Source organism: Chelonoidis abingdonii, chromosome 22 (genome assembly GCF_003597395.2).
Source record: "Chelonoidis abingdonii isolate Lonesome George chromosome 22, CheloAbing_2.0, whole genome shotgun sequence".
NCBI lineage: Eukaryota > Metazoa > Chordata > Testudines > Testudinidae > Chelonoidis > Chelonoidis abingdonii.
Window position 1 is genome coordinate 19369583 of NC_133790.1, and position 115126 is coordinate 19484708.

Sequence of the window (115126 nt, forward strand, 5' to 3'; positions counted from 1 at the left end):
TAATCCAAACAGATTCTCTGTGATCCATAGTGTATTGCAAGCTCCTGTTCATTTTGCAATCCATTATTGCCACTCCCAGTCTCCCTCAGCCTTACCACTTTCTCTCCCTCCCTTCGAATAGAATCTGTATCGTGGATTCTATGTAATGACCTCTCTGGTACTTAATCAGAATCTAATGGGCTCTGTTTTTACTGGGTGCTAACTGATCTTATGCTGACCTTCCTGCAACCATTTATTATTCATCATTCGTACTGAAGACTGGGGATCCTTGTGTCCTTTCCAGCAGCTGGCAAAGCCTTCAGCTGGCATGTTCAGTGCAGATCCTTTCCATGGTATAAATATTCTCTAAAACAGAAGTCAGCTAGGTGGAAGATCCTGTTGTTTATCCTAACAAGCCAGCTACCAGATCAGGCTCTGGGAAATTGTCCTGCAGCTCTAGCTATTGTTAAAGGGATGGTGTCTCTTTCCTATAGTGAGTGTGATTGTCTCTGGAGTAATGGCTGTTCTGTTGGGTGATCAGTGATTTATACTGTTTCATAACCAGCTTCTGTTTACTGTTGTGGGGAGAAGACCACTCCTGTGTTAGGGCAGAGGGCATACATTCTGCATGTTGCAGTCTCTACAAATATCTTGCGTTCCAGACTGACTCTTCTTAACTTGTTGCTAGGTGTCAACGACTCTCCTCTTATGACATGGGGTGAGATAGAGAGCACCCCATTACGAGTAGATGGGTCAGAAACGCCATATGTGGACAGGACACCTGGACCAGCCTTTAAGGTATTCCATGTCAGAATCCATCACTCAGATCTTTTGGGGGGATGGACTGGGGTGGCTGGGGAGGGGAGGAGTCATGAATAGATTAGTATTTATTATTGTAAGAGTTATGACTGGGCTGTGGTACTGACTATCTAGGTCCTATGGGTAGAGTTTAACTGGATAAAATGCTCTGGCCATGAGCTACCTAGTGCTCGTGGTCTATCCCAGGCATCCTGAGGTTGGGGGTCGAATATTCCGGGGTTCTCCAGGAGTCTGGAGAGGAGGAGGGTGTCTCATTTTTGTGATTTGATATATAAGTAGATAGGGAGCCTTAAATAAAACTTTCCTTGCTGGGTGGCTTCCTTCCAACTTGGTCCTGTTGGCCCATCACCACCAGCTGAGACATCTGAGTCCAGTGAGGTTTGGGGAGGTGGCATGGCTCTACTAGTTGCATCTCACCATAAATGCAGGACATCTCCCATTCCCTGCCTGGAGACAATGAGGATCTTTGAGTATGATTCCTGAGATAGCAGCAGTGGAACTTTTCTGTGTCTGTTTTGTCAGACCTGGGCAGTGCAATTGGCTGGTTTTTCCAGAGCTTAGCAATGATTGGGGTTTGGATGAGAGCTAAGGTAAAACAGAGGTGATGCATTTTGTTCAGGGGAGACAACTGAAGCAAATGCCAGAGTTCAGCTCAGCCAAGGAGGTGGTTACTGTTTTACCACTTTTGTTACACAGATCTTCAGCTTGGTGATCCTGCTGTATCTTCAACTGCCTCTGGCTGTCCATATGGCAGCAAAGCCAAGAGTGGGTTCTTTTCCCCTCTCGTCCTTAGGGTAGATCCTTACGGGTTGGACTCCAGCTATGAACGTGACTGGTTAGCAGCCTGGAGACTTACCTGGTTTGGTGTATTTACAGATCCTGGAGCCTGGGCGCAGAGAGCGGTTAGGGCTCAAGATGGCCAATGAGGCGGCTGCTAAAAATCGAGCAAAGAAACAGGAAGCATTAAGAAGAGTCACGGAAAACTTGGCCAAGTGAGACTTCTCCATAGTAAACTGGGCCTGGCAGTGGGGGAGGATAGCAAGTGCTGTCTAGTAAGAGTTAATCCAGCGTGCATAGAGGAAAGGCATTTGGGTTAGGAGAAGGAGTACAAGGATCAGGAGAAGGAGGGGCTTTGAGAAACAAGAATAGATACACTCAGGCTGGGAAGAGACGTTAGATGTGAATAAGCCCAGTTTCAAGGAGAAGGCTGTTGGCAGTATGGTGGAGAGGCGTGTACTTTGGGAACTTTCCTCCCAGGCCAAAATGCCCTTGCTCCAGGAGGGTAAGTGCCCCAACTGATCACAAAAGGCAGAGAAGTTCCAGGGCTTGATGTTTTGTGGTGGGGACGGAAAGGACTCAGTGGACCCAAAGAAAAGGCCAGGAAGCATTGCTCGCGTACGGGGAGCTCCTGCCGTTAATCAGAGAGGGAGACAGCGGGGCTGAGGTTTAACCACACAAATGAGGGGGGAGAGTTCAGGCATTGCTGCCAGAAGAGCAGAATGGCCAGGTTCTGTCCTGAGCTGTGCTCTGAATGATTCAAGTCATGCAGGAGTGGAAGGAGAAGGGAGTGTGCAAGTCAGAATTTGAAGGCCTGGCAGGTGCTGTGTCTATTCAGTGCTCTGTGTACCCTGACCCACAGCATCGTTTTTTATTTAAAAAGCCCTTTTTTAAACTGTTCCACTTCTATTGCAGCCTCACTCCAAAAGGACTGAGTCCAGCTATGTCACCAGCGTTGCAGCGACTAGTAAATAGGACTGCGAGCAAATACACTGACAAAGCCCTGCGAGCCAGTTATACCCCTTCTCCAGCACACCCAGGAACCCCTGGCGACAAGACCCCAGCAGGAGGGGGTCACACACCCACTAGCACCCCACCTCCGAGGACTGTCTCTGAGACTCCAGTTACACAAGATCCTGCTTCAATCACAGACAACCTGCTGCAGCTCCCTAAAAGACGAAAGGCATCTGATTTCTTCTAACTACTGCCTTCACCAGCAGGGGGCTGCATAATTGGCTGTGCAGGGCTGTATGCAAGCTGAGGGCAGTATACGTTGCCAGGAGCAAGGGGCATTTGCTTAAAGCTGCTAGAATGTGACCGAGCAGTTGCTGGATTTGGTACCTTTTCTGCCCTCGAGTAGTGCATAGTTCCCACACTTGACATGCCATTACTAGAACAAGAGTGGAGCAGCCTGCGACATGTTTTGGAAGCAGAATATTGACCAGTATGATATAATTTTTCTTAGTACCATGTGGACATGTTACACAGAATCGATAGGGGACAAGGACGCTTCCAGAAATAGCATAAAAGGGCTTGGACTTTTGGAAAATAGCCAGAAATGTTTGGGATATTTTTTGTAATTCTCCTCGGTTTTTTAAAAAGCTTGCCCCTGCTGACTGCATTTGAGTGCCTCTCTTTCTGTACAGATGTGTCTATTTATAAAGTGTAGTGAGCCTTTGTATTAAGGCCTGAACCAAGGTGTGAAACTTCCTTGCTTATGACTTTGCGTTCCACCGAAAAATGCTGTTCTGCTGAGTAAAGAAGAGATGTAGGCAAGTCTCCGTATTCTTTCCTCTTCCAATCCCAATTCTGTATAGAAAGAACCAAACTATCAGAAAGCCTCTGTATCTTTCCGTCTATTTAAACTGCACTCTTCAGTGTCCAACAGGCCCCATGGCGAGCATTAGTCCTTTGAGAATACAGGGGAGCAGCCTTCAGTGCTCACATTTTCTATTAGTCTGCCTTCCTGGATAGAGTCCAGAAACGTGGCGAATATTTTTGCCCTGCAGTGAAGTACAGCAGGAGATACGGATGTGAGTGTGCATCTGAAATACCCAGCAAGTTGTAGATGTCATAAAGAACTTTGGAAATCTTAGAACCTAAGCAGAAAAAACAAGTCGTCAGTGTTTGGTCTGAAGCACACAGGCATTTTACAAGGCTCTGACACTGAATGCAGTCATTTGGGGGAGAGGCCAGCCTGCGAAAGTGAGATTTACTATTGCTGTGGCATCACCTTTCAAGTGCAGAGTCCTTGTGTGTGTTGTGTGGGGGTCAGAGTGGAAAGTCAGCAGCCTTTATAGTTTCTTGTGCACTAGGAAAGTGCTACGCGCTGCCACTGTTGACAAGGAATGCATCCGTCTTTTTGTGTGTGTCTTAAATATAATAGTTGCAAATAGAGCTGCCACCTTGACCATCTGATGTGGTTTAGGGAGCCACAACACAGCTCCATATGGTCCTGATCCAGTTTCCACTGACTTCAGTGGTCAGCTTCTCATTGACTTCTGTGGCCATTGGCTCAGGCCATATTTGAATTGGCGAGATCCCTTGGATTTTCTAAGGTATAAAAATTCAATTTTTTTTTGTTAATGGCCAATCTATGTGTGTGTGTCTCTCTCTCTTAAAAGCAGAACTTGTCTTACAAGCTTGAACGTCTCTGGTCTCCAGTCATTCACTTCAGTGAGCTGCGTTTTCTGCCTTGCTCTGCTTGGCAGCAGAAGAGTCAGGCTGACAGAGGATAACCACAGTTGCAACAAGTGCTGAGCAGATGCATTAGCACGGCTCGTTTGAGGAGAGAGCGAAAGTAGGGGAGGGAGATGTTTCTAAAAGCTACAGACAAATATTTTTATTAATGTTGCAATTCAGGGTTAGAAAAAACTGCTTTAATGAATGGAAACGTTATCTGATGAGGGAGTGGGGCATAAACTGTTAATTTTGGCAGACATGAGCTTTCACTTACTAAATATTTCTGGTGAGCTGTTGTGAGGAGACCATTGCCAAATACAAACAATGCATCACCTTCTTCCCTCTGGGAAGATGGCGCCAGTGCTGCCCCTAGCTCTGCCCTGCCGCAGCAGAATAAAATTAAGATGGGGGTCAGTTTCACAGCTGCTGCTGTTTGGAACACCCTGGTGGTGGTGGTTTGGGAAGGCTGTGAGGAGCAGCAGTGGGAGCTGGAGTGATTGATGGGAAAAGAAGACCTAGAAATTTCCCTAGCTACACCTCTTCTCATCCCTCCTTCTCCCTGGCTCCTTCAGCAGCCTGGAGGAGGGCTGTGGAGTAGTGGAGACACACCTCCCCCGGTGGCTCGCAGCAACCAGGAGGCTGCAGCAAAGGGAAAAGAGGAAACTCCTCCCTTCCAGCAGCTACAGGGCTGTGGTGCTTCATGGTGATTCGATACCTAGCACCTGACAATCGATAGAGCCTATAACCAGTGCCCATGGAGCGCGGCTCACAGTAATTGCCAGGACTCTCCCCTTCCTCCCCAGGCAGGGTGTGTGCTGGGGGAGGGGGTTGGGGAAGTGTGTCCTGGACCTCACTGCTGTGCCCTTCTCCCAATCACTTTTGTAGCTGCTGAGGTCTAGTAGGGATCTGGTACTTCCCTCTTCCCCCAATCCTGCTTCTACACTGTAGTAAAGATTTAGCTCACTCAGGTATTATAACTAATCGCTATGTTTTTCTCAAAGGAGGCTGAATGTTTATAATAGCATCCCCCGGGCAGGGATTGGTGTAGAACTGTAGGAAATTATTTACAGGATATGCAAAAACTAGTGTTAACTCAAGCAGTAGTTTAGTTTTTATTGGTGTGGTTTCAAAGCTGTCCCAGTGAGAGTGGGCAGTATGGTCCTTTTCTAGTAGAGCAGTGAGCGCCATGTCCAGTGTGGCTTTTGGAAACCTAACTGGGGCTACCTGCAATCTCTCCTGCAGTGGAAGGGGGACTCAGCAGTTGACCTTTCAGGCATGGTGCTAACCAGAACCTGATTTGCCCGATGCAGTGCCCAGGAGAAAGCTAACATTGTTCCAGATCTCCCTCCCTGCTCAAGTTGCCAAGAACGTTAAGGCTGGTTATTCCTAAATGGCTAATGTAACACTGGAAAATTTCATAAAATGGGACAGTTCAATGGGACACGGTCACTTGAAGGTTGAGCAGCTTGTAGAAAAGAATCCAAAGTAGTTTCACACTCTACAGCTGCCCCTTAGTCCCTCCAGCCAATTTATGGCTTTACAGTCACATTTCAAAATGCTCCATCTCCATGAATTAATCCAGTACCTGCCTCGGAGTCTCTCACAAACAACAGGAGACATGGATTAGCTAGACACAGTGCTGTCAGATTTACAAAGTTGAAGTGAAGTGATGCAAATCTAGAGTTACAGGGATCTCGGGTGTTACTTTTAATAGGAGGCACGTTTCCAGGCTGAGTTACGGTTTGTAAGGGGAGGACGTCCCCTTGCTGTGTTTTTAAACAATAATAGTTCCTTGTTATTAGAATATGACAAATTGAGGGGTCTTAGCCGTGCAGTTTGCCTTTTCCCTATGGGTAAGCATATTTGCACTTGTAATCAATTGCATATCAGTGCTCCATTTACACTGTGACATGGTTTAGCAAAATCCATTTTGCATCAGAAAATGGAGAAAAAAAAATGGCCAAACCTGCTGTTGTGATGTTGCTGCACTGAATATTTAGTAAAGCTTAGTGAGGTGAGAAATTGCCACCCCCAGCAACTCCAGCACAACTGCGGCACTGGAGTATGAAAGGAAACAGTGACCATTTCTTTTCTATGCACATATAAGCACTGGCTTGGAGAGGGCTAGCTGCCACTCTCTTAATGCCCAAATGTGAAAGGGGCATGAGATTGTGATGAAACATTGTGTAAAAGAAACCTTAACTCACTGCAGCTCTTTGAGCATTCGATAGTAGGGCAGCTATGGTAAAAGTACTCCGTAGGCCTTATGTCACTTGGGCATACAAATCTATTAGGTGGCTTGGAAAAGCTATCTCCTTATTTAACCCTTCAATTCAGCAACATGGTTACCAAGTTAGAAGAAAATTTAATAGAATTGCTATAAAATACTTGCTTGTTATGAATGGACTTTACTTTCTCCTGTTCTGGGCTCTTGTTTTTCAAAAATAACTTCATAGTCTTATTCATTAGTTGCGCTGAAGCCATGCAAACGACTCTTGCAGGTGGCTATTCTTTAGTCATCACCATTTGTGATCCCTGTTCTTTGCATTTCATCTGTCAGGTCATTAACTTCCTCTTGTTCTTCCTCGGGAACGGCATCCTCTGCTTCCGCTACTGCCTCTAATCTGGGTGCTGCTTTAGACTCAGTTTTATAATCTGGTCTATCTGGCGTAGATTCCCCCACGGGTTCTATTTCCTGTTTGTGCTCTGAGTTCAACTTGCCAAGATTCCGAGAACACTCTCCCTCTTTTACAAATGAAGTTGCTGAAGGAACTCTGGATTTTGGAGTCTGCATCCAAATATGATTTAAAATCTCATCTACGTGCAACCTCCGAGCCACGTCTGGCTGCAGCATACGGTAAATAAGATCTTTGCATTCAACTGTCAAGTTTTTAGACTTGGGAAAATGCACTCTGTGTTCTTTCTGAATCTTTAGCATTTTTCTAATGTTTGAGTCATCATATGGCATTGATCCACAGACCATTATATACAAAATGACACCCAGACTCCATATGTCATAAATCTTAGGCTGATAGGGAATGCCTTGTAACACTTCAGGGGCTGCATATGCAGCAGAACCACAGAAGGTTTTACTGAGAATAACTTTGCCATTTTCATCTCGAGTCAGTCGTCTGGAAAAGCCAAAGTCTGACAGTTTGATATTAAAGTCTTTGTCTAGAAGGAGGTTCTCACATTTCAAGTCCCTGTGGACAATATCCAAATCATGGCAGTACTTGATGGCAGAAGACAGCTGGCGAAACATCTTGCGAGCTACATCTTCAGTCAAAGCCCCTTTGCTCTTGATGTACTCCAGTAAGTCTCCTTTTGTACCCAGCTCCATCACGATGTAGACTTTGCCATCAGATGTCTCAAAAATCTCATAGGTCTTGACCACGGAGCAGTGATTCACTTTTGCTAAAATCTCTATTTCCCTGGGGAGAAATCTTTCCAGGAAGTCATGAGGAGCTTTTTTCCGGTCTATGATCTTTACTGCTACATCAAATTTCAGTCGATCAGAGTAGGCAGATTTCACTTTAGCATAAGACCCTTCTCCTAAATTTCCCCCCACGATGTAGCCTCTCCTTTTAAGGACTGCAGCATCATCCATGGTGCCAGAGGCAACAAATGATTCATAAGTTGAAGTTGACTCTGCATCACGTATGCCAGAAGCCTGTTGTTATATATTCCATGGTGGCCATCTGAGATGCCCTGCTTCTCTTGAGTTGGATGTTGCAGAATCTTCAGCATTGTTTAATGTATGATGTGGGGCTATGATGTCACAAAGCAGAGCTGCTGTTACTAGGGGTTAGTGAAGTTAAATGCCTTTTTTCAGACCTACTGAAAAGCAACTGGAGGCCAAGAACCAAAGCAACATTCCAGCACATCCTCCACAAGAGCTGTCACCTTGTTTGTACTGTAACATCTCGGTAAAATGATTATTCCATTCACTTTCACAAGAAGAGAAGAGGAATAATTGAAGTGGTTTTTTTCCATTCTTTGGCTTTGGAAAGTATTTAATTCCTGTGGTTTGATATTTATATATGCTTCTTAGCCTGCTACTCCATTCTGTATTTTGATCATAGCTTGGCTAAGAGAATTGATTAGTTTCAATTATAAGGTACTTCTTGTTTGTGTGGCTTATGAAAGTAAAATGAATACAAAGGGAGTCTACAGAACAGTATACGCGCACACAACACTAGGGAACAGCTTTCTCTTTTAAATCTGTTTGTCTCGTTTTAGAAATGCTATTCCATGAGATAAAATGAACAAGGAAATGCTTTTAATATTGCTTCTAAAATGCATTCTATTTGCTGTAGCATAAAAACTAATACGGAAAATCACCTGGTCAGAAAATACTCTAAAACCTCTTCTGAAATAAGTAGAGCACAGCCAGGAGACGTAGTTATTCAAAGGCTTGAAGCTTTGTGCTTTTCAAATTTAATAAATCAAAACAGTCTTTACTCTGCTTACTACCACTGCTTTTAAATGTTGAGTTTTAATAATCTACTCTAATTTACCAATGGCCATTTTTGTTTTCTGTTTGTTTTTGCATTTTACTCCATTAAGACAATCTAAACTAGATGCATTAGTTACACTGTCTGGTCTTATGTCAGAGCTCAATAGGATTGTGTTCTGAGTGTCCAGCACCAGAGCAGAATGTTTCAATTACAAAAGAATTTTCCCCCTAGAAGCTAAATTGTGTGTGTATGTGTACATGTGTCCACACCCTTTTATCTAGGGCTTCTTTTTGGGGGGGTTTATTAATTTAACTTTGGGGAGGTTATTTTTAGCAATTTGTTTTGTCCAAAAATTGGCGCTTTCTCTTTGTGTATATTGTAATGAATAATGTTGATTTTATACCTTACTTATTACAGTAATATGCTAATAACTGTAGTGCTGTTTCAAACTGCACCTTGTTAAAGTGCACTGGGGAACACCAGCAGGGTCTACATGGACCAAGTAAGATGCAGCATGTTGGTATGTTCTAGAGATCACACCCTAGAAGTCCATTCTACTGCTCCATGTAGACAAGCCGTTGGGTACAAGTCGCCATTTCTAGTGTTTTGGGGGATAAGTACTGCTGTTTGTTTTATGTTGGGCGTGTTTTTCAGTTAAAAAATCAGAAGCCCTGTATATGTCTCTCACAACATACACACTTATGTGTGTATATATGGAGGCACTGGTTATGGTTAAAACTTAACTTAAAGTTGAGTTTTGCCCTTAAAGCAGGGATTCAACCAGTTTATGTAGGAAGAATATAGCCTCAAAATTACAGCACTTATTCTTTGTGGACAGAATAATTTTTTTCTGAGAATTTACAAGTAAATCCTTTAAATGGTTTAAGAAATGTAGTTCTTTATTAGCTCATTCTTCATCCTGGACAATCTTAACAATAACATACTCTTAAAATGTCCATCTCATTAAAACATATTGAAACCTCCTGGATAGGCTCCATTTGAAGAACTGAAGTTGTAATTGAGCTAAGTTATTAATAAGTGTTATGTCTAATTGTCACTATATAGACAGGGGCAGCTCACTATATTCTTAACAAGAACCACTGTACTATAAACGACAATTCAACTAACTACCAGCTGTTCTGTACAGCTAATGTACATGATACAGTTCTGTTGTTTGAAGGAGTCTGTGATATAGAGAGTCAAATTCCAGTTTCATGTCTTGGAAATGTACGTGCAATGTATAACATATGAATGAAATGCGGAAAAAAAAATTCTGGATAGCTCAGACAAAGTGCAAGCCATACTCCCCACTACACTCCAACTGCTTTGGGCTCCTCTGGAGCTGCACAGCAGCTGTAAACCCAGTTTAACCTGCCCCATACACACTGGTTGCTTTGCATTGCTCCAGAGTGGCAGAAAGCAGCCAGAGTATACTGGTGAATCTGCCACTAAAGGTTAAGATTATAAATATTATTTAAGATTAACATTACATATCTTCAGATCATTAGAAATGTCCATGATGAGTATTTGTTGGTGTTGTGTTCATGTATGAACTGTTTAACAATTCAGAGATTCATCCATTTTACAGCCATCCAGAACCATTAGATCATTGACTCTGGCCTTCTGTATATCAGAGGCTGTTACATCTCACCCAGTTCCCTCTCTGTTGAACCCAATAACTTTGTGTGGATAAAGCGTATCTTCCAGAAGGCATCCAGTCTTCATTTGAAGACCTCAAGAAAAAATTAAGGCTCTACCTCTTCTTTGGTAATTCATTCCAGAGCTTAATCCCCCTCCCTGTTAAATATTTGTGCCTTATTTCTAATTTGAATTTGTCTGGCTTCAGCTTCTGGCCATTGATTTTTGTTATGCTTTTCTCCGCTAGATCAAAGAACCCTTTAGTATCTGGTGTGTTCTTCATGTGAACGTACTTATTCTCTGAAATCAAATCACCACTTAAGCTTCTTTTTAGATAGCTAACCAGAATGAGCTCTTAAGTGTCTCACTGTACGGCATTTTTTCCAACCCGCAACTAATTTTTGTGGCTCTTTTCTGTACCCTCCCCAGTTTTTCAAAATCCTTTAAAAAATATAGACTGTGCAGTATTCCAGTATCAGTCCCACCAATGCTGTATACAGAGGAAAAATCACCTTCCTATTCACTACTCCCCTGTTTATATCGCCAACGATTGCACTAGCCCTTTTTGCCACAGCCTCCCCCTGGGAGCTCATGTTGAATTGCTTGTCCACTGTGTCCCTTAAATCCTTTTCAGAATCACTGCTTTCCAGGATACAGTCCTCCATTCTGTGGGTCTGGCCTTCATTCCTTGTTCCTGGATGCGTAACTTTACATTTGGCTGTATTAAAATGCAGTTTGTCGAAAGGTGCCCAGCTCACTCTGTAGCCTCATCTTTATTTGCCATTGCACCAATCTTAGTGTCATCTGCAAATCTGATCAGCAGTGATTTTATATCGACTTCCAGGTCATTAATGAAAATGTTGAATAATATTAGGCCTCTGCTGGATCCCACTCAAAACTCCCTCCATCCATCGATGAGTCCCCATTAAAGACCTGTCAGTCACTTTTTAGTCCCCTTAATGTGTGCTCATAGTTTAATGCTATTTTTTAAAATCAGAATGCTGTGTGGTAGGAAGTCAAGTGTTTTATTAAAGCCCAAGTCTATTACATGTACACAGTTTCCTGTATCAACCAAACTTGTAATCTGCTGAAAGAATCAACTCAGGTTTGTTTGACAAGACCTATTTTCCATAAAACCATGTGGACTGGAATTCAATATATTCCTGTCATTTAGTTCTTTATCAGTTGAATCCCATAGCAGCTTCCCACTCTTGCCAGGGATTGATGTCAGTCTAACTAGGTCATTCTGCTTGCCTTGGTTGCATATTGACATATTACATAAGAACGGCCATACTGGGTCAGATCAAAGGTCTGTCTAGCCCAGTATCCTGTCTACCGACAGTGGCCAATGCCAGGTGCCCCACAGGGAGTGAACCTAACAGGCAATGATCAAGTGATCTCTCTCCTGCCATCCATCTCCACCCTCTGACAAACAGAGGCTGGGGGCACCATTCCTTACTTATCCTGGCTAATAGCCATTAATTGACTTAACCTCCATGAATTTACCCAGTTCTCTTTTAAACACTGTTACAGTCCTAGCCTTCACAACCTCCTCAGGTAAGGAGTTCCACAAGTTGACTGTGCGGTGTGTGAAGAACTTCCTTTATTTGTTTTAAACCTGCTGCCTATTAATTTCATTTGGTGGCCCCTAATCTTGTATTATGGGAATAAATAAATAACTTTTCCTTATTTACTTTCTCAACATCACTCATGATTTTATATACCTCTATCATATCCCCCCTTAGTCTCCTCTTTTCCATATACATGCATGAAAGTCCTAGCCTCTTTAATCTCTCCTCATATGGGACCCTCTCCAAACCCCTAATCATTTTAGTTGTCGTTCTCTGAACCTTTTCTAATGCCAGTATATCTTTTTTGAGGTGAAGAGACCACATCTGTATGCAGTATTCAAGATGTGGACGTACCATGGATTTATACAAGGGCAATAAGATACTCTCCATCTTATTTTCTATCCCCTTTTTAATGATTCCTAACATCCTGTTTGCTTTTTTTGACCGTCGCTGCACACTGCATAGACGTCTTCAGAGAACTATCCACGATGACTCCAAGATCTTTTTCCTGATTTGTTGTAGCTAAATTAGTCCCCATCATATTGCTTGTATAGTTGGGATTATTTTTTCCAATGTGCATTACTTGACATTTATCCACATTACATTTTATTTGCCATTTTGTTGTTCAATCAATTAGTTTTGTGAGATCTTTTTGAAGTTCTTCACAGTTTTAGCTGTCTTCTAGTCTGCTAGAATTTCCCCAGCTATTCCAAGATTTATTAAAAACTGTCAGTGGGACAGAGAGCTCTCCAGCCAACTCTTTTAGGTCTCTTGGGTGTAAGTTATCCAAGCTGGCTGATTTCAAAGTGTTTCGCCATAGTAGATGATGATTAACATCCTCCTTGGTTATTAATAGACTGGAAAGCACCTCATTGTCCTCATGTGATACAAGTCCATCATCCTACCTCTTTCCAAATACAGAATAGATCTATTCAATGAACATTCCTGCCTTTTCTGCATCATTATTAGTATTTTTACCATTTCCACCTAGTAATGGGCCTATACCTTTTCTAGGATTTATTTGTTTCCTAACATACTTAAAGAATGCCTTTACTGTCTGTAGCCCCCAGTCGTAGATTTTTCCCTAAAATCTTTAGCTTCCCATACCAATTTTCTACACTTCATAACTTCTGATTTATATTGATGGCTATTTCTCCTTTTTTCCATTTGTTGTATGTTGCTTTTTTATTTCTAATTGCTGCTTTCACTTTACAACTGAACCAGGATGTGCTTTTAGTCAAAGTTGTCCTATTTCTTGTTTGCTGAATTGTGGCTTTTTGGCCATCTAATAAACCCTACTTAAAGAACTCCCTATTAAGCTGTCATGGAGGGAAGGTCCTCTCATGGATCGGTAACTGGTTAAAAGATAGGAAACAAAGAGTAAGGATAAATGGTCAGTTTTCAGAATAGCGAGAGGTAAATAGTGGAGCCCCCCAGGGGGCTGTACTGGGACCAGTCCTATTCACCATCATAAATGATCTGGAAAAAGGGGTGAACAGTAAGATGGCAAAATTTGCAAATGATACAAAACTACTCAAGATAGTTAAGTCCAAAGCAAACTGTGAAGAACTACAAAGGGATCTCACAAGATTGGGTGACTGGGCAACAAAATGGCAGATTAAATTCAATATTGATAAATGTGAAGTAATACACGTTGGAAAACTTAATCCAAACTATACATATACAATGATGGGATCTAAATTAGCTGTTAGCACTAATGAGAGAGAGCTTGGAGTCATTGTGGATAGTTCTCTGAAAACATCTGCTCAAGGTGCAGCAGCAGTCAAAAACGCTAACAGCATGTTGGGAATCATTAGGAAAGGGATACACCAGACAGAAAATCTCATATTGTCTCCATGTAGAACCATGGTACTCCCACCTCTTTAATACTGAGTGTAGAGGCGGTTGCCCCATTCCAAAAAAGATCTATTGGATTTGGAAAAGGTTCAGAAAAAGGCACCAAAATGATTAAGGGCATAGAACGGGCGCCATATGAGGATAGATTAATAAGCCTGGGACTTTGCAGCTTAGAAAAGAGGAGACAAAGGGGGATGTGATTGAGATCTATAAACTCATGACTGGTGTGGAGAAAGTAAATAAGGAAGTGTTGTTTACCCCTTCTCATAACACAAGGTGTCATCAATTGAAATTAGTAGGTTTAAAACAAGAGGAAGTGTTTTTTCACACAATGCACAGTCAACCTGTGGAACTCCGTGCCAGAGGATGTTGTGAAGGCCAAGACTATAACAGGGTTCAAAAAAGATAAGTTCATGGAGGATTGGTCCATCAGTGGCTATTAGCCAGGATGGACAGGGATGGTGTCCCTAGCCTCCATTTGCCAGAAACTGGGAATGGGTGACAGGGTATGGATCATTTGATGATTGATTAACTGTTCTGTTCTTGATGTTCATGATTGATTACCCATTCTGTTCATTCCCTCTGGGGCACCTGCCATTGGCCACTGTTGGAAGACAGGATACTGGACCTAGATGGACCTGTGGTCTGATCCAGTATAACTGTTCTTACGTTCTGAAGTTCATTTTCATTCATGTTTTTCAGTCTAATTTTCTTTCTCCCAATCAGTTCTGCTCATAATTTTCCTCATATTTGGGAATTGTCCATTCTGAAGCACCAAATATATTTATTACTGGTTGGGACTGTCCTCTGTTTGCCTGTATTCAATGTAATCAGGTCAGGATCACTCATTCCCAGGCAACCAACAACTTCTTTTAGTGATTAATTCATCTTGCTCAGTCATAAAGAGGTCCAAAACAATTACCTCATGTTGGGCACAATACCTTTTTGTGTTTTAAAATTATATATGATGTTTTACTTCTGCCTTAAGCAGCCCTCCAGGCTATGTCTCCCAAACTGACATGCCCCGTAACACAATTTTTCTTTCCGCACATTGCAGACAGGTGCTTAAGGAGTCACTCATCCTGTTCTCTAGTTTGATTCAGTGGTCTGTGACAGACTCTCACTAGTACTATCTCTTGGGCTTTGTTAGCATTCAAGATCCTATAGTTCTGAGTTATCAACAGCTCTAAACTGGAGATGGTGTCTCTAATGTGGAGTGTACATCTCTCTTACCCCTCTACGCTTTCTAGGCAGTTTGTAACCACTAATTTTAACATTCCAATCCTGTGAAATTATCCAACCAGGTTTCAAGAAAGCCAAAATAGATCAATTTTCTTTACATCGCTGTGAACTTCAGTTCCTCTTGCTTGGCACCCAGGCCACCTAGCATTGCTATATAAGCAATTGGAAAATTTTCTTCTTTCCGCAATTTTCTTTGCCACATAGGTTCAACTTGTTCGTGACGAGCTGTGTTTGAGTTTGTACTACGTTTGCCTTCTTAGCTCCCTCCCTGTGTGTTGCTAGTTTAATGTCCTCCTGCCTGCTCTGGCTAGCCTCCAACCAAGATTATACCCCATGAATTGTGAGATGCAGGTTGTCTTGTTCATATAGACTCCTCTTGCAGTTGAATATGGCCCAGTGTTCCACCAAACCAGACCCTTCAGCTTCACACTAATCATGCAGCCAACAGTTCAACAATCTATTATGATTGGCAGGTCCTATTAGCTCTCACCTAGACACTACAGAATTAATCCACATTCTCGGAGTGCAGGAATTCCTGCTCTACTAGGGGTCCAGAGAAGTTTCAAGGTTCCCAGCTCTGTCAATGTCACTTGCTTTCAGGGAGCATTCTCCAATCACAGTCCCTCACACTCTGTCAGAAGAAGACGAGTGGCCTGCAGCTCAGGAAGAATATCAAGAGTTGGAGCCAGAACTTGATGCTGAATCTTCCCCCAGTTGCAAATGTTGGGATTGCTTCGGCTTCCTCTCCTTCTGAGGATGCTTTTCTGTCCATAAATTCTGGAACTGTAGGGTGATGACACCGATCACTCTGGAAGAAACCTTCCATTCTGGTTCTCCATCAAAAATAAGATTACCCTTCCATGGAATACTGTACCCTATGAAGGCAGTGTGGTGTACTCTTTCATCATGTCAGGCTACATCAAAAAATACTGACACGTGATATCATTTATCCTACAAAGGGCTTTCATTCATTCACATGCACGCTACCTTAGCTCTCTGGTTGTGGCAGTAGCTGTCCAAAGATCCAGAGGAGGACAATCACCCTCCAGACTTTCTGATAGGGAGGGAAAGAAGATACATTCAATTGGTAGAAAGGTGTTTTAATTGGAAGTGCTTGGAATTACAGTTGCAAATTGCCAGGGCCCTGAGTAAACTCTGTGCCTTCATGGCTGAGTTTCCATTCACCGTCTTTCACAAGGATAAGGTGGTGATCTACCCAAACCTTAGATTCCTCTCCCAAGTGGTATATGACTTTCACATTAACTGAGTGATAAAGCTGCCAGTATTTCCCCCTCGATTTCATGCTCATATAGGTGAGTCAAAGCTGTGTTCTTCGAGAGTTGAGAGCATTTTTATGCCACAGCAAATAGAATATATTTTAGACGCAACATTATAAGCATGTCCTTGTTCATTTTATCTCATGGAATAACATTTCTAAAACTGGACAAACACATTTAAACAGACGTAAAGGATTTTGTAAGTTTTCCAGTCTCTTTATTTCTCGTGCAGACGGAAAGGTCATGCTGTCGCTTCACAGATGTTCACTAGTGTCAGTGCACTGCGGAAAGTGTAAACTAGCATCTACTCCACCCTGCATAGGTGTTAGGTCACACTCTACCAGAGCAATGACTACCTCCATTATGGCATGGTATAGATGTATTTCTATTGCAGAAATCTGTAGGGTTGTTGCTTGGAGCTCTGTATGTACATTTACAAAGCTCTACTCCCTAGAGCTAGAATCTGCATCGGCTGCTCAGTTTGGTAGAGCACTACCTCAACTCCTAGTCAGTAGGACTCCGAATCTCACCTTCCAGTTATGGGATACTGTTTGCCAAACCATCCCAGGAATGGGAATATGCAGCAGACGCTTGAAGAAATGAAGGTTACTTAGAGGTTCAGGTACAGCGCTGCTGTAGCGCTTTAGTGTAGACTCTCCTATGCTGACAGGAGAGCTTCTACCATCTCCATAGCTAATCCACCTCCCCAAGAGGCGGTAGCTATTTGGAGACCTAGTACTGTCTACATGGGACGGGGGTGAGCTGGGTACAACTACGGCATTCAGCAGTGTGGATTTTTCTCAGCCCAAGTGACACAGTTATACCGATATAGGTCTGTAGCGTAGAGCTGGCCTTACCTGTATCTGGACTTCTTGGAGCTAGACTCTGCATAGTCACCCTCCCAACCCATCTTCATCTCTTCCTTTAAGTCCTCATAGAATTTGACTTGGAGGAGGGGTGGAAGATATTGAGGCATCAGAGGACTCCATCCCTAACCTCCTTTATAGCTTCGCCCTCCGAACGTTCAGGCATGGAGAGGGGAGCGTCATATGAGTATTCCAATGGCCATTGCTGTGAAAACGTTCCATGTCTGAACTGGACCCGCTAGCACCTCCCAGGAGTGTGAATGTGTAAAGACCACCTCAAAGAACTCCAGTTACAGGTAATGAGCCATCATTTCTTTACCGCCTGATCAATACGGCCTCCCAGGTGCCTCCAATATTACACAGATTAGATCTCTTAGGAGAAGATAGTGACCAGCTGTGCTGGGAAGGGGTCATCAGCAACGGTTCTGTTTTGTCTGTGTTCATCTCAAAGTAACCATTCATCTTCTAAAGCTTAGTCTCTGTAGAGCTTCTGACAATGCAGTAGTAGGAGCCTGTGATAGCTGAAAGGGCGTAGATGAGGGTAGTGCCTGGAGCCAATAGACAGTGGCAGGTAGTGATCACACTGTGTCTGACACAAAACAGGGTAGGCAAAGCCCTATGGTTGGCTGCTGCAATGTCAGAGGAACTGAAATAGGGGCTGGGAGTCATTGACTAAGCTAGGGCCATTAGCAACTGCCTGAATGATGACTGCCAAGGGGCTGCATGTAGATGTAAAACATGTTCCAGTGAAGATGTGTAGAAAGCCGGGGGATACAGAGGCCTGAAGCAGCTCGCTGGAGGATTGGCCAGATAAGATCTATATTTATATAAAGGTGTGGTCGTCAATATCACACATGACAAGGGAGTCAGTGAGAAGCAGAATGCTGTTCCCCAACTGTGCCAACATTTCTACAGAGCCAGGCTCGGTAACCAGAGAGAAATCTGTTCAATAGACTAGTTCTGTGATGGGCTGCCTCTGGAGCTGAAGGCATTTTGAGGTAGTGTCTTGTATTTGGGACTAGGAGCAAACCTGATTTCTAATCTCACCTCTGCCACTGACTTGCTGTGTGACTAGGGTCATTACCTTCAGGTTTCCATGACTCAGCTGACCCACCTGCAAAGTGGAGGTCATTTTGCTTTGCAGCTGCACAGGGTTGTTGTGCAAATGAATTAATGTCTGTACAAGTTCTCAGAAGATGTAAAGCGCCATGTACATTACTATGTAGGTTGCAATCAGGTTGATCTCTGGGGAAGCTAAAGGAACGCTAGAGAGGATCTGATCATTAGAATGGTTGTTTTTGGCACAGTGTGAGCTGCTTTTGTGAGAGGGAGACGTTACCAGCATGAGGGATGACAGTACTTAAGAGCCAAGAGTCCAAACTGAGTGCAGGTCCTGGCTAACCCTGGCATAGTCCTCCCTAGTTTGTTGAGAAACAAAAGAATGTCTAAGATCCCTAGAGAATGGAGGGACAGAGCAGTAGTGGGCCTATGTTCCGGAGTCTGGGGGCACATCACTGCCATCTCTAATGTGTCCTTCTGGACATTGAAAAGGCATCAGTGCTTCTAACTTGCTGCCTTCCTCCTACTCCTCCTCATCTCACACTCCTTTTAAGGGCTTGGGGGAGTTCTTCATTCTTATGAAAGTGAGGCAGTGATCTAGCACAGTATGTTGTCCACGTTTCACCTCCATTGCTTTGCCCTCTGGAACAATGTCAGCCCTTTTAATGTGTGCTTGGGACCCTAGGGTCCCAAGTTTTGTCTACAAAACCACATCCACACCGTACAGTACTAGGAGACCTTGTCTTAATGCTTCAGTGGGGTGGATAGTCAAACCGACAGTGAACCCATCTGACTTCTTTACACTTGCCGTAATCAGGCTAGGCAGCTGGGTCCCCAGAGATGAGATTAGAGCATTAACCCACTTTGCCACGAAACCCCTTAGGTGCCATTACATTAAAATAATTAGGCTCGTGTGAAATCCTGTGTGAAGCAAAACTTGCTGCATCCTTACGTGCAAGTTAACCGAGTCAGCTTTATGGGACAAGCCTTGCATGCGAACAGCTTTGCGCAGATCTAGGAAACTTGGCAGAATAATTCCAATTAGGAGGCCGACGTTCAGGACCAAATAAATGTTGGAATTCTGCAAAATCAATCAATAAAAATCCCTTGGCTGGTTCTATAGACCTGGTATGACAGTCAGGGCCAGCAGTCAGGAGCTCCAGCAGCCTTTTTGGCGCCCTAGGTGGCGGAAGGTCCCACCTCTGAAATATCGCCGACGACTGCAGTGGTCAAACATCTGGCTGCCGCGGTCGCCACCCCCCAAATGTCAGTGCCCTAGGTGACCGCCTAGGACACCTAATGGGTTGCACCGGCCCTGCCGTCAGTAACAGGCAGAGTTGGGGTAGGGAGGCTGCAGCTACTTGTGCTGCTGTCCATATAGGCCAGGTAACCTTTGATTCTTCAGCCCAAATGGAAACTCCTGTGCAATTGTTTTGTAAATTGCAGAATTTGACCTTGGTTCCCCCCTTACATTACACTGATGGCACAAACTGCAGGAGGGAAGTTCCCAGTACAGAAAGAGGTGGAAAGAAAGAGATGCCCACCAGGTGCCATTCCAGAGCTTGGTAGGGAGTGGCTATTCTGAGGGAAGTTTGTCTTTGCAAAGCCAAGCCTCCATCAGAACATGCAGGGGGTGTTTTGCTTCCAACCCCCTGTGAACTGAACAACAGAGCTGATTTGATGGACACCATCAAAAATGAAACCCTGCAGGGTTCGCGTAGCTATAGCAGAGAGACACAAGTCTGGGTCAAAATGTACCTTTATGCCCCTGCCTGCATAGGAGCCATGTAAACACAGTTGGAGCCCCACAGTGTTTTGGTGGACCCAGGTCTTGTTAAGCCTGAATTCATCCATGTGGGGAGATCTGGCAATGCTGACTTGCTTAGGAGCCTGAGGTCTTTCCAAGTACAACTGTGCATTTTCAGATGAATTAAGGAATTGGCCCTGAGAACCAGCTCAAAGATACGATTAATGGAAGGAGACAATCGCTTTTTGTTCCACTGCTTCAGGGAGCAGGCTGTCAGAGGCTGGCTACAGCTCAGTGAGTTCCCAAACATCAAAATGATGACAGATCTCATAACAGCTTCACAGTGACAGGAGACGTAGCAAAAGATGCCATGCATTGTAGCAGTGTCGACACCATTCTACAGCTGGATCTGGCTAGGAGAAAAAAATACTCCTTTCCTTACATTTACACTTTTATTATGAATGTAGCGATTTATTGATGGATTGTTCAGCCATGTCGCTACCAATATAGAGATCTAAAAGAATTCATAAAATTGGTTTTTACGTCTGTCTGCTTTGGTCCCTTTTCACACTCTTCACTTCAAAGTCTTGTCAATTAGTCCTTTGGGTGCTAGATAAAATACTACCCATGGCTATCCTTTAATCATCATCACTTTTGATCCCTGTTCTTTGCATTTGATCTGTAAGATCATTAACTTCTGCTTGCTCTTCCTTGGGAACAGCAGCCTCTGTTTCCAGTAGTGCTTCCAATCTGGGCACTGCTTTAAACTCAGTTTTGTAATCTGGTCTATTTGGCTTCGATTCCCCCAGGGGTTCTTTTTCCTGTCTATGCTCTGACTTCAACTCTCTGAGATTCTGAGAACACTCTCCCTCTTTTACAGGTGAAGTTGCCAAAGGAACTCTGGGTTTTGGAGTCTGCATCCACATGTGATTAAAAACTTCCTCTATATGCAACCTCCGAGCCACGTCTGGCTGCAGCATGCGGTAAATAAGATCTTTGCACTCAACGGTCAAGCTTTTGGACTTGGGAAAGTGCACTCTGTGTTCTTTCTGAATCTTTAGCATTTTTCCAATGTTTGAGTCATCGTATGGCATTGATCCACAGACCATTATAAACAGAATGACACCCAGACTCCATATATCATAAACCTTAGGCTCATAGGGAATGCCCTGTAACACTTCAGGGGCTGCATATGCAGCAGAACCACAGAAAGTTTTACTGAGAATAGGCTTGCCATTTTCATCTCGAGTCAGTCGTCTGGAAAAGCCAAAGTCTGACAGTTTGATATTAAAGTCTTTGTCTAGAAGAAGGTTCTCACATTTCAAGTCCCTGTGGACTACATCCAAATCATGGCAGTACTTGATGGCAGAAGACAGCTGGTGAAACATCTTGCGAGCTACGTCCTCAGAGATGGCGCCTCTGCTCTTGATGAACTCCAGTAAGTCTCCTTGTACGCCAAGCTCCATCACGATGTAGACTTTGCCATCGGACGTCTCAAAAATCTCATAGGTCTTGACAATTGCACGGTGATTCACTTTTGCCAAAATCTCTATTTCCCTGGGGAGAAATCTTTCCAGGAAGTCACGAGGAGCTTTTTTCTTGTTGATTATCTTCACGGCCACGTTGAATTTCAGTCGATCAGAGTAGGCAGATTTCACTTTAGCGTATGACCCTTCTCCCAGATTGATTCCCAAGACATAGCCTCTCTTTTTAAGGATTGCAGCATCATCCATGGTGCCAGAGGCAACAAGAGATTTCTAAACTGAAATTGACTGTGCATCACACACGCTAACAGCTTATTCTTGTATATTCCATGGTGGTCTTCTGAGATACCCTAGTTCTCTTTAGTTGGATGATGTAGAACCTTTAACATTGTTCTATATGTGATGTGAGCATATGACATCATAAAACAGAGCTGATATTAGTGGTGACTGACTGTATAAAATATGACTTATTTCCTACAAAACTAGCTGGGCAGGGAAGGGAAATAAGGAGGCCTGTAAGAGATTTTTAGCTGAATGGAGACACAGAAAAAGGTTGAATCCTTGATATTTTATGGAGGAAGAAGAGGCAAGATTTGGATACAGTGTAGATATATGGGACAAAGGAGAGGGAAAAGTCAAAGAGGATCCTTCAGTTATGAGCCTGAGTGGACAAGAGGAGAAGGGAGTGGTGTTAACAGTGACAGAGACAGAGAATGAAGGGAGTGCTGTGTACTTTGGAGGGAAAATAAGGCATTCAGATTTGGCCATGTCAGTGTTCTGATAGTGATAGGAGATCCAGGATGAGATGTGGGATGTGGGATTGGACAATGCCAATAAAAACCCCACCCAGCAACTTTCAGGCCAGAAAGAAGTAAAGACAAGGACAAATCACAACTTGTTTTTTCTTTGCAGGTCACTGGTAAGACAATGGTGAAAGGTAAACCCATTTTCCAACATACAGGAATGAATAACGTGGTGAGACTAATCTGGCAACACAGCGAGGGCTCTGGCTGAGGTGTGCTCAGTGTAAACATCCAGACCAGGTGATGCAGTCTTGACTTGAACAATGGTTATGGATGGAACATGGAATCTTACTGGTATTTGAATCTGGGTCTTGTAAAACCAGGGTTGTAGCCTCATGCTTCAGGCCCGGGTTTATGATTCTTGTGGTGGAAGTGCAGGAGTGAGAGGCATGGGCTCTAATTCTAGCCTTCTTTAGTAACTTTGAGCAAATTCATTAATCTCTCCCTGCCTCATTTTCCTCCTCTGTAAAATCTATGGAGAAATCCAGCCACTATGGTCCCCGTCGCCTGGGACCATCATAACTGGTTGCCTCCCAGTCTTTTCATGTCTTTCCCCCCTCACAAACACCCCTGTGAGGAAGGGAAGTGCTAATATCCCTATTGTATAGACAGCCTTTGTGTGTCTCCTTTTCCTTAGTGACTTGCACAAAGTCACACAAGACGTTTATGTCAGAGCAGGGAACTGAACCTAGTACTTTAACCACTGGACCATCCTTCCTTGTTGGAGAGGACGTTACTTTCCTATATCAGCAGGTTGTCGAGGCCAAACTACGCTGATGTTTGTCATGAGGGTTGAGATCCTCTGATATTAGGGACTATGCTATAAAAGTGCAAAGCACTGTTATAGAGTTGCTTGAGAACGGTTTCATAGTTTAGATCATAAACAGGATTTAGGCTGAAACACAGCTCCATTAAAAGCTTGATTTTTTTCACTTCTCTGATTACTTAGCTCGGAAAGGTTTTGTAATTAATTCCAAAGGATGGCAGAATTTTTCTATGAGAGTTTGCAAAGGAAATCGATCAGTTGACTTCTGAGAGCATGTAATTTTTAAACACTTCTTTCTTGGTATTTTAAAGACCTTTCCTGGGTCTGTTGCCTTTTCACTTTAAACTCTGATCCACAGTCACTGGGCTTTGGACATGCTCTGATCTGACTGCAGCCAGATTGCTAACATTCATTTCTAGGAAATGACCCCTTGACTGAGACTCCAAGCTGGAATTAGGTCTAGATGCTCAACTCTGATCTCCTCCTCTATAGGCAGAAAGATCATTTACTTCCCCTCAGAACAGATGGGAGCAATAACTCCCCAAACCTTCGCCAACTCTGATTTAGCTTAAATACAGTCTGTTAATTCAACAGGGAGAATGGAGAGGGAATAAATAAATGTAAATTGCAAAGCCATGTCAGAGTCGAAGTTTACGCGCAACATTGCTGGGGAGGCAGAAATTCTATTGAACAGAACGGGCTAATTGTACAGGTTGTGTAGAGATCAATGAATCTTAGCATGAGATCAGCCATGTCCCTACTTGGCCTTCTGAGCTGAACTTCCCTGTTCTCACTCCACATCTGGCTCCCATGTGTCCCCTAGTTTGATCTCTGCTTCTCTCACTCTCTCTCATCCCCTGCCTCTCCCCCTCTTTTCTAGTCAGTGATTCACTTTTGTTCCTGTCCACTGGTTGACTCCTGTTCCCGCTGCCTGATGGTTTAGTATTCTCCCTAGCCTTCCTTGGATCTAGCTTTCTAGACCAGTGGTTCTCAACTAGGGGTCTAGGGCCCACTAGGAGCCCCTGAGGTTTAAGGGGGTCCACCAAGCAAGGTTGGCATTAAATTTGCTGTGGCCCAGGGCAGAAAGCTGAAGCCTGGGGTTCCAAGCCCCCCGACCCAGGGCTGAAGCTGAAACCTGAGCAAATTAGCTTCACAAGACCCTGGGTGGTGTGGGGCCCTGGGCAACTGCCCTTCTTGCTACCCCCTAACACTGGCCCAGCCTTTTGTATGCAGAAAACCAGTTGTTGTGGCACAGATGGGCTGTGGAGTTTTTATAGCGGGAGGTGGGGGGAACTCAGAAAGAAACAAGTCAAAAACCCCTGATCTAGACCAGTCTTTTGTCTGAATCAAGAAAAAAAAATCCAGACATAGTGACTCTTTTCTCTGTGCAGATTCTGTGTTAGCTCTTTAATTAGGCAATACCTTCGCAGTGTGATATTCCTGATCATTCTATCAGCTGTTGCTGATTTTTCAGACCATGCCTGTGATTTAACAGTGAATTAGATCATAACCTCAACATCTCATCACAAGATGGTTATGGAAAACAATATGGAAAACAGAGTGATAAGCATCCTTTGTTATCCCTGTTTGATTCTCTGTCCTGTGGCCAAATGGTCAGCATCTAACATGCCAAAACCTCAGCATGTACCAGTTTGATGCGAGCCAATTCAGCTGGAAAAAAAAGTTTCTTAACATTTGAAATTTCCAGATTCCACCATTTAAAATAATCTATGGGCCTATGTGACATTCTGTACGTTGGGGGAGCACCCAGCCACCCCCATGTTCATCCTTATATTAGGTTTGTGTGGTATCTAATGCAAAGTTTGTCATGTTGGGTGTCTTCGGAAGGCTCATGATGCACTGAGCATTGTTATAATAATGTTATAGTAATGTTTGTTGTTATAGGTTGTAATTTCATGTATATAGTTTGAGGCTGGGAATGTGTATTCATGGCTTAAAGCAAGCTCCGGGAAAGACTCTCTAGAGCAAAGGGGCAGTTCACACCTCATCGGGGCACGTATGGGACGAACCCAGCCCAGCCTCATGGGAACAAAGGACACTGGCCTAGGCAACCACAAAGGATCTGTTGGACTGTCCAGTGAGTCACCCCACTTCCTTCCTTGGGACTGCGATGAGGTAATGCTCACCTGACTCTGAAGAGGGGGTGTGCAAAGCAAAGAGGGAAGAAAGGACATGATAAAAGAGACAGATGTTTGCTATGCTCTTCCTCTTTCTTCCACCTACATCTACAGACACTCCCCTTGGGATAACAAGCCTGGTGCATATCAATTTCTTTGTTAAATTGACGAACTCCTATAAGCTTGCAGTGTCCAGTGGGCATAACTGGTCACTGCAAGATGGAGGTTCCTAGGGTTGTGTCTGGGACTGGAGATATTGGCTAGTGGCATTTGGTTGCACAATCCAAGGAGCAGCTTACATGCTAGAGGCTGTGCAGGGGGTTCTCGCAGCAGAGCAGGGTAAGCCTGGTTCCCAGAGATAAGGATTGGAGTGACCTAGCAGATCACCGGTTCCACATAACACCAGAGGGGAATGTCCCAGCCTAATCCTGCGAGATATTGAGTACTCGCAACTGCCATTGTCTTCAGCGCCTCTCTTCTTCTGACCCGTGTGAGGAGTTTCTGTAGGGTAATAACTGTATGTGGGGGGTTGGGGGAAGGAAGAGGGGTAGCCTGGTGTGAACAAGTCTCTAAGCAAGTGCCCTCCTGCAAACATTGCCCATTAAAGCTGATATGCTGAACAGCTCCTGTTGCTTCCTCATCTATCTACTCTTTAAAAGTGTGGGGAGGTTCATGCAGAATCAAGTATATAAGGGCTGAATCCCCAGAGTTTGCTGAGTACCTGCAAATTCCATCTGAAATCAGTGGGATTTTCAAGCGCTCAGCACCTTTTCAGTCTACGCCTACACAGAAAAAGGTGCATGCTAAAATAATTAATGTTTTTAATTATAACTTTATCACAGAGACACATCCACATTTTCTTTAATATCTTGAGTCAAGCACACACGAATACTTTACAGTCATTTACCTCATAGTTCAAGGAAGACTTTGATCGTTCATTTATGAACTTTTCATACATTACACAGCAAGACCAGCCTAAAATGTATCAACAGTGAAATCAGTGCACAATTGGGCAAGAACTACAGAACAGTAACAGCCAAAAAGGGGGGCCAAGAACTTGTAAAACTTTGAGTGGCCCATATTTAAATGAAATGCTACCACTGACTGACAGTTTTTCTGGGCATTGTTATATATACAGATTGCGTATGCACTGTATGCACAACATTTTCTGCTTGTTTCATATCTTAATGCACGTATTTTATCTTAATTCTGACATTGCTAAAATATGTATTTGGATTCTAATATAAAATAATTGGAAATATGATTATTTTCTGGCACTCTGGAATAATGAAATCTTTATGTGAGTGACAGTGCACCCAGTTTTATGAATGGGTAAAGCCCTGTCTGCAATATGCGGCTTGGTTGTGGATGCAGATTCTGGCATTATATTAAACTGGCCAAGTAAAGGAGCTTATAACAAATGTTTGAAAATATCTTGGGGTTCCAGCCTCCTAAGCATTACATCAGACACTGAATGGGGCCAGCAATGAGTGACTTGATCTTAAACTACAGTGACCTGGGGACAATGCAGAGTCCACTGAATGCACAGTGCACGCAAAGTCTGTGGTGTGTATTTATTAGACAGCACAAATCCTTGTGCATTAAGGTAAAATTTCAAAGCTGAATTAAACAAGGCTTTTGAGACCATTGTTATTAACGAAGATAAATATTTTAACAGTAGCACACTGCAGGGAGGCTCATGTTAAAAAAAATCCATCACTAGATTACAGGGAAGTGGGGATGATTTTCCTGCCTCAGATGGACTTTGCTAAATCATCCCTGCCAGAGGTGACATATCACTGGGCATTGTAAAAATACTTCCGCAGATTCAGTTTGTCTTTGGAATGGACCAGATTGTGCCAAGTGTGGCGTATTAATGAAGAATGCCTTGGGAAGGGGATAGCCAGACTAGACCCCTCCCGCCTCTACCGTTGAGACAAGCTGAACACTGATACTCGACCAATATCCTCGAGATATCTTCCAGGAATGCCGTCCCAGCAAAGTGCCGTTTATTAATATTTGGTTGTCAGTCGTGCCGCTTCACGAGGTTCGGAGAGAGCATTTTTTAAAATCTGAAAGTAAATCAATGGCTTCTTCAGGCCTTGATCCTGTCCCTCTGCAAGCCTCCGTCCTACTTTGTCTTCCGCCCAGCTGCACAGGGGCGATTGTGGCTCTTTGCCAAAATATCAGAAAGAGAAAAGAATGCATCTCGTTAACAGAGAGTGATGATTGTTGTTCTTTCATGCTGTTTATTACAAGTGAGCAAGTGACAAAGAAATTGACACATGCATTGTAAATGTGGGTCTGTGGCTCCTGGGCTTATGGACTCAGTGTTTTCAGGCCTGTGCTTAAGTGTCCACACTTCACGCTAAAAGTGGTTTTACAATTGCTGGACCTGGGTATCACTACAGTGCACATACACAGCCGAAGGCAGAGTCCTGAGCAAACCATGCCTCACTGGGAAGGGAAAGAGACCAGTGGAAAGCTACATAACTCCTGTCTGGACATCTCTTTGTAACTGGTGAGTGCTACAACCCCCTTGACCAGTTACAATGTGTGCGGCGTAGATTGTGTCAAATGGCAGCTTTCCTGCCATCATAGCTGAGTTTGTGTGTCTTTCCTCACCTTCCGTGTCAATAGTGCACACTAGGAAAATCGGGACAGCTATCACATAGCAGGGGATAGAGCACCTGTAGGGCACAAACCCAACGGAATCAGCGGCATGTGCAGTAATGCATTCTGGGATGTCCCGTTTCATACAGCGGGGAAGGGAGGAACGCTGACCAAATTTATAACACAAACCTGATTAGGGGATTCTGTCCACACTGCAACAAAACTAAACATCCTGTACTGAACTGGTTCCAGGAAGACACCGATGTCAGCTTAGGCACTGGCAGGGGCAAAAAAATCCTAGCTGGCATGGCTACTAACAGCTTTCACCATATTGGGCGTGGCAGAAACCCTGTGTAGGGCCAGCTGTGACAGATATAGCAAGTTCCTGCAAAGTCTCATTGAACTGAGTTTTACATATCTTTGGGTCCATTTTAGTAAATGAAGGGTGTATGTACTATCATGGGACAATGTGCCAGACAGGAATAGACTTTTGCACAAACAGTGTCAAGTGGTTTTTCCTAGGGAGTATCTAGGGGGAGGTGAATGCAAATTCCCACCTCCAGTTATGAAAAAAACAAGGCTTTTGAAGCTCTGCCCTGAGGAGAGGACCATTGTCTACTGATTAGCAGGTCCCGGAGTCTCAAGATCAAAGGCTCAAGCTGTCTAAAGGAAAAGCTGAGCTTAGGGGGGGTGGGGGTGGGGGAGCTAGTTCTGAACTAAAACTGCTATGAACTTGTAACCACAGAAAAATCCCTTGGTGTGATTTGAAAGACTGACTCTTTCCAGAACCCTTGCTGGAATTGGGGGGTGACCTCTGGTAAGCCTATTAACATGTGTGTAGGCTCTTCTATTGCTTTAGTATGTTTTCTCTGTAATGAATAAATGCGCTTGCTTAGAAAGAGCTGTGTGGTAACTTATAACTGTGGGCAATTACACTGTGTATAGGCTCTGAAGAGAGAGAGCAAAGAGCAGACGCTGGCGTGTTTAGGCACGCTGGGTTGCTGGGAGTATCACAGTGTAGGCGGGGAACTCTGAAGCCTGGATGAACTCTGGTCAGGAGGGAGAGAGCTATGGGTCTCTGCCCAGAGAGGTAACAGCTGCGAAGAAGGACCATGGAGGAGAAAACCAGGTGCAGTAGCTCTGAACTGTGACACCAACCCTGGCACTAAGTGATCATAAACTTAGTTCAAAGTTGGGTGGGAACAGGGACTTAAAAGCCAGCAGCTCCCATGACTTCTGGTCAGGCTGACTACAAATTACCTTCTTCACTAGTAGATACCAGCAACAAAGGAACAAATTCCCCTGGCCCTGGGTTCGGATCCTGAGCCCCTCTCTGATTGGCAGAGGGTTCTGTTTGAGGATGATTAGGAGGTGAAGCTGGAAGAAACAATATCTGGAGGCTGAGAAAGGCAAACAGTTACTCTGAGGAGCTTCCCCGCCTTTCTACCACGACTGCCTCTGGAATCAATAACCAAGCCCTCTCTCCTGCTGACACGTGCTGTCTGACAATAGTCCTGGGGGGTCACTATGGAAGGCCCCTTCATACGCTGCTGGTGTGCCCCCATCTCTTATCATACTGTGTCAACCTTCACTTGTAAGCAGCTCTTTGGGGCAGCATAGGGCCTCTGCCCATAAAGTACCAAGGCATGTTTATGACCCACTGAATAAGTCAGGTAACAGTTGGATGAGCAGAGGCTAAAATTGCTGGCTTGCTCAATGGAAGAAGAACAGGTAAACCCAACTACTGCTAAAAATCTGTGTGCCTTGAGAAGTTGTCATTCATGTTGACTGCAGCAATAAGGCAAATAAAGGAAATAATAGCTTCCATTTGGCAGCTGGCTGCAGCTGAATTGGTTTCTAAATATGAAAGTGGATAGAAATCTCACCATGAGAATGACAGGGCACATCGAGCAAAGGAAACCGTGGATCACAGCCACAGTTACATTCTGTGGTGTGACAGCCTCTAGAAACAGATATGTCTTCCCCTTTATTTGTGCTTAGTGGTTTATTGACTGATTATTCAAGCATGGTGTGTGGCTTCTGGCACTTCCCCTGCACCCAAGCATGATTCAAAACATCTTCAATTCGTAACCGGTGAGACACATCGGGCTGCAGCATACGGAAAATAAGATCTTTGCATTCATGTGTCAAAGACTCAGGGAAGATAACTCGGTGTTCCTTCTGAAAGCGGAGCATTCTCTTAACGTTGGAGTCATCGTATGGCATGCATCCGCTGACCATTACATACAGAATGACGCCCAGGCTCCATATGTCATAAACTTTGGGCTGATAAGGAATGCCTTCTATCACTTCAGGAGCAGCATAAGCAGCAGAACCACAGAAGGTTTGACTGAGGATCACTTTCCCATTCTCATCCTGGAAGCACCGTTTGGAAAAGCCAAAGTCAGACAGTTTGATGTTCATGTCTTTATCCAAAAGGATGTTGTCACATTTCAGGTCCCTGTGGACAACGTCCAAATCATGGCAGTATTTGACGGCACAAGATAGCTGGCGAAACATCTTGCGCGCTACTTCCTCAGGCAGACCCCTGTTTCTCTTGATGAACTCCAGTAAGTCTCCTCGTACACCAAGCTCCATGACTATGTAAACTTTGCCAGATGTCTCAAAGATCTCATAGATCTTGATGATAGAACAGTGGCTCACTGTTGCCAAGATCTCCAATTCCCTGGGGAGAAATTTTTCCAAGAACTCAGGAGGAACATTTTTCCTGTCTGTAATCTTCACTGCCACGTGGAATTTCAGGCGCTCAGAGTAGGCGCATTTCACTTTGGCAAAAGAGCTCTCTCCTAAATTGCTCCCCATGATGTAACCTTTCCTCTTAAGGACTGCAGCATCATCCATGGTGCCAGAAGCAACGAGTGCCTCGGAAGGTGAAACCTACAACTCATCTGTACATAAGCTAGCAGTGTATTCCTTTGCACTGCATGATGGTTGACTCTGGTCCCTGAGTCCTTTGGAGGTTACTGATCTGAAACCTCTTGGCATTGTTTAATAGATGATGTCAGCAGGTGAGGTCATAAAGCAAAGCTGTCATGAGTGGTGACTGACTATATAATTTAGTGGCATTATAAAGTGAAAGCCAAGCACAGGGATGATAAAGTTTCATGCATCAACAAAAAAAGACATCATCTCGTGTTCTGGAACCCCTTAATAGAGGATTTGTTCTATCTTGCAAGGGGAAAGAGGTTGGTTTTAAAAGATCTTCTGTTTGGTTTTGAAACTAAAATCGCTAGTCTGTGCCTCTATTGCAGCCTCAACACACTAGAATTTTCTAGCCTAAATATCTCCCCATCCTTTAATTTGGTCTAAAGTACTATCCTTGGGGTGGATAGCTGTACTAATGCCAGGTTTGTACATAGGAAGGAGAGGTCATGTAAGGGGAAAGATAAAGCAATGCTCATTCCTTGCTGTTCATGACCCAATCACATAAGCAATAAAACTTCAGTATGTATATTGGGAACTCCATCACAGGTATTTGTGACAGACAACAGCTATGGGTGGCTGGGGACGCCCGGCACTGGAAAAGGTTGGCCAAACCCTGAACAGTGGGGGGAACTTCAGGGAGTTTAGGTGGTTGTGAGACCAGTACGTGTTGGGGGCAGAATCCATGAAACCAGCCCTTTACAAAGGCAGGTGGTATTGTCCCATTTTTCTGATGGAGAAACTGAGGCCCAAAGTCAAGTAGCAGAGAGCAGAAAAGAACTCAGATCTTTTGACTTCCAGTCAAGTGCCGTAAACCCTGAACTCCATACCTTCATATCATGGCTAAAAATCCAGACCCACTGCCGCATTCCTAAAGAAGTGAGCTATTCCTCGGAGCTGGCCTACAGAATTTGCAACAGGTGTTTCAAGATGTGCTTTGGATACAAGTTTGGTAAACATGTCCATGTGGAGCCTTATATGTTAAAAATCCCAACAGCAGACCCAAAAGCCATCTATCAAAAGGGAGCTGGTGTCTTACTTTTAGAGGTGAACTATAATTCATCATCATGATGATCATGTTCCTATTACGCCTCCGGTGTTTAGGGCAGTGACAAAGCTCCTCCACTCCTATCTTTTTCTGGCAAGTCTTTCAATGGTTCCCCAGCTGTGCCCCAGGTTTTTCAGCTCGCCTTCCACAGCTCTTCGCCATGTTGTTTTTGGGTGGCCTTGTTTTCGTTTGCCTTCAGGTGTCCATCTTATTGTTACTCTGGTGATGGAATCAGTTTCCATCGGAAGCACATGACCGATCCATCTCCAGTGCCTCCTGGCAATGATGGTGCTCAGATCCTCTTGGCTGCACTGTTTCAATAGAACTTGGTTTGAGATTGTTCTGGGCCAAAAGATACGGAGGATTTTTCTGAGGCAGGTTGTATGGAATGAAGACAGTTTGGACATGTCATACTTTCTCATTCCCCAGCATTCTGCACTATAAAGTAGTGTTGAAAGTATGCAGCTCTGATCAATCTTGAGTTTGGTTTTGGTGTTGTATTTTGATGATTTCCCAGACTGTATATAAGCTCCTGAAGGTGTTCCTGGCTATACTGATTTTGTTCCGGATATCCTGGCTTGTTCCATCCACCACCCTGGCTGTGGTGCTGCCCAAGTATGTGGATGTTTCTACACTGATGAGAACATGATCCTCTATCTGTACTGGTGATTGGTGAGGCAATATTAAAGGACATGATATCTGTTCTTACTGTGGTTGATTTCAGTCCAATTTGCTGGCTGAATGGTTGAGTGAGTTGTTTTTTCTTGTATATGGTGTTGGGTATGTGATAGGAGAGAGACATCATCTGCGAAGTCCAGGTCTTCAAGATGAGAAGTGTTTCCATTTAATGCCTCTTGACATGTTCTGTGTACGCCACATTACCCAGTCAATGGCAATGTTGAAGAGGGTGCAGATGTGTCAACACGCCCTGCCCCATTCTTCCTATTTTGACTTAAAAACTGAGCTCACTGTGATCAACACTGCATGTAAAATTGAAATAGAAGCTTTTGATGACGTTGATTATACGGAAAGGAATTCCATATGCCCGCAGAATGCGCCATAGGCTGGTCCTGTGATTGCTATCAAAAGTCTTCTCAAAGTCTATGAAATTTTATGTAGAGTTGCTGTTGCCATTCTAAGCACTGTTCTATTATGTTTTGTAGAGTGAATATCTGGTCTGTGCATCCACGCCCCTTCCGAAAACCAGCTTGCTCTTTTCTGAGAATGCTATCAACTGCCTCTGATATACGCTAGACTATGATCTTACACAATACTTTGCTTGGCACAGATAAAAGTGTGAACTATAATTAGCTTGCCATCAAATTAACCCTGTTTAATGTTCAGTGCTCAGGGTTGTTGCCATAATCCCTCTCTGAAGTTAAAGTGATGGTCTCAAAAGATGGTCACATTAAAATGCTTCACTCGTTCCATGATCACTGTTCCTTAGGACTCAGAAGCAGCAGAGACAAACTGAGAGCCAAGGCCTTTTTCTTATGTCTGATATAACCACACTACAGGTATATAATACAAGAAAACAAATGTTTTATAAAAGCAATGTCAGAACTATATGCACTTTATAACTAGAGCTGGTGGAAAATTTTCAGAAACAAAAGTATTTTTCTGTTGGAAAATCCTGGTTTGTCAAAATCAAAACAGTCTGAGGGAAGGTGGCAATTTTAATAACATTTAGTTTTGAAAATAAAAATGGAAATGAAGCATTTTGATAAGGTCAAAATGTTCCATAGTGAGAACATTTTGCTTTGAAATTACTTTTTGGTTTGAAATTTATATTATAAATTACAATATAAAATAACAAGATCAAAATAAACAAGGTCAAAACAGAGACAACACTTTCAACTTTACCAAAGTAAAACTTTTCAATTGGTCCAAAACAGAATTTTTTTCGAAAAATTTCTTTCATGAGAAATTTCAAAATATTGTCTTTTTATTCTGGTTCTGAATTAATTTTGTTTTAAACGTCAATTTCCCACAGAGTGGAAATTCTGGTTTCTGACCAGCTCTAATTATGACAGGCAGGACATACCTTGTATAAACCTTTCACGGAGCTTTAGATCAGGCTGGAGACTTCCTATGCATTTCTTTTAGATCTTCTGGGGAATTTTCATTACACACCTCAGCTAGAGCTGTCTCAGGTAGGAGAGGCTGAGCTCACGATTAACTCACTAGTTTTTTCTTAATAATTCCTCTGACTTCCCAGAAAGCAAACAAATCCTCTGTGTGACTTCAGGCTCCCAGCTTCACAGAGTGGATCAAAGCAACTTAAGACTCTGGCTTCCAGCTCCCTCCAAATTGAATCTGGAAGCAGTTTAGCCTCCTGATAACTGATTAATGCAGCATGCATCTGTGTGCAGCCATGCAGACACCTTGCAAACTTCTCTTTGGGCTGTACAACATCCATTTGCAACATTCCTACATGGCCGTTAGGAATGTATATATATAATTATGCTACCTTGTGCTCTGTAGATAGCATAATATACTTCCAAGATAAAGATATACATTAACATCACTGATTTGCTGTCTTGCTTCTTGGGAAAGCAGAAGGGATAGCTTGTCCAGCTGCCAGCGAAGGGTTAACCATACTTTGCTCTGCAATGATACCCAATGGGGGTGATCTCTAAGGGGAACTCTGTCTCCTAAAGGGCTGCCAAGCACTGGAAAAGGCTGGCCAAACCTGGAGTTTTAGAAGTTTCTGAGAATAGCAGTTGGGCGAAAAACAGTCTCTTGGGTTGGGCTATGGCCAATTCCTGCTAGCAGAAACAAGCCTTTTACCAAGGGAGTGATTTGCACTTGTTCAGGTTACTAGTGACTTCTGCTTACTTAGGTGGCAGAAGCTACTATGGGAGAACGAGTAATCTCCCTGATCACTTTATATCTACCTGCCAAATTGTAGCATGTTATTAAAATCAGGTCACTGTGTGAGATCAGTCTCTCCCATGTTGCTTATAAACGAGGTATAATCAGTCAGAGGGTGAATAAAAAGATGCAAGTGGATTGCTGTACTATAACCCAATAAATGTACACAAATATATTGGAACGGTATGCACATAAGGTGAAATTCTGGCCACATCAAAATCAATGACTAAACTTCTATTGACTTCAGTGGGGCCGGGATTTCACCTGCTCTTATGAAACAAAGAGACAGTCCTATGCTCACTGGCCCTTAACTCTAAACAAATTATTAACAGACTACTTCCCAACAGGTGTCACAAGCCTTCAGGCATTTAAACTATAAGAAGCATAGCTCAGGAATGATCTTAGTGTGAGTTCTGGAAGATGTTGTATAAAAAGCATAGTTTATTTATTTTTTTTGACAGCACTCATAGTCTGAGGCATTTTACAAAACTAAGGCAAAGATTGGGTTCCTGCCCCAAGGAGTATGCAGTCTGATTACAGATGTGATGCAATGAGTGACAGTAACAAACCAAAGGAGTAGGATGGAATGAAGAAAGAGAACAAACACAGAAAGCTTCATTAGAAACAAGTTAAGGCTGAAAGTGGGTTTGCATGGACTGCGATATTCCACAAAGCAATATTACTTACCTTACAAACATTCCACATCTTTAAACTCCCCAAACATCAGGCTGCCAGGTAGTGAACTTTGAAGTCAATTTTTAGATGATATAATTTTTAAAATGTCTTTTCTGATTTTTCCCTTCAAACGTCTCAGAAAAACCCTAAGCAGGGCTGAGACATGACATGCAAAGTTTCAAGACAATGGTTTATTATGGCAGAAGGGTGGGTCAGTTGTTTGAATAATTAAGCTTACAAAGAGAAACTAGCTTCTGCTTAAGTATTGGGTGGTTATTGCTACTCTGTATCAGGATCACATGGTTACTCATTTACAGTGTGCACACATCTTACTGGAAAGAATTTATTCATAAAAACCTGTAGAAATTAAAACTCACTCTCCTCTCCCAGCTTTACAGGTTTGCAATTTGTGATGCTGCAAGAACTATTGCTGCTCCTTATCAGCTTTATTAATTTCCAAGATGCTCTGAATTGCATAATTAGTTTCCTGTATATTTTCCTCTTTTCTCCCTCCTGGATAGGCTTTGACACCTGGGATGAACTGTCACCGCAGGTATGACAAAACAAACTGATTTATATTATTTTGCTTTGAAATGTAATGCTTTTTGTAATTATTGAGTCTACACATACTGTGAAACTAATGCATTATGTGGCAGAGTTGGATACTTGATTGCAGTAATAATTGTGAGCATGATTTCTGCGATGCTGAAAAACTCTTTTGGGGAGTTGGCAGTATCAGCCGAGGCATGTAAGAACATGGAGTCACTCACTCCCATATTGTAGCTCAGACAGCATGGCAATAGGCTCCTTAGGAATACCTTAGAGAGGTTAGACAGTAATAATATTGTTGCCAGTTGGCCAAGTGGTAGATGATTTCAGGGTGTAGCAGCAAGTCAGTATCCATTGAGAGAGAAATTTGGATTGTGGAGTCAGGTATCTTTCTTGTAATTGATTTATTTACAACAAATTCATAAGTGATCATAAAGACTGGACAGGAAACTCCTCAAACCTCAGATCAGTCCCCACTAGCCAGCAACAGCTGCCTCCATCTCTGTTGATCCACCTCGGAAAACTGTATTCTTCTCCAACTGTCCTGGAACAATCCATTCTCTTACCGTGACCAGACTCTTGCTTGCTCTATCTGGGAGCACCTTAGTCCAATGCCGTAGCACCAACCTTTTCCATAACAATATTTACAGTGAACATTGTGTCATGAAACCAGCCCTTTGCAAAAGTGGGAATTGTTGTTTCCATTTTGCTGACTGAGAAACTGAGGCCCAGAGAAGTAATGTTGACCTGCCCAAAGTCACATGGTTAGTCATTGGTAGAGTGGAGAATAAAAACCAGATCTCTTGACTCCTGGTCTGGTGCCCTATTCCTTGCCCTCTGGCTTGAGATGTATTGGTGAGGAAGGATGAACTGCTGCTGCCTGTACTTTTCTGTTCTCTAGAGAGAACTTAAATCTCAGTGATTGTCAGGTTGGTACCTTTAATCATCACTAACATGGGGACAGACTGTGATTCCTTTACTCAAAGTGATTCATTATTTACTCCATAAGGACTACAGATGGCTTGTAGTGTAAGGTAGCATTCACTGTGAGTGATGGTATCACAAACTGGCCCCTATCTGGAATTAACATTTCAGTGAATTAAATTATTTTAAAAAAAATACAATCTTTTGCAAGAAAAAAGTCATGCAAGGTAGGACCTTGCTTTTAGATGTGCATTCTTCCAGTCAAGTTATATCTCCCAGCACTGGGGGCTTCCGAACAGCTGATGGTGCTCTGTGTCTTCAGTGCAATTTGTGATTGTCAGTGTTTACAATACAAAGGTAATTCAGGGGATATATGATCAGTAAACTGCAGCATGCTGTATTGCAGCAGCTTTAACTCTTTTGTGGGTATTGGAACCACTGCACAGCGGAGACCTTGCAAAGAGTGTAAATGCCCTCTGTAGATAGCACATCAGCAGGAATTGCTTGCATGCTGCTGCACAGAGGGAAATGAGGGCTGGCTATGTGAGGGGCAACCACTGCTGCTAGCAGTACCACAACAGATCTTTCTAGGCATTCATGACTTGTACTATGACATAGTAACAAAGGTAGGCAGTGCACTCAGATACCATGGTGATGAGCATGATATAAATGCCTAGAAGGAGAGATGAGTTAGACCGTAAGCTCTTCCAGGAAGTCTTGGCGTTTTGTTTGGATAGTGCCTAGCACAAAGGGGCCTTGATCGGGACTACTAGGTGATACCGCAATACAAATAATTATAATAATCAGTCCTTCTCCATGGCTGATGGAGAAGACTCCGGCCCTCTTTGGGGCCCAGGGAGTTCCCCAGCACTCCAGTGTACTTGGGCTGGATTTGGACCTACAGAAGGGTTACTGAGGGACTAACAATGAAATGATTGTTTACCACCTCAAAGCTTACTTCACGAGTCACTGCTCTACTCGAACCTATATTAAAAATCATAATGAAAAAGAAACTACAAACTCCCAAGCTGATTTTAAATCAAGTAGCCCAGCAAATGACTGATGGCCACTAGCTACAATTCTTACTAGCAGATTTTTAGTTTTAGAGGGACTTTCATTGTCCTCAGAGAGATGAGGTGCTGTCTCTCTAATGTCCTGGGACTGACAGCTACATTTCATTGTCCTTTTAAACTCTGTTGTGTACAAAGCATCCCATTTGAGTTGGGGGGTGGGTCTGCACACACTTCAAAGACCATTCATTTAAAATACTGTAGCGGGGGGAGGACCAGGTTGTCTCTAGTACCGGTGATAGCCAATCAAAGATTTGCACTCAATGCAGATTAACTCTTGGATTCTCAGTGTGACGAGGGCAGCCACGAAGCCGATAATAATATACATGCACTCGATGGAAGCAAGTCTCAGTTAGGCATCAGCACGTCTCCTGAAGATGGTTTGTCCCCTCTATTCCGCAGCCCTCTCACTGTGTGCAGTGTCAATTGACTGACGCCAATACTGAAGACTGGCGGCAGCTGCTGGTCACTTTCCCAGGCTGTGGCCGCAGTTCGCGTCTTTCCCCCCCGTGGCAGTTCCGCCGAGGGTAGCAATGGCTGGCGCGCTAGTGAAGACACAGAGTCCTGCAGCCCCCCGGGGTTGTAACCGCCGGGTCCCCTCAGCGTCTTCAAGGCGGCCGCTCGCCTCACCTTAGTTAGGAGGTGCATATGCAGATCAGCACAACCGAAAGCCCCGCCCCCGGCGCTGATTGGCTGCCGGTCTTTGTTGTGGGGCGGAGGGGGGTGCGGCCGCCATCTTGTGTGGAGCCGGAGCCGGAGCCGGAGCTAGAGCCAGGCGAGCGGCCCTTGGCGCGCGGAGCTTGTTCTTGCCCTTCCTGCCCGTCTCCTCCCGGCCGGGGTGCCAGGGCGAGCCGTCCCTGCCGGCGTCGCGAGAGCCGCCGGCTTCCAGCGGGGGGGGCTCGGTACGGACGGGGCCCGAGCGGCCCGACGGCGGCTCCTCCTCCCGCTTCCTCCCCTCTTCTTCCCCCGGGTTTATGGTGCTGCGCTGGGGGAGGATGAACGGAGGATAAATGGTGCCTAAAGCGGACAGCGGCACCTTCCTCCTCCTCTTCCTCCTGGTGCTGAGCTTCACCGAGCCGCTGCGGCCAGGTACGGGGGCCGCGAGGGGCACCGGGGGGAAGGTGCGTGAGTGGCTTGCAGTGGGAGAAGGGAGCGAGGCGCCGGGGAGGATCACGGTGATGCAACAGGGCCACGAGTGGAAGAGGGCCAGGGAGGGGCGAAGCCGCTTGGAGGGCAGGGGGCGGGCTGTGCAGTGGGGTGTGCTGCCCCTGCCTGCAGAGCAAGTCGGGGTTTGTGGGGTTCAGCCTTCTCAGCGGCTGCATGGGGGCGTGTGGTCCTTTTAATGTTCTGCTTGCGGGGAGGAGTAGCATTGCACCCAGGGATGCTTTATTTGTAGTCTCGTAGGTGAGGACTCTGTTGCTCAACGTTTGTTTGCAGGCTCCGCTCGTAAATTTTGTTGATCCCACCGTTTCCAGGTAGGAGGACGGTGTAGCTGACCTGCTTCTGCCCCTCACTGCATTCAGGAGCTGTTTGCTCCCCTCATTCCCTTGTCCCATCCAGAACTTCATGTTGTAGTGGACCCTTCGTTAGCCGCAGGGACTTGGATTGCATTATTTTGCATAGTGGTTTGTCGTCGTAAATATTTCTGAGACTATTTAAGTGATTTTTCTTCAAGTTGATGGTGTTCTCAGTTGTCTGAAAATTTTGTACCTACTGTAGTTACAAGTAGAGATGACTTATAAGCCCTAGTTGGGTAGTAATAGATCAATTTGTATATTGCATTTTGTTTTGTCAGAGGAATTTGGGCTTTGCAGGTAGCTGTAGGAAAACACGCTGTGATATTTTGTTTTAACGAGCAAGAATTTAGTTCTAGCTGTAAATCATCTGCTGCATAATAAGACTAAGCAGGCTTTTATAGAAAATTGAACATTGTTGAGGTGGTATTTTTAAAGGAATACATCTGGGTCAAAACTAGTTTGTATTGTATGTGGGTTGCTAATGTGGCCAAGAACTGAGAAAAGTTGAGTTTGCCTCCATCTTGGGGCCTCGGAGCTGATTTGAAATTCAAGTTCTGGGTGAGAGAACCCTTGCTGTGTTAAAATGTGTATGCAGATTATACAGCCATCTTCACTGCTAACTCTTTAGTAAATATAAAATGATGTTGGCTGTGATTGAACAAGGGGAAACTTCAGTTACTCAGTTTGTTGGTCAGTCTTCCTGATGAGATTGGCATTATGTCGATTGGGAGTTAATATTTTATAACCTTTGAAAACTTCAGTAGCACATGGAGATCTTTTAACACAACAGTTACATATTTTCTACTGAAGTGTGATTCAGTTTCCATGCTTTCCTTTCCTACCAGAGTCTCTAAATTCCATTTGATCACTTTAAGGATTCTCTCCTCTTTGACTCCTCAGTCCCCATCCCCTGCTTTCCCAGTTGTTTGGGTAGTGGATGTATTAAAAATTAGGTCAGTGGCTTTTTTAAATGGAATTTGGTCTTCTGGGGAAGCTAATGATCCAACCAGTGGACCAAATTCAGTGACAAATCCTGGTCATGTGCAAGCTGAGGCAGGTTACACATATGCTGAGAAGTGACTCATTAAAATGTTAGTCAAGATATGGAAATTTTGAAAAGTAATTACTGTTTACCTCTTGTACTTTAAAAATATAGTCCATTTGTATTCTTGTTCATGGGTGTCATGGCAGGGCTCTCTCATCTCTAGCTTTTGAAGGCGATAACACAGAGGTTCTCCTGAACCTATAACCGTATCCATTTCCTCCTCTCTGTACTCTGATCTGTTGTTTTGAGGTAATCAAAATCAGATGCAGTATTCCAGATGGAATGTGCTATTTGTTGTTTGTTGAATTTCTTAATCCGATTGTGAATATACCCAAGTACCCTGTTTACTTTGAATGCTAATACTGTGTGGGCAGAAATCTTCATTGAGCTGTCCATGGTGACTCCCACATCTTTTTCTCAAAAAAGCTCACAACTTCAAAGCCTGTCAGTATATACAAGAACTTTAGACTTTTTGCCAGTGTTTTCTTTACACTTAATGTCTTTTAAATTACCATACACAAACAAAACTCAAACTGTAATGGTGTACATGAAATAATCTTGCTGTATCCCACTTGTATTGGATCTGATGACTCCAGAGATGCAGACTGGAAAAGACTTACTCACTTAAGTGAAAGGTTCACTTCATATTGCCTTAAAATCAAAGGTGTTAGAGGCACAGTGCTTTTATTGGAAACCAATAACAGGCTAGGAGATGCATGTTCTGGGGCCAGGTCCACCTTTATTAGGGTGGTGGTGGTGGGGGCAGTCCTGGAAAGGCTTTGGAATGCTGAGGACTTCAGTCTTCCCAACAATGCTTCTCCTGTCATTTTCTGAAGGCTCCTGTGTTGCAGCAACTGTCCCATTGATTTAGGAAGGATGGCTGCAGCTTACGTAAGACTGTTCTCAAATAACCAAAAGGGTGGTTACAGAGCAGTATGAGATTTCCTACCTTGGGCAGAAGGTGCTGCTTGCGTAACTCAGTCCATTCTAATCACTCAGCTCCGTATTCTATTGTGTTAATTCTAGACTAGCCTGGTGCCCCTGTTGTTGCTATAGAATATTAAAAAAATAGAGACTAAAAACTTGCTTTATTTTCTCCAAGCCCTCACAAGTGCATAATCTCTTTAAAGCAACCTCACAGAAAGTAGTTTGAAGGGACCTACATCTTGCATCTGGTGTGTTTTTGGTTTTTGCAAGTTAGTACTAATACTATAAATTTGTTTTAGGCTGTTGTGGTCACCCATGACTTCATCAGGCACTCCTAAAACACTAGACCAGGGTTAGGCAACCTATAGCGCGAGTGCCGAAGGCGGCATGTGAGCTGATTTTCAGTGGCACTCGCACTGCCCGGATCCTGGCCACAGATTCAGGGAGCTCTGCGTTCCAATTTAGTTTTAAATGAAGCTTCTTAAACATTTTAAAAACTTTATTTACTTTACATACAACAATAGTTTAGTTATATATTATAGACTTATAGAAAGAGACCATCTAAAACATGTTAAAATGTATTACTGGCACGTGAAACCTTAAATTAGGGTGGATAAATGAAGACTCAGCGCACCAGTTCAGAAAGGTTGCCGACACCTGCACTAGACATTAGGCCTATCCTTAGACACTTGGGAGGTTTTCAAAGGCAAAAGGCAGTTGGGTGCCTAACTGCCATCAAAATTCCTTGGGAATTTGGCACGTAATGGTACCTTCTGAGACTCAGTTATTTTGTTGTACATTTAAAAATGTCTAAAATATTAGGTATAAGGCACTGATTAAGTATTCAAGGGGCATTACTTTTTTTTGCTCCGGACAATACTTGCATTATTGGCTGTGTATTTTTAAAAGCCAAGGATGTGGACTTTGAAGTATAAAATATCAGAATAGTATATTTATTAGGGCTGTAAAATGATTTTAAAAAGTCACAATCACAGTTTTAATTGCACTGTTAAACAGTAATATAATACCAATTTAAATGTATTATAAATATTTTTGTATATTTTTCTGCATTTTCAAATATATTGATTTCAATTACAACACAAAATACAAAGTGTACAGTGCTCACTTTATACCATTATTTTTATTACAAATATTTACACTGGAAAAATGATAAAATAGTATTTTTCAATTCACCTTATCAAGTACTGTAGTGCAGTCTCTTTATCATGGAAGTGCAAGTTCTGAATGTAGAATTTTATTTTTTACATGGCTGCACTCAAAAACAAAACAATGTAAAACTTTAGAGCCTACAAGCTGAAACATGAAGGGGCATACAAATGTTTAGCATATCTGATATGTAAATACCTTGCAGTGCCAGCTACAACTGTGTCATGCGGATGCCTGTTCTCATTTTCAGGTGACAAATAAGAGCTGGCAGCATTATCTTCTGTAAATATAAACAAACTTGTTTGTCTTAGCAATTGGCTGAACAAGAAGTAAGAATGAGTGGACTATCTAGAGGAAATAATTTAATGTTAAAATCTTATGTGACTGAGCTAATCAGCATTAGTTACAAGACTTGCCAGTGCAGGTAATTTTAATTAAAATTTGATTTCAATCTTATCATTAGCTGAGAGGTTAAAATTTTGATTTGCTTTGATGCAGGCTTACTGCAGGTGGGTGAATGTTGCGCTACGGTTTGGCTTAAGCATATGCTGACACGACATGTATTTAAATCACTGAGAGTTTAATTGTCATCCTCTCCCATGTCCCAAACAGTTTTATAGATCTTAACATCACTTTTATAATTTGACATTTTTGTATTTAATGTACTATGACATTTTAGTGTTAGATATGAAATACAGAATTGGTCTTTCTTAAATGAAAAAAGCTAATCACAAGACATGTTAAAATTGTTTATGAATGATCATCCGTATTTGTGTATTGTGTAGGAAAAAGTGCCCTTTTTTGACTGAATGGTTTTTACTCTCTCTTTTCCAGTGGAATTAAATACGTTCTTCAGATACTAGCCAATCACAAAATCTGCCTGAGGAAGGATTCCTTGGTTTTGCTCTGTTTTAGGGAGGTCTCTTTGCCAAAAGCAGCATTTCTCAAACTGGGGGTCCCGTTCCCAAAGGGGGTTGCAAGGCTATGGTATGGAGGTCATGAGATCACAAAAAGTATTCCTGCAGGGAATGGGAAAGAGGTGCAGCATAGAGATGATATATGGGGTCAAGTGCCTCCCTCGCCCCCAGATTTGCCTGCTTGTGGGGAGGGAGAGGTGCTGTGTCCTCCTCACCCTGTACTTGTCCCCTGGCATGCTCAGCCCCTGTCCCTGGCAGCCGGGGCTAGGTGGGGAGTGGAGGGGGCGGGACCAGCTGCTTCTCACATTGGCTGCTCTGGGTCACTGCTCTATGCAGTGCAGCAGCTGCCTGAGAGAGCCCAGTTGGAACGGCGGTCCACCCTGCTTCCAGCTTGGGCCCGGCTGCTGAGGACAGGGGCTGAGCAAGCCAGAGGCCCCTCTCCACTGGTATGTTTCTGGCCTGCTTGACCACAGTCTCCAGCAGCTGGGGGAGGGGTAAGGGAGTGGGCCGCCACCAAGCTCTTGCAGGCAGCTGCTGCACCGCACAGAGCAGCAACCAGGGATGTAAATAACATGTAAAAACAATCGTGTAACTGATTAAAATTCTGTTGGTTACCCTGTTAAACATTTACCCAGGGAACTAGGGGTGCTGCAGCACCCCTATGTATTATGTGGGGATCCCTGTCCTGTATCCCGGCGGGCCCGGATGCGGATCCTGGCAACCGGGATGGACTCTGGCAGCCCGGAGGCTGATCAGAACGCAGTGATGCAACACCTTGTCCACACTGGCGCCGTGGCACTCCAGCGGAGCGCAGCAAACGTTATTCCACCTGCTGAGGTGGAGTACCAGCAGCGCTGTAGCTGTGGAGTCAGTGCACTTTACGTGCCTTGCCAGTGTGGATGGGTAGTGAGCTAGGGCACCCAGGCCTCCTTTATTGCGCTGTAACTGGCAAGTGTAGCCAAGCCCTAAATTTGATATGAAAGATGGAGAAACCTTTAGCTAGGTCCCCGCTCAGTGTATGGAAAAAATATATAGTGTAAGACTTGAATTAGCAAATTGATTCTCTGGAATTAATCTTGTCCTTTTCTTGGTTTTGATCTTTATTTGTAATGCAAGAGTTGTAACTATCTCTGGAATCTGTCTTCATGAGTAATGCCCCTTAACTTTTGAGCTCTCTTTCTAATATGAATTAGATAGTATCTTGTAACTTAATCACAGAAGTTTATCCTGAGAGATAATTATAGCTGACTTTTTCTACCGAGTTTATTAATTATAGCAAAACTTCTGTGTGTATGCTTATCCAATAGAAAATTGTCTATTTCATTTATCTTCTCGTTATGGGATACAGAATATAGAAATAGCTCAGTGGCAGGTATATTGTGGGCTAAATAATTGACTGAAAATTAGTGTTTATAAAGTAAATTGAGTGTCCATGAAAAGTGCAAGATTGACAACCCCAGAGAAGGAAGTATCAAATGCTCTAAAGTAGAGCGTGCCTCTCTCCTAATCCAGAAAGACCACCTCTGCTAGTGAGGTTTGTTGATTCAATGCTAACCATGCTTTGCTCTCTGAGATTGTCTACAAGAGAACCAACTGTGGTCGTAGGTTTTTTTTTTTTTTAGCATAGACACTTATTCACTGAGAAGTGTACTAAGCCCCCAACAAATTTGTCTCTTGGAATAACTACTGGATTATAACTCTGTTGCTAAGACCCTGGGCTGAAGTTTAACCTGCAACCTAGAAATGGTACGCTCTGTGATCTCCCAAGCCAGCAATTTCCAGAGACTCCAATGTCTAGGGTGACATTTTAATCTATTGTCTCTTAATTAAAAAAATCAGTCTGCTAATCTTCTATGGGGTCACAGCATTTTAATAGTATTTGTTAATTGTATGGAACTTTTGAGAAAATGAGCTAGATATTGTAGAACAGGACAGCATACAAGAGTTGATGCCCATTAGCACAATTTTTTTTTTTTTTTTTTACTCTGGTCACCCTGACACCCTCCGTTCCATTCAAGTCACAGTTGTCATGTTTATGGTACTTAAATGAAACATTAATTCATTTCCTAATTTTGTTTAAATATCGACTTACTACTTGGTCATACAGCAGAACAAAATATTCAGTGAATAGGTTCAGTTAATTTTACTGGCTTTTATCCCTTAGTACTTGACCATTTGTAGAGATGGTTGACCATTGCAAAGTGTGTTTAATAAAATATTCAGTCAATACTGATGGAATTAGTCAAAATTTATTCATCAAATGCTATTTGACTGCATTTACTACATCTCTCACTTTTCTGTGCCTTGACTTCCCGATTTCAGTCCACGGTTGTGTCTCCCCCTCCTCCCTTCTCTATAATGGATCACAGTGTGTCTTCTCCTGAGTTGTCATGTACACTCATGTGCGCTATCTCCTTGCCATGGTCAACCATGCTTTCCTGTCCATGAGATAGGAGAACTGTATGCACTCTACATTGGGCTACACCTTAAAATCATTTGGGAAGTAAAGCTACTGAAAAAGGCATCTACATTAAGTGATGTTTCTCTCTGAATGCACATCTATTCCATGTTCTGTACTGGCTGACACTGGTTTTTGGATGGAGTTTAAGGTGTTCTTTTTGAATTCTAAAGCCCTGAATGTTTTGGGTTTCACCAACCTTAAGGTATGTCCCTGAAGTGATCGTGGCTTGTATAGAACATGCCAGACTACCGGCATCAAAAAAGCTATGGTAAGTGCTTAGCTTCTTGAATAATTACCAGGCCTTCTGGGCAGTCTTGTACAGCCTTCACTGAAGTCAGTGCGGCTGCAACTTCACTGCTACTGGTACCTGAGCTAATTAGCTTAAAATGCTAGCTTGGGTATGTCTAGGTGATCTGTAGCCACATCCTCTGATTGCCTTGCAGACAAACCAGTAGAGACCACCTTAGGTGATCCCACAGTTGCAGTCATCTGAGGTGCATGAGTTAGAGGGTCTTTGGTTTAAATTAGAAGGAGCTACAAAAGGCTGTTCATGGTAACGGATACTTGACCCTGGAACTCACCTCTTCTCCTTGTTCTACCAGAGCCTGGATCTGATGACTTTCAGAGCTTAGTGCAAGACACTGCTGTTTTTGTGACTTTTTATAGGATTGGAGGGTTTTGAGAATGGTGTTAGGCAGATGGCTAGAATGAGCCTCTGTTGGCATTGAGTTGGTGTAGTTCTGTAGGTCTGGATTTCTTCTCATCTAAGATGAATGTGCCTTGTCTAGGCTAGAGTAAAAACTGTGTGTGTTCGCCAGCATGTTCTAGCTAAGATGATCTAACAGTCTAACGTAGATAAATCACACTCCTGCTAATACCTGCTTAGCTGGTTGAGTGTAAGGACTTTTTTAGAACATTTTGGTTGGAATATTAGCTAACACATAATTTTTTCATACTCTAGGATAGGTATTAGCACAACTAAGTTATAGGCCGTTATTTTTCTACTGTGAACATCTTACCTAATGAGATCTTATGAGTTTTCCTTTCCACTGTCATTTAGAGTTGCAAAGTGCGTTGGCTCTGTGATCTTTAGCTTATTAATTTATCTGCTTAGCTGTGCAGGTCTTGGAGAATGATTTGGGCTATATTTCAAAGGTACTGCTTAGTCACTAAATACAGTAGCAGAACAGAAATGTTCTCTGTAATATCAGAGGTTGGAAAATATTGCTGGAAATTTATTGAAGACTAAGGTAGGGGTACTGCTGCAGCAATACTCAGACAAGCCTACTTGGGACCCTGGGGATGTACTCAAGCAGTTACTCCATGCTGCTGTGCTTTCACTGCTATTGCATTTGACGCTAACTAGGTCAAATCTAGCTCTCCTATGTCTACAGATGCTGCAGTCGCACCTGGGATTGCAGTGTAGGCATACCCAGTGACTCAGTAAGAAGCATTGCCCCCTGCCTCTGGTGGTATCTGGGAAAGAGTAGGACACTAGGATTTCTGTGCTGCCACTTAGACCTGGCTGAGGGGGCTTATACTCTTGTCAGTCTCTGGATATTAGGTGTTTTAATTTGAATCTGCTAAAGGAGGCAGCTCCTTTTTCCAAATTCAGAATCTTCTGGTTGCTTTAAGAGTTATGTCTCCATAATTCCATCCCTTCCCATAGTCTCTCAAGTCTTTCTTCCCTGTGAATAACACCAATGTCTTATGTCCTCATAACGTTACCAAGCATCAGCAGAACTACACTAACACGATTCTAACAGCTTCATTTTTATTCATGCAGCTCTGAACTTAACCTCACCAGTCTTAAATTCACTTTTCTGTTGCTTGATACACCTGTGTGCAGCAACAGTCGTACTGAACCTTTCTTCAGACTCAGGAAGATAACACTGCATCCAGTTCTTGGTTCTTTGCAATTTTACAAGCAAGAAAGCTTTTAGTCTGTATTTGTTTTTGTTTGTTTTTGAAGAATGAAGGCTTAAACTCTAAAGCAGTGGTTATCAAACTTTCTTTTTCACCATTGGAAATTGCTAAGGATCTTGGTGGACCATTTAATCTTTCCAAATGTTATTTGTACTGTTAGCTAACTATTGTAACGTGCTCTGGATAAAAGTGCTATATAAAAAAACTGATTAATTATTAAACTTTTTTTTGTTCTACAGATAAAAGCACACAACTCATATTTTAATATCTGTAGCCTTACCTTTCTAATGCAATGGATGTGCCCGCTCTCCCCCACCGCGGCAGCCTCTGAGTTGAGGCTGGGAAGGAGGGCAGTCTCTCCCCCACCGCGGCAGCCCTGGAGCTGGGGGAAGTCGCCTCTTTCTCTGGCCACCGCAGCCCTGCACGTCCCAAATTTCCCACTGCCCCTCTTGTCACTCCCTCCCACTTACCCCCTGTTCCTCCAAAGGCCACCACCTCACCTTACATGTGTGTCTTCTCCAGGGTCCAGGCATCTAATTAGTGGAGCCACGCCTGCATGGCTCCACTAATTAGGTGAGTGGCCCTTCATTCTCTCATGTGCGGCCACCCAGGCACGCATCTTAGAGGGAACTATCCGCTGACCACCTGAATGGAACTCGTTCGCAGGCCACAGTTTGAGAACCTCTGCTCTAAATAAATTGGTAGCTTAAATCTCTGAGCAAGCCAGGGCAAAATTTCTGCATGTTATTGACATGGATTTTTTTCAGACCCTGTTATAAATTGTCAGCCCTCTGTATCTTTTTTCACGAAGCATAACACGACTGTAATAACAACTTATTTAACATTTATAGTGAGGTAGTGCCTACAAACCATAAAGATTAGGCTAGCACAAACATAATGAGTAATAGGCCTTGCCTCAAAGAAGCTTGGCATTAAGTTGATTGTTGCATAATGTGGGGCATGGTAGACTTTTGTATAGATTTCTATACACTTAATGGAGGGATCAGCAACTTTTGGCATGTGGCCTGCCAGGGTAAGCACCCTGGCGGGCTGGGCCAATTTGTTTACCTGCCCTGTCTGCAGATTTGGCCGATCGTGGATCCCACTGTCCGCAGTTTGCTGCTCTAGGCCAATGGGGGCTGCAGGAAGCAGCGCGGGATGAGGGATGTGCTGGCCACTGTCCCCATTGGCCTGGAATGGCAAGCCACGGGCAGTGGGAGCCGCAATTGGCTGAACCTGCGGACGTGGCAGGTAAACAAACTGGCCCAGCTGGGCCACGTGCCAAAGGTTGTCAATCCCTAACTTAATGGATATGGCATCTTTTAAAAGACCAGCCAATTATATTGGTGGTTTCAAACACACAACCTTTAAAACTTATTATTACTATGATATTTCATAGGTTTACACAGGATTCTAATATCTGGAACTCTTATTTGTGTTAGCTGCATTTATTCTATGGAAGAATAAAGTGAGTGGCTTGAATAATCTGGATATATGTAGTTGTAACTAATATTGACTACATTCCTATCATGTGAGGGCTTAATTTAAGCAGTGGAATGCTATTCAGAGCATGAACCATTTGCTACAATTTCTGTCATGTATTGGATCAGCTAGCTTGTAAAGGAAAGAATCGCTTTCATATATACAGAGTCAAAATAAAATATTTCTATGTAACTTAGTTTTGGACCCTGCTTTCAAGTGTTCTAGAACTTTCCTGCTGAGCCTTTTATGGGTGTGTGTGTAACAAGTATTATGAAAAATTAGAACAAATGATTTTTCTTTAGTGTAACCAGCATTTGAATGTTCCTGATATATGTATGTGCAGTTATGTTGTGGTATACATCCTTTAGATCAGAGGCTTTGAACCTTTTTTCATTTGTGGACCCTTAAAAGAGAGTTGAATGGAGGTGTGGACCCCTTTGGAAATCTTAGACACAGTCAGTGGAACCCCAGGGGTCTGCAGACCGCAGGTTGAAAACCACTGTTTTAGTATAGGTTTAATACTGTTTGGGATCTTGTAAGAGAGTACCTCATACAATTTATACCTGTTTAGTATTAGAATGTCCTTTTGGCTTTAGAAGTTGGGAATAGTTTTAGTGGTTTAAACTGATGATTCCATAGAGTAGATTTGAAATGCCTGCTTTCACTTGTCATTTGACTTCTGGGCTAGCTCATGCCGTGATTCAGGAAGGTATTTATTTGTGCTTAACCTTAAACTCTTGAGTAGTCCTGTTAAATTCATTTGGGCTTCTCATATGCTTTAAGTCTAGGCATGTGCTCCAATACTTGCTAAAAGCTTTTTAATTTGTGCCTGTCTTTTTTTTGTTTGTTTTTTTCATACCCCCAACGCCTCAGACTAGAAACATCTCTTCCCTTGAGGAAACAAATGGGTTGCTCACCTATATTCCTAATAAACTCTGAAAGCATTGTTTAATATTGTATGATAACTCTTAGTAATCCTGGGCTGCTTTGTTAGTTCACATGATGGAATTTTGTAAATCATGTTTCATTTGAATGTACTCCATATTTCCTTAATCTCAGATTTTTACACAAGTGCTATTCATCTAATATTTTGGAATTAAGTTTTCCATTTCTTTAGAGGCAATTTCTCAAAGATCTATACAGTAGTAGTGCTCTTTTCTGACTAGTTATTGTATTCTGCTGTGGAGTCTGTGTGCTTCTGTTGAAGTTATTCTTTACCTAGCAAAAATGACTAAGTACTATCAGCTTTCGCTTCTAGATGGTTATAGGTAAAAGTTTCACTGCATCTGAAGTGCACTGGATTGACCCTTAAAATAGACTTGAGTGGTTACGGGAAAAAATGGACTCTCCTGCAGTGCATGTCTTGTACAGATGCCAATTGTGAACGTACTGCAAACAATCAGTAAAATAGGATGTTTTGGTGCCCTCTGATGGGTAGTCTATAGCTCTCTACTTTCTCTGGCTGCCTTTCAGAGGTGTTTGCAACAAACAGCTTTTGTGGAAAACTCTGTCAGAAATTGAGGAAAAATTCGTGTCCCTGTGCCAAAATGATCCCTGTTTGTCATGCTGGGGCCTGATGGTATGAACATAGGGTCTAGAATAACCTTGAGGGGACCGGGTTAGTGGAGAGCTAGTGTTTAATTTGTCCCAGAAGGTGCAAGTAGTTCCCCCAAATTTAAGAGGCAGAGGCGAGAGTCTGTCCCCAAAACTTTTTGTTCTCTGCCTGTCTGTTCTGAATGACCCCTTCCTACTGGAAACAATTAAAAAAGATTTAAAAGTGTGTGTGTTAATCTAAGACTTTATAGCACTCATGTATATAGTGTATCATTATTTAAAGGGAAATTACCAGAGGGCTGCAAGACAATTCTGCCTACTGATTACTAGTGCTTTTCTGAAATGGAGTATACTGACGCCTATCTGTACGGGTGGACTGATTTAAATCACTGACTTTAATCATGATTTAAGTAATACATTGTAATCTTCTTATGCATTCTTACATTTTAGGTATTTTCCTAAAGAGAGGTTGATTATCATTGGTCGGCAAACATTAAAATATGATTTGGAAAAAAAACCAAAACCCCTTTATACTAAATTTGGTATTGTTTGCTAACCAAGACGCTATACTATATATACACACTTATTTCAGCAATTATATAGCTTAAGTTTTTTAATGTTTGATGATGGTGAATGACATATATTTCTTCTTTGCTAGATTAATTTTTTTACTCATGAGTTGTCAGCCACCTGCACTCGAATGGGAGTTGGAATTCTATAAAAAAAATGCAAAAACCCCATCATATTAGAATTGTTCTTTAAAATCTACCTTAAATGTGCTGGCTACATTTTAAAAAAGGGTTTATGAAAATGTTTTGTGTTTTTAAAAGTGATTTTTTTTTTTTTTTTTAAGCAGAGGAAGTATAATCCGTAGTTAATGAATTGAACTAATTGTTTCTGATCACCATGTCCAAGATTCTTAGAAACCGTCCTCTCATATCTCATTTTTATTCATAGATTGGAAGATTTCCTGATTTGTTTCCCAGTAGATTTTTCAGCTTTAAGTGAACTAGTCATGAGGTCTTTAAACCATGATTTGAGGACTTCAATAACTCAGACATAGGGTAGGGGTTTGTTACAGGAGTGGGTGGGTGAGATTCTGTGTCCTGCGTTGTTCAGGAGGTCAGACTAGATGATAGTAATGGTCACTTCTGACCTTAAAGTCTATGAACTGAGCTAGTTAAATGAACTGAAATTAAGAAAACTCTTTCCATACCTGCGAAAGAGGCTACTGCTGTCAAAAGCTGGTGTAGTACTTCAGCAAACTGGCTCAAAGTGTTTGGCTGTGACTTCCACCAATTCAGAGTTTGACTTTCTTTAAAAGTTCAGCAGTTAACATTAAATGAAATGGTAAATTAAACACAAAAATATCAATTCTAATATTATAGTAACTTTTATAAAGACCTAAACTTAAATTTCAAAATTATAAATTTATTTAAATCAAATCCGACTTAAATAAAAATATCTATTTTTATCCACCCTGCTGTTTAGTCTATATTGTCATTTGGATTGTACAGAAAAAAAATTATACTTTTAACAGCATTCCTTATTGGATAAAATTTCCAACTTCTTGAGGATGCCAGTGCTCTTGTCTTCCTTCACTGAGGGTATGTCTACACTATGAAATTCGGTCGAATTTATAGAAGTCAATTTTTTTTTTTAGAAATCGATTTTATACTGTCGATTGTAAGTGTCCCCACTTAAGACTATTAACTCAGCGGAGTATGTCCACAGTACTGAGGCCAGGGTTGACTGAAGAACATGTAGATTTAACTGTGACAAGTTATCAGTAGAATTGTTAGCATTCTTTTCAAATGTATGTGTTTAGGTCATATGCAGAATACATATAGAAATACAAAGTACCACTTATGTATGCATAGCACTTGCTTTTAAACTTCTATAAACAAGATGTATGTAATATATAATAGCTATGATTTTCAAAAGTTGTTTATGATTTTGTGTGTGTATTAATATGTAATCCTTAGCCAAATTATTGGCTAAGATCAATATTTGAGTAAGCACATGCTTAGTTCCTATTGATGTTAATGGAAGCTAATCATAGACTTGAAGTTAAGCATGTGCTCAAGTGCTATGCTGAATCGGAGCTGAAGGATCTGGACACCTTGTTTCAGTTGAGAGCCAGCTGGAGTCTTCAGACCAGTATGGTGAATGTTGCATCTCTTTTAAAAGTGATAGTGCTTCAAGCTCTTCTTTTTCTGAGCTGGTAACTTTGCTAGATTTCAGTATGATGCAAATTTAAAATTTTTTATAAGGTTTTGAAAACCGAGTTATCTATGTTTTTATCACATATACCTTTTTGAGTCATGTGGCCTCTGGTATTTTTTATTGGAGTCATAATTTATGACTTGATTAAAAGGAAGTCATTGACCAAACTTAGAGTCGGTCTACACTATGAGATTAAATCGATTTTAGATACGCAATTTCAGCTACGAGAATAGCGTAGCTGAAATCGAATATCTAAAATCGATTTACTCACCCGTCTTCACCGCCCGGGATCGATCCGCGTGGCTCGCTGTGTCGAATCCAGAAGTCCGGTCGTCTAGCTGGAGTTCCGGAATCGATCTAAGCACGCTCTGGGATCGAGATATCGCGTCCAGACCAGACGCGATATTTCGATCCCCGAGCAATCGATTTTAACGCGCCGATCCGGCGCGTAGTCTAGACGTGGCTTCAGATATCGAGTTGAGTTTGGATGAAACTGATCTCAAAAGGCAGTCTGGTAGGTGAGGGAGAATTGAGAGTAACTTCAGAGAAACATTCTTGTAGATATCCCTTTCTGGTCTACAAGGGATCCATACTTCTGAAGCTGAAAAAGTAAGAGTGCTGTTGTAAACTGGTGGAATACTTGGCAGAAAGTCCTAGAAGGATTCTTCTGCGAGAGATAGTGATTATAATTAGTAAAATAATGTAATATTAAGAGAGTATACACTCCCTGGACTGTGTACAATGGAAGGGGGAAGATGAGCTGGAGTTAAGTACTTCTTCACTAAAGAGCAGATAGTGCTCCTGCCATTCAAACAACTTAAAATACATATGAACTAAACTGGAAAATACAAGTTACTTGCTTTGGGATTTAAAGTAACTGATTCTAGTTAGCTCAACGTGGTGTTCTTGAGAATTGTGCTTAAGGATGTGACCTTTTAATGTGCAGGCTTCCGTCTACTAAGAATAATGTAGGGAAATGTCCTACATAGTGCAGAAGAGTCAAATCAGGCGATACAAAGGCCTCTTGGGGCCCAAAATATGTATTTGTAACTGAGGAAAGGTGTTAATTTACTATATGAAATTTGTAAAACTATACCAGGTTTTAGATTAAACAAAATAACCTTTTTATTGTCCATGAATTCCAAGAACTTGCTAATGTTAAACTGTGACCCAGTTTCTGCAACAAGTTCTTTCCTCTCACATAAAGACCTAGACTTCAGAGAAATGAGGTGCTTGTGATTGGATTACATACACTGGATCCTAAATTTTCTACTGTGTGTCATTGACTTGAAAAGTAGTACTTGGTCGAGGGAGATACAAATTTCCTGCCATCTTGTGTAAATGATATTGTTTTAACTTTCTGACAGTTTTATCCTTTATTTCTGGTATTTAATCAATTACGTTTCCAACTGTTTTGTAAGTTTTTTTTCTTTTAAATTTCAAATTACAGGTTCACGACTAGCTCTGGCAAGACTTCTTTCAGGTGAGTGTCTCGTCTGGACAGATTACATTACTTAATACATTGACCCAACAGGCTGTCCATTCTTGGACTCATTAAGCTTTGGAAGTTTAATATTGAGTTCCATGTTTTCCTTTTATAACTGTCTTGAAAACTAAATATTCCAAATTCATTTTTTTTTTTTTTCATTTCCTATCTACCTCACCCCTCATGCTTACCCTATTGGTCATCTCTCAGGTATTGACAAGCTGTTGCTATTCCAGAAAATGTACTGCCATAGCTGATGAGCACTGATATTGTCTAAAGGACAGAGTTTGTTCTATTTAGAAGTATGCTGATGAATTGAAAAGCCATAGTGGTGGTTGATAGGGAGGAAATGTGGCTTTGTAGTAAGTATGGAACTGATAGCCAGGACTCATTGGTTCTGCTTCCAGCTGTTGCTGACTTGAACTCTGACCTTGATGTTGCCAGATTTGCCCATTACTTTGGGGTGCGCTCATTTATTAGGGTTACTCTTCTGGGGTGGGGGGTGTTTCTGTAATTCTATCAATGTACTACTTGTGTCCTCATACAGAGCTCTACTTCTTCCTTCTGCAAGTTTCCTCCCAATGGAGCTATCCTTCAGGACCTCGGTTCCCCAGGGCTAGGTTCTTCCAGCCACAGAATCAGACGAATACAGACGCACACATTAACAGAGCGCGTCTGAGAGGACCGGGTTAATGAGCACTCCTAAGCTGACTCCTGATATGTCCTTGGACTCAGCAGGCTGGGTCGAGCAGCACTTCCAAGCGGCCACCTTCATATGCCCCAGGTTCAGCACATCCCTATCCCCACTTTTATATTATAATTCTTCTGGTAGTAGGGTGACCAGATGTCCCGATTTTATAGGGACGGTCCCGATTTTTGGGTCTTTTACTTATATATGTTCCCATTACCCCCCACCCTCGTCCCGATTTTTCACATTTGGTGTCTGGTCTCTGCTCATCCTATCTGTAGTAACCCACTGTGACAACCCACCGGGATTTGGTGGGCACTGCAGGGATCTTTAGCTTAGTTATGAGGAGTGTTGCTGCAGAGCGAACAGGGAAGCCAAAAAACACCTACGAGGGACGGCGGGGGAGGAGAGAGGGAGAAGCAACCAGCTTAACCATGAAAGTTATTTATTGCCAGTTAATAACAATACACGGGGAGCCAAACAAACACCATACTTATAATATTAAATCAAACTTAAATTTGATTATAAAAGTCAGGTTTAGAAAACTCAACTGTAACTGTTCACACAAGTCCAGGTCAGAAGGCTATACCTAGAGAGAGGGAGAAAGCTGGGTTCTCACCACTTCGTGAATCTTGAATTGATCAGGGTTTCCAGGTGGTGGTGGTAGCTAAGGGTTCAAAGTGCTGGAGAGAGTCAGAGCCCCCAGCACGATCAGTCAGGAGAAGATGAAGTCCCAGTGCAACTGATGCAGATTTTGGATCCAGACTTCAGAACACTTACTTTAGCAGGGGTGGGGGCTTTTGTAGGGGAAAAAAAACAGTGGCTCAAGGGAGAACACTAGATTTGTGGGTAAACTGATGTCTCAAGGGGGTGTACCAAAGTTGTTTTTTTCAGGCTAGACAATAGGAACTACTCATTCCTGGCTCTGGGCGGTGTTCCTTCAAGGGAGGTCACCATGCAATTAGTCAGCTTCAGTATTTTGGATACCAATAAAGGATTTATTACTAGAATTGGTCTGATAACTACTGAGCTGGGTGTGTGCAGGCATGGGTTCGTTAACATCTGGAGCAAGATTCCCCATTATGCACTGCTTCCCTGCTTTTCTGGTCCCCAAGTCCAGTGCGGTTCTTGCCTTGGAATCTCTGTTCTCCATTCTGTATGCTAATGGAGATGCCTCCATGTGTCGTCTTCAATGCAAATGAAGCTAGGAGAGTTTCCTTAATTCTGTCACCCTGGTCTGGAGGGTTTTAAGTGTCTCTTCCGCTGCCTTTTCATTGTTTTTTGTAAGTTTTTCTTCTGATTGGCTTTGGTTCAAGCAGAGGCTGAGGTCCGGGGATGTCTTTTGTGAGTCAGACAGGCTGGGTATTGTGCTTTGGTTCCCCCAAGACCACAGAGCTGATTGGGCAATATATTTAGCCTTTGTTACCTTTTCTTTTTCTTCAGTTTACCCACTTGTAAAAGATATTCTACTTAATAAGGGTTGTTGAGGCTTGATGTTTAAAAAGTACTGTCTTTATACAGTCCCTTTATTCAGTGTTCTGAAGGCATCTTATGTATGTGTGATTTTGTGCTTCATGTTTTTCAAATCTATTTCCACATCCTCAAAATTAAGAGAAAACCAAACACTCATGAACCTTCTGTCTTATTAGTAAATTCAAACTAAAAATGTCTGTTAAAACTGTTTCCATGGGCTATTTCTAGCGCCATTTTTGTCTTTTTGAGGACAAATGTCATCAGAAATCCATCCAAAAGAATTTAAGCTACTTTCTACATTTCATGTTATAGCACAGTGATTGTGTTTGACCCTGATAAGAAAAAGGATCCTGCAAGAACAATAATCATGCTTGTGAGGTCACACAACATTTTGGCACATGCCGTAACCCTAGCCCAAAGATGTCTGTCAGATTAAGTTTTTTACAACTAAATCTTCCCAACTCACTCAAAAAGCAAACTAAAACAGCAAGCCCTACATACAAAAATCCCTCCTATATTCATCCTGACACTGTTTTTATCTCCTTCCAAAGAAGTCTGCAAGCTCTCTTCCTGAGTTTAATGACCTATCAGCACTGCTAAAGTAGTGCTTAGCCCAGAGGTGGACAAACTTTTTGGTCTGAGGGCCACATTGGGGTTGCGAAATGGTATGGCGGGCTGGGTAGGGAAGGCTGTGCCCCCCAAAGGGCCTGCCCTCTGCCTCCCTCAAACTCCTGACCTGTCCAACCCCTCCCCCCACTCCTTGTCCCCTGACTGACCCCCTGCCCTTAACCACTCCCCTGGGACTCCTCCCATCCACCACTCCCCCCTCCCCTCCCAACCCCTTTTGGAATGTGGCCCAGCAACTATGGGTGGAGAACTAGGGAGGAGCCAGAAAGAGAAGCGGTGGTTTCCCCTTCAAAGCGCTATTTCTTTCTGGCCAGTTGCGCAGCCTCCCAGTACTCCTCCTGAGTCCTCCGCCTGCGTTCCCAGTGCTCCCACCACCCACGCCACCCCCCTGCCCTTGGCCAGCTGAGGCTCCGGGGGGACGGGGGGGGGGGACAGCAGGGTAGGGGCCGGGACTGGCCGGGAGCTCAGGGGCTGAGCAGGATGGCCCTGCGGGCTGGAGTTTGCCCACCTCTGGCTTAGCCCCAAAGGAGAGGAAACGGTAGACTCCTTCAGCTAGAAGTCCAATCTGGTCCACTTTGGCTGGAGGTTTGTGGAAGATGAGAGGTTTTTAAATGTGTAAAATATTGGGCTAGAGTTGGTATATAGAAATGCCACTTGTGTGAAAAAGGGGGAGAGCCACAAGACAGACAACCTGGGTATTTCTGTGCGGTCTATACTGGTGTTTGTACATCACAAATGCATTCTCCATACTTCTTAGTTAACAAAGGGATTTGAAGAAATTACTTGATACTGTGCACTTGCTTCTTGAGATAAAGCACTTTTTCTACATATAGACTTTTTGTTTGTAATCTCCAACAAGATATTAAATGCAAAATAAATACATTTTTTCTACTTGAATAGTGGAAAGTATTACTTCTAAAAACCAGCAAACGTCTTTAACCAGTTTTACATTTTACTGAGCACTCTGTCTTGATCTGTAAAGGAGGGAGAATTGAGATGAATAGGGGGAAGTAGTACAGAAGAGATTTTTCTAATATTACCATAATTATCCAAGATACAGTATCAATAATATGCATATTTGGTATTTTTAGTCTTGCTATATTTGGTTTCCCCAGGGTAAGCACAGTTTTTTGTTTTTGTTTTTTGAAGACAAGTAAAATATCTAGTGTCCCTCCTCCCACCGTTCTTAGTAATCATTATTGGGTTGCATGCAAATACATAAGGGATGAGAAGGATCAGTTGTCTGAGAAATCACATAAACATAACTGGTTTTAAAAGTGTGCAGTGATTAAATATGTGCACCTAGAGGAATTCAAATGTTGTGACAGCTGCTACCATGTCTTCAGAAGAACCTCTGTATAATGTAGGATACGTAGGCATAATCTCCTACTATGACCTAATGTAGTGGAATCAATGTGTTCCATACATGCTAGGCATAATTACCTTTTACAAAAGCTCTGGGTGGTCAAAAGGTGTTGCACTTCTCTTTGCTAATGCTAGTTATTCTTCAGAGGTGCAAGGGAGTTTTATTATATTACATTTCTGGTGAATTATTGCCCTGGCCTTTGCAGCAAGGGACTAGGATTCCCTGAAGCATTATTTAGTTTTGTGCTGTTATGACCTAGAAATAGGCTGTCAGTCAGATAGGATTCTTGATTTGAATCTAGTGATTAGTACTTACACCTTGTATGTGTGCCTTGCTTTTAAATTCTAACTTTGGAGCAAGTGTTCAGTTTCCCATTGGTTCAGTATCTTCTTAGGAAGAAAATATTCAGTCTGTGCAACCAATTCATTCTGTCTGAGTCTTGGTTTGGTATTGAACACGGTATATAGCACTGTACATTGGAAAGCGTGTGTGTAAAAATGGAGAGAAAGTCAACCTAAGTGCAGAAATGTAAGCTGCAGTGCTAACAAATTCTCTTGTAATTTTTTGGGTTATTTTCTTTAATTCAATAAAAACATTTTTATCAATAAGTTATGAGACAGTCCTTCAAATTACATAATACTATAGACAGAGTACATATTGATGCCTGCAGCTAAGATTGTCCAAAAGTTTTAATTCTAGAGGATTGTAGATGTTCGTAAGTCTTTTTTCCCCCTCCACCTCCCCTTTTTGGGTTCAGAAATATCACATTTGATTTCAGCACCAAGGCAAACTTTCTTTAGAAAAATAGTTAAGATGTTTGAGACTGCATCCTGGAAGGAAATGCCCTTTTCCCATTTTAAAAACTATATATACAGTATTTAGTACCCTTATTTTGAACACTTGCTCTGTCATTTCAGTGGTATTTACCAGAAACTTGAAATTTGGCATGGCTTTAACTGCTAGGTCACAGATATATCTCTTAGTGGTTTAGTGGAGATTGGTTGTGGTTTGTCACCTATTGTAAGGATTTAAAAAGTCCACTTCTTAGACCATTCACTGATTGTATTTTTATCAGTTATTGTTTCCACCCTGCACAGAAGTGTCAATGTAAAAAAACTTTTTATGGAGTCTTGCCTTCTTCCATGTGGTGATTGAAGGCACATAGGTAAAGGAGTTAGGACCCCCTATGGAGGATGGAGCTCCGTCAGTGCAGGGATGGATTATGTATAGTAATGTTTTAAGTATGGGCACACTTCAAAAAGTGAAAATACAGATATTTCAAAGCTTTCATTTGGACAGTATTGTCCAAACTGCATAGTGAATCAGGAAGTTCTGTGTGTTTAATGATAAGATCTCTCTTTTTTTTTTTTTTTTTTTTAAATTTGAAATGTAGGGAAACAAGGGTTCAGAGTTAAGATTGACAGGAACCTTATTTTTGGCATTTCCAGAAAATGCTTAACTTTGTAGTCTGTGTTCCTTTAATATAATTTCTTTGTATGGAATTGAATCATATTACAATTCCTGCTTTTCAGTTTGAAGCATTTTGTTATGTGGCATTGGTAGTGTGCTTGGCATTTGGAGAAAATATTCATTGATACATTTCGTTGATTATTCTAAACTTACTTTTTTAAAAAAAATTCTCTACTTAGACTTCTGAAATGTAGACTCGTGTGATTAAAAATAGTCTAATGTGGGAGGTATTGATGCTGGGAAGATAGATATGGCATGTAGTTTGCAATCACTTACCTTTCTTGCTTGAATATGTAAATTAGAGATTAAGTGAATAATCAAGGCAACATTATATAAACCTAATTATTTAGTGCATTTACAATCCATATGAGGCTGTAATTCCATTGAGTATTTCTGTTGACCTCATAAACTACTCGAGCAATGCTCAAGTAGTTTAATGCTACTAATGACAATATCCTTTTATCTTAGCCTCTGAGTGTATAATTATTTGTGCATAAAATAGTAACGCTTTGGTTGTTTGCTGTTAGTATTGTCATTTTGCTCCTTCTACTCCTGTCATTGCATCCCTTTTTGCCTCTACAACTGCTCCCATGCGGTGTCCTATAACTCTCATTCTGTTGTTTCTGCAAGTCAGACAAATTTCTCTTATTACACAGTGTGGCAGAATATCTTAATTTACATCCCGCACGTGTGGTTTGCATTTAAACAAAAGTACTCAAGAATGAAATATATAAATAAATTAAAAAAAAAAACTGGTGTGATAAAGTGCAAATTAAATTCTGCCACAGCTGCAGATTAAGAGTGATAGAAACTTGTGACTGGCCAGAATGTAAAGGGTTGTGGTTTGTTTGTTTGTTTGTTTATTTTTGGTTCTTTTTCCAATTTAATTTCTGCAGCATTTACGTTCACAAAATTACCATCGTATCCAATGCAATGCCACATTTGCAATGGCAACAAGATATTTCTGGCATCAGCACTAAAATGATGAAATAAATGTCAGTAACTTAGTGAAGTGTGGACATAGTACCATAAACTTATGAATAGGAATATTTGGAAGTTTCAGCCCTACTGCTTACATTAACTGGATTTTTCAAATGTGGCCATTGTGATTTTTAATCTCAAAAACCTTCTGGTTTATCGAAGCTTCACCTTTCCTCCCAGCTCCTCCTCCTTCGAGACCAGTTGGTGCTTACTATAGTTATATTCTGAAAAACTTAGTTTTCATTCTCACTTTTCTCAGTATTTGCATTATTTCTTACGGTGTTGGAAGTGGTTCATGCATTGTTTTTGGATTGTTGGGTATGTTCACGCTAAATAAAATTTTGTAAATGGGTCAGAGGTGTCCTGCCTGTACCATATGTTGTTGTCAATTGTAGTCTAGCAGGTCTGTCTGAGTTCTTAGCTATTTTGTGACCTGAGTGTTCATTCTGCGTAGGTGGTATGTTAAGAAGAGGATATGCCTATTTTTATTTTCTAGCTCTAATGTGAACATTCCTGTGCTCTGTAGGGTAAAGTAATGCTTATAAAGAAACCATTAAATTTTGGTATGCTGTAGGATTTATCTACAAGTATCTAAAGTAAGTCTGCCTTGATTTGTGTTTAGTTTGGAAGTATACATTTCAGTAAGAAAACAACCAAAAACATAATATTAAACCTTTTTTTAATTTAAAAACAAACTTCATTAAGATGGAGTTCAGGTTGAGAATGCATGTTGATAGTTGAAGGTTTAAAAAAATAAGGACTTTGTATCTTAAATTAAAGTCACATAAAATGTCCTTGTAAATCTACACCTTTCAGAGTTAAGATAAGGTGTTTTATTTTGTTTGGTTTTGGGGGTTTTTTGAGCCTAAAATTGTGAAAGTGTGGAAATGCAGCTGTTCTCCAACCTAGATAAACTGGGAGAATTCTAGTTCACTAATAGGAAAACAGAGATGTTAAGTTGTATATAACATAGGAGATTGAGGGGCATATATATAGTCACCTTCTTTGAGAGATTTGAATTGCAATGACAGATGGACTTCTGGTGATATGAAGGTGAGTCCACTGAGGTTAATGACATCTTGCAGTCAGATGAACAGCTCTAAACTCAGCTTTAGACAGAGTCATTTGTATTGATCTCTTTGCAGAATATTTCAAGGAAAATTGAAAGAGCAGCAGAATTCTTATGCTGTGATATCTGATAAAAGGGAACGATTAGAGCTTTGGAAGTTTTTATTTCTATAATAGTTATTTTTAAGGGCAGCAAAACCATGATGTGAAATAGTGTAAATATGCTCATGTAGTTAGTTTCATTTAAAGGCTCTACTTCTGTAGAAATTTCACAAAGGGTATCTTAGTAAATTATGAAGACAAACGTGGATATGAAAGCTAGTTCACAATGTGTCCAAGTGTTCAGAACTGCAAATTAGATAGGAAATTGTAAATGCATTGATCCTGTTGTACATATGACTTGGTAATAGTAATTTGGAACGTGTAGTGTCTCGGTAGGTATAACTAGCTTTAAAAAAAAAAATTACCATAATAAGCTCTTTATTAATCACTGGTTCTAAAAACCAAATAAGTATTCTAAAAAGTGGTAATTCAAAAAATGAGCACACTTTAGGATAATGTGCATTCATAGATAGCTAGAAGGGCCCTCTTAATCTGTAATTGGTATTGGAAACATTCTGATAGACTAAGATCTGTGGACTTAAATTTTTTTTTTTTAACTCTGTTTTTTCAAAGCACCAACTATTTGGGAATACCTGTAAGGAGTGGAAATAAGGATGAACTCTGTGATCTCACTTGGGTGTGTGGGGGGGAATAATATCACTTAATTTCAGATGATGCTTTTGTTCTGATATCAGCATATTTTCATAAATCGATGTACAGAAGGTTGGGGTATTGCTCTAATCAGTTTGCATGTCCTTCTTAGAATGAAGAAAAGTACTGATCTCTGAGAATACTGAAATTAAAAATATAGGGTTAGAACTTCAGTTGGATTAAATTAGAGAGTTAGGTTGATTTTCATTGGGTCTACCTATGCCTGCATGGACCATCTGAGGATCTGGCCTGTAAATTTTACATGTGGCTTTAAAATGTTAACAGCTTCAGTATAAGGCTCTTGCTATAAAGCTGTCTGATAAAGTGTTTCCTCAAGTGGTAGTCTGGGCAAAGAGAGTCCTATTAATCTTCCCCTTTAAAACAGAGAGACAGTATGAATTAGAGATCTTGTTGAAGGGCCAAGTTGCTTAAATATTATCTGTAGTGTGCATAGTGATGGGACAATTAGTTTCCTATGTAGTCTTATTCAGGATAGAATATATCTCTTTAGGGGGAAAAACCTTCCTTTTTGTTACCATAGAGCTCCGCTGTACCCCAGGGCAGTTTGCGTGTCGCAGTGGTACCATCCAGTGCATCCCTTTGAACTGGCAGTGTGATGGATGGCCCACCTGTGAGGATGAGAGTGATGAAGTTGACTGTCCAGGTAAGTAGAACTAAAAAAATTCTGTTCTCTGAACGGTCACTTTGTGTGACAGTGTTATGCTTCAGGTTTGGTTTTTATAAAACGACAGTTAGCAGTTCCAGGTTCAAACAGACGTCACTGTGAGAGGACACTAATACATTTGGTAGAGGATGTTCCTTATGATAAACCTTGACTAGGCTTTGCTTTTCAGCTAATACAGTAACATCACAAGCAATTTTTCACTGATTAGGTTACACTTCCGTTCTTGCAACCTATATGTAGGTATTCTAAATGTGAAATGAGTTGCTAGACTGTGTTAATTCTTCAGAGACAGGAAAAACTACCTTTTACAATGGAATCAAACAGATACCCTTATCAGCAGTTGAATTCTAAACTTGTCTCTTGCCCTTAAAAATGTACCACAAAGAAACTGGATTGAGGCACACTGTTGGACAGTGTAGGGGAGTTTGCCTTCTTGCTGCCTATGCTGTGCTGTTCAATTACATAAACAGAACACGTCAGTCCAGGAAGCAATCAAACTGTTATTTTTTTGCCCTCAAACTTGTATAGGGTCATTTTTCAAGAGCTGATCACCCATCAGCTCCATTATTCTAAGTGGGAACAGCTGTGCATTGGTCTCTGAAATTTGGCCTCAGTTGTGACTAAACACTCTTGGAAATCTGGCCAGTACAATTTAAGTTAATTTAAAAACAGCAGGAAATGCCTAAGGCTTTCTTTTGGGATAGCAAAGTAGAAATCTGGAAATGACTACTAGAATTAAATTGCAGCGTGAGTTAGATTTTTAAGTCGGGGTCTTTAGAGAGACTCAAGCTACACTGAAGTATTGCAGTTTTTGAGTTCATTCTCTGTTTGAACTAATAAATCAGAACTGTTGAGCATCTAGTGAACTCCTTTGGGCTGCCAAGCTGCATTCTGAATTTTGGGCCTGAGAGTTATTTTTACAGTATTTCCAATACCTGCAATAGAGTAAGTATTTTATAGGAATGGTGTCTGCCAAACTTTGCTCATTTCTTACATCCTTTACATATCTGTATAGAGCACACTTTGTGTGGATTTCATGAGCCTGACTTCCGTAAATCCAGAGCTTGTCTCTTAGCTAGCCTCTACGCAGCTATCTTGCATATTGTGTTCAGGGTTTTACTTGAACAAAATTCATGCTATGCATATGGCTAAATGGGGAAATCAGTCTTGTTAGGGTTAACATTTTGTTATATGTAGCAGATTTGCTGTTGAAATAGTTCTTACTGGAAAGCATTTCAGCTTTCAATTGAAGGAAGGATTTATGAAAATGTGGGGTAAATATCTCCTATTCACCGTAAAATTGAGATGGTTACTCATGCTATCATAAGTGCTCTTTAATATGGAAAGAAGCTTTACAGATACGGAAATGGGTGGACTGTTGGACTGCTGTAGCAGTCCAGAGTCTGGAAATTACTGTATAAATTGCATAACCAACAAAGGTTAATGAAAGGTAATTAGATTCTTGTTGTCTTGGTGTGAATGCACACTGTGATGACTTGTTAGTATGGGATATTTCCCTTTCTAAAGGTCAATGAAAGGCCATTATAAGCTATATCAGTGGTCTCAAACTTTTGTCCTGGTGACCCCTTTGACATAGCCTCTAAGTGCAACTCTTCCCCCCCCCTTATAAATTAAAAACATGTTTTTATGTACTTAACACCGTTATGAATGCTGGAGGCAAAGCAGGGTTTGGAGTGGAGCGGATAGCTCATGACCCGCCATTTAATAACCTTGCGACCCCCAGTTTGAGAACCTCTGAGCTATATCATATTGTCTGCCTATTTCTTTTAGGGCTTGGTTTTATTCATGTTAGCAACAAAGCTCCCATTCACCCCAAGAGGAGTTGAATCGTGCCTGAAATGGAACTTTCCCAGTAAAGTCAGTATGTTCTGAGTTTAACTGTTGTCCCACAAGCAGCGAGTTCCTTTTGCTAGCAGCAGTTCGAATCTTTTTTTTTTTTCTCAAAACTCATTTTGTCAATAAATGGTTAATCGCCATTAACCAGTCAGGATAAGTATACGGGATGCGTATTTTTGTTAGTGAGCTGTAATAGTTGTCTTTCAAAAGCCAATGTTAAATTGAATAGCCTTTTTGTCTCATAACATCCCATTTTCCCTCTATCTTCCCTCTCTAAAATACAGATTTATTTTTGAAGATAGAATTCTTTTCAATTCCAAACTTTAGTTTTAAGCTCTGGTATGTAGAAATACTTACTTTTTTCTTCCGTACTCTTGCATAAATATTAGTGGAATCTTTGCATCTCTGTTTGTCCTTGATCCATGGCTCTAGTAGGATAAAGCCCTTTGACTGCTGATTGTCTGCATACTAGAAATTATTGGGTGGATTTATGCAGCACGTGCTTGCAACTCCTTTCTGCTTTAGTCTTGGAGTCACATGAAATAATTCTTTTCTGATCCTTATCAGGAGTAACAGATTTGAAAATAATTCATGCTGAAACAGTATTTGCTGTAAAATTTGTAGTAAATAAGGTCATATCTTTAAGGCCTTTACCACTTTCGTGAGTTTCAAGTAGTAATTTCTTGATGGTTAATACTAGTTTCTACTTCTAGCTACTTGCAGTTTAAACTTTGATGAAAATGGTAAGAATCTCTGAATGCCAATATATATTCAGAGATAGCAGTAGTTATGCTTTTCCACCTTCACCCTCTGTAATTGTACAAATAAGAGGTGAGAACTTGGATATTTTTCTTACTCTTTGGATTCTCCTATTTCTTTTTTTGCCACTAAAAGAGCTCAACTGTGTGGATCAACTTTTTATTCAGTAATAAAGTGGGAGTGAGCAGATAAGCAGCCAGAATTGTGCAGAACGTCTTCAGTTCATTCTGCTTATACTTTATGTAACATAATAAACAAAATAAAATCTGTTCATGGACAGGGAATGAATGTCATACATTTTCCAAATCTTCTCAACAGCAGTTGCTTCAAGCAACTGTAGTTGACAATCATCTCCATCTTTCTGTTTTCTATAGCACCTATCACTGGAGTAAGCAGTGCAGAGTTAGCAGTTCGTGTGCTCTGACTGTTAACATTTAAACTCTTGTGATCAGATACTGTATCACAACCCTTCTGTATAACTTCATCTTCACCCTGAACTAATTACCTTATAATAAGGCTTTTTCCAAGGGCCTTTGCTCAGGAGACCTCAATGTTTCAAGATGCTCTCCAACAGAACTTTGCAGACCCAGGAATGGAACCATAATCCAACTGGTAATAAGACATCTGTGCTGAACCCAGTAATCTAGGAGCAACATCTTTGAGAGGAAACTGTATTGGTCTCATCCAACATCCACTCAATTTCTTTTCATAACATGACCTTTTATGAGTCTATAGGAAGAACCTATGTGGTCCTACACTCCTTCCCACCCACCCCTCTTCACAGAAAAACTCCTAGATACAGTCAGCCAAAAATATGGCCAGCATTAAATCTTTATAAACATAATCATTTAGCAATAGTCTTGTTGCTGTGAACTCAAGCCTTTTGAAATTTATTCTTCTGACTTGGTTCTCATGAAAGCTTAAAATACACATGCACTATATGTGACCTGAATTAGTTGTCCCATGATGTTAAGTAATGTTACCCAATAGGAATTTATTTGCGTAATGTCTGGGCTAAACTTATTTAATGTCTTCTGCACAATGAAAGTAGAAAACAGGTAAACCACTTACAACTGGAAGTATTTAAAAAAAAAAATTGGTGGTTTAATTTTAGGCCCAAAAGGCAGTTAATCTTGAGATGATCTAGTTCCCTCCCACCTCCACTATAAATGAGAATTGGAAACTTTATTATCCAGTAGGTTGTTCTGTGCAGTTAAAACTGTCTTGTTGGACAAAACAGCTGGAAAGTGTGAGCATGTGTATGCTTTAAAAACAACAATAACCAGAAAACCCCAATAGCTACTGCATTTCCCTGCAGATGAGCACATTAGCAGCTCATGTATAGAAACTAGCAACCTTTTATGGAACTCACATACAGAAGTCTACATTAAAAGAGTGTTTAGGTCACAAAGTCTAGCACTCAAATTAGGAAATGCCAGAATGTAGGTTGCCTTTTGTGTATGCATTGAGATGGTTAATTACATGATTACTATTTTTTTCCACAGGAAGTCGGTCTCATTTAGCACATTGGGGGGAGAGTGTTAGCTGAATGAGCAGCTATTAAATAGCTTCATCCTCCATTGTGCTGTCCGAGGACTCCTTTATTGCACGCTGCTCAAATCCTGCTCTGAACATGATTAGTAATTTCCTTCAGGGCTGTTCTGTAGCACTTATCACTATAATATTGGAGTTACCTATCGGCAGTTTAGCCGTACTTGCTTATTTACATCATTTTATCTTGTGATATAGGTTCACTCCTGGTTAGTTGCTCGTGCAGATACTTCTAGGCCTTTGGCCTCAGTTAATTCATCAAGGCTATTGTCTTACAGACTTAGGTCTGTAGGCTTTTGCGCTACCGTTTTAATTCATACCTATAGGCCAGGGGTCGGCAGTGTGCCGAATCTTAATTTATTCACTCTAAGGTTTCACGTGCCAAGAATACATTTTAACGTTTTTAGAAGGTCTTTCTGTAAGTCTATAATATATAACTAAACTGTTGTATGTAAAGTAAATAAGGTTTTTAAAATGTTTAAGAAGCTTCAATTTAAAATTAAATTAAAATGCAGAGCCCCCCCAGACCATTGGCCAGGACGCAGGCAGTGTGAGTGCCACTGAAAATCAGCTTGCGTGCCGCCTTCGGCACACATGCCATAGGTTGCCTACCCCTGCTATAGGCTATTGTCCAGTGTTTCTCAAACTGGGGTGACCGCTTGTGTAGGGAAAGCTTCTGGTGGGCTGGGTCGGTTTGTTTACCTGCCCTGTCTGCAGGTCCAGCTGATTGCGGCTCCCACTGCTGCGGTTCACGGCTGCAGGCCAATGGGGGCCACTGAAAGTGGCGGCCAGTAAGTCCCTCAATAAGTGGAAAAGTGTTAGCCTGTTGTCTGGAGATTTCCTTGACAACCATCTTAATTTTGTCAAATACATTTTTCAAAACTATAGAACAGAGAGCTCTTGAATAACCACACTCTTGTAACTGACAAACTGAGCAGCAGGAGCATGGACTGTTCTATGCAAAGAAGAACAGATAAAATCTGGGAATGACACATCTGCTGGAACAGCTAAAACTGCTGCATGTCAAGCTCTGTGCTGCATTTATTGAAACCCTGCCACAAATATTTAGCTTTATCGGCAAGACTCATGTAACAGTTTGGCTCTTTTCCATGGTAGGTGTTTCACATTGGCGTCGTCTGTATAGTTTTTGTGTGTCTTCTTACAGGCAACTACAGTACAAATGAAATATACAATTATATTGTCATTTTTTTTATTCTTTGTCTGTCTTGAATTCAAACCTGGAGAGACATTCATGAAAGAGTTTACCTTTGGCTAAATGAAAAACTGCCTTGCATGTGTGTTTTCTTTTCTCTTTAGGCTTGACAGGGGACCAACGATCTTATCATGGGAAAGAAAACGTGGATTCCAGGCACAATCGAGGAAGAGGAGGAGACACAACCCGCTTTCACGCTGTCAATGTGGCACAGCCTGTCCGGTTTAGCAGTAAGTTGCAGACTGGGGAACCTGGTTCAAATTCCTAGAAGTCAGTTCACAAAATTAGGCCATTTCCTCTCAAAGCAAAGACTTAATACTTCAGGTTGCAGGATTTTTTTTAAATATTAAGAGTGGTTCCAGAACTAGTAGACAGTAAAATGTCCAAGGACTCTTAACATTTTTTAAAGATGTCATTAAATTGCATGCTTTTCTTGAACTAAAACGCCCTGAAGAGCATACATGCCAGAGATCTAAATATTTGTATACTACTCTTTTGATAAGGTTATTTGTAACACTGGTATCTATAACATGGTAATTATGAATTGTTTCTTAAAGCAATTCTAATGACATGGTAGATTGAGAATGGAACCCTAAAATACATCTTTTGTGCTTGTGTTTTGTTGTTGCTAATATATTAATATAGAATAGTACTTTATAAAAATGGTTTTGTGAAAAAAGTTGCAGTTTTCTGTTATAAATTATGGGCTTCAATTTTTCTGGGCTGCTTTGTCTTCAGTTGGAAGTATGGGTCTTCAGCGGGTGTGAAAATCTGGTCCTTTTTTTGTCTTGAGAGACTAGTTTCAGCACAGAAGCATTCTTTTTAAACCAGTGCCCCAGTGTTACAAATACTTATGCACGTGGTTTAAGTAAAGCACACTAGTAGTTCAATTGCCTCATTCAGGGTAAGTCAGGTGCTCACATTTATAAGTGGAAACTAAAATCGTACTACTTTGAGTATTGCTCTAGAAAAATGGTGGGATAAAAATTAGACCTAAGTCATTCACATTTGATACTTTAAATTTTCAACAGTGAGTTCCTAGGGCAGTAATTTAATTTTTAAGAAAACTCTGAACTATAATAGTAGTTTGTCTGATAGTATGAGTGTTAGCCTTTAAGAAAAAATGTTCCTGAGAAATAAAGCACTTTGGAAATTTTCCACTCTCATCCCTCTAAAGGAGAAGAAAAACAATTAATGATCACTTTAACCTGTCTTTGCTCAGCTGTCGTGTCTATATGCCAACCTTGGCACAGGTGCTCTTTACTTAACCTTGATGATGATGATAACTAGGCTGAGGTACTTGCCAGTCAGAAAACGACCCTGTCTTATACAGTATTCCCATTTACCAAAACTTTTTGCATGGCTGTTTTAGCCTAGGTCTTTAATCCCTAGCATTCTTATTGTGACAGAGACTAAACTAAAAGTAGATACGTAGGATCGGAAAATTCAAAGAAGTAAGTCTTAAGAACTTCTTTTATTGGAAGCAAGATGCAGAAAAATGTTGCTTCACCGTTTTAATATGCTATTTAAAATAAAATCCCTTTTAACTAGAGTAGAGAACTCTCCTACCCTATGCTGAAATGACTAGTGTTAAACTTCTTAAATGCTGCTTTTGGGGGGGGGTTAATGCAATTTCTGGATAATAGTTAAGTAGAGTTGAAGATCTAGATTTCAGCAGGAGAACTAGTCCGTACTGTGTGTGGTGGTGACTTTACACAGAACGCATGCTCTGTAGAATGAGGAATTTCATTGATAAGTGGGTAAGGGGACGGGTGTTGAAAGCAGTAGTGAAATTTTTCAACCATTCTTTGATTGTTCTGATCAGTCTTTATTTTTTATAGTATTGTTATAAACAGAAGCTGTGTCACAGAGGCAAACAGCTAACACAAGCCAAAATTAAAATAAACATTTCACTAAGATTAAAGAAAATCAAACAGGTTTTTAAAACATATTTTATAAAATTTGTTGTGGATTTAACTAGTTTGGGTAAATTATTGATTTTTTTGAAATTACTTAATTCTTTTATAACAGATTGGTGTGGAAGTAGTTCTGGTGTCTATAACTTAATATGCCCTGTAATCCAGTGTGCTGGCAGACCATTCTATCTGTTTACACCACACAAACAACTGTGGTAGCATTTTGTCTCTGAAATGTAACAGCAAATGATCATTAAGGAAACCCTATTTTATAGAAAAACTTGAGAGCTGTAGTTCAAGAAGTAAATGGTAACTGTGTTAACCCACTGAATAAAACTTTTCCTCTCTTCCTTGAAAGCAAGCTGTTGATCATGCACTTCTTAAAAATAAATCAAGCAGAAGAGGGATACTAAGATTTGAATATTTAAACTTGATTTATCAGGTCATGGATTCAATTACGCTATACTACCTATGTATCTGTCTCAGTGAACTCCGCATAAATGGGACTCCTCAACTCCTGGTTACTTCATTTTTGTACTTGGGTCAATAATATGGTATTGCATGCAACTTGTATTTATTTTTTCATTCAAAGCATTTGAACGATTACAGATTAGTCAGATTTTTATTCATTTAAGACATTAAGTAATTCTAAAGACGTGGGTTGGAAGATCACAAAAGGACTTTAGAGCTGTAAAAACCTTGATAATTCTCTAGCACGTGAAAAATAAATATTCCACTTTCCTGAATTTTAACAAATTTAGAAAGAACTTGGATATGGTAAATAGTTGTATTATTTCACTACTTTGATAGAGATCACTGTAATTCCAAAGAGTTTTTTGGGGTCCTTTTGGTTGTTATGCACAGAGACGAGATAAATGCTCCAGCAAGAGTTAAATAACTGTTGGGGTTACTGTGCCATGGCAAGTGTTGCAGAATTCATGTTGTCTTGCTTCCTGTCCATACCAAATGCAACAGCTAAAATAATCTTTCTTCCTGTTAACTCTGATTGTGCTCTCTGTCTAAGTCCCACCGCTGGATGCTCATCCACTCCAGTAGTGCCAGCCGTGAATGTCCATTTCTTCCGCAGACATTTCCATGCTTTCTTCTGCACTTGACCTTACTTACAAATTGCCCTCCTTGAAATAATCCATAAGACCTTCTTCACATCCTTCTTAAAGACCCACTTCTGCTGTGACATCTACAAGAAATGTAACTGGAACATGGATACTATTTGCTTAACATTTTTATAGTAAAAGAAGGAAAAACCTTTGGAAGAATCCGGTTGTGCATGTTGCTGACTTGTGTAACTGCATGATCATATCATTGTTTTCCTCCTGCTCCCCACTTTTTTTCTTCCTACTGTTTATTACACTTCTTGCTGCTTGTTTCAAATTAGACTAAGATCTTCAGGGCAGTGATGGAGAGTGTGAGAAGGTCTTTATGTATGTTTGGTGTTTTGCATGGTAGAGCCACTAACCTGATCAGGGCCTTTGAGGGCTACCACAGTTCAAGTGAGAAGTGGTGAAAAGTAAATCATGTTTAAATGAAATCCCAGAAAGACAAGTTTTGTCAAGAAACTTTTTCATCAGGAAATGTCACCATACTCTTCAATGCATGTCATCTCATAATTGTGGGGTGGATTTTAGACTGTGTGTGTGTGTGTGTGTGTGTGTGTAAATAGTGTTCTGTAAATATTTATCATATATACTGGCCTATTTAACTATTAGGTATATGTTGTCTCAAGTTAAGATCCTAATTTTGGGGGATGGTTTTCCCTTCTATTCTCCATGTTTCCTAGGAAAGTGCCCAACAGGATGGCATCACTATGAGGGCACAGCCAGTTGTTACAGGGTGTATTTAAATGGGGAAAACTACTGGGATGCTGTGCAGACATGTCAGAGGGTGAATGGATCGCTGGCCACTTTTACCACAGATCAGGAGCTCAGGTTCATCCTGGCACAGGAGTGGGACCTCGAAGAGAGAGCCTTTGGAAGGAAGGACCAACGTAGGTGAGTCAGAAGGAAAAATAACCATTTCATATTGGATTAAAGTGATTTTTACATGAATTAATAAATAACTGCTAATGTTGTGCAAACTGAATAGTTCACTTTGCTTAGAATTGAATAAAAATTGATTTAAATTAAGTAACTCAGTAGCTTAGCAGTCAGAATGCTAACAGCCAATTGTCATCAGGTTTATATTTTAACCAGCATTAATGAATAAACTGCAAACTTCATATGATTGCTTGCAGTCAAATTAAATAACTTTTTTCAGTCTGAATGTCTTTGCATCGCTGAACAGAAAACAACTGTAGCAAGAATGAATTATTTTAGTGCGGTGTGCATTATGCTGAGGTTTTCAGTGGAGTACTGGGAGAGTTCTAGTTTTCTCTAAACATTTAAACTGAACGTTCAAGTTTATTGGCAATAAAAGACCAGTAACACTGACAATGTTGGTAGTGTGAGATGGGAATGAAAGGGCCATTCTGAGAAAAGTCTCTGAACATCTTCTCTAGTTTTGTTTGAGGTGAGCATGTTCTCAGCTGTTCTGTTTGAGAGAGGACTACTCCCCCCCAAAATATAATTACTTAAATAGAATTACCATTATTTTTATCCATGATCTTTCATCAGTTCTTTGCTGTGTTGTCCTGTCACCAGTACACTCTTGTTACTGTTACTTCTTCTGGTTCTACTTCAGTATCAGACAGGAAATGCATTTGACAGACATTAACATGCGATGTAGTAAGTTATATTTGCGGTAATTCCGTGTAATTGTGGCTTCAAGATGTTTCAGTGCTATCACAGTAACAAAATTATGAGCTTGATCTTTGTGTATAGTTTTAAAAATCACAACATAACATATATCAATAAAATAAATACTGATATCTACGTAATATTATCAATCCCTTTTTGAAAAGAAGATACTGTTGGTGAATATATTCCCAAAATATGGACTTGGAATGTAGCAATGTAAAGCATGAAAATATTTTTAGGTCAACTTAAAAGTGGAAAAAGAGGAAATTTTAGTAGTAAAGTTCTGTATTACTTGTTTTTTATGGTAGTATTTTTTCCCCTCTTGCTTTTGGGAATTGTTAAAAAATGCATATTTTTTAACTCTCTAGGTTCTGGGTTGGATATCAGTATGTCATAACCAACCGAAATCGTTCTCTAGGAGGTCACTGGGAGGTGGCTTACAAAGGTAAGTTTCTGAAACAAGATGCTAACTTCCATGCAGCTTGCTTAAAAATAAAGCTAGTTAAACATAAGCTCAAAACCAGGGCTGCCAAGAGCGGGCTCAGGCCCTGGTGAAAATTTTTTTTTCGGGTGGACCAGCTTAACAAGGCTGAGGAAGCTGGGCCCTGGGCCCCCTTCTGCACTGCTGGGACCTGGTAATTTGTACCGGCTTCTCCCCGCCCCCCCTCCCCCCCAAGCTGCCCTGCTCAAAACAGCTATCCTTAAGCATGAATGTAATCTGTAAAGAGTTTCTTTCAAGAGGAGAGAAGTTGCTGTAATTCAAAGTGAGAACAGCTTAACAACATAAATTAGAATGCCTATGGTAACTACCCTTTAGTTTAGGCTTTAGAAATTTCCTGGTACTAAATTACTGCAAAATATAATAGAATGGAAGATTTCTATCCTGTGTGGGAGTTTCCTTTGAGAAAGATGAGAACTAAATTTGGCTGAATTTTATAGTTCCATATACTGGGGGTTAATCTTATTTACAGACTCTCCATAATAAACATTGTAATCTGTGGGAAACCACTTTGTAGAATAAGTAGGTTTAGCTGTGATGAGGTAAGCTTGTGGTTTCAGTGTAAAAAGAATAAAGAACACTGAAATGCATGGGTATTGCTTTCTTTCATTTTGTAATCTGACCACATTTTTGGAAGAGCCACTCAATTCTCCAGACACCTGTGAAAGTATTTCTACCTCTTTTAGTGCTTAGATGTTAATCAGAAGCTGTTTGCAGCAGGCTCAGTGGTAACAAAAAAGTAAACAACTGAATAGTTGTTCAGTTTATTAGCCCAGGAAATTCCAAGATTAAGCTTTGAGCAATCTCAGAGTTTTTTTTAAATCTGCAGTGTCACCAAAGTGAATGTTACATAAAAGTAATCTACAGTTTAATTTCCCACATCTCCATAAAAATTAACAGGTATCATAAATAGGTAGGTAATGAAATACGTGTCTGTACCAAAATGAGTGTCAAAATTGTTTCATGTTGGTGTTTTGAAGTGGGTCTAGTTTGTATGGGCCAGAATTTTCCATATGGCTGGTATCATTTGGTTCCTCTGATACATTGAAATTGAAATAACTCTTAAAAACTCAGCGACATTATCCTGTTTCTTGTTCTAGTTTAATTTTCAAATTGTTTGAAATGGAGATTGAAATATTTGCATTTATACCTTCTCCAGAACAAAGATAAAGCACATTGACTCATGGGTACAAGGCAGCTTGCACCTATGTTACACTATTTATGCCCAAACAGAAAGCTTCAGTCTGCAAGGCTGTCAGTTTACAGCTCTAATAGCTGTAAACCTCAACTTTTAAAAAATGTAACAGAAAACTATTCTGAAATGCTGATATACAGTGTTGTCTAGATTATAGTTTGTCTCCCTTAGTTTATCCAACTGAACCAATGCTCTGCCAGTGCAGGACTGCCAAGCTGATTGACTTTCAAAAGCAGCTGTACTCTGAAAAGGGAATGTAGGCCTTTTGGTTCTGTTTTTTAAACCACCCTGGATGTTTACTGCAGCAATGTTCAGATCAAATATGTCCAGTACAGCAAAGCATTTCAGCATGTCGTTCCATTAAAGTCAATGAGTCTGCTTGTTTGTGTAGAATTAAGCACGTGCTTAAATGCTCTGCTGGACTGGTGCCTTGACATGAGGAAAAACAAGCTTTCTGATAGGCAGTGCTGCAAAGTCATCTTAAAATCTAAAAGTCATCTGCCTTATTTCCTTCTCAGGCATCACTTTTGGCAATAGAGGATGTGTAGGGTAAATTCTGCACTCATATCCGTGTAACTCCATTGTGTGCAAACCGATTGTACATAAACATAACTTAGAGCAGAATTTGACCAATCAGAACTTGGTTAACAGTTCAGTTGATGTGAAAGAACTAGTAGCAATGGGGTAGCCACTGACGCATCCACAGTATACAGAACATCCCCTCAGTTGTTCCTGCCCCTGCCAGCATGATTTTGCACAGTGCACGCAAGGTCATGCTGCACTGAGGATGCGGTTTTACCGCATGTGCCACCTGACCTCTGGTGTGACCTCATACACATCATGCATTTGACATCACACCTTTGAAGGTGAGGTGGTGTGTTCTGCAAAATGGCATCCTCTGTGCATGATACCAGACAAAACCACATCCAGTTTTCTGATAGAACTGGGCAGGGAACAACCCATACAAAATCAAGACAGTCCAGCTTAAAACCAGGCAATTGGCCTGCTTCAGTAACATAGAGCTTAACTGTTCCACAGTAACATTGACTTTACAGTGCCATCAGGAATCGAAGTACTTAAACCTGTTTTTGCCACGAAAGTGAGCAGATCTGACTCTGAATATTCATAGAGCACTTCTCTGTTTAAGCCAGGAAGTGCCACTTTCACAGTTGTTTTAGAAGAATAGAGCATCACTTCAGAGTTTCTTCAGGGGGAAAAATTGCAAACTCTTTTTATATTAAATTCATGGATCTTGATGGTCAAAAAGTATCATAAATTATCAGTTAACCTATAAAACCTAGGGAAAATACAGATCTCTATTTCTCATGAAGGGAACGCCATTGCTCTTTACTGAGAAGCTGACTGCACTACCATCTGCTGGTGAAACTATTTAGAGCAGTTATAACTTTATTTTTTTTCTTAATGTATACCATTTAATAGTTAATGTTATAATTCTGACTGCTCATTTGTCAGATGGTGGCATCAGTTCATGTTTTCTTGATGTCTTTGCCACTTTCTTTAAGAAAGTTTATTAAAATTAGACTATGGGGGAAAGTTTCAAAAGTACCTAAGTCCCATTTTCAAAAGTCGTCATTTAGCTACTTTTGAAAATTTTGCTCCGTGATAATTCTGTATAGTTTGGTGGATGGACTCTCTTCTTAGGAGATAGCGATGGACATCCTAGTTTAATAAATGAAATCTCTCCCATCAGGTCAAACAGTACTTCAGCAGGCTGTCAGAGGATCATTTTGTCATTTAACCATATGATGTGTGGGAGTCTGGGCATTAAGACAAACATTCTCAAGCCTGGGTACCTAATGTTGGCCTCCTAAATCCATGTGCACTGGTCTAATTTTTTTTTCACAGCTGCTGACTCTGGAAGTCAATGGAAGGGTCCAAGTGCCCAATAACTTTTTGAATATCAGGCCACTTATGCTTGATTGTCTAAATATTAATTCAGACACCTTAACTTTAGGCACTTAAGTTTGAAATTTTTGACCCTATTAGTAATGGTATTCAGATACTGGGCAAGATTGTTTTGAATAACATTTGTCTTAATTAGCATACAGTGTCAGTAGCCCAAATTATGAGGGGTACTAACACAATTTGTTTACCCAATTGTAGTTACTGTGTAACTTTTTTTTTTACCAATTTATTTTTTTCTTGCCTTCATGTTGTTTGCTGCCATTCGTTTGTTGATTTTTATCTGTGTTGGTTAAACAGTTTAGGAAGGTTATGCTGAACAAGAAGTAGGACTGAGTGGACTTGTAGGGAATGAAGTTTTACATTGTTTTTGAGTGCAGTTATGTAACAAAAAAAATCTACCTTTTTAAAATTGCACGTTCACGACAGAGGTTGCACTATAGTACTTGTATGACGTGAATTGAAAAATACTATTTGTCATTTTTACACTGCAAGTAATTGTAATAAAAAATAATATACACTTTGATTTCAATTACAACACAGAATACAATATATATGAAAATGTAGAAAAACATCCCAAATATATTTAATCAGTTTTAATTGCACTGTTAAACAACGGAATACCAACTAAAATTTATTAATTGCATTTAATTATTATGAGTTAATTGCAATTAATCGACAGCCCTAATTAGTATATTTAAACTGCACTCACAGCAATTTTTTCATAGTTTTTGAAAGGAATTATTATAGATGGGTAAGTATAATCCCCATTTTACAGGTAGGGTAGCTGTGGCACAAAGACCTTGAGTAATGTGCATGATGTCTCTTGCAGTCAGTGGCATTGAGAAATAGAGTCCAGGATTGTTGACTCCATGCATTGTACTCAATCCACTAATCCACAGCTGCCCCTCATGCCCGAAGACATACACTAATGTGGGAAAATGAGATTACCTTGTGTAACCCTATGTTTTTCAGGCCTGGCTGTTAGAACCAATCACAGTTGCTGTGGGTGGGAGAAATAAAGATGCTGGTTAATGACTCCAGAGGGCCATTATAGCACTGAGAGATAAACCCAGACATGGTCAAGAACCACAATGGTGCCATTTCCCTAGCTACACTGTGGGCCGCTTAAGAGCTGTCAGATCTCTCACTTGGGATTCCTCCATGAGGATGGAATCCTCAGATAACCAAACCAGCACTGCAGGGTGGGCTGGAGCAAAGCAGCTGCAGTGGGATCAGGATCTGTCCATGTTCAGAACAAGATTACATAGGTATATAAAATGACATTTTGGCACCTTAAACAACATGGTTTATAGTGTAGCTACAGCAGCCTTTCCTCTTAACAAACACCTTTTATCTAGGGAGACAGCAATTTGTCTTTCTGTTCCTCCCAACTCCCTTCCACCTCAAGGAGCATTGCTAAAATTAAAGGATAGTAGCCTTGTACTAGAAGTTGGCTGTGCATGAAGTAAATGATACTCTAGCGAGCTTTTCTAAAGCTCTCATCAACCTGCAGGCTGCTCACACCAATAATAAATTCTCACCTTAGGTTCCTCAGAAGTATTCTTGCCCCCGGATCCTATCTTTGGTACGGCTATGTCTGAAAATGAAAACGTTCTTTGTGCCCAGCTTCAGTGTTTCCATTTACCCACTCTTCGGCACCATGGTTTACACAGCTGGTACGCTGAAAACTGCTATGAGAAATCTTCGTTCCTCTGCAAAAGGAGTAAGTTGTAATACAATGCAGATAAATGAATACAAATGTTTGTGCAGATGACTTATAAACACGTAGAGCTCTGAGTAGAAGTCTGTTTTGTCCTTCGTGCCTCTTGTCCTGCACCAATGAATTTCAAACATCTGCAAAAGTTCTCTGAATTAGTTACCTGTTTAAGTGAAGAATCAACATCGTAGGTTGCCAGTTATAGAAAAAAATGATTAAAGCATTTGAATGTAAAGAAGTAAGGCTTTCCTTCTAGCAGTAACCCTTATTCCCTCTCTTAAGCTCTGTAAAGCCATCTCTTTAGAGGGATGCCCCTGCTTTGCAATCTTTTCAGATGATATTGAAGATGGATGGTATTAGTGGCCCTTTTTTGGAGAAAAGTTAGATCATCTTGAGCTGTTGTTGAAATCTGACTTTGTTATAAAGGAAACAGAATCAGATTAACTCTCACAGAAAGGGAGGAGAAAAATAACTTCTGTCTCTGGTGCTTTCTGCTGCTTGCACTCTACGTGCTGAGGAATTGCAGACGCAGCACATGGTCTTGACTGCTACTCCTGAGACGTGTCAAACTCCTAACATCTGACTGTTTTAAGGCACTGTTTTTAGCTTGGCTTTCTGGTCACTGGTTCTAAGCATAGTGTTTCAGTGGCTGGAGTTGTCTTGTCCAGCTAAGCAGACTGTTAATAGGCAGAAGGCGAAAGATAGGAAAGAGGGGAGAGAGAGAAGAGGGGGAAGAAAAATAATACATTAGGGAAGGAATGACGGCAGAAATTGAAGACTTGCATCCTAGGTGGTCAGAATTTACCCAAAGCTGGTTCAGGTGGTAATGCTGTCTGGTTTCCTCTCTCTGACTTGGTCTAATGAGGGCATCATTCAGGATCAGTACAGCAAAGAGCGCAAAAGTGGCATTTACGGATCCTAGGAGATGGCAGGAGCAGAAGTCTCTTGCCCTGCTGTTTCTTTCAATGACCCTCAGATAAGAAATGTCTAAGACTGGCAACTACGTCCTATTAACATTGGCTTCAATTATTTAAAAAAGAAACCCTGAACAATCTTGCATGTCTAGAATTTTTCAGCTTCCTGTCATGCCAGCCCATGGTATTACCGTAACCCTTGAGGATCGCTTTTCACAGTTCTCTTAATGTAAACAATTCAGTTTGTACTTGTCTTTTCATTTCCAGCTTTTGCTTATTTTTAAGCAATTTTACGTACAGGTTGAGTTGGGTGCCTGTTACTCTGGCAGGAAGAGCTGCACATACGATTTCTTTTGGTGAGGTATTGATACGCGTTTCTGTTCCAGGCCAGACCTGTGTTGATATCAAAGACAACATTGTTGATGAAGGCTACTATTTCACCCCAAAAGGGGATGACCCCTGTTTGAGCTGTACCTGTCACAATGGGGAACCGGAGATGTGTGTGGCAGCCCTCTGTGAACGGCCCCAGGGTTGTCAGCAGTATCGCAAAGACCCAAAGGAGTGTTGCAAATTTACATGTTTAGACCCAGGTAAATGTTTTACATTGCATATTTTCGGCCGAGTGAAATGAGATCTAACGCTCAACTTGATGGCGTCTTTGTAACATAACTTTGGAATGCTATTTGCCATCAATTACCACATTCCAGGAAAGGTTCTAGGTATCAGTGGGCACAAACCTTCTTATTTTGGTGCAAATTTGGAAGACTGGAAAAGCCTGACTTGCAGGAAAAGCAGGCTCCCACTCTGCCTGGTGCTGCGGGCAGAGGAATGGCTCCTGTGGCTCCCTGCTACATACAGGTACAGGTCAGAGGCAGCTGCTTGACTTGTAGGGTGAATTGGGGAGTACAGGTGGTGGAGGGAGGAAGTAGGGAAGTGGTAGTGGTGGGGATCTTTGGGGAAGCAGGGATATGGAAGGGGGTGGACTTGGTGACAGGTGGGCAGCAAATCTGGGACCCTCAAGGAAAGCCAGGGGGGCTGGGAGGATTGGAAGCTGGGCCTGAAGTGGGGATGGGGGGGCATCTGGAGATGGGTGGAGAGCACAGACCCTTGTGTGAGGAGAGACAATGTGGGACTCTGGCGTAAAGGAAGGGATGAGGAGACTTGCAGGGGCCTTGTGAGGGTGGCACACAGAAAACTAAGGAGAACCAAGGTATATCTCTTCATCTTGGTGGGCCTTGGTATGTCCTTGACAGAAACATTAATGTTAAGATGATCTTACCAGGAATGGATTAATAAAAGTATCTGAATCTGTATTAGTAGAAAGTAGCCTTTTATTAAACTTGTGGTATGCAGTGCTCCCTCTCCTCTTTCCAGGTGCCTCCGATGATCTGCTCTGATGTTGCTGACGCAGAGTGCCCTCCTTTCTCATCATTTACCCCACAGGAATAGCCTCAGGTGTAACCCAAAAACTTAGACAGGCCAACAGTATCTAAAAGGCTGCTGCTGGCGGGACTGGTGGGACCATCTGTCTGCTCCCTCCCTCCCTCCCTCCCAAGTGTTTTATGGGACCTGCTGGCTATCTATGGATAAATGAGGGCAAAACATTCTGCAGTTTTGAGCCTGTTCCTTATATTAGCTGCTGTGCCTAATCCCCAGAATGTATTTTAATGTATCTTAATTGTATCTGTAATTTTGAATGTTCGTGCTCAGTGCGTTTGCAGTGTTGGAGCTGTGTTGATTCCAGGATATTAAAGAGACAAGTTGCTCAGTATAGACAATTATTTCAGTCTGGAGATGAGCTCATAAGGGGCCTCTTCTTTCTATGTTGTGTGGTATTTAGATGTTGCTTGTGATTATTAGAACTGGGAGCACTGGCTGTTGGGAGTCTGAAAGGACAGGAAACAGGAAGGTGGGGGGAGGAGTTGAGGAGGCAGAGTGAGAATTACAGAGGGTGCAGCAGCAGCTTGGTAAAGAGGTTTCCACTTTATTTTTAAAGTCCTGTTGAAGTTTGTTAGTACCTTGCTGGTTGATACAACACGTTCATCAGCTCTCCAGAGTTGTTATGGTTAATGTTATGCTGGAATCTTGGGTACGTCTCCTTTTCTGTGGTGTCTGGGTGTATAATCTTATTCGTGTACTTCTATAATTTTTGTTCTTAAGTTGATTTGTTTCAAGGGCTTTTTGGTAGTGGTTGGTGTTTCAGGATAGAAGGAGTGTCAGTGGTGTGTGTCATCCATACCATATGGTGGAAAGTTCTTGGTATTAGAAATATTGATACCCAGAAAGGTGGTGACAATGAAAGTCATTTGGTGCCTTGCCTGTCACGTGTATATGTGGTCAATCTCTCCAAACATGTATACGGAGCTCTAGTGAGTGGTGAGCAGGGGCATATCATGGTACATATTACCACCATTGATTTGGGGGGTAGAAGAGAAGTCCCAGCACCTTAATTCAGATTAGGAAAGTCTATAGGTTCAAATGCTTTTTGGGTTCCCTGCACAGGACCAGCTAGATGAGGAAATTCAAAGGTGATGTAAAGAGGGGTTAAGTTTTATATGGCACTGATGAACTTCTGGGGTAGAGGAAAGCTAACAACAAGAGATGTTTCCCCCAGAATCAAAGTGAAAACAGCACAGAAAATTGGCAAGTGTTTGTTTTTAAATGGGAAGATAGAGGACTGACCCACAGGGTCTGAGGAGCATTCAGGACCCAGTAATATCTACTAGGAATGTTAGGAACACCAAGAACTCCATACAAACATACGAGTATCTGTATATGGTAGTGAAAGATAGGACAGAAATTGCTACTGAAATGGAGAAGGGACAGATTGAAATCAATGGTACAGGTCAGGGCCAAAATACCCATGATGTCTACTATGAGGTAAATTTAAACCTGATAGATAAACCTGTATATGCCTGTATACCTGTGCACAAAGCTTAGAAACAGAAATAGGTGACCTAGAATGCCTAGCAATGGAAGGGCACTTTGCCATCAGTGTTGCAAGGTTTCTGGGAATTATAAACCAATGAATTCTTATTTCAGTACTGAGTGAATTGGTTGAAAATTTAGAAAACTAGATCAGTGGTTCTCAGCCAGGGGTACGCAGAGGTCTTCCAGGAGGTCCATCAGCTCATCTAGATATTTGCCTAGTTTTACAACAGGTTACATAAAGAGCACTAGCAAAGTCAGTACAAATTAAAATTTCATACTGACAATGACTTGCTTATATTGTACTATATACTATATGCTGAAATGTAAGTTCAATATTAATGTTCCAATTGATTTATTTTATAATGTGCTAAAATGAGGAAAGTAAGCAATTTTTCAGTAATACTGTGTTATGGCACTTGTATTTTTATGTCTGATTTTGTAAGCAAATAATTTTTAAATGAGGTGAAACTTGAGACTCCTGAAAGGTGTACAGTAGTCTGGAAAGGTTGAGCCACTGATCTAGATGCAGTAAATCAGCAGGGTTTCTATAACGAAAAATAATCTCCAGTCCAGAACTCTGAGCATGTAATTATCTAGTGCAGTGGCTCTCAAACTTTTTTACTGGTGACCCCTTTCACATAGCAAGCCTCTGAGTGTGACCTCCCCCTCATATAAATTAAAAACACTTTTTAAAATATATTTAACATTATTATAAATGCTGCAGCAAAGTGGGGCTTGGGGTGCAGGTTGACAGCTCGCAACCCTCCTCCCCCCGTAATAACCTCATGACCCCTTGAGAGGTCCTGATCTAGTGGATAAAAGGGAGTTGCTAAACTATAAAGAGAAACTATTCCTTCAAGCTGGCCAGCAGCTGCTGCAGATTAGGGGAAAAAACCACCTCCTTTGGACAGGTTTTCATAACTGTCCATTACAGAAATTCTTGCTCTTTCCTCTGAAGCATCTAAGTACTAGCCACTTCTAGACCCTGAATGTTGGACCAGATAGACCACTAGTGTGATCTGGTCTGGCAATTCCAGTATACGTTGGTTCAGACAGCAAACAGAAGCTTTTGAGCTTATGGGTTTTTTGTTTTGTTTTTGTTTTCCAGTAATGTTAAGTAAAGACCATCTGAGTTTATTTTAACAAACCTATTCACTCTTCAAAGTTTCCCCTGGTTTTCATTGAGAGTAGCATGATGCTACTGTTTGTCAAAATTCAGTCAGAACAATAGCTTTGAACAAAGCAGGCTGGACTAGTACTCATTTGTGTTTTAGTGTGTGCTAGCCAGTAGATGGTGCTGTTTATCACTGAACAGAGTTTGGTGCAAATACTCTGATAATTTTATTAGGTTCAGTTATTTTAAAAAAGCAAATGTCCTCACTGTTCTTTTCATTCTTCTGTACCAGCCCAGTCATTTTGGATACACAGCGTTCAAACCAGCAAGTGGAGAGAGAGCACTTTATTCAATTTGACATCCCCTGCTATGTAAGGTGCTTGCCAGGTCAGATTCCCCACTTATTTCATCTTCATTAGGTGGAATAGTTCTAGGTAACTGAGAGTATTTGGAGTTCTCAAAGACTAGGCAGGCTGACAACATAGGATTTTTTTAAGTCATTTAGAAAGGTTTTCTATAAGTTACTTCCTGATTTCAGACTGGTATTGCACTTTTGCACAGTGTCTAACTGAAGCTTCAGTGCCCATGGCCTCTCATGAATGAACTGCTATGCAAATAAGTATACAGATTGGCTAAGATCCATAACTCTCTGTAACGAGAGTTACAGCCAAAATGAGAAGGTGCAGTCTCTGTGAAGCCTCAGTGTTTAACCCAGCATGGCCAATTCCTTTTGCCTCAATTATTTTAAGGGCCTTTTGCCATCTAAAAGCAAGAGATAGGAAGAATATACCTGGGGTACCTGGGACCTGCTCCTCTAAAATTATTTGAAAGCAGGTGCCTTTCTCTCACTGAAAAGCTTCAGTGAGGTAGGGAGTATCTTCTCTGCTACATCACCTAACTGGCACAAGAGAAACCTTTGCCCTAGAGCACTCATACCACAATGTTTTGTGGGTTTTTTGCTTAGGGGGAGAAAGGACTAATGTTCACTTGGTATTAAGGTACATCAGACTTCATGTTGGTAAAAAGACTGTGTACTGTGAGTTATGATTTTACAGGATGGTCCAGGAGAAATTGATTTAAGCTTTCTTGCTTGCATTTGTCTAAACATCTATTGATTCTGTTTTCTCAAGGGAGTTATGGCTTTGGGTTCCAGGTACTAGCTACTTATATGCAGGTATAATGCAAGAAGTAGTTATAACTTGTGCAGAAGAGCTTCAGTAATCGCTCAGTACCTGTAACATACTGATCACTTGAACAGATATTTGAAAGCTGTTTTTTTTGTGTTCTTGGGCCGTGCAAATTGAATTTCAGTCCGCACTGTATTATTTGTAAGTTGGGATGTGAATTTAAGTCTTGGTTCCCTTTAAAAGGGGCTTATTCAAAAACATTTTTTTATTTGTGTGGCTTTTTTTGCATAATAAAATCACCTAATTTATATTTCAGGTTACTAGAGATGTAGTTGTGTTTCAGAACACTCTACCATATGGAATGTGTGGAGATTCTCTCCCCCTCCCCAAAAACGGGGGGGGGGGGGATAACCTAAATAACCCCAAACCTTTCTACTGAGTGTGTGGCAGTATAAACCAAGCAAGTGCTTATCGGCTACAAATCTATCCGGAAGCCATGCTTGTCATAAGACTGATCTGTAGGTCATGATTAAAAACTGCTAGCTTCTTCCTGTTTTATCAGTCACATTCAGTATGAAAGTTAAGCTTAAACTTGCACTAGGAAGGGGTGGGGGGAATGACAGCTTTCCTCCTGCTATTATCAGCAGTGTTAAGATTTGCCTATACCCAAGCACCAAATTCTTATCTTAAACTATTTTAGTGCAACATCAGCCAACAGACAGAATTGAGATGACCAGGGGTACCTTGCTGCAGTGTTCTTTAATCCTTGTTTATGCTGTGGATTTTAACTATTTCATGAATGCAATTTTTGAATATATTTTACCTCTCTGTACTCCCTGTCTTAAGATGCTTCATTCTCTAGTGAAACTGATAACACCTTAGAAATAGCGTTGTATTCTTGTCTGAGAAGCTATTTTTATTTTTATTTTATTAACTAACTTAATTGTTGGGGAAGAGATTCGATAAGCAGCTGTAAAACTTAGCTCATAATAAAGTCTGCTCTGGTGGTGTTCAACACTGACATTTTGAAATGAAGCATGTCATTAGGTGACTAAACTAGTAAATTGCTTTCTTTAATCAGCTTAGATTTGTCTTTGTCAAATATTTCTAGTTCTCGTCCCAAAACCCCATCTCAGGAGAAACAAAACTGTTTAATTTAGGTACTGTTGATTTAGTAGACATCCAAAGAGAGACCATGGGGAAATAAACCTTGCTGCTGAGTTGGCAGATTGTAAGCTCTTACTGTCTGAGTTGGGAAGCAGCAGCTGTAATAGCACACAAGACTATTTTTTAAAGGAATTAGAAAGGGAGGAAACACTTCAGTCCTAGGAATTTGCTGAGCAGTCACATGTGCAATACTTCAGAAGACATTTTATCCTTTTGACTGTTGAGGAAGAATTATTGTAGTGCCTTGCATTTAAAATACCACAGCTGAGGGGAAGTATGTATGTGGTTCTATTTGCTCTCTGTGGGTGTGACAAAGTAATATATTTGTGTGACCTCTTTTCAAACAGATCCACCCATATCTTTTAGTGTATTTTGTTTCTTTTAATATTTCTATGAATTAGCGAGCTCAGTGTGTATGTAGTGAATGTAAATTGATGCATAGTCATAAGATACTGTTGTTGTCTCCAGTTCCGGAAAGCTGTCATACACTCAGCTGCCAGCATTTGGTGAAATATACAATTTGGGAATAAAATGTCACACTAGAAACCTCTGTTCCATACCTCTCTAAAAGTAGAGTAGAATGTCTGTCTTTCATTATCATAAACCAAATCCTGGATAAAAAGTGGCAGAGTCCCTTACCAGGCCAAGCAGGGAGAATTTCTAAACACACCTTTCCAGACCATGACAAGGATCACTTTGAAAGAGGACTGTGACCAGAAACGAACTGAGACTTGCAGCCGTGGTAGATGTCAAGAGAATACATGGAAGCAGAAGTAGGCAGTATATTGTGTTGTGGGCAGGGGTGAGGGCGTGAGTTGGGGATGACCACAAACTCATGATTGTGAGCAAAAAGAGGAAGGCTGTTGTTTTTAGTGTGTTCACACTGAGCAAAGGAGGTTAAAGGGGCAGCTTTAGATCAATGAAAATGAGAATTTGATAAATTCACTTAACTTTGTTGTGTGCCATTAGGAGGAAGCAGTGACGAGCTAAAGAAGGGGATACTGGAGAGGAAGATAGATAGGAAAGGGAGGCTGAAGAAGCTTGTTAAAGCTGTTCTCTTACAGCGAAAGTAGAGAAAGTGCTGTTTCATTTACATTGTTAAACACAGAAAACTAGGAGAATAGCAGAAAGGAAAATCAGATGGCAGGTGAGGTAGGTTTTATATCCGGATTTATTGTTGATACATTTAGCTAAAATACTGAAAATGTAAATAATTTGCAAACCCTCCATGTGATTTATAGTTATTTGGGGGGTTGCTTAGTTGCTGCTTGTGATTAAGCCTGGGGAACCAAGATAGTTCTGGGTTACGATGGCGAGTCAAGAGGGTTGGTAAAGCTATTTGGTCAAAATACAAGATTTCCTAAAGGATACATCTCACTTGCTGAATTTGACAGAAAACAAAAGAAAAGACTTGGAAGAGCCTCATCCTACATCCCCACTTCCACTGCCTTTTCAGAAAAACACACACACACACTTTGTAAAATGGCACTTAAACCATTTCAAGGTAAATTTTACTATATTTCAAACATCAGGCAGCAACTAAAGAGCAGTTCAAGCTGGGAATGGTGGCTGGGGATGCATCAGCTTCTGAAGGGGGGACAAATATTGTCACTGGGAGTTGAGATTGTAGATATTCACAGACGTAATTGGACAGCTGGGTGGGAGACATCTGACTAACTTGTGAAGGGCACAGATCGATGAAAGTCTATTGCGAGGGGTGGGCTTCTGTTAAGAATTAAAAATAAGATTGTGTGTGTTAACTGTGAGACAGTAATTTATAGAAACAGAAGCAGTGTGTACAAACACTAGAGGTGGGATTCATAACCTCATAAACACACAGAAAATAAACCTATTTGAAATATTTCACCGCTGTAACCTCATCTGACAGTTTTATTACTATAATAGCACCAATGCAGAATACAAATAGGAGTACATCATGCAGAGGAATTTTTTTTTTAATTTTATTATCTATAGTTAAGTAGTTCAATCTTGGAATCAAACTGCAAAATGTGAAAGACCTTTTTTTTGAAAATTCCTTGTAGTAAGTCTCTAATAGAATCTTAGCACAGGTCAGACTATTTGGTGTGTGTGGATGTATTAATCTGTTGTAAGTGAGTGATCCATAAAATGCAACATAGGAAGCTGGGGAATGTACAGCTGTAAAAGAGCAGCCCTTCCAAGGGACAACAGCACTGAAGGCAGTACCCAGTTAGTAATCTTAAAATGGTATTCCTTAGCCCAGTTGCTTATGTTCCCATGTTCTCTGGCTGTTCTTTGGATCAAGTGATTTGTTTTCAAAGTCAGTTATAGAATTGTGCTCATTTTGTAAAATAACTTGGTGCATGACAAAAAGTGCCGGAGATTTGTAGTGAAGTTCATTTGAGAAGCACAATACTTAAGATAAGATTTCAGCCCTTCCAGCTGCTCGTGTGCAGAAGTTTGCTGAGATCAGTATAATCACTGCTTTTATTAACAGGAATATGCAGGTAATATACAGCTGTGTCCTCTTCATCCAGTGCACAGTCCTGTCTCTTAGCCATTGCTATACCTGAAAGGAAAAAAAGCGTGGATAAAGCTAAATCCAGGCAAAATGTAACGGCTAGCTTTCATTTGATACAAGACCGGCTGCTAATCGAGATAGGATGCAGTCTTTGAGTCATGTAGAACTCATCTCTGATCCTGGACATCCAGGTAACAGTCACTAAAAATGTTTTCCATCTTTGGCTAGCAAGATGACTGCTGAATCCTCGGACAGTGAATCTAGCTTTTGTGGACTATCTGATGGACATCTTCAGGTTGGACTGTTGTAATTGCTTCTGTGTGGGAATAGGCAGAAAGTTCACAGCAGCTTATCGCTGGAGTAAAAGAAGCCAAACAGAGCGTGTCTGCAAAATGCACTGACTCCATGTTCACTTCAAGGTTCTGATGCTGATCTACAAAGCCCTTAATGGATAGGTCCAAATTATCTCTCTGCAGCCCACCACTGGCATTTCAGTTGTCTGGCACACTGCACCTAACAAAGCCATGGGGTCACGAGAGCTAAAGGCAGAATCCTGTCAACAGATGACTCTGGTCTCCGGAATGGAGACCAAGAAGAGTTCAACACTTGCTGTCTAGAAGTTTCATGTCAGGACTCTTTGCCAAAGCATTTGTTAAATAGCCACAGTGACCGCATAAACTGGTAGCGCTTTCAGACATAGAAGCTGACAGCTGAAGTGAAATAGAGCATTGACGATCACTTTGGGGCATATATCACTATTTTGTTAATATTTGTTCATGTAAAACACCTCTAAGTTCTGCTGTGATACGTGCTTTATGAATGCCCAGATTCAGCACTTGCTGGCGGCTTTGGTATCTCAGCATCCTGTCTTGCATGTTTTGAAACAAAACTTATTTCATAGATTCATAGACTCTAGGACTGGAAGGGACCTCAAGAGGTCTTGGAGGTCCAGTCCCTGCCTCATGCAGACCAAATACTGTCTAGACATCCCTGATAGACATTTATCTTAAACTACTCTTAAATATATCCAGAGTTGGAGATTCACAACCTCCCTAGGCAATTTATCCAGTGTTTAACTACCCGACTGTTAGGCAACTTTTCCTAATTCCACTAATCTCCCTTGCTGCAGTTTAAGCACCATGCTTCTTATTCTATCATTAGAGCTAAGGTGAACAGTTTCTCCTCCTCGCTGATGCACCTTTTGAGATACCTGTAAAAGCTGTATCATATGTCCCCTCTCAGGCTCTCTTTTCCCAACTAATAAACCCAATTCTTTCAGCACTTCCTTCATAGTCATTCTCAAGAGCTTTAATATTCTTTTGCTCTTCTCTGAGCCCTCTCCAAGTTGTCTCCACACTTTTCTTGAAATTGCGGTCCAGAATGGACAAAATACATCCAGCTGTAGCCTAACAGACAGAGTAGAGCGGAACGAGTGACTTCATTGTGTCTTGTTTAACAACACACACTGTTAATCGCATCCCAGGATCCTGGTTGCGTTTTTGTTTTTTTTTTTTTTTTGCAACAGATAATCTCACTGTTGACTCATATTTAGGCTTGTGTCCACTATGACCCTAATCTTTCTGCCACACTATCCTAGACAGTCTCGTCCATTCTTATATTGTGTTGAAACGTGATTGTTCTTCCTAAGTGGGCACTGTTGCATTGTCTTTATTGACTATCCGTTTACCTCAGACCATTTCTCAATTGTCAGATATTTTGTATTTGACCCTGTCGCTCCAACAGATTGCAATCCCTGCCGAGTTTGGATATCGTCACGCACATTTAATAAATTCTTTTATGCAACATGCTAAGTCGTTGATGAATGATATTGAACAGAGCAGGTCCAAACTAGCACGCGTGGAACCACTTTATATCTTTCCAGCAGGATGGACCATTACATAATACTCTGAGTATGTTATCCAGCCAAGTTATGCACTCACTTATAGTAGCCCATCTAAATAGTATTTGCTAGTTAGTGATAGAACATCATGCGAGACTGTATCAGAATGCCTTATTAAATAGGTATACCAATCTCCGCTTCTCCCTTTCCAAGGTCTTATCCTATAAAGAAAGCTACTCAGATTGTTTTGTACATAGATTCTTTTTACAAATCCATGCTGCTATTCCCTATTCACCTTCACCTTCCAAGTGTTTCAGATGACTTTCTTTAATTACATTGCTCTTATCTTCCTGGCACAAGAAGTTAAACTAACTGGCTGTGTGTTCCTGGGTTGTTTTTATTTCCCTTTTAGATGGGCACTTTTTGCCCTTTTCCAGTCTTCTGAATCTCTCCCTTCCCATGACGTTCCAAGATAAAGCTAGAGCTCAGCTACCTCCTCTATTAACTCTTGAGTATTCGAGGAGCGCATTTCATCCAGCCTGGTGACTTGCAGATCTACTTTTCTAAGTGATTTTTAACTTGCTCTTTTTTTATTTTATCTTCTAAACCTACCCCCTTCCCATAAGCATTCACTATGTTAGACATTACTTCAGACTTCTCAGTGAAGACCGAAACAAAGAAGTCATTGAGCATCTCTGCCATTTCCAAGTTTCCTGTTACTGTTTCTCCCTCCTCACTGAGCAGTGGGCCTACCCTGTCCTTGGCCTTCCAACTTTCCAACTTCAGTGAGTTAATTTAAAAGTTAAAGTAGCTGTAATAAGAACATGATTTGAATTGTGACTGTATCAAGTTTCAATATGTACGTTTAACTTGGTTAAAAATTTAAACCTTTTTTAAAGTTTTAAAAAACTCCTCCTCCTGTATTTTAAAAAGGCTATAGATTAGAGCCAGGTAATGCCATTTGTGGTGTCAACATTACTGTGTTCTGGAAGTGGGTCCAAGGGCAGTCTCCAGGCTGTTCAGGACGTTCTACTGGAACGTTCAAGCACTCTGTGGTGAGCACTACCATTTTGTGATAAGTGGAGAAGATTTTATGGCTCACAGAGGCTTTACTTTCTATACCTGTCATATGTGGCAGAGTATTATGGCATATGGCTTTCTGTGGAGTGGTGTCTAATTAGAATATGGGGATGGTACATTCAGATGAACAGCCTAACCTACCACTGTCTTGGGATTTGAAACTGCTTTCTTACCAGGCTTCTATGTCATCTCAGTACTTAAAAAACCCTTTTATCTTTATTAACATAACATGTGGTAGCAATTCAAAAGTGAACGAGACAATAACTTATACAATAAGTGATTAGTCAGCTAAACATGGTAGTTAACAAAGCATTAGTTAAAGGTGGTATTTTGCGATATTCGTTAGCACTTGTGACAGCAAAGATTTGCAGTTTGACCTTTCATGCAGGCCTTCTTTTTAACTATCCCCTTCCTATAAATGGATTCTCCTAGCTCTGACGCAGCTGACAAGGAGAAGGCCTGTGGGAGACATAGTCTGAATTGGGTGAGCTGGGTAGTGGCTAGTGGATCTTTGAGCTGCTCTGATTCAGTGGCTACAAACCTGTCTGTGGAATGTTTGTTTATTTGGAAGAGATGTGGACACCTGGGCTTCTAGTTAGTAGAGCTTGGGTCTGCAATAACTGCAGTGCCCAAGTTGGACAAATGCCCATGTCCTGCTTCAATCCCCTCCTAACCCTGTGGTATTCCTCTACTCAAAGGCCTTTAGCGTGAGATTTATGTGAGGGGACAGGATTTGGCCACCTGTGTGTATTTTCATACAAAATATCTGCATGTGCACCCTCTGAAAAATAATGATGATTCTTATTTATGGTACAAATAATAAACCCTTCTGGTGCATGGCATTTGAGGAGCATGGATACTTTCTCAACAGGAGGTCCACGGATCTGGAACTAGTGGATATAGTGTAGAAATGAGAGTGTAGATATCCGGTCCAATTCCTGGATCTGCTATTGGCTTGCAGCGTGACCCTGAGCAAATTTCTTACTACTTTCTCCCTCAATTTCCTCACTACTTAAATAGGGATAATTATGTTGACCCATCTTTTTGAAGCACCTTGAGAGCAACACAAGAAAAGCACTACAGTATATAAATGCAGAGTCTGACGATCACCTCTAGGTGATATGTAAAACATTTTCATTCATACAGATGGATAAATTGAAATTCAAAAGAATAGTGACCTGTCGAAGATCAGACATGAAGGTTCTGGCAGAACTGGGAATAGAACCCAGATTTCCTAATTCCTAGGCCTTTCCCTTAACCGTAGGACTGACCTTTACTCTCTTGGAGCACAGATCTATTAACTGTCTGGTGCAAACAAAGATCAGTATCTGAAATGCTCTTAAACTTCTGCTTTTCCCCAGACTTTCATCTGTAGTCTTAAGCACTTGGTTCCACTATGCTGGATAACAAATTTAAAGGGAATCCAGATTCGTTACAATGGATGGATTTCCTAATAACTTTTTAATACACAATTTTCTGCATGTGTGAAATATAGATGAGTTTAAAACCTAGTTATTAATCTTCACTCTAGGTTCATACTTCCCCCCAGTATTGAAAGAAAATTTCAAGAAAAATAACACTTGGTGAGAGTAGTAATTGTGTTTTTTTGTTTTTTGTTTTTAATTTACCTAACAGATGGCAACAGTTTATTTGACTCGATGGCAAGTGGAATGCGGCTGATAGTAAGCTGCATTTCCTCCTTCCTTATCTTATCTCTGCTGCTTTTCATGGTCCACCGGCTGCGCCAGAGACGCAGAGAGCGCATTGAGTCTTTGATTGGAGTAAATTGTAAGTATTCTGTAACTGCAGTTTTAGCCAGTTGTGTGGTAGCTGTGTTGGTCCCAGGATATTAGAGTGACAGATGTGGGTGAGGTAATATCTTCTATTGGACCCACTTTGTTGGTGAGAGAGACCAGCTTTCGAGCTTGTACAGAGCTCTTCAGGTCTGGGGGGAGTACTCAAAGGGTGTGTCTGCACTGCAATTAAACACCCGTGGGTGGCCTGTGTCAGCTGACGTGGGCTTGTGGGGCTCAGGCTGCAGGGCTGTAAAATGTGTAGGCGCTCGGAGTGGAGCCTGGACACTGGGATCCTTCCCCCCGTTTACTCATCACCGGATAAGCCTGGGAGCTTAAATTCATAACTTTGCTAGGTACTAAAAATCCTGGACTGAATAGATACACTGATTTATAGCTGTCCCCTTCACCTTGAGTGGTCCCTTGAAATATTTGATAACTAATTATAATAAAAAATCTGTTCCGCCTTGTGTTTAACTGTGACACTGAGTACACTTTCCAGCTGAAGAGCAGCTCTGTGTAAGCTTGGCTCTCACCACCAGAACTTGGTCCAATCAAAGATATTGCCTCACCCACATTGCAGTTCTAGCTCAGTGCTTCCAAAGCAGATTAACCTCAACTGCACACAGGCATCTCAGTGTGGAATCCAAGTGTCCACATTGGGAGATAGTGTGGAATAGCTTTTGTGCCTTACATTAACAGCCTAACTGTTGCACACTAACTTCCCCTGAATTCCCTGTGTAGACAAGCCCTTAGTAATAGGATCACAAGTCTCTACCATGTAAAGAGAGCAAATGGGAATCTGGCTATGAGCTGACCTGTTCAGTGGCTCTGAACACCTCTGCATACTGACTTGAATTGTCATGATTTTCAAAAAAATTAATTCTGTAGGGCACGCCTGATCTTTCTAAAGATCTTGTACTGACACCAATCTTGTTTCTCCTTCTCTTTTGGTAGGCTAATAGGTAGGAATGTTCATTAATGTGCCTGATTAGTATGCTTGCTCACATGATAAAGTCCTCATTTGACATAGTACCCTTACCAAGTGTTCCAACATTCTTCTCTTTATCCATTTGTTGAGGGAATATCAATGGTAATAACATTTGTACCATGCCCAAAGGGGTACCTGGGCACCTTGTAGAACAAACAGACAAGATCCCTACTTGAGGGAGCTTTTAAGTTTAGAATTTAGATATGACATGGGTGAGGGTGAGGACAAACGAGTGGGGAGAGAAAAATGATCGATGTTTTGTGATGGATGGCTAAGGTTTTTATATGCTTTTGGATGAATGACATTTAGGCAAGGCAGGAGCATTGTGGGATTTAGGGTGAATTTGAATGAGTCAAAAGTATGGCTTCATTATGTAGGTTTTAGGAGAGATTCTGTGAATAAGGAGCAGAATAGAAGAAGGCACAGAGGTGGGCCTTAGTCTGGAGGGAAAGGAAATGGGACAAAGCCACACATTTTTCTCATATTTTATTCTTTTAAACAGTGCACCATTTTAACTTGGGCCGCAGGATGCCTGGTTTTGATTATGGTCCAGATGGTTTCGGAACTGGCCTTACTCCGCTGCATCTTTCAGATGACGGGGAAGGCGGGGCATTTCATTTCCATGACCCCCCACCACCATATACAGCTTACAAATATCCTGATATTCAGCATCCGGATGACCCGCCGCCTCCTTATGAGGCTTCCATCAATCCAGACAGTATCCTTTGTTCTACTACAGGTATGTGGGCAGGAGTTTTGATGATTTTACGAGCTTGGTAACAAATATCTTTATGAGAAACACTCCAGTCCTCTTTTTGTTCCCCTTAAAGGGAAGATAATCTGAACTAAACTGGAACGTACACCTATTTTAGGGATTCTATGATAGAAGAGCAAAGATGAGATTCTGAAATATATCTTTGACTTTTTTTGGCAAAGGTTTTTAATACAAGTCTTGTTCTATAATAATTTTACTCTTACTATTAAAATTCTCTGGGCCTCTAAATCAGTATTTGTATGAGTGCTACAAACTTTTTTTATCTCTTAGACTTTAAAGTTTTTTATGAATTAAATATGATGGAGGAGATCTAAACTACAGCAGCTGGAGGCAGGAGAGCGAACAGTCTCTTGATGGGTAAATTTGGTGTGTGCTGGTGGAGTAATCACAACGGGAGGGTTCTTGATGCTGGAATTTGTTTCCTCCATGCCTTACAGAGCACACTTTCCGTGCTCAGCTCACCTGTTCATGCAGGTCTTTGCCTGATGAAGGTTGTGTTTTCTTTAATTGAAGGTTTAGTCCTTTAGTTGTTGTAGGTGATCAACTAAAAGTTGATATTTTAATTGTTGTATTACATCCTGAGCTGAGAGAGAGTGTGATTTTTATAAAACAAACGGTAGGTCACTAACGCTTCAGTACTCTTGATACCAGGATGATGGACACCTTAGGGAATTTGGAGTTCAAAAAAAAAAATTGACAAGTGTCTTCAATATATTATAAGCTTTTTGAGGAATTTTTTTCTTTTTGTTTTGGATTGAATTTTTATAAAGATAACTAAAATGTGAACCAGTAATACGCTCTGAGAGCTGTACATATACATGCAGTTACCATCACCTTTGAGTATACTCTTGCTATCCTGGAATTCTTGAAGTGTGCGTATGTTAATGGCGCACAAATGAGGAACATATCCAAACAAAACTACCTAAATAGGGGAGACTGAAATAAAGCAACAGTCCCTGAATTCTGAGCCATTGAAGTTATAAAGGCCAATATTTGGCATCAAGGAAGAGCAAGTTGGAGTTCAGGGTTCATAGTTTGAGATACTGACCTCAAATTTAGGTTTTGCAGATGCTATCTAGCAGAAGCTTTTATGAAACTTCAGAACAAAAATAATTCCAGTGAAAGCAGTTAGTATAACTTTAAACGTTTCCCTATAATTCCTAGCCAAAGCTTTACAGCACTTTCAGTGCTTGAGAACATTGCAAGTACAACTAACAAGAAACATGAAACTGACTTATCTGTTTCAAATGTCCTTGGATGAATGCCTACAAAAATAGCAGAGTAAACTAGACTGAAATGTTCTCATTTTTAATAGATTTGTATGTTAGTAATACAGTGATAGTATTTATATTTCTAAAGTGACTTAAGCAACCAATCCCTTATTTTAAAAAAGTGCACATTCATGAAGTGCTGCACACCCAATATACGTGTTGACTAATGAGTCACGTCCTGTCATGTTGTTGCTTATACCAAATTGTCTATTTGGACCGACTAACTAGAATTAACCCTTTCAGTGTGTGCCAGTTACCTGTTTGGTCTTTCTGGGGTTAGGTGTGAGGAGCACCTCATATGACAATCCAACTTAAATGCAACTTCCTCATAGAATCACCACCCAGAGTGAACAGTGATAGGCCAGAGCTTTCTGATTCTTCTTGCCTTTCTCCCTTGCAGATGGCGTTCTCTCCCAGATAGTGCAGAGCAGTCAACCATCAGTAGGAAACAGTGATTTATCACCACAGCTTGCAGAGGAATCTCATCCTCCCTCAGTTGGCCCTTCTTCAGTGGAACTGGAAGACTCTGCGGATAGTAGCACCTTCCTTGTACCTCCCGACACGCCCCACAGTGAAAACACATCGACAGAAACTCTTGCAGGAAGCCGCCACAGTCATTGTTCTCTTAATACCATTGTATAAAGGAATAAAATGCTTACTGCTGGCAGAAATAATACGAGCGACTGTTTGCACACAGCTGTACTGGCAAACACTAATCCATGGGGTGAACTTCAGAAGGAAGCTCCACTTTGATTTTGAGCACCCTGCTTTTATGTTCTAGTATAGCACTGTGCCTCTTGTTTTCGGCTGTCATTCATTCACTAATTAGTTTGTCCTTTAAATAAGGATTGTGGAACCTGTACTTTTTTTCCACTGGCTATGGGAAAGAAGGTGCAGAGAATTTTCTTTGACTTCTTCTAAAGAGGAAAAAGCATGGGTAGCTTTTTTGTCTCTTTAATCACAGAGCAGAAACAAAAAAAATCAACATGTTTGAATTTGAATACCCTGGGACCCAGGAAGTGGACACTGACAAGAAAAGAGGAGAAGGGGCAGTCGCCATGTAACCTGTTGTAGTCTCTTGTGCTCCAGTGCTACACATGAAAAACTGGAGGATGAAAAGAATCAGCATAATGTTTGATTTCTTCTGCTTTCTGTGGAAATGGGTACTGAGCAAAACAAAACTGGGATTTGCAGTTACAACTTATTTATTTATTTGTAGCTGCAAATCTTGTACTGAGAGGTTAACTTCTGATTCATAAGCAAGGATGTGTCTATAATACTGGCATCTCTTTAGTAGAGGCACGGCACATGTTAGGTGGTGCTTTGGGGGAAGAGATGGGAAGGGATTAACTCCCTAATTGATACTTCAGTCATTTGAGATTTGTTCTGTTGTGTTAAACCTTTAAATCATCCCTTTCCATTAAATCTAGCTTCATTTAAATTAACAAAACTAATTTGTGCACTACAACATGAGGCTCTTGCCAATCACTCACTAAACTTAATTTTCAAATTAGGCAAAGATGGATTCTTTTGGCTTGGATTTTATGAATACTGAATATTTTTTTTAGTTAGTGTTCTCAAAATGAAGTTGGATTTTAATGTATACGGGATTTCCTTTCTCCTCTGCCCCATCTTTCTTGCATCCGATTCTCCCTGACTTACTGTAGCAGTCCCCACAATCGGAGCAGATCAGGTTAGTCATATAAGGAATTTGTACTGAACACTTCTCATGAGTGTTGTCCTGTTGCCTTATGAAAGGTAGCAAGCCTAGAGGGACAGGAAGAAAGCACGCCATGGGAAGGATATTGTGGTGTTTTGGTTAATTTTGCTAGTTACAGAGAAATGGTACAGGATTAATGGGATCCTATCCCAGCAATGTGCTTTCCCAGCGTAGCTGACTTTTCCCCCCCATTGTAAATGCTGCTACTTTCTATTTGGTATTTTGCTATCTGCCCTACTGTACTTGGAGTGGCTTGATAGTTCAACCTGTTTGCAAAAAAACCCTGATTTTCATCGCCCAGATTGTGTTTAGGATCTCTTGAAATTCAGGCACTTGATAACAATCTTAAACCTCTTGGCATGTAAAACACAGCTCTCACGTGCTGCTAATGCAGAATGAGTGCACTAGGAAGCACTGTTAGAAAACCCCTCCACTTGAGGAATCTTGTAAACATGGCCTGTTACCATTCACTGTCTAACTTTATAATCTGTTTTAAAATGAGTGGCGCAGTTCTCCACCCAATGGAGTCATTGCCAGTTCCTCCTCTGAATTAGAGTCCTGGTCCAGTAGAGTGGAGGGGATAACAGAAGTCAGAGCCATGCATACAGCTTATGACTATATCAAGCATTTCTGAAGTATGAAAATAAAGCGGGTTTTGTGCACTTTTGGAGCACATTCATACGTTTTATACATTGTATGTACTGATTTTTCTTTAGTTTTATATGTACGAGTGCGTGCGTGTTTCTGGGTGGCGATTAATAAATACATGCTGTAGATGGTACCCTTTGTGCTGCATCAAACTAGGTGAAGCTAAGCTCTGGGATATGAGTTTGTCTCCCAGGCTGCAAAGTTAATACTTCTATAAAGCTGGCTACACTATGTGATAGGACAGAGTATCATAGTTCACATGGTTAGGATACTAAGTCTCTACTCTGAACTGTTCCAGAAAGGATTTTGTTAGCACTGGCCAATGGCAAACATCTTTCTTATTGTTCCTTTAAAGCCAGGTGAATAGTCATTCTGTATAGCTCCCTAGCGCAATAATGAAAGGCCTTTAGGCTTGTTTTTGTCTCTTCTTATAGCTTCCTGGCTGAGGTGAACAGATACCTTACCTCACATGTCTCACAAGACTGCGTGAATCTGACCTCAGTCAGTTTTTACTGTCACGTGTTTCTCGGTGGTAGATTTATATAAAAATAAGCTTTGTTGCAACTCAATTTCGTGATGGCTCATGATTGTAATTACTCCACATACAGACTCTTTTCTGTAGATGTCTGTGTAATATTTTTCATAGCTTCTTACCTATTCCCACTTCAGTGGAGTAAAGGCTATAACTTTTTTCCCTGTTTTTTGTTGAGATTAACAGTAAACAGGAAAACTCCACTGTGGACAGAGCAGCTCACTCAGTACAGATCTTGTTTACCTCTTCATGAGCGTCTAATTTGGCAATAAAATGGTCTTATTTCCCTTTTACTATCTCACTGTAGCATTTTTCATATATAATACTCCATCGTGGAGTAAGATCTATTGTCTCTGAAAATATCATTTCTACCAAGACTTCAGGACCAACTGGGGAAGAGTTAGTTTCTGTGAAAGCAGTTGACTCCTTATCAGAACTTCCGAGCCAATGGAAAGATGGCTGCTGTGAAGCTCCTGTTATGAACACCAATTCAAAAGACACTGGTGCTCAGCCTAGGAAACCCTTCATCTTAATGTTAATAGATTGATTCTTTTTTTGGAATTCACATTTATTTTACGCATTGATTCCTTATCACCACACTCCTCTGGTTGCTGTTATTAAATAATAGTGGTGTATCTTTCTCCAAGCATGAGGGAGCGGGTTGAAAATATTCCTGTTACTTCATCATTCCTGGCAGTGCAAGTGAGTGAAAAATGTACACTTCTCTCCAGTTTGAATAATTGTTTATTGCAGCTAGTTTTGCAAGGTTCCAAGACTGTTCCATCTAGGGCTGGCTAATAGGTTCCATTTTTGGCTTCATACAAAATACTCTTCCTCAGATCTCCCTCCTCTGCAACAAAATGTGGTGCCATATTGTTAAGGTTTTTGCTGTTCCTCCAAGAACTGTTTAGATATCCACTTGTATCAATGTTATCAACTGTGCATGCCCACGTATTTTCACTGCAGCATCTAGTGTTCTACTGGGTGGGTTAATAGCATATTTTAATTTCAGAAAGCTATATGGTTTTAATTCTATACAAGAGATTAAAATTATGGCCATGCAGGTGTGGCAAGAGTTGTTAATTTGTTTGCATAATGTTCAGTCCTGGAATAGTTTGAGGTTCAAAATTAGACTTTTTTTGTCCTTTCATGACAGGGCATGATTGAACAGAAGTGTGAAACGGATTTAACATTGTTTCTGAAGGCCTAATCATGTGGCCCTTGCTCAGGCAGTCTTCTCATTGAAGTCCCATTTTCAAGGGGAGCTTTCCTATGTAAGGATTGCAGTATTGCACTCTTAAACTTCATCAGTCTTCATTTGGAAAAATCAGCTTCATGAGCTTTAAACTGTTCTCCTTCTCCACCTAAAGCTATAAGGGTGTTTTGAGAGTTTTTTATTGAATGAATTTCTGCACACGCACTGAGTTTGGCAAGCTAAGGGTTCTTCCCTTTAATGGTAGATCTCAGTTTCAAAGCACTAATTTTTTCTGTACAAAGCATAACTTGTCTTTCCTCTAGGAAATCTGCTTTCCCATTAAATAGGTGGGGGAAAGAAAAGTTATTCAACACTTCTGTTTTATATGAAATTTCCCTCTAAAGCCCTTATGCATGATTGGAGGCTAGACCCTTAAATTGCAGCTTGCAAAGATAGTGAAGGTGAATCAGTAGCAGCCCATGCATGTGGATTCTGACATTGATTCCACTCCAGATAAAATATTGGATAGATTAATTAAACAACAAAGATCTGCGTCCCATATCAATATTCTGGATCAACCAGCTGCTGAGGTACAACATAAGGGACAACATTTTTTTTGTTTGTTGCAGTATTGTGCATCTTGCAGAGCAGTGTGGTGGAGGTGGTTCTAGAAGAGACATGCTGCACTCTCAGCCACTTTCATCACCATGCTGTATTGTGATCTGAATGCCAGACTTTTGTATGCCTGGGAGGCTGTGAGAGAGAGAATGAGACCCAGCGTTTTACCTTCTCTTGAAAAATCCTTTCAGCCAAGGCTGCATTTGCAGACTCCTCCTGTGTAGTTGATTTGTGACTGAATATAACCGTGGCAGTGTATAAAAGATTTTGATATTCCATGAAATACCATGTAGAAATGAAATTTGATACTGTAATAATTCTGTCTGTGTGACATTTTATGTTTTTATGTTTTTTAATTTCTTCTTTGGGGTTGGCACTAAATCCTTTTTTTTTTTTTTTCTCAAGATGCTGTGAGAAACATTTCATCCAAATGCCAAATAAATGGTGTTCTGTAAGAGAAATGGATTGTTAATGTTATGGTGGTGTTTGAATCGGCTCTGTTCTAAACAGTAAAGGATCCGCTGGCCAAATCAGTCTTAAACCCAGATCTTGCAAAGTCTTGTGCACATGCTTAACTTGCACACTACAGGTAGTTCCCTAGAAGTCCCCTTGAATGAGCATTGATATACAGTTAACTATCACAATAAATTCCATTGATACCATTTCTTTGGAGAAAGGACCTTGTTTCTGTCCCTCAACTAACCCAATTCAGGCAAAAGCCCTACCCATTGGTGCTGACCTGGCTTGGTAAAACACTCTTCCATTACAGTCTGGGGGTTAAAGCAAGTCATTGAGTCAGTTACATGCCTGATCTTGCCACTGTTAAAATGGTCTGGGGCAGGAGGTGAGGCATAGGATTCATAGAGCCAGTGTCAAGTGTCCTATAGATGGCCATCTCTTTGCATGAGAACAGTCTGTTCTCTGAGAGGTGCTGCGAACAAACTATGGAGTCCGTCCACAGCGTGTTCAGTAAGGAGATTGCACTGAAAGTGAATTAGGTTTAAAATTTAATTAAAACAGTTTTTAGCCCTTCCCATTATTGATAAAACATTAACAAATGTTTGCCCAGACCTACCTGCAAGAGCTTAGTAAATATGGGGACGTTCAGATGTAAAGCTTTTGCATGGTGTCTGGATAAAATAAAGTGGGCACCTGCTGCATCACTCCTGAATCCATCAGCTGCCCTCGCAATCCATTCCGTGCCCTTCTCTACATACCTCAACAGGTCTGTTCGTGTAGGATCAGGTCTCTGGGCTGCTCAGCAGCAGCTACTGGACCATTAGCTGGTCCCCTCTCTTCCCCTTGCTAGTTGCTTAGTGCTCGGTGTGCCGCTGAGGTAACCAAAGGCAGGGAGTGACTTGTTTGGCTGACGGGAGGCCCCTAATTCCACCTACCTAAGGCCTTTTGTTATCTGTGTTGATTTTTCTCCCCCCTCCTAAAAAACAAAACCCCTCTCAGTTTTTGAAAAATCCACTATTTAGGTTTTATAGATGTTTCCACCCACATTTTAGCTTTTTCAGGACTTTTTCACAGGGGAAGCACAGGGGCCCCATGCTGAAGGGCTGGCAAGGTCAGGAGAGGGCTCTGTCCAGCAGGGGGCCAGTGTACTAAACGTCTGCCCCAGATCTGGACTTTAGCGTACAAAGTCTGGGTGTTTGTTGTGAACCTTCCCCAAGCTTATTCCCAGCTTGGATTTTTTCTCGCTGCCACCAGATAAGAATTAGGCTCTTATCAGCCTGGATTCCCCAAATACTCCTTGGGGGACCCCCTCTGTGGACTCCACAACTCTTTGGGAAGACCCCAAGACCCAGACCCCTGGGTCTCCCTATTCTCATCCCCCAGCTTCTCTTGCCCCCTGTCCTGGGTGAGCCTGGGCGATGCTACTTTAACCTCCTTGAATGCAAAACCAAGAGAGCTATTTACCTCCCCCGAGGCTAGGCATTCAAGCTAATCACAGCTAAACCCACCAGGAAGTTCCCCGCCCTCCCTGGTTCTCGTAGCGAGTTAACTAGAGAAAAACTGCAACCACAAGGAACAGGAGTTGTGATTTCATTTCTCTCTTTCCCCTTGCCTGTTTCGTTTCCCTTAGGGAACAATAGAGAAAATAACCCCAGCCTGCTTTTCCTTTCCCTTGCATTCCTAGGAAAGAACTCCCACAAGTTTTAAAAAAGAAACTTTTGTATAAAACGAAATAACAAAACAATAATCGTGTTAAGAAATCAATACAGGCCTTCTTGCTTAAAAGAAAATATGGAATATACAGTCTGATTTAAAGAGAGCCCCGGTTTAAACCAGGTCCAGCAAATCACACACCTGTAAATACAAATCAAAGCTCATCCACAGCCGAATTACTTTGTTTTCCTTTGTGTACTCCAGTATGTTTTAGGAGAAACTTTGAAAGAAGATGGAGTTAGAAGAAAAACTTGTTTACTCACAGCCGAGGAAAACAAAAAGACCCAGAAAAAAGCCAAAAACCTGCAGAGGTTCCCACCCTTCCTTTTGAAAATCCTGTTTCCTGATTGGTCCTCTGGTCAGGTGTTTGGTTCCCTTAGTACCCTTAACAGTAAAAGAAAATTAACCCTTACCTTACCTATCTACTTATGACAGCCAGTACGGACAGTGCCGCCTTTCACTTCCTTCCTGACCCCAGACCTTCAGCGTGGCCCTGTCCATGTCCTCTGTGCAGTGATGGAGTGGGGCAGGCAGGGAGCTGAGTCCTGGCAGCTAAGACAGCCTTACTACTTGCAGGGAGTGGAAAACTTTGACTCCCACATGGTGGGGATCCCGTCTTCCCTCACTCTGCTGCCCTTTGTTTTAGTTTTTATCAATTGTGGGGTGGTTTTTGCCTTTTTGTAATTTGTTAATAAAAACTGGGAAATTAAAACACTTCTGCAAATGCAGGGCCTGATGCCCACCTCAGTAGCCTGCCAAAATCTGGAGAACCCTGTGGGGAGGCCAAGCTGGCACAGGGTAGCCAGAGCTGCTGGCTGGAAGCTGAATGTCGCATGGGCCTGATGTTCATTCCCACTCCCATGCTGTATCTAGAGCCAAGACTGGATTCTGGGTGGGTGGAGTTCAATGCTGGTTTATGTAGCAGGGGCTGTAACAACGGAGCTTCAGCACAACTTGAATGGTTGAGGTATGCAGGGCTCTGTGGAGTCGGGAAGCCTGGCTCCTCCTCCCCAAGCTTCTGTTTTGTCTGTAAGAGGCAGGCATGGGAACAAGGGTGGGAGTTTTGGTAATATTTTTGATTCCTAACTGCCTCGGTTTCCCTCTGTGCTTTGCATTGCTATGTACAGATTGTAAAAGTTGCCTTGGAGGCAGAGTGGAAGGCATGAGGTGTTGGGTCACCCAGCTGTCTAGGGTGGTGTGAAGGGGGTCTTTCAGGACTGGCTGAAACCCACTCCTATGAGTGGAGGCTCAGGAAAGGCAGTGGAAGCCCTGAGGGCAGGGGCATTCCCATCCAATGACTAACAGCTGAGGGGAAAGAGAGCTCCATCACTTCCTGCTGGGAGACAGAGCAAAAGTCCTGACCTGGAGAACAGAGAGGGTGTGACAGGGCTGTTAGGAGCTGAGCCTGCAGAGGAACATATAAGCTCCTACCAGGGTTTGAGAAAGAGCAAACCAAGATGGTTCCTACAGCAGCATGGCTCAAAAGCACCCTGACTTGGTCAGCATGAACTGTCTTAACCATTGCTTCTCTGTGCTAACCTCAGGACTGCCGAATGCTGCCTCCGGCTGATGAGTAAATCCTACTTTGTCCCTGCAAATACATGCCACAATGCATTGATCCCTGAAAGGGCAAAAAGTCTCTGAATGGGCATCTGTCTCCGCTGGACTTGGGCAGAGCCTCCTGTGTGAAACAGGAGTGCTGGAGCCCTCTGGCTTGGTCTTGGAGGCTTTGAGGCCACGTGGCCGATCCTTGGGGAAGTGCGGGACCCTTTAGGGGTTGGGCAAACTGAAGAGGTGCCTCCAAGGTCATGTCTAAAAGCTGGGGCCTAGCACTGATCCGGTGTGATACGGTTCATTGCAACAGCAGCTCACTATAAGCACACCAGACTGAAAATAGCCCATGAGGCTGCATTGTTCATGCCCCCTGCACATGGTGGATTTTTCTAAGTCAGTTAATTGGCTGGGTTGGTTTCCGGTGTGTTTGCTTTGACTCCCTGCAGTGCTATGAACACTTAAATCACTGCCCCAAAATTAATGTTAATGCAGAGATAGGCAGAGCCCTGGGCCCTTCCAGGGCACTGAGTGTGCCTGTTCTTAAGCTTCAGAAAACCAGGCAATCCAGAGCTAAGGTAGGTACTGTGGTGCTCTGAGAGAAGGGTTAGATGGTGTCTGTGCTGTGGCAGTGCAGACTTCAGTGGCGCAGAGGCTTTGCTGCTGTTCTTTCAGGCCAGAGCTGCTTCCCCACACACGTTACTGAAAAGCTCTGTGTGTGGGCCTGTCGTCAGTTGTTTCCCAATAGTGCAGTATAGGAAGACAGCGACACAGATCTGTCCCTATCGAGCAATGTTCGCCTGGGCAGTAGACCCCATAGTTCCAGACCATTTCTCTTGGCCTCCCTAGGCTTCGATATTTGGACACATGGGAGACTTTCTATTCTGTGGCCTCTGACACACTGAATTCCTCTTTTTTTTTTTTTTTTTTTTTGTAACGGGGCTTCCTCTTTAGAATGATCAAAATAAGTGGGAGACATTTGGAGTATTTAAGGAGGCTGCCACTCTTCTGTTATCCTTGAGAGAGCAAGCACACCAGCCTTGCTTTTCCAAAGCAGAGGTCAGAATTACACCCATGCAAGAGATTTCCTAAGGAGCTAGTGAATTACAGCTTGAAAATCTAGGATAAACCATCATGAAAAGCTGCTCATCTGATTGTGAAGCATATTGTACAGTCTCTTGAATTCAGAAAGCAGTTCTCTTTCTAGACTATCAATTTAAGAAGCATTTTTTATTAACAGTTTCATTGAGTTTCTTTCACTTTAACATGCTCCTGTATGTCCCCCACCCCCTTCTGTGAAGTCCTTTAGGGTGTCCTGGAATGAGAGAAGCTCTGTCTAGTACGTTGATGTGTGTGTAAAGCTCGTTGCATTTTATTGATGTTCTAGGTCTCTGGTGGAGGGTCCCACTGACAGATTTTGGTTTTCTCACCTTTATGGATACAGTTTAGCAGATGTCAGTTTTATCCCCCAGATCTTGACTTTCTTCATTCCTGTACATTGGTTACTGCTGTGGGGTTTGCTTTCTAGGATCCATCCAGAGAATGCAATCCTTGCAGCAAACTGAAACTTTTCCCTATCCAACCTGAGACTGTCCCTGAATGGAAAAACTGCATTTATGCAGCTATGTCTCCTATTCCTGATGATACGTTCTTTCTGTCCTTCAGACCGTTCTTTTATTTGTGAGCAGTGACAAGAAAATGATCAAGCAAATCCTGGAAGTTTGATAAATAGATGTTATAATTTATGGGTAAAGATAAGGGGGAAAGGTGCCTAGCAGTTAAACTGGAGCTGAAAGCGTCCACCAAAGGACAGTTCTCACTAATCCCAATTCCACTCATGTGTCTAGTGTGAACACACTACTCCTGCTTTCCATTTCGTTTACATCGCAGGGGCCGAACAATGCAGAGTTCGAACATGCTTTATCTAGGTGGAACCATTTCAAGGGTTACAGATAGTTCTCCAGATTTCAGACTTGGTGTGATGGGCCAGATTCTCAGCTAATGTAAAGCCTCAAAGCTCTGCTGATTTACAGCAACGCAGTATCTGGACTATGCTGCGCCCACTTCACTGACTCATTGGAAGCCACCTGCTATGAAATGAATTTATCTTCCAGGCATCCGCATCCCTGCACTATATTCTAATTTGCAGGGACCATTCCAGAACCAGGTCCCCCACTCCTACCGAGCTGTTCTCAGTAACTGCGGGGAATCATCCAGTGTCTAATAATGTCACCCAGCTGCTCATTTCTTCCCTCTGTCCATTTGAGTACCATGGAAAGCTCCTGCCATGCCACTGTCTGCCTCCAGAGGGCAGCAGCAGCAGGCACAATGTGTTCTGGCTGCAGTCTCTGAATCAGGCTTGCTGTTAAATCAAGGTTTCAGAGTAGCTGCCCTGTTAGTCTGTATCTGCAAAAAGAACAGGAGTATTAGTCTCGAAGGTGCCACAAGTACTCTTGTTCTTTTTGCTGTTAAATCAAGTTACTGTGACACTTTCTGCAGGTGTCCAGAATGTGAGTGATCATGTTACCCCTCAGCCTTAGTGAGAGAGTTGCTGCTGCTAAGCTGCGTGTCAGCTCCCTGCTGCTCTGGTCTGTTAGTTAGGCCAGCAAACTTCTCAGGCCACTGCTAGTCTTGCCTTACCTTGCCTTGCAGGGAACTCTTCCTGAGACCTGTTTGGGGGGCGAGGGGGCAGGGGCAGGTTATTCCACAGATCATCCTTTCTTCTGAAACCTCTGATGCTAGCCACTGTCAGACATAGGACGTTGGACCAGATGGGCCCCCGAACCACCTGAACGAGCGTTCCTCTGCAGTATCCAGCCCCTGTCATGGTCCATGCACTGCAGTTACCAACCCTGGAGTCTCCAAAGACCCAGAACACCCGCCAGCTGGCTGGCTCCGCTGAGGATGGACACCTGGCTTTAACATGCATAACCTTCAGGGGAGTTTATACTAAAACAAGGATAAGTCTATTACTCAAACACAGATTGAGGGGATACTAAGCAGAGATGATAGAAACAGAAAATGGTTACAAAGAAAACAAAAGTATAACTCGCTTCTGAGCGATTTACATGTAAACTTAGCAGGCTCCAAGCTTTGTTTAAGGCACTTTTCTCACCTACAGCTACGTCTCAGCATCCTCAACCCACAGGGTTGGGGGTTCACTGTTCAAAGAGAGCATGTTGGCTTCTTTGTGACCCTGAAGTCATGGATAACAAACGGATTCTCTCCCCTTCCTCTTACAGTCCAGTAACCCTTTGAACTGTGTTCTTTAGAAGTGTGTTCCCACATGAAGTGCTTCTCCCCTGCGGTTTGTGCTCCAACAGCCGGTGGCGTGCTGTGATCTCATCTGCCTGATAACTTGCTCTTCTGTTGACTTAAAATGCAAATGAAGCGTTCTTTGTGTTGGTTTCACCGTACTTGATTCACAACTGATTCCAAGCCAGACCCGTCCATCAACATCCCCCTGTTCGGTGGGGAGATACTGGTAATGAAAAAATATTCAACATCCATATGCGGATGATCTGTGGTGACCAGGCTGAGGTAAGTTTTTTTTTTTTTCATTTGACACCTTACACAACATTCTTTACAGATAAATATCGGGACGGCAGTGTGCTAGGTGTGGCGAGTTCTCAGGCCTGAGAGGAGTTACAGAACCGAAGACCCTCTGCCAGTCGGCACTGAGGGGCCCTTAGCACTTTAAAATGTTGCTACTTCAGCCTCGGCTTCTTCCAGCCTAAAGCAATATCACTCTGGACAACAGCAAATTTGTCCTGCTAAAATTGGACCGTGCACAGGACTTAGTTAGTGGCTCAGCAACTTGCTATAGTACAAATGCCCCTTCTTTATGGCAGCCACCTGACAAAGGGAAATCCTGCTGTACAAAGCTGTTGTGTGTGATCTGGTACAAGGTACAGGAATTGTCAGATTGGATCAGAACCCAGGCCTGTCAGGTCCAGCGTCTCTGTCTGACAGTGGCTAGCACTAGAGGTTTCAGAGGAAGGGTTGATCTGTGAAATAATCTGCCTCTGCCCCCCCCCCCCCCCCCACCAACAGGTCTCACCCTGGTCTGGACTAGTTGGAGATGGGCTTAAACCCAAGTAGAAATGTAATCCCCATCCGAGGAGCTACTGTGCAGAGAGATGCTCCTGGGGCACCTTGTCAGAGTTCTTTTATTCAGGGATTCAGAGCATCTCTGTCTGATAACTGAGCACGTTAAAAGCTAAAGCTCTATGGCCTGGCTGCCTCACTGGCAGGGATGTCCCTACCTCCACCTTACACTGTCAGGGCTGGCTTTGTGACCCGCGGGGCCCGATTAGAATACTCGGCGGGGGGATGTCCGCTCCAGGTTTTCCGTGGCACCGAAGGACCCCCCTGCCGCTGCCAAAATGCCACCAAAGACCCCCAGAGCGGACCCCCCACCACCGAAATGCCACCAAACACCCCCGAAGCGGGGCCCTCTTCGGCGCTGGGCCCAATTCTGGGGAATCGTGTGAATTGGCTTAAAGCTGGCCCTGTACACCGTGACCGGGATCTCTGCCTAAATGAAGGGATTGAGTGCACATATAACTAGTTCATATCACAACGGCTACTGGCCAGGCTTCTTCAGGGCGGGTCAGTAAGAAAGCTGCTATGCTGTGTGCGGGGGGGGGAAGGCAAGGTTCACACAGGAGAGCGGAAATCAGGTGCTGCTCTAGGAAATGCATCTCCTGTTGTGTCTTTATATCACTTTGTGTTACCTGCTTAAACCATTCTGGGGTGGTGGAGAACACCAGGGGGTTCGGGCACTCGCTCCAGAGCACCTTGTCACTGCTGGAGCCTGTTGCGCCGTTGTGGGTTGAAGAGGGAAGAAGGTAGCAGGGCTGAGGAGCAGAATGTTGACAACAAACGTTCTGGCTGAGCGCCTGGGTCACAAGAGGTCTCGGCGAGCGAGCTCCCCCTTTCTCCGGCACACAGGCCGGGTGCAGGGTTGAGACTGGATTTGTTTGCGGAGATTGAAAGACGTCACTGCTCACGACTGGTGGAGGGAAGCGGCGCCGTGAATGAGTTGGTTGTGAAGTCATCCTTCAGCTCACATACATCTGCTCTCGACACTGCCTCCATTGTCATCTATTCTGGTTCGCACACGAGTGTATGTGTATGGCTGCCAACTCCACCCCCTGTTAAAAGTGATCAGGGGCTTGGGAGAGGGGCTCTTAACACTTTCTAGCACATGGAGCTAGCACTGCAGTGCTTTCAAGATCACTGATAATCCCCCGTGATAAGTGTCTTGTTCCATCACCCCGGGTGTTCTGCAGGTGCCTTAGATCTCAGCAAATCTGCAACAGGTCACTTAGTCTGATGGAATTTGCTTCTCTTTCTGTTCACAGAATGTCCATTTTTGTAGCTATTGCAATGATTCAACTTTTTTGTTAAAAATTCCAATTACTCTTGACCATGTGAATTGCAGGGCTTAGCACTGATCGGTCAAGTCCCATGGGATTGCACCTGCTCCAGCTCTCTCGTTGGAGGTTCTCATGGGAATGCTTCCAGAAAAGAGGGAGATGGTTTGCTTTTCAGGAGTAAGATACCTGTGCACCTCCCACACCCTCTGTGCTGGGGCTCATGTTACTAAGACTTGCACACCTCAATGTCTGCAGATGGTGTAGGCAGAAGGGAACTCCTGGGTGTGCAGCACGTTGCCCAAAGGCTGTGATCAATATCTCACAACTGAAGCCACTGAGTTTTGCCCTTGACGTCAGTCCATATTGATGGATTGTGTTGTGGGAATCCTCTGCCATGCACCAGTGGCTGGGGGAACCCATGGGGATCCCTTCTCGGTCTGAAGTCCTGACAGAGAAAGGGCTGCCTTTCCTTGGAGAACTTGGAAAGCTTTTGAATTTCAGCTGTAACTCACCTGTGCCTGAGGAAATGCACAGAGGGATCACCTCAGTCGCTACTAAAACACAGGTGTCTCTGGGGTAGAGCGCTGCGCAGCAGCTGTTTGAGGGCCTGATCCAACTCACATTGAAGCCAGAGGGACTGGCCCTGGGCCTTGAGAGCACATAGTGCTGCTAGCAATAGCTTATTGCTGTATCCAGATGAAACCAGCAGGAGAACGACAGCTGCTCACCCTCCTTGGTGCTGTGTGCAGTATCCGTGCCCAGGGAGAGACAATTCAATTGTGCAATTTGCCCACCACGTGACCTCTCCCGTGGGTGCTGGGGGTTTCATGATTATCTCAAGAAGGCAGAAGCTCTGGATTTTATGACTCTGCCGGATGGCCCTTCCCAAAAGGTCCATATTAAGTTGCTCTTTAAATGGAACAGCCTAATCTGTAAAATGGGGACGAGAACACTCCCTTTCTCCTATTTCTGGCTGATTTCGATTGGTGGCTCTTTGCACCAGGCTGGCTGGCTCTGGTTGGACAGTGTCTAGCACGAGAGGCCTTGGTCTCGCTCGGGACGTCTCGGTGCCACTGGGCTACCAGTATAACTGGGGGTCGGTAAAAGGAAAGTTCTGCCCAGATTTCACTGGATCCATGTAAAGTCCCTCAGAGGCTCTGCCTCCCTCTATTTCCTCATCTCGTCGCCTGTTGCCGTTCAGCAGCTGTTCAGCTGCCCTCAAGCCTCTTATGGCAATTTCTTAATGGCTTCGGCAGCCTGGAATAGGCACGTTTCACAGGCTGTCACCACTCTGTGCTGCTGGGGAGAAGACTGTGGGCTTGTCTACACTGCGGCTTGTTTAGTCATGGCAAAGAGCTCTCCCAGTGCTCTAAAAAAACACCTCTGCAAGGGGCGTGGCTGGTGCACTGTCTACACTGGAGCTTTACAGCGCTGCAACTTGCTGTGCTTGGGGCGGGTGGGGGGTGTCCACACCCCTGAGCGAGAAAGTTGCAGCGCTGTATAGTGCCAGTGTAGACAAGCCCTGAGGCAAGCTGCTTCCCGCCTGCCCAGAGGGAAAGCCCTATGCCCTTCAGAGCTTGCTTTTCACTTCTCTGCCTTGGTCTCGTTCTGCCTGTCCAGCCAGGAGGCTGCAGTTGTGCCCTCTGCAAGGCTCAGAGGACACGTGTCTGGAGGGAACTCGATCCCTCTCTCCAAGAGCACTGACTCTTCCTGTGTTTTATTCCAGCACCCTGAGAACTGGCTCCTCCTCACATCCATCTAAAGCAGCCGGTCAGACTTCAGCAGGGATTCCCAGCACTCGGGTCGCCCATTCTTGCCTTTTTTTGTTGTTCCAGAAATGTACTTCTGCCTTCAGCAGCTAGACAGCCCCGTGTCAGGGCTTTGTGTGTTGTTTAACACTTTTTCTTTTCTACTGCTGTAAACTTGCAGGGCACTTTGCAAACGTGGGTCAAGCCCCATTCTCGGGCCCAGGAGCAGATCCTCCAGTTTTTATCCAGATCTCAGCATTCCTTGCTCCAGGGCTGCTCCATTGGCACAAATGGTTTCTGTTTCCGCCACTGCTGACTCTGATGTGACATTAGTGCATCCACCCCCACTCCCAGCTGGGGTAACACTTGTCTGATTGGGATTCTGGGCTGGAAGGCGATCTAGAGAAGGGTAAAGTGTCAGCATTCCCCTTTGACCTAGCAGCTTTCATGGTGCATAGAGAAGCCATCTATCCTCTCTGATGTCAGAGGCACCATCTCTGCTTGGAGCTGGAGTGCCGTCCAGCTCTGTTGCTCTTATGTTAGTAGCTGCCCAGCCTGCAGCGACCAGCAATCCCAGGCAGTGGGCTCTGCTAGTATCAAGTGTTCTTTGACAATTCAACACTACTCTCAGCCCCTGGCAGACTTCACGTTGCTTATTGTCCCCAGATATTTGCTCTTCAAATTGTTTTTCTATTAAAGCCCATAAATCCAGGATTCTGCTGAGGTTTTACAGCTGACCTGCTTTACGCAATTGGGGTTTTGTCAGTGCTATGGCTCCAAGAACAGCAGGGGGGCTCCGTGCCACATGTCGTCAGGGGGAGTGGTTGTCCCAAGCCATGTTCCATCCTGTACTGTGGTGAAGCGCAGTGCAGGGCATTGGGGTCAAAGCAGCGATGCTGCTGTTTCTGAGAAGAGCGTGAATGTGGCTGTGAGGTGTCTGCACTACACAAATAGCCTCTCCTCGGTTCTCTGTAGGACTCAAGAAGGCCTGTTTACACCCGCCAGGCTGCAAAGGGAGCTGAGGGGTTTTGGCTTTTTAGAAGAATAGCCCTTGTCACTGTACAAGACTTTTCCAGCCCTCCAGAAAGCAGTTACCGAATCTCATGCCACCGAGCAGGAAATGGCACCTTCCACCTCTGCATGGCTCAGAGCTGGGGTGTTGGCTCCCAACCCCCTCCCCTTTGTTAAAGGCAGAGGGCTCTTGAGGGGTTTGTTGCAGTGTGATATACACAGAAAACACCGAAGGGTTCCCCCTCCTCCCATTCTTTGTCTCTCCAGCCTTGGAGAGAGATGGACCTGGCTGCCTGAAAGAGAAAAAGATGCTTTGGACAGTGCAGTGCTGGGAAGGGCAGGAGGATCTGGGGGAGTTCCAGCCTGGCAAACCCCCAGGCGGAGGCCTTTCTTTCAGGGCCGGAGAAGGTACTAGAGCTGTGGGGAGGCAGCCAGGGAAGTTCCACCCCCTTAGCCGTTGATGAGTGGCCACTTCAGACTGCACGTTGCCCCTGAGGGCAGGGGCTAGATGAAGATTGGCAGTGGGTCACTGAGGTGAGGTGGGGTTAGGGGGTTCGGGTTCTCTGGGGATGAGAGGACCTCGAGTGTGAGGGCACTGCTGTGGGGTAGTACCCTGGAGAAGGGGCACCACAGGCCAGGAGGGACGCGGGGCCTGAAGTAGAGTTGTGGAGACTGATAATGAAAAGATAAGTAGTGACAGCAGGAGAGACACCAGCCAACAGGAGGTGCTTTGAGGTTGGGATGAGCCAATTCCCGGACGACCAGCAGGGAGTGCTCGACTTCTTACAGTGGGCCACAGCCACACAAGAGATATACTACCTGTATGGCCCTCAGCATGTCACATGGGCCGCAGCTGTGTGCTGATCAGGCCATACAGGTTGAGCACCACTGCTGTGGAGGCTGCAGGCTCTCTGCATGGCCGCTGCTCTCCGTGGCTTGTGCAGTTATTGTGCAATCTCCTGTTTGTGGAAGTGCACCTGTCTCAGGGCCAGACAACGAGGGGTCGAATTCTGCTCAGATGAACTCAGCAGAAATCTGTGCAGTTGCCCCTGCTTTACACTACTAAGAGAGGGCAGAGGCCAAGTGCAGGCCTGACGGTTCGGACTGGTCCCCAGCAGTGACTCACCCCAAAGCTCGGGGGAGACTATCATTGAGTATTTATCAAGGGGAATCCAAATCTTCACATCTTTCCTATGGAACAAACTGATGCCAAAGAGCTGTTGAGTCAGAGGCTGTTTGCAGCCAAACTTCCATCAGGCTGGATGCCTGAGCTCAGAGACTGGGGATATTTATCCCAGCAATAGCTCTGCAAAGGCAGCTAAGCCAAGGGTTGTAGGCACAAATTATTAGCACTTGGGGAAGAGTAATGGGCCCCGTTCCTGGTTTTCCTGGCCGCTGAGAGTGTCAGCAGTCTGGAGCTACGTTTGGCTGCCTGTCTCATTGCCCTATCGTGCGTTCTGACCTGTGCAGTGCAGGGAAAGGGCCATTCTCTGGCAGTAATTGCTCTCTCTGTGATGTCCTGTTATGCCGGGCTGATGTATGGGATGTGAGGCTGGCACGTGACGCTTGCATTGCCTAGAGAGCTGCTTGTTAGGGTGTTAAAGGCCCACGTAGCCATTCCTGCTGCAAGGCGCAAAATGCCCTTGTTCAAGGGCATGGCCAGCATCCTGCCTGACAGCGTGGGGATCCCCCAGGTGAGCTGGCTGAGTCAGTGGACCCTTAGTTCTAGGCATGCTGCCCTGCTAATGAACGTGGGGGCAGCCTTGGCCTTATGGTGGCTAGCTGGGGTGGAAGAGGGCCACCAGAAGTCACTGGCCATGAATGCCCTGTTACCATCCTAGGCTGGGAATTTGCTGCCAGGACCCTCTGCTGCTCTTGGATTCTCTTTTCTCCCCCCCCCCCCCCCCCACTGTCTAGGCCCTTTGTACTCAGCCCTGCCCTTGGAAGAGAGTTGCCTGCAGCTGCAGGGCAGCACAAAAGGGCT

General features: G+C 42.2%; 5 protein-coding genes across 8 annotated transcripts in view; 2 read left to right on the top strand and 3 right to left on the bottom strand.

Moving 5' to 3' along the window:
- Positions 1 to 3268, top strand: part of ESS2 (ess-2 spliceosome associated protein) — a 15182-nt gene extending 11914 nt beyond the window's left edge. Inside the window, exons 8-10 of the mRNA XM_032764698.2 lie at positions 668 to 777; positions 1675 to 1790; positions 2491 to 3268. Coding sequence (XP_032620589.1) covers positions 668 to 777; positions 1675 to 1790; positions 2491 to 2776 — 512 coding nt within the window. The 3' untranslated portion in view covers positions 2777 to 3268. The remainder of the gene's footprint in view (positions 1 to 667; positions 778 to 1674; positions 1791 to 2490) is intronic.
- A 3418-nt stretch (positions 3269 to 6686) lies between these two features.
- On the bottom strand, positions 6687 to 7958 carry TSSK2 (testis specific serine kinase 2). Its single transcript, XM_075059970.1, has one exon. The coding sequence runs from the start codon at positions 7862 to 7864 to the stop codon at positions 6770 to 6772; it is 1095 nt and encodes a 364-aa protein (XP_074916071.1). The 5' UTR covers positions 7865 to 7958; the 3' UTR covers positions 6687 to 6769.
- Positions 7959 to 20538: 12580 nt separating this feature from the next.
- LOC116815916 (testis-specific serine/threonine-protein kinase 1-like) lies at positions 20539 to 21704 on the bottom strand. Its single transcript, XM_032764701.2, has one exon. The coding sequence runs from the start codon at positions 21702 to 21704 to the stop codon at positions 20610 to 20612; it is 1095 nt and encodes a 364-aa protein (XP_032620592.1). The 3' UTR covers positions 20539 to 20609.
- An 8087-nt stretch (positions 21705 to 29791) lies between these two features.
- LOC116815926 (testis-specific serine/threonine-protein kinase 1-like) lies at positions 29792 to 30637 on the bottom strand. Its single transcript, XM_032764731.1, has one exon. It carries the CDS (start codon positions 30635 to 30637, stop codon positions 29792 to 29794), a length of 846 nt encoding a protein of 281 aa, XP_032620622.1.
- A 7944-nt stretch (positions 30638 to 38581) lies between these two features.
- DGCR2 (DiGeorge syndrome critical region gene 2) lies at positions 38582 to 101744 on the top strand. Of its 4 annotated transcripts, XM_032764726.2 has the most exons (11): positions 38598 to 38947; positions 54531 to 54563; positions 63534 to 63656; positions 69162 to 69287; positions 72772 to 72982; positions 74095 to 74171; positions 78893 to 79069; positions 80364 to 80567; positions 93372 to 93524; positions 95023 to 95259; positions 96967 to 101744. In XM_032764726.2, the coding sequence occupies exons 1-11, from the start codon at positions 38869 to 38871 to the stop codon at positions 97206 to 97208; spliced, it is 1662 nt and encodes a 553-aa protein (XP_032620617.1). In that variant the 5' UTR covers positions 38598 to 38868; the 3' UTR covers positions 97209 to 101744. The 4 variants fall into 4 exon arrangements, with proteins under 4 accessions (XP_032620619.1, XP_032620617.1, XP_032620620.1 ...); XM_032764728.2 differs by lacking the exon at positions 54531 to 54563 and having other exon boundaries at positions 38582 to 38947; XM_032764729.2 differs by lacking the exons at positions 93372 to 93524; positions 95023 to 95259 and having other exon boundaries at positions 38763 to 38947.
- The last annotated feature ends 13382 nt before the right edge of the window (positions 101745 to 115126 follow it).

Excerpts from the sequence above, each read along its gene's own strand:
- TSSK2 (XM_075059970.1), bottom strand. The coding sequence starts at position 7,864 with ATGGATGATGCTGCAGTCCTTAAAAGGAGAGGCTACATCGTGGGGGGA.
- LOC116815916 (XM_032764701.2), bottom strand. The coding sequence starts at position 21,704 with ATGGATGATGCTGCAATCCTTAAAAAGAGAGGCTATGTCTTGGGAATC.
- LOC116815926 (XM_032764731.1), bottom strand. The coding sequence starts at position 30,637 with ATGGATGATGCTGCAGTCCTTAAGAGGAAAGGTTACATCATGGGGAGC.
- DGCR2 (XM_032764726.2), top strand. The coding sequence starts at position 38,869 with ATGGTGCCTAAAGCGGACAGCGGCACCTTCCTCCTCCTCTTCCTCCTG. Across the intron at positions 74,172-78,892 it reads CTGGGAGGTGGCTTACAAAG|GTTCCTCAGAAGTATTCTTG; the intron begins GTAAGTTTCTGA and ends TTCTCACCTTAG. Across the intron at positions 79,070-80,363 it reads TTCGTTCCTCTGCAAAAGGA|GCCAGACCTGTGTTGATATC; the intron begins GTAAGTTGTAAT and ends TTTCTGTTCCAG.